Below are 137,643 nucleotides of genomic sequence, written 5' to 3' on the forward strand. Positions count from 1 at the left end.
GTCTCCCACCCATCGCAGCTCCGTTACTGAGCTTGGTGCACGTCAACAATATGCCTGTTCTGCTTCTTGTGATTAGAGAGACTGCATGGTGAGGGCACACGGCACTGTTTAAGATATAGGTCAAACCCTGAACCATCCCTGGCATCTTGGCCATGCCATGTGACCAAATCTTCTGTGCTGTTCATGAATGCATCCTGCATGAAGAAAGCAGGCAGGTAATTTTCTGGTACACCAAACACAGAAAATTGCTGATGTATTGACCAGACTGAATTTGGCTGACGCAAATCCAGCAGACACACCGATGGTGACAGGTTACCAGGTAGATAGTACTGCCGGAGCATTTTCTGACACCACACTGTACAGATGCATTCTAGGCAAGCTGAATTCCATTGCTAGATGTTCAAGACCTGACATAGCTGTAAGCACTAACCTGCTTAGCAGACATGCTAACAATCCTACTGTTCAGGATTGGAAAGCTCTGATGCGCATAGCCCACTATTTGAAGGGGACTTTGCACTACAGACTGAAGTTCACAGGTCAGAAGACTGGAGGTCTTGAAATCTTTGCAGATGCTAGTTTGGGAAGTGACACCATGGATGGTACAAGCACTTCTGGAGTGCGCCTCATGTACAACCACTGTCTGTCTGTTTGACTGGCTGTGCAAAAAGTAGATGACAGTTAGCCTAAGTTCCTGTGAAGCAGAACTCAATGCCCTGTCATTTTCACTCAGGGATTGTGAATGGTTGATGCAACTGTTTCAGGACATCAAGGTTTCTGTGAAATATCCTGTACAGGTGTATCAAGACAATAGATCCTGTTTGGCTTTGCTGAACTCAGAGAGTTGCAAGCACAGGTACAGCAGGGAAGGAGAAGCCCAAGGTTCTTCTCAGTCTGGGAAAGGCTCCCTCGTGTTCCCAAGCTGCCTGTCTCAGGGCTCTCTGTGTCCTTCCATGACTGCGGAACAAAATATGACACTTCTCTTCCCCAGACACTTCAGTCCTGCTGTGAAATCGCCTCCTCATATCAACTTTTAGGAAACCAACCAACCACTGACAGCACTATACACCCTTAATGCAGTTAGGTCCTCAGAACGTTACCGACAAAAGAAGAATGACAGATGAAATTGATGGACTATGCAGAATTAGATAAATTAACAGCAAGGATTCAAAACCTGCGGGACCAGAGATTCTTAGAAGACTGGAGTAAATATGCGCACTATTTGAAAAGTAACTGTAATGAACAGATTACGCTAGCAGGACTGCAAGAAGTTTTGTAAGGAGGACTATTTGAAATATTGCAAGAACGACTACGGCGAGAGTTATTAGTTAATGATAATTAAGAGTAATTGCGAAATTAAGAAATGAGGAATAAGTGATAAAGAACGAAAAATCATCAGAGGTGTTGACAGAAGTCTAAAATATTGTATAAGATAAGAAGTTATGTTACATGATTGTTGGAATTGATATGTTCAAAAAAACCAATAAAAATGTATATTTTTAAAAAAGAATGTCTTTAACTACAAAAAAAGATTTATAGGCTTTTTTTTTCCTTTTTGCTGTATTTATTTATTTATCATATTTATATACCAAATTTATCTTCCAGGGGTCTTGAGGCCGTATACATTTCATCATCACAACAACCCTCTGAAGTAGGTTAGGCTGAGAGGCAGCGACTGGGCCAGGCTCACCCGGTGAGATTCGAACCCTGGCCTCTCCCAGGTCTTAGTCCATTACGCCACCACCTTGATATCTGTAGTAAACAAACACAGGTGGGGAAACGGCTGTGTATTTTTACTTGGTCAAAACAACGCCTTGCAATGTTTTCTTGTCAAAAGGAATATTACTCTCTTCTGCTATTCGATAGAGAAGGCGACACATCTTAACACCTTCCATCTCTCTTTCTGCCGTCTTGGTGGCTCAGCACACCTGGTTTCAAGTTTGTTGCTTTTAAAAAAAGGAACACCTCTCTTTCCCCATCTCTGTCCACGTTCCTTACAATGCAATGCTGGATAGGTCCCGTTTCAATTTCCTGTTACTATATATAAAATTCCAGTCTAAACCGTATTGTTATAGGTTGGGGGGGTCAGTGTGGATGATGTCCTGAGTCCCTTCCAATTCTTGGGCTCCTTCATCTGCATCAAAGTGAATTGCGGCTCCTCTCTGATCAGATATCCTAACAATTGCCACTGTCTGCCTTAAGGTAGTCTCCCCTGGTGAATTTAATGTCTGAGACAGGTTTTGAACTAGTGCTCTAGCCTCTGCACCAGCCCTTAGTCATGTGAGCCCTAATTTCAGCAGGTCTACGCCAAGTAAAGTCAGTTGAAAAGAACCCAATGTGGATATTCCCCCCCCCACTGCTGCCCTGTAAGAATATTGCTAGACTCAATGTTCTTTCTGCATTGTTTATTTGTACCTGCTCTTACTCTTTTTCTCACCTCCCCCTTCGTGACAGTTCTAAAAATATCTTCTTTTTCTTGGTGGCTTTTCTAACAGTGGCAAGAATATACTAGGGATATGCACAGTGCATTCACCTATTTATTTATAAAGTGTTTAGCCAAAAAAAAAGGCTTCCAGATCAATGAAATACAATCAAAAATAGATGGCATAAAAGGAAAGGGGAATGGGGAGGGAGGAGGAAAGGAATAAGCTCAGGTACTAGATCTTAAAGTTATAATGACCAGTTGGGGTGCAAACAGTGCAGGGAGCTTGGTGGAAGGGCTGCTGCGAGGTGACAGTTGCGGAAGAGCCCAAGGCAGCTCTGAGCAGCCGTGATAGAAACACCTGGCTTCCTTTTTCCCTCTTTCTGCTCTGCAGCCTGCTGGAATATGGGTATTTGCTCAGTGCCCTGTATGACTATTTCCAGCATGGTCTGCTTTTAAAATGTTTCAATCTTAGCCCTGATCCATAGTTTCAGACTGCATTATGCACCTTCAAACAGCCTTCCTAGACATGCATATTTCTCCCATTGTTCTTCTGCATTCTGACTGCAAATGCAAGAGAATGCAAGAGAAGTGTTTTAGGGACACAGCTAACAACCTTTGGGGGGCGTCATATTCCAGCCAAAATGGCCACTCGTCAGCTTAAATTCCGGGCTCCCCAACACGGCACCATCGTAGTGAAATAAAAAAATTAAGGATAAATGTTCATAACTGCATATATAAACCACATGTCTTAAACCCCACAGAAAAAGTCCTGAAACCATTTTGTCCCTCCCAAATTGACCCCAAATAATTTCTCTGCAAGGTCGAAGGAAAATGTAAAAGCCTCCCCATTGTCTTTTCGTTCACAAATCCTGTCTTAAGGGTATGTCTGTGTATGAATAGGGTGTGAGCCTGTGACCTGGCTCAGGAACTAAGTATTTGTCATCACAAAAGACTGGCCAGGCTCCCCAGGGTATCCAATCAAGTGAGCATTAACAGGTAACCTGCCAGACAGGAGATAAACAACGCACTCAGATTTCTGTTGTAGACCACCCCTTTCTGTGATGTAGGTATGATGTTTCTGGGGGTGGTCTTGGACTCGAAGGCGGGCAATTTAAAATGTATATATAAGGGCGGGCACACCTTGGTTCTGGGTCCTCCTCTTTTCCTGTGTGTGAAGGGGGCACCCTGTTGCAACAGTTAATAAAGATCAGGCTTACTGGCTGCTTTGCTTCTCAATATTCTCTGGTTGACCTCTGTTATTTTCTGCTACTGATAAAGAACCTGCAAAGGACTCTATAAGGGCTCTTGTGTCCCCCATAAGGGAATAAGGGCAGATTTTTGTTTATTACAGTTGCCTCATGCCCAGGCCCTTGGCCCCCCCCCCCATTTTTAATGATTGTTTTTATGGGTTGCCTTTTTAACCAAGGATGGGGCTAAATAAAGTCATATTTATGTATGTGACCACAGCTGCGCACATGTTATTAGCCCAGAGATGGAAAGAAGATAAAGTCCCGACCAGAGAAGGCAGGCAGATCAAGTTGATGGACTATGCTGAAATGGCCAAAATGACCGGAAGAATCAGAAATCAGGAAGACCAAAATTTCAATAAGGAATGGGGAACATTTATAACTTATCTTAAAGAACATTGTAAACAGTTTAAATCCTTAGTAGGATTGGAATATCACTCATAGTTTAAAGGTGAATTTTGGACACAATGGAGAGGTAAAAGATTTGGATTGTCATAAAGGATGCAGGAAGAAATGATTAACAGTAGGACCCGGGGACGCGGGTGGCTAGGTTGGCAGTCTGAATCCCCACGATGGGGTGAGCTCCTGTTGCTCGGTCCCTGCTCCTGCCAACCTAGCAGTTCGAAAGCACGTCAAAGTGCAAGTAGATAAATAGGTACCACTCCGGCAGTGAAGCCTTAGTTAAAAGAGTCCGGCTGTTCAGCTGTCCCTCAGATCCCCTCAGACCTCAGGGGAAGGAATGACTCCAGAGACTTCTTTGTCGAAGAAAAGAGATTTATTCAGTAGCTCTGCATGCAGGGGCAACCAGCAGATAAGTTCTGCAAAGATGGCTGCGACACATAGTAGCAAAACAGCGATATTTATACCTTTCACTTCCCCCCCCAACTACGTACCCCTCCCCAGTCCCCCTCCCCAGCCCTGTGCAACGCGTGATCAGCTCATGTGCTATACATTCATTGGTACCTGTGTGCACGTGATTATTACGTATGTGGTGCTGCTAGATACTTGGTACCTGTTACTCTGCCTGGTACCTTATCTTGTTTTTCCTCTTACCCTCTGAACATTCCTTTCCTTATTTAGTCATGTTTTCAGTTGGTTAGCTAATGCAGCCCCCCTTAGCTATATGCGGCTGCCTGTTCTGTTCTATATGTGGTTGCCTATTCTGTTCTATATGTGGCCCGTTCAAGAATTTAAAATCTGTTCCTCACACTCCCTCCTCTTTTTGTGGATCGCTATTGAGCGCATCCACCGATAGCTCATGGTAGCCACGCATGACAGCTACAACCTTCGGGCCTAGCAAATGAGATGTTACACGGCGTATCATGTTTTGCAAGCATTGCATTAAGCAAGGTATACAGAAGCAAAGCAGCAGCAAAAATAGTAACGAAATTAAAAGAGGGCCAGCCACCAGGACCACAAGGTGTCGAAGCCAACTGCCGTCCGGCAGCCAGGAGTACAACCAACTCCAGAGATCTGCTCCAGTGTCCATTTTCATGTGGTGAGTCAAATTTTGCAAGTGGGATACCTGCTGCTCTATCGCCTTGGAATTATCAGTCAAATTGAAACAGCACATCCCCTCCATCTGCTCACAGCCATAATGATGGAGCATAAGTAAATAATCGATGGCTGCACGGTTCTGTAGGAGCCCATGTCTTAATTCACTTTGCTCCTTAGTCAACAGGTGAAGGGCCTGTGACGTAGAATTGAGAGCTTTTGCAGCAGAGCAAGCTAACCCATTTATATTTCTGCTATTTCGGGTTGCCAATCCAGGGACTCCTACAAGGGAAACTGCTAAAGAAACATATTCAGCTTTGCTGGGAAGAGCAACAGAATCATCACAGTCATTGGTTAATTCCACAGAGCGCCTAGTCCGTGGTGTATGGTTAAAGAAGTGGTGCTTCTCTGGTAAAATCATTGAGAGACGGCTCAGACAACATGGTGTTCCATGGCTTATGTTTGCAGGAATGTAATTAAATGTGTACCCGGGGCAGGACCAAAACCAACCCCCTGGCAACTCAGTGTATTTGTACACATAGGAAATATTCACATACTTAGAGCAGTTAAAATTGTCTCGGCCGAGCCTTATGCAGTTAGATTTTGTACAATTCACCATCCTGGCACAGGTAGTATTAAAAGAAGCCACGTAAGGGGTCAACAGATCAATAGCCAAAGGCGGACGGCGTTGATACTGCCTACCCCAATTGTGGTATCCGGGATATCCGAGACCCTGGAGGGAGTCATTTTGGGGCAGGGATGAATAGAACCATGTATCATTATTAATGTCACCAGGATCATGGCATACAGGGATCAAACAAGACCCCAAAAGGTCGCCGATGGAAACCTGCTGTGTTAGGCAAAAAGATGACACGTTAAGGGTTTGTGCAAAGGATTCCCATACATTAGTTGGAGGGGATGCTGGGGTAGGTTTCCCACACCCTAGGCCAACTAAGGCCAAGAGTGCTAGAAGAAAGGGGAGGGAAGTGGGCTTCTTTCGTCCCCAGAAGCGATGGCGCTCATGCCAGCAAAAATAGAATAGCATCCAAAGAATGAGGGTAACTACTAAGGCACCCACCCACCAGGGCCAACTATCCCAGAAACTGAACATTATTTAAAATTAGGGGAGTAGTCCCAAACTATAGCAGTATTTGTCTCGGGTACGTTGGGAGCGCTGCCAGCGGGCGCTCCTCCTATCCACTGCTTCAGCCGTGCGAAGAGATACCAGCCTCCGGAGTGGTATCAGCAGAGCGGTTGTCAGGTGCCTTCCTGGAGATGGTCAGCCTCAAGGGATCGTCAGGATTCGGGGTAGCTGTCCAGTTTGACACGACCTTCTTAACACGAGTGTGGTGGACCCATGGAGTGATGCCAGCGACTTTAACAGCAGTGGGTGTGGATATCAATACAGTATGTGGGCCTCTCCAGCACGGTTGCAGGGGTGTCTGGGCCCAGTCCTTGATCCACACTTCGTCACCTGGCTCGAATTGATGCAGAGACTCGATTAAAACACAAGGCGTGCGAGCCTGGGTCCACCTGTTGAGACAGAGGAAAACTCGGGAGAGTGATTGCACATAATTGTCTAACTGGACATCTCTGCTCGCGTATGGTGTTATCATCCTAACGTAAGGGACCGGTCTCCCAAACATTACCTCAAAAGGGGACAAATGGGTGCGCTTCAGGGGTAGACTCCGTACCCGGAGTAGGGCCAATGGCAACATAGACACCCAATTTGAACCCGTCTCCTGAGTGAGCTTTGCTAATTGGTTTTTCAATGTCCTATTCATTCTTTCAACCTTCCCAGAACTCTGGGGCCTATAAGCTGTGTGTAATTTCCAACCAATGTGTAAGGCTTTTGCCAGTTCTTGTAATACTGAATGTACAAATGCTGGTCCATTGTCTGAGCCAATTGTTCTAGGTAGCCCGTAACGGGGTATGATTTCTTTCAGGAGGCATCGAGTCACTTCGGTAGACCGCTCAGTCTTAGTTGGCCATGCCTCCACCCACCCTGTGTAGGTGCACACTGCCACTAGCAAGTAGCGGTAAAATCCGCAACGGGGTAGCTCAGTAAAGTCTACTACAAGGTCCTCCATAGGGGCACTCCCTGCGTGTTGGGTGCCTGGGGGCACCAAAGGCCCAGTCCTAGGGTTGTTTGCCTGACACAAAGTGCATCCTCTTGACACTTGTGCCGCTAGTTGATATAAGTTAGCCAGATAAAAGCATTTTTCCCAGCTGCTGGGCGATGGCATCTGGTCCTGTGTGTGTGGACTCGTGATATCGCTGAATGATCTGGCGAGATAGAGAGGCTGGAATCCATATTCGATCATCAGGTGTAAGGTACCATCCTTCTTCAGAAAGCCTGAATTCCTCGGCTGATGCAGTAGCTTCCTCACGTGCAGAATACCTTGGTTTTGATGAGTTGTCCAGAATCTTCTCTGGCACTAGAGCGCCAATAAAAGGTGCTGGAAATGGGGTCCGGGCTGCTTCCTTTGCTATCCGGTCAGCCAAACGGTTTCCTCTAGCTGCTTCACCCGGTCCAGTCTTGTGCCCATAACAATGTACTACTGCCACTGCTTCTGGCTCCCAAACGGCATCCAAAAGGTCCAAGAGTGCCTGGGGATGGGCTACCTGGTTTCCCTTGGAAGTGAGTAGACCTCGCTCTTTCCATAGTGCTCCATGGGCATGCAGAGTCAGGAAGGCGTATTTGGAGTCCGTATATATATTAATCTTCTGTCCTTTTGCCAGGCACAAAGCTCTAGTGAGTGCCGTGATCTCTGCAAGCTGCGCTGAAGTACCGGGCGGAAGGGGCTTCGCCTCAATAACCTGGTCTTCCAAGGCTACCACGGCATACCCAGCTTTCCGCTGGCCATTTTCCACAAAGCTACTTCCATCCACAAACCAGGTGGGCCAATGTGGGTTAGCCTCATCCTTCAAGTCAGGTCTGCTGGAATACACTTCGTCCATGACTTCTACACAATCGTGGGTCGGCTCCTCATCTTCTCCAACCGGTAATAAGGTCGCTGGGTTGAGGGCTGCTGTAACCTGAAACTTCAAGCGTGGGTGCAGTAGCAACACCTGGCACTTCCTCATCTTCGCTTGAGACAGAAAATAAGTGCCTTTCATATCAAGCAGGGCCGGAACCGCATGTGGCGTCACACAAGTAGTCTCTTGTCCAAAGGTAAACTTGTCTGCTTTTTCCAGCAGGGTAGCCACAGCCACTACTGCCCTCATGCAAGGGGGCAAGCCCTGTTCCGTCGGGGTCAATTGTTCTGATAAATAAGCAACAGGCTGCTGCCAACTTCCCAGTCTTTGGCACAACACTCCCTTGGCCACCCCCCGATCCTCATCTGTATACAAGGTAAACGGCTTTTCTGGGTTGGGGATGCCAAGTGCTGGGGCTTGTTGTAATGCAGCTTTAAGATCCTGGAAGGCTTGTTGTTGCTCAGGTCCCCACACAAATAGATCTTTCTCTGTTCCTCTCGTGGATTCATGCAGGGGGCGCGCTATACCACTATAATTGGGAATCCATATTCTACAAAACCCTGCAGATCCCAGGAATCCGCGAAGTTCCCGGCGGTTCTTAGGTTCAGGTATTTGGATTATGGCCTGCTTCCTTTCATCCCTTAGCTTACGCTGCTGGTGAGATATATCAAACCCCAAATACCTGACCGTAGGCTGACAAATTTGGGCCTTTTTCTTTGAGACACGGTATCCAGCTTCTGCCAAGTGATTTAACAGCTCTATAGTTGCCCTGAGACACGTGTCCTTATCAGGAGAAATCAGTAAAAGGTCATCAACATACTGTAGAAGAGCCCTAGTGGGGTCAGTAGGGAAGCTTGCCAAATCAGATGCCAAAGCTACCCCAAAAAGGGTAGGTGAGTTCTTAAAACCTTGGGGAAGTCTGGTCCAGGTATATTGTACTTTAGTGCCAGTTCCCGGGTCAGTCCACTGAAAGGCAAACAAGGGTTGGCTCTCTTCCGCTAGGCGGCAGCAAAAGAACGCATCCTTCAAGTCCAGTACAGTAAAATACTGTGCAGTGGGTGGTATAAGGCTGAGCAAAGTATATGGGTTTGGCACATTCGGGTGGAGGGTCTCCACGGCCTGGTTTACCATTCTAAGGTCTTGAACCGGTCTAAACCCTCCCCCTTCCTTTTTTACTGGCAGTAGGGGCGTATTCCACTGGGATTGACAAGGTCTTAAAATTCCATGTTTCAACAATCGTTCCAAATGAACCCACACTCCTTCTGCTGCCGCTCGTGGGATGGGGTACTGGTTTACTGCCACAGGGTTGGCAAAGGGCTTGGTCTTTACGATAATGGGTGGGATGTTTTTGGCCATGCCTGGTGGGTTGTCCTCAGCCCATACACGGGGGTCTGCTTCCCGTAAAATCACCTCAGGGATCTGCCCCTCCTCTCTTTGTAACACCATCAGCCTCCAATGCTCCCTAAGAGGTACTTCTAAAGACAACTCACCCTTTACACCCGTGTTCATAGTTACTTCTCCACTTGGGGTAAAGGTGATCTGAGCTTGCAATTTAGCTAACATGTCCCGGCCCAATAATGGAATGGGGCATTCAGGGATATAAAGGAACTTGTGCAGGACTGTATGTCCTCCCAGCTTGCAGCAGACAGGTTGCAGGAATGGTGCCTTTTGCGGTTCGCCCGTGGCCCCTACAATGGTGATTGCTTGTTGGGTTGGTTTGGATATAGCTGTAGGTAAAACCGAATGGGCAGCTCCTGTGTCCACCAAGAAAGAAAAAGTCCGGTTCCCTGTTTTCATTTTGACCGTGGGCTCATGGGAACCTAAGTCAGTTGGGCCCGGTCTGTCCTAATACTGGTCCTCTTGGAGACTCATGGCTCCAGCAGGTCCTCCTGGAGTGGGGGGGTACCAGGGCGGTCCCTGTCCACGACCTCTTCCCCTTCCCGGCACCCAAGATTCAGCTGCTGGATTCATTAGGTTTCCTCTTCCTTGGCCCCTCCCTTTGGAATTTGCTTGGGGGCATTCTCTCTTCCAATGCCCATCCTGCTTGCAAATAGCGCACTGGTTTCTGCCGAGTCGGGCGCGCCCTCCTCCCCGGGCGCCTCCCCCTGTGGCCCCTGCCTGAAGTGCCATCAATTTCTTAGCTTGGTATTTTTCCTTTTGCTTCTGGGCCTCCTCATCTCTCTGGTTATAGGTAGTCTGCGCTATTTCCAACATCCATTCTAGGGTGTTCCCCATGAACCCCTCGTGTTTTTGAACTTTTTTTCTAATATCGTGTGCCGCCTGGCCCACAAAGGCTGCTTTTATGATGGGAGCATTTGCTCCTTCATCTGGGTCTAGGGGGGTGTATTGCCTGTACGCCTCCTTTAGTCGTTCCAAAAAGGCTCCCGGGGGTTCCTCAGGTTTCTGAACCACCTCCCTGACCTTCACTAAGTTAATGGGTTTTCGGGAGGCCCTCCTCATCCCAATCAGAACATACTGACGGTAAGTATTCAGGGTGTTTTGACCATTTATTTCCTGGTAGTCCCAATTAGGGGTTTGAAGGGGATAGGCAGGATCTTCATTTACATTTTGGGCCCGCAAATGTGCCCTGGCTTCTGTATGAACTCTTCGGACCTCCTCCGTAGTCAGCAAAGAGTTTAAGAGGTACTGCACATCATCATAAGTGGGGTTATACGTTTGAAAAATCCCCTCAAACAACTTTATAATTTTTGCTGGGTTTTCCTCAAAAGAGGGATTCTGGTTGCGCCAATTACACACATCAGAACTAGTAAAAGGGACATGCTGGACGGTATATGTCCGAGGTGGTATCGTCCCATCTTGCCCCGGGGGTCCTGGTGGGTCATAAACTCGGCGCAAAGGGGCTATTGTGCTTGCTTTTTCCTTTTGTTTCTGAGCTACCTCATGCAGCTTCGCTCTATCCCATGCTTCTAACCAACACCTTTGCAATTTCTTTGTCTGTTTTGGCGTATACATTGCCACGTCCAGCAAATGTGGGGATACATCCACCTCGCTTTTCCACGGCTCAACATCTCTCTTTACCTTCAGTTCATCTTGCTCTGACCACCTCTTCCCTGCCTTATTCCGTTTTTTAAGTCTTTCCCTAAAATGAACCTCGTCTTCCTCACTATCCTTCTCATCATCTGAGGTGTCTTGCTTTGCAGGGGTCCCTCCTGCCCCTCCTCCTGCCCCTGCCTCCTCTGGTAGTTGCGAATCCGGCAGCGGCGCACCTGGTGGTGGCGGCGCCGTTGGCGGGGCATACGGGGGAGGGGGCCTCAAGATCCCTCCTTCTTCCTCTTCTGGCTCTGGGAGGACTGGGGGTACAGGCTTTTCTTTTACTGCACAGACCCGAGCCTCTTGGGCACCACGCCCCAAGGACGTTCGGCAATTCTGTAGCCAAGGTGGATTATTCTCTGTGTTCCTTTTCCAAGTGGAAATATATGGGATTTGGTCTGGGTGGATGCTCACTATATTTCGCCACAAAGGATTTATTAACTGCAAATCGAAGGTTCCCTCCGAGGGCCACCTAGTCCCGTGGGCTGGCCAATCCACTTCGCACAAAGTTCGTAGGCGTTCTTTTCTTAGCTTAAAGCCCCAATCATCGTCCTTCGTGGCCGCTTTCCAGTTATCCAGAAAGCATTGCAGGGGGGTGCATTTACTGCCTCCTGACCCCATCTCCTAATAGGATACTCCGCTCCTGCACAGGGTTTTACAAGCACTCACAGTTTCGCTACAGGCTGTGGCTTGGTCGAGCTCGCGCTGCCAAGAACCTCACAGCCCTACACACGCTTAGCCAAGGGGACGCTAAGCCCCGGCCACTCACACATTCATCCTTTCACTGGAGTATCCTTCACTCCTAATACCCCACCACCCAAAACCTTTCCCCCTTGTACCACCCTTTTACCTTTTACTGGCGGCACTTTACTGCCACGGCCAGTCGAGGCTGATCAGGCCTCACGCCCTGCCTTTTCCTTCCCCAGGGCTTACCTGTTCCGCTGCGGACTGTCACCCCTCCGGCCGGCCTCTCTCTCTTTTCTCCCTCGACCAGGTGTCTCCACGCAGGGACGGTGCAGCGATCTCCCCCTACGAACTGGCAGGGTGCGCGCTGGAGGTTGCAGACGCCGTTCCTGGCTGTTCACCGGTCGAGCCTGGCCCCTGGTCTTATGCGAGGGGCGGGGACAAATCCCGGACAGGAGCCCCCAAATGAAGCCTTAGTTAAAAGAGTCCGGCTGTTCAGCTGTCCCTCAGATCCCCTCAGACCTCAGGGGAAGGAATGACTCCAGAGACTTCTTTGTCGAAGAAAAGAGATTTATTCAGTAGCTCTGCATGCAGGGGCAACCAGCAGATAAGTTCTGCAAAGATGGCTGCGACACATAGTAGCAAAACAGCGATATTTATACCTTTCACTTCCCCCCCCAACTACGTACCCCTCCCCAGTCCCCCTCCCCAGCCCTGTGCAACGCGTGATCAGCTCATGTGCTATACATTCATTGGTACCTGTGTGCACGTGATTATTACGTATGTGGTGCTGCTAGATACTTGGTACCTGTTACTCTGCCTGGTACCTTATCTTGTTTTTCCTCTTACCCTCTGAACATTCCTTTCCTTATTTAGTCATGTTTTCAGTTGGTTAGCTAATGCAGCCCCCCTTAGCTATATGCGGCTGCCTGTTCTGTTCTATATGTGGTTGCCTATTCTGTTCTATATGTGGCCCGTTCAAGAATTTAAAATCTGTTCCTCACAGCAGGAAGGTAAACGGCATTTCCGTGCGCTGCTCTGTTTCACCAGAAGCGGCTCAGTCCTGCTGGCCACATGACCCAGAAGCTGTACGCCGACTTCCTCGGCCAGTAAAGCGAGATGAGCGCCGCAACCCCAGAGTCAGCTACGACTGGACCTAATGGTCAGGGGTCCCTTTACCTTTACTTTTAGGACCCACAAAGGGGAGGAGGGAAGTCTGGGAGATTCCTGGGAGTCTAGTTTTTATGTTGTATGTTGGATATGTGGCTGTAAAATCTTAATCTGAAAAACGAACTAAATACTTTAAAAATAATAATGAAGTGACTGGAAAGTGGGATGCAGGCATCTCGTGACCCCTTGACCTTCCCCCAGAATGTCTCTGTGCCCCACATGGGGCCCACAGGGAAGGAAGAGCAGGCAGACAAGCTAGACTAGAGGGATAAGGTGCACCGGATCAGGGCCGGGGCTTAGCTAAGGCCCCCAATCTTTTATTCAAGTTGGTGGCTTGGGGGGGGGCGTTACAAAAACATATTCTATTAGTTTAAGTTGGTTGCAAATGTATGTGCATTATGCAATAGTACATCAGGTATGTGTGCACTAAAATTCTGCTAAATTTTCAAGGGAACTTTTTGCAAACTGATGCAGACATGTGGAGAACTGGAAAAGAAAGGGAAAACGAGAAACCACATTTGACAGATTCATCCATTCTTCATTTGGGCAGGAAAAGTGTTGCTCACATATGAAGGTACGGATATTGCTGTCATACATGTCCAATAATCAGGGAGACAATTCCAAAAATCCAATTGATTGTAGACTTTTATTTGGATGAAATGTATTTTAAGATTTAAGCTCTTTTATGCTTGTTGAGGATTACATCATTTTTGCGACTGTAAACTGGACGGTGGGGGAGCCTGCCATGAAGAATAAGTTTTGGCAATATAATAATTTACATGAAAATTATTATATTAGCAACTGTAAGTTAAATATCTGATCCATATGTGCTTATTAAACAACTCAGACCTTGACACACACACAAAACAGGGTTGGGGGAGATTATTGTGGAAAACTGAGACCACGAGGGAGTTTATGTGTCTTTTGCAGAAATAAGCCAGAAAGACCTGCTCCGTCAGGGTGGCAACTGGAACATAACATCCACTTCCGCTTCCCTTGCCAGGTTCATTATTGCCGAGAGCTTCACGGCCATTTTGGCGGCTTTATCCAGATCGTCGCAGGGCAAGATCCTCAGGCCACTCTCAGCGATCAAAACCTTCGCGTCTTCGACCCGCGTGCCTTGCAACCGCATGACGATCGGTATTTTGAGATCCAGGTCTTTGACCGACATGATGATGCCGTTCGCGATGACGTCGCACCTCATGAGCCCCCCAAAAATGTTGACCAGGATGGCCTGCACGTTTGCGTTGGACGTGATGAGCTTGAAGGCCTCCGTCACTTGCTCCACGGTGGCGCCGCCTCCGACGTTGAGGTAGTTGGCCGGGGTTCCTCCGTTGAGCTTGATGATGTCCATGGTAGCCATCGCCAAGCCAGCACCGTTCACCAGGCACCCGATGTTCCCGTCTAAGCCGATGTAGTTGAGCTCTGCGTGGGCGGCATCTCTGTCTTCCTCCGTCACCTGGGTCCAGTCCTGCAGGTCAAAGATCTTCTTCTGGCGAAACGCCGAGTTGCTGTCGAAAATGATCTTGGCATCCATGCACATCACTTTCCCCGTCGAGTCCTCCACCATGGGGTTGATCTCCACCATGAGGGCGTCGTGCTGAATGAAGAAGTCGTAGAGCTTCATCATATTGTCTGCAGCATCGTACGTCAGGTTAGAAGGGAAGCCCATCTTCTGGGCAAGCTTCAGGGCCTGGTCGTTCCGAAGTCCTTCGACAATGTCGACGGGCTCCTTGATGATGGCCTCAGGTTTCCCCGCCGCAATGTCTTCGATGGCGACGCCCCCCTGGGAGCTGGCGATGATCACGGGGCCCTGGAAGGACCTCTCCATCATGATCGCAAAGTAGTGTTCCCTCCGGAGGTACCTGCGCTCGCAGATGAGGACTTGGTTGCAGATCTGGCCCTCTTCTCCCGTCTGCTTGGTGAAGATCTTCTTGCCAATCATCAGGGAGGCGATCTCCCGGGCTTCTTCCGGAGAATAGACGATCCTCACTCCTCCTTTCAGGCCGCCCTCAAAGGTCCCCTTCTCCCGCCCTCCTGTCAAAACCTGCGCCTTAACCACCAGGTCCGTGGTGCCCATGTCTCTTGCAACCTCGTAGGCTTCTTCTGGTGTCCTTGCAACCAGTCCGTAGGGAACGGAAACGCCAGCGTCTTTCAAGAGCTTCATGCACAGGTACTCGTGCAGAGACAAGCTCCTTTGTTGCTGCATGGGCAGCCCGTGGCTATTAAATCCTGGGTTCCCACCCAGCACCCTGGCCATGGCGGTCCTCCCCAGCAGCTTCACCATGCTCACCGCCTGCCTGCAGATCATGGAGGTAGCTTTCACCCACTTTTCCCAACTTCTTCTCCTTCCCAGACCTGCCAACTGGTCCCTGGAGAGAGACTTCCCAAAGTTCCTTTTCCAACAGTCCACCTCCCTGGCCTTCTCATTGGCCAGGGCAAAGAGTTCACAGTGACGTCATAGAATCATAGAACTGTAGAGGTGGAAGGGACCCTGAGGGTCACCCAGTCCAGCCCCCTGCAATGCAGGAATCACAACCCAGTGTTATAAGAATTCTAAGGTCCCAAATCCCCTTCATGGATCACTGTCTTGCCGTGGCGAAGGGGCTTGAATAACTCAGAGAAGCTATGAGCTATGCCCAAATATAAAATAAACGCTCATAAATGTACAAGGCAAAAACATACATAAGTATATAAACCACGTGTCTGAAATAGTACAGGAGAGCAGTCCTGAAGCCATTTTGACTCTCGCAAACCATTTTGACTCCCAAATTGACCTCAAATATTTCTCTGCAAGGAAGAAGGCCCTCCCTTTGTCTTTTTGTTTACATATCCTGTAACTTGTGTATGACTAGAGTGAGCCTGTGGCCTGGATTCAGGAACTGATGCATTTACCATCACAAAAGAACAGCCAGGCTGCCCAGGTAAAGCAATCAGTGACCATTATCAGGTATCCTGGCGAACAAGATTTCTGCTGTAGACTGCCCCTTTCTGTGATGTATGCATGATGTTTTTGGGGTGGTCTTGAGCTACAGGGTGGCAATTTCAAAATTGCGCACCATTGTTATGGGTTCCTCCTCCCTCCTGCGTGGGGTGAGTGGGAGACCCTGTTGCAACAGTTGATAAAGATGAGGCTTACTAGCTGCTTTGCTTCTCAATATTCTCTGCTTGGCCTCTGTTATTTTCTCTGACCAATAGGGAACCCACGTAAGGACTCTGTACAGGCTCTGGATACCCCATAAGGGAAAAGAAGCAGGGTTTTTTATATAACACCAGCTAGTACAGAATGCTGCAGCACAATTGCTGATGGGAGGGTGGCCTTGCCAGCATACCACACCTGTGCTGAGAGATCTGCCCTTGTTGCCCATTTGCCGCCAGGCCAAGTTAACTTTATTAGGGCATGCTGAACTTTCCAACTTTCACATTCCAAAACTGAGGGGTGCTAACAAGTTGCAAAACAACTTGGGAATTCAAAAGCTATTTTAGTTAAATTAACATAATTAGTAAGGGAAATGTGTGTAGAACTGCGTAGCAATAACTGCCAAGTACTTGCAGTTTTATTTTATATTGATTATTATTTATTTAGCATTACCTGGCATTTTCAGAAGGTCAAATTAAAATTCTTTGGTTTTCCAAGGGAAGTTTGTGTGATTTTTAACCAAACGTAGATTTACCAAGCTAAATGTTGTCCAGTCGCTAAAATAATAGCAAGCTTTAATTCCTCACACCCAAAAACATATTTTTAGAAATTCTCACTGAAGAAAATTTAAATAATTAAGTTTCACCCTAAAATGACATGCCTGATTGGCATATGTACATTCCTTGGTAGAACCATAAACTCTGCACTTCTTCAGGGTGGGGAAGGTAAATATTGCAAACAAACATCACACCCGCTCCTGCCCACCCACAAATCTTAAGGGGTGTCCCACTACAATAACATCATTTAGACACCAAAGAGGCGTGTCCGGTCAGGGTGGTGATGTCATTGTGGAATCTTGGCCCTAGCCAATGGGAATGCAGGTTGAGGACCGTTAAAGAAGGAATCTTGGGAAATGCCCTGCCCCTTAAAAGGACAGTTGGGAAGGTCTGTTGGAGGAGATCTGAGCAGGAGCAAGAGAAATCTCCAAAGAAGGGAACGAGAATCGGCCTCCATGATCTGCCGGTGGACCTTGAGAGCGGCTGGCCTGATGGCCAGAGAAGGTTGCCCGGTGTTTGGTGGGACCCCAGGGTGGTTTAAAAGCCTTGGGCTGCAAACACAGCAGCGGAGGCGCTTGTCTCTGCATGAGTACCTGAGCATGGGGCTGCTGAAAGAAGCTGGCGTTTCCGTCCCTAACGGCCTAGTGGCCAAGACTCCAGAAGAAGCTTATAAGGCAGCGAAAGAGATTGGGACAGAAGACATAGTGGTGAAGGCGCAGGTTTTGGCGGGCGGCCGGGGCAAAGGGACATTCGAAGGGGGCCTGAAAGGAGGGGTGAAGATTGTCTCCTCTCCGGAAGAAGCCCGGGAGATCGCCTCCAGGATGATAGGCAAGAAGCTCTTCACCAAGCAGACGGGACAGCAGGGCCGGATCTGTAACCAAGTCCTCGTCTGCGAGCGCCACTACCCGAGGAAGGAGTACTACTTTGCCATCACGATGGAGAGGTCCTTCCAGGGCCCCGTGCTCATCGGCAGCTCTCAGGGGGGCGTCAACATTGAAGACGTGGCCGCCGAGGACCCCGAAGCCATTGTCAAGGAGCCCGTTGACATCGTGGAAGGCATCCGGAAGGACCAGGCCCTGAAGCTCGCCCAGAAGATGGGTTTCCCCGCCAAGGTGGCGGATGAGGCTGCGGAAAATATGATGAAGCTCTACAACATCTTCATTAAGTACGACGCCCTCATGGTGGAGATCAACCCCATGGTGGAGGACTCGACGGGGAAAGTGATGTGCATGGATGCCAAGATAAATTTTGACAGCAACTCGGCGTTCCGCCAGAAGAAGATCTTCGCACTGCAGGACTGGAGCCAAGAAGACACGAGGGACCGAGAGGCGGCCAGCGTGGACCTGAACTACGTGGGGTTAGATGGGAACATCGGGTGCTTGGTGAATGGCGCCGGCTTGGCAATGGCGACCATGGACATCATCAAGCTCCACGGAGGGACACCAGCCAACTTCCTGGATGTCGGAGGCGGCGCCACAGCCGAGCAGGTCAAAGAGGCCTTCAAGCTCATCACTTCGGACGACAGGGTCCAGTCCATCCTGGTGAACATTTTCGGCGGCATCATGCGGTGCGATATCATCGCGGAAGGGATCATCATGGCGGCCACCGAGCTGGAGCTGAGCATCCCGATCGTCGTGAGGCTTCAAGGGACGCAGGTGGAGGCAGCCAAGGCCTTGATAGCAGAGAGCGGCTTGAAGATCTTGGCCTGCGACGACTTGGACAAAGCTGCTGAGATGGCCGTGAAGCTGTCGGAAATCATGACCTTGGCAAGGCAAGCTCACCTGGACGTGAAGTTTCAGCTGAGAACCTGAGGGAGTATCAGGTCCTCCTGGCTCATGTTCCCAACCCATTGCAGAATTCTGCTTTCAGTTGGTTCCCACCCACTCCAAATTTTGTGTGGTTTTTTCACTTAATAAGTACGCTTGTTTCTGGTCTTTAAGTCATGGTTGATACCGTAATTAAAATGGTCACTATTCATATAAACGTATTATATTGCTAATATTTACTGTTTCTTACATTGCAATTTTTCTTTACTCCAGTTTACAGGTTCATAAATGAAGTCAATTTTAATAAGTTTGTTGTCAAACAGAGTTTGAAGCTGAAAATGCAGTTATTCCTAATAAAAGTCTGAAATCAATTCAGTATGCATCCCTGATTATTTGGCTAGAAAGTCTGCGCAACAGCAGAGTCCATCTCCACATTACTTCCTTGAAGTCGAAAGGGATCTTTGATATTTCTATGTTCCTCAGCAAAGTGAATAAATCCAAACATACCACGTTCTTTGTGTGAACTTGGCCTATTTGAATCAGCAATTGTTTTACCTCAATTCTTGAGTTGCCACAGAAAGTCCTGTAGCTTTTCTGGTTCTGATTTACTTTCATTTATTTATTTATTTAGCCGGGAAGATGCAGTTGAATTTGCAACTCACCATTGAGGATGTGGAACTGGTCAGCCGAGTCGCAAAACCCTGAGGGAAAGGACCAAAGGAAGAAAAATGAGCAATTATCTCAGTTGTGGAGAGTAAAGAAAACCTGCTGGGGAACTCTAACCGCACCCAAACATAAGATTTAATCAATGACAGCAACATGGCATACCATGATGCATGAATTTCTTTATATATTGAAATTAAAGGGGGGGTGCAAAATCCACAGCCTGGAATCTTTTGCAGCATCACAACTTTATGATGATTAGGGGAAAACACTCTGCACAAGTCCAGGGGACTCAGCTTGCGGGGCTCTGCAAAACATGGGGTTTTCACTGCAAAACTGTTGCCAAAACTTGGCACCATTTTAGAGTGATTTGAACACTGTCGGATTTTTGAGTGTCAGCCTCGTATTTGATATATGGATTACTCAGATTTGGGGTGCTGCAAAATGTGGGGTTTTCGCTGAATAGCAACAGCAAAACTTTGGCACACAGGGGGGCATGCCAAATTTTGGCTTTCGTGGTTAATTATCCGGGGGGGCGGTAACCTCATGGCATTTAAAACCCCGAATGGGCCCATAGCCTTTTGTGGGTGTGAAATGACCTCATACTCAATCACTCCTCTCTTTTACGTTGAAAGTGCTAGCAGCTGGGGACTTTCTAAGGGCAGAACGTGAGCCTCACCCCATAACGCATCCATTGAGGCATCCAATGGTGTCAGGATCCGCAGGGACCCCAAATCCAGAGACCTGTCAAGTCCACTATGTCACCCAAGAATAATGGCACCAACGGGATGGACCTCTCTGCCTTTCCCCATCACTTGTGGAGGGCCAGAGGATTTCTGCATGTTCAGTATTATGTATTCAGGGGTCTGTGTTTGCCTGAGTTTGAGTCTGGACTAAGGATTCTGAGCTCCTGTGTTCTGATTCGATACATGGTGTCCAATCACAGAACACTTCAGGATTTGGGCCTCTGCCATTGGCCCTTGAACTCTGAGTCGTGATTCGCAGCTTGGAAGTTTAGACAGCCAATCACGTTGGGAGTGGGAGTGGCCCAGGCCTTCAGAAATGTATATAAGCAGTTGCTTTGCCCCTGTTTCCCAGTTATGTAGTTCAGTGAAGGTTCTTGCTGTTATCACTATGTCCTGCCTCGTGGGAACCCACCTACTCTTCACTATCCCAGCCAGACCCCTGAAATTATAGCCCCATCCTCTACTCACCATAGACAGGGAAGTAGTAGGTCGTGTCCTCGTTCAGGCCTATGCCAGCCACACGCTGCTCAAATTTAGCCGTGACGGCGTCGTTCACCCGGATGGCTCGTCCTTTCATAAATTTAAGTGAAGCGTTAATGCTGTCTTTGTTCCCTAAGCAGCCGACAGGCAATCACAATTCCCCCCTCCCATGGAAAGGTCCAATTCTGCAATGTCTGAGGTGAGTGTGCGCTGCTCTGTCAACAAGTCTCTTGGCGTAAGTCTCTGCTCCTGGAATGCCTCTGGCGTGGATGGAGAGAAGCCTAGGGCAGTGATTCATACAGAGAAGCAACGGGAAACCTTGGGGCAATTTGCCTGCATCTCTGCGGGGTGAGCAGCTGAATGCAGGCCCCCCAAGTGTCCCAATTTTCTAGGGACAGTCCTGGAACTACAGAAGCCGTCCCGGTTTCTGATTTGATCCCACTGTCCTGCTCGCCCCTTTTCCTCCACATCTCGGAGAACAATTGAAAGTGTGAAAACAGAGTCCTGTTTCTATGGAAGGAGAAGCAAAAGTCTACCCCTAGCATTTAGCACTTTTGAAGTAGACTACCCCTGAGCCGAGGGACGCGGGTGGCACTGTGGTCTAAAGCACTGAGCCTCTTGGGCTTGCCGATCAGAAGGTCAGCGGTTTGAATCCCTGCGACGGGGTGAGCTCCCGTTGCTCGGTCCCTGCTCCTGCCAACCTAGCAGTTCGAAAGCACGTCAGAGTGCAAGTAGATAAATAGATACCGCTCTGGCGGGAAGGTAAATGGCATTTCCGTGCGCTGCTCTGGTTTGCCAAAAGCGGCTTAGTCATGCTGGCGATGTGACCTGGAAGCTGTATCCCGGCTCCCTCAGCCAATAAAGCGAGATGAGCGCCGCAACCCCAGAGTCATCTGTGACTGGACCTAATGGTCAGGGGTCCCTTTACCTTTACTGCTGAGCCTGGGGGCTCCATTCCTATCCTGGCTAACAAGGGCATAAGCAGAGTCCTGCTGACCAAGACCACGGGCAAACTGGGCCAGTGTCCTTCTTGCCACTGCTTCCAGGGGTCTCCCAAGAGGGGCTTGAAGACCTTTCCTCTTTTTTCCCCCACCACTGATACTTGGAGGTGCACTGCCTCTGTAGGTTCTTTTTAGCTCTCAAGGCTGAGCTTAGACAGAGCTCCCCTCCCTCCTTCAGGAATGTTTCCAGCCCACCAGAAACATGCACAGCGATTCCAAGGAGTCCTCACCATAAAGCTTCGCTGAGATCTTCCGGGCTTTCTGGTAATACACGATGGCATAGCTGCTATAATCCGTTTCCACCACCACCACGTCCACAGGGCTGCCACGACCTGTGGGGGGGAATACATGCCCTAGGTCAGCGCATGGAGAAATGGCGCTTTGCCTGCTCCCCTGCAAGCAAAGGTGCTTCTGAGGTGCTTTTGCCCCTGTGCCTTTAAAGAGCAGCACAGCAGGCAGAAATCCAACAGGTGACGTTCCCCCAGTATAGAGACCTGGTGGAGCAGAGTTTGCGGAATATTTGTCGTAAAACGAAACGGGTTGCACTCCTGCCTGGGCAGCGACAGCGTGGGGTGGGCCAAGGGCTCCAAAATATGCTTTGTGTGAGAAACCTATAAAAGGCCCCAAATGAATGAGACATTGGGGTTCAGTTAAAAACCTTTGGCTTCCTTGGCTCATAGCAGTTCCCTTTTGTTCATAAAAGACACATAGCCCAGTTGCTGCTTGGCTGCTGAAGACACCAGATAAGAATGGCATTTTGAAGTAGAAGATTTATGGAAGTCTGGCCATGCCAGCTTACCAAGGACGACTCCCTTATGCATAATAATAATAATAATAATAATAATAATAATAATAATAATAATAATTTATTTGTACCCCGCCCATCTGGCTGGGTTTCCCCAGCCACTCTGGGCGGCTTCCAACAAAGACCAAAAGTACACTAAGATGTCACACATTAAAAACTTCCCTGAACAGGGCAGGGACTTGCTATCTATGTAAACATAAACCTCAGACAACAATTTTCCCTTTCTTTTAAGTATGTAGGTTGTATCTATGTGGGCTTCAAAACTTTAGAAGCGAGGGGGGGCCCTAGAAGGGCTGGACACACGTCAAGTTGCAGGCTGGACATCCAGACAGTTGCATCCAATGCGTGTTTTGCCAGCCACCCTCTGCTGATGTTTGCAGCATTTTGATTGGATTTTATATGAATTCTTTGTCCGTAAACCCTATAAAAGGTCCAGGGGGGTAACACACCCCCCCATCCAGCCTTTGTGGAAGAGACTGCACTGAAAAGGCCCTTTTCCGAACCTTTTCAAATTCTACAATAACCTTTTTGGATATTGTAGAATTTGAAAATATCCAGAACTGCACGCAGTACTCCAAATTGAGTTACACCATAGATTTGTGCCCCTCAGTTTTCTGGCTCTCAAGCGCTAACAATCACTTCCTGAAAATGAATCCCAAACCACTGTTGTTGTTGTCATCTAAAAGTCTGGCTGCCGAGAGAGCATATTTGTAAGATTCAGTAGTCCTCTCTCCTGGGGGTTTGGTTCCTCCCCTGCAAAAATTTCCCCTTAGGGTTCAAATACGGTGCCTTCACACTAATATTCCCGGTTGATCAGACATTATTCAGTACTGCATTGCAGGACAGAGTTCAAGGAGTCTGCAAGAGCTTTCCATTAGGACAAACTCCCTATATAGGAAAAAGAATATACCGTATTTTTCCATGTATAAGACTATATTTTTTCCTAAATTTTTGAAGTTTAAAATAAGGGGTCGTCTTATACACGGATAGTGCATTTTCTTAATTTTGAGTCCCAAACAATAGGGGGCATCTTATCCACAGGGGCATCTTATACACAGAAAAATACGGTACCTCATCTTGGATGTTTCATCCTCTGGCCAACTGTCTTCTGCCACCCTAACGCCTCACCATCTCTTCATCCAACCATAAGTGGAAAACACTTACTCGACCCAATTTAGTTTTGCTGTACAAGGAGAGACCTCCTTGTACCTCATGCGGAGTCGTTTTTCACTTTAGCAGGCAGTGCTAGGCTCCTCCTAAACTGGTCCTTACCCACTTTGTGCCTCGACTAATGCCTTGTGCCAGGGGTTTTCGACCAGTGTGCCATGGTACCCTGGGGTGCCTTGAATGATGGTCAGGGGTGCCGCTGGCAACACTGGCCTCTCTCCCTCTTTCCTTCCCTCCATCCTCGGATGCCCTCTTGTGTCTCTGCCTCCCAAAGGCTTGTGTGGCTGTTGTTTGCAGCAGCCCTGGCTACAAGCTCCCCAGTTGAATGGGGCCTCTGGGGCTGGCCAGGGGGGCTGATTGCCAGGAGTTGAGGCGGCTTCAGAGTAAGCAAGCAAGTGGGCAAGGGAGCCCAGCCAGCCAGCCCTTGCTGTTGGGAATGGACAGACAAGTCCCAGGCCCCTGTGGGGCAGGGTGAGGAGGCACCTCTCTATGGGGCACAGGGGCAGCTCAGAGGCCAGGGGCGGCGGCAGCGGCTGCCCAGAGGACTCCCAAGGAGAGGGGAGAGGAGGCCGAGGGAACACTCCACAAGGGAGGGTGTTCGAAAATGGGTGAGGGGCTGCAGGCTGTGCAGGCAAGGGGTGGTATAACTGGGCTCCTGAGCCCTGCAGGGGAGCTGCAGTTGGTCCAGGGAGCCATGGACTCAAAAAGGTTGAAAACCTCTGCATTGTGCAATTTCAATGCAGCTCTCTCCAGGACTCTTGCCTGAAGCCTGAAGATGACTGCCTTCTATGCCGAGGAGATCATCTACAACCTGATTCCCAAAGAGGAGAAAAAACCTATCAAGACGGTCAGGTATGGGGGCAAACTAGCAAACATTTTTTTAAAAAAGTAAAAAACATCCCTTGGGAAATAGTACAGAGAGGCTCTCACCGCACTCCAAATGATTTTAAAGGAAATTAATTTGGTGGGTTGGATCCTGCCGTAGTCAGTCGAACGTGGGCATTAGTGAGATCAATGGGGCAAGCTAGTCATGTTGACTGTAGTGGGAGCTCTTTGCTTTATTTATTTACCTTTAGTTATTTATTTAAAGTCACTTCGGCCCCAAATGGCTCCCACTACCACCCCACCCCAGCACCTGCCACCCGAGGCAGCTGCCCCACTTTGCCTGACGGCCGGCCAATGACTCTTGAAATATAAATGGTGTGCTTCTTTCCACTACCTCTTGAATGAAAGGTTTATGTCGACCTTCAAGCCAACTGTGATACGCGAAATCCAAGAGAGGAAGACGGCGCCCTCCAAAACTATGGGGATCCCCAAGCTCTACATCCCCACTCCGAGAGAGTTTCTTCGGAAGCATGCCAACGAACCCAAGCTCTTAAAGCGTACGTTTTAGCAGAACAGTGGGGTCGGGGTGAGGTTCGTTGGAAGCACGAATCTCCGGAGCCATTTAAATCTTCTGTGCTGTGGGTCTCTCCCAATCCCCTTGGAAAGCATTTGAGAGAGGACCACCGTCTCTGGGAGGGAAAGATGCCACAACCGCCACTTTGCATGCTCTGTACATTGCGGGGAATGGCACTAGTTGACCCTTTGTGTCCCTTCCAACTTTTCACCTGTATGATTCTAGGATTCTGCATCTGGTCTGAGAGAACAACTGGACACTGGACCAGACCAGGTCTACCTAGAAAAGTTCTGCTTTCTTCTGGGGCTGCAAGTGAACCCAGTGTGCAACTGTGCTGTTGTTGTTTATTTCTGTATACCTTGTTTTTTCCCTGGTGGGACAAAAAATTGTGGGTGCCCTGCCCCTTCATGGGGAATGTTGTGAGGCCTGGAGCACCCACAAGCCCACACACTCGGCACTTACGTTGGGAGCAGAGGAATGGTGGGAGGAACCAGGTAGGGAACCACCAAGGGAAGAAGGCTCAAAGCCCAGGGAGGGGTGGTGGGACAATGATGAGTGGGAAGAAGGAGATGAGGGAGAAGACTGGGAAGAGGAGGTATCGGAAGCTGGAGAGGCAACAGGGCTTAGTGAGTGGGGAGAGTCTGTGGCAGAGAGGAGCCCAGACTCAGAGGCAGAAGCTGAAGCAAGAGAGGAGGGAGGCCAAGAGGCAGAGATGGGTCTGGATGGTGAAGAGTCATGGGTGTCTCCCCCTCCTGCTGTGATCAGCTCACCTCATCCTGCTTTTGCTACTAAGGAGTTAACTCCAACTTGCTCAGTGTGATTTACTGCTGGCTCGCTCCTGTCAGCCGAACTGTAACCCTGGGAAGGGAATAAGGATCTCTCAACAACTCTCAGCACCCACAATTCTTTGGGGAAACCATTCATGGAGGAGAGATCTATGGGTGGCTCCGAGCCAGGGTGGCTCTTCTCTTCTCTCCATAGTTGGAGGCAACGATGCTTCTGAATCCCAGTTGCCAGAAGCCGCAGGAGGGGAGAGGGCTGGCGTACCAGAGGGTTCCCAAGGCAGTTCTTTGCTGATAAATTTGCTTTTCCAAAACAATGCAGGAAGAAGGAACCAAGGCATGAAGAAGCCGCCAGGGCTGAATGTGCCCGAGAGGAACGACCACCCCATCATGGGCATCCGAAGCAAGAAGGATTACATCTCCTCAAACGTCGCCGAGGCCATCATGGCCGTGGCCAAGAAGCCCCTCCGGGCATGTGTTGACGTGCGGAAGGGAGACAAGTTCCTCCTGGATGATTCGGGGCTCATTCAAAGATACCTCCACAAAAAGGTATAGTTCAGAGGAGTGCAGGAAGCTGCTTTTTCTGAATCTGACTCTTGGGCCATTTGGTCCAGTGTTGCCTACACTGGCTTGCAGCAAAGGCTCTCCAGGATTTTCAGATTTGGGGTCTCTCTCAGCCCTCCTTGGAGATGCCCTTCTCTAGGGACCTTTAAAAATCCCAGATGCTTTGGTTAAGATAATATTTAAAATGTGTTGCTAAGGTTTAAGAGGCCTTACATAGGCTCATTAAAGACGCTAACCCAAGAGGGCCTTCTCGGTAGTGGCTCCGTCCCTGTGGAACATCCTCCCACCAGATGTCAAGGAAATAAACAACTATCTGACTTTTAGAAGATATCTGAAGACAGCCCTGTTTAGGGAAGTTTTTAATATTTGATGTTTTATTGTGTTTTTAATATCCTGTTGGAAGCTGTCCAGAGTGGCTGGAGAGACCCAGCCAGATGGGCGGAGTATAAATAATAATTATTTGTTGTTGTTGTTGTTGTTGTTGTTGTTGTTGTTGTTGTTGTTGTTGTTAAATGGTTTTCTGTGTTTCGTGTTTTGCTAATGATATGATTCATTGGGCAAATAATTAATACATACATATATATATCCACAGTCCCAAAACTAAAGTATTGGCCGATTTGTTTATTCCTACAGTGAACATTTTCTTGGTCAATTTCTTGCCATGTTTTGTGGGGGTGGAGGAGGAGGTTAGGGGGTGTTCAGGCATTTTCTGCAATGCATCGTTTGGGACATCCGAGTGTGCTTTCCTTGCAGGATTTTGGTGTGACACCAAAATACATTAAGAAGCGGATAATGGACGCCAAGAAGGCTCAGGAGGAGAGCGATGCTTACCTCCAGCAAGCCCTCATGCAGAAAGGCCTGACAAGACTCTCCAAGGCAGAGAAGGAGAAAATCATGGAGGTACACAGGGGTGACGCAGATCAGACAGGACAGGGGGGGAAATAAGTTGGCTCAGAAAAGGAGCACCAAAATTATCATGGGGCTGGAGAGGCTCCCCTGTGAGGAATGGTTGCAGCCTCTGGGGCTTTTTAGTTAAGCGAAAAGGTGAGGAAGAGGCAACATGATAGAAGTTTATCAAGTTATGCCTCCTGACACCAGGCAGACCCCTACGCTGTCCTCTTTTTGGTGCCTGATAAATACATTCTTGTTTAGCCAAGCTACCCAGATGTTTAGAAAGTTGATGTGGGTCTTAATCTGTTTTCAGTCTATTATTTAAAATTTTCAACATCTTAAATCATTGTACATAATTTTTCTTAGTGATAGTTTTATTATTTTGTCTCTTTTGCAAACTGCTTTGAGGGTTGTTCTTGTTTTTACAATCAAGCAGTGTATATGTTTTATGAAATAAATACATTCATTTTATCCATTTTTAAATTTCTTTCTGCACTGCTGGCTGCAAAGGCACATGAAGCACATTTTGGCATCCTGTTGCTACATACCGTACTTCATAAGTTTGCTTAGAGTTTGCTTTTCCCTTCCTTCACACAGGGCCTGAAGAAAAACTGGGAGGAGATCAACCACGAATACCAAAGTCTTTCCGTTTTCCTCGATTCGATTCCGAGGAGACTTCGCAAAGAGAAGATGGAGGTGGAGATGATGCAGCTGGAACACTACATCAAACTACTCGAGAAACACGACATTGTGTATATTTCAAGCGTATAGGGATATCATCAGAGATATTGGGCATGATCCAGGCTCAGTCAAGCACCTTCCAGGCCCATCATTGGTAACAGGGTGGGAACGAAGGCATTGCTCACAGTTCTCCCTCTGAAATCAATGAAGCCACACAGGTCCTCCGCTGTGGATGGAATCTGCCCGTCATGTAACAAGTTGCTTTTAACAAATTATTTTAATAGTTGCTTTTAACCAACATGTAAGTTTGGAATGTTACAGCTTTGACAAAGGTGCAAAATGAAATCTTGTTTTATTTAGAAATAAATGTCCACACCAGTTTCATTCATCACCTGTGTACTTATTTATGTACAGAACAGAATTGTAGAGTTGAAGGAGACCCACAGCATCATCTAGTCCAGCCCCCGCAATGCAGGAACCACAGCTAAGCGAATGCTGCTTACCCATACGCATTGTCCAAAGCGGCGCACAATACATAAAACCGCAAAATATAAATGAAGAAGCACAATTCTTAAAAACCCAAAGCCCAGGCTTAACCCACCTCTCCCTGATGGGCAGAATCAGATTTGCGAGCTTTTCTGTTTGATGCATATAGGTGGGAAAGGTTCTGGTGCCTTTATTGCACACAAGATGCTGGACCCCGTGCATTTATTCGCAAGGACTTGTCGTTGCAAGAACATTGCCTGATCCAGAGTCTTCCTCTGCCGCACACAGTCGCTGCAGATTCCTCGACTAACATTCCCACTTTCGGGTCGTGAAATATACTCGGAGTCGAGAGTGGATTTCATGCTCTTTATTCAGCTCATAGTGGTGAGGAGGAATGGAAGTTCCCCCGGAATGTCTGCTATATATACATTATTTACAAAATGGGGCCCCCGTGATTGGCTAATTCCGGGATTCACCTGTAAGCCAATCAGGTTGTGGATTCACTTCCACCTGGAGCTGGATTGGGTGGCTCCTGTGGACCAATCAGACTGCTGCACTCTGAATCCTATTGTTCTAGGACCAATCAGACTGCTGCCTTTTGGATCCTGTTCAACTCAGTACAAAACAGGACAGGAAATCGCATGGCCTGGTCACCCCACTCTTTCCAAAAGGGAAGTAGGAGAGGATTTCTCGCAAGGAGTCCTCAACCAGGTAGCTCCAGCAAGATTTAGATTTCCTTCTTATGCAAGAGTGTGTGGCTAAGTCCTACCCGGATGGAGCCAGGGGTGTAGTGTGGGAGTGTCAGGGGGGCAGTGGCCCTGGGTGCAAAAATTTTGAGTGGGCGCGAAGCAGGCAACCCCAGAGCAGCCCAGCACCCCTTTCCAACCCCATCGGCCAGCTGGGCTTCCCCTACATGGGTGGGCAGGCAGCTCAGTCCACACCCAATTTACTCTGGTGGGGGGGTCACTCCAGCCTAGGGCTGCCTACGTGGACAGTTACCGGTACCTTTCCACAAGAGCTGACACTGGTGCCGAAATCCAGCATCACCTGAGCTCTGTGAGTGCAGCTTTCTCCCGACTGAAGTGCAGAGTGTTTGAGGACCAGGACATTTGCAGGGAAACCAAAATGCTTGTTTACAAAGCTACTGTACTACCAACCTTACTGTATGCTAGTGAAATGTGGACCACTTACAAACACCACCCCCATCTCCTCAAAAGATTCCATCAACGGGGTCTCCGAAAAATTTTACACATCACTTGGGAAGACAGGCAAACTAATACCAGTGTACTGGAAGAAGCAAAGATCACCAGTGTGGAAGCAATGATTCTTCAACATCAACTTCATTGGACAGGTCATGTTGTGCGGATGCCTGATGATCGCCTTCCAAAGCAACTACTCTATTCTGAACTTAAAAATGGAAAGCATAATGCTGGTGGTCAACAAAAGAGGTTCAAAGACTCTCTCAAGGCAAATCTTTAAAAATGTAGTATAAACACCGACAACTGGCCTGCGAGCGCTCCAGTTGGAGAACAGCCTTTACTAAAGGTGTCATGGGCTTGTAAGATGCTCGAACTCAGGACAAAAGGGAGAAATGTGCTAAGAGGAAGGCACCCTCGGCGGAATCAACTCCCGCCTGGAAACCTCTGTCCTCACTGTGGAAGGACGTGTGGATCCAGAATTGGCCTCCACAGTCACTTATGTACTCACTGTTAAAACCGTGTTCATGGAAGACAATCTTACTCGGCTACGAGGGATTGCCAAGCCATACATCCAGCCATATCCGGAATTCGGCCGTCCAAAATGGCGTCCGGGGAGGATTTCCGCAAATCGGCAAAATGTCTGGGGAAAACTGGACGTATGACAACCCATTTCGGAATATTTTTTTCTTAAAAATAGCTTTAGACCCTCATTCTTTTGGGGGGTTTTCCCCAAAAAATTAAACAACTTTGGCCAAAAGGAAAGGAAAGGAAAGGAAAGGAAAGGAAAGGAAAGGAAAGGAAAGGAAAGGAAAAGCTTTTTCCGGGATTTTCACTTTTTGAAATATGGCAACCCTACTCCATCAGCTGACAACTGCCGCTACGCCACTGGGTGGAGGAACTCCCCTATGAAGAACGGTTGCAGCCTTTGGGCCTTTTTAGCACCGGGAACACAAGTGCCCCCCGACACCCCCTTGCACTTGGAAGCTCCCTTCCGTCTCCCACCCATCGCAGCTCCGTTACTGAGCTTGGTGCACGTCAACAATATGCCTGTTCTGCTTCTTGTGATTAGAGAGACTGCATGGTGAGGGCACACGGCACTGTTTAAGATATAGGTCAAACCCTGAACCATCCCTGGCATCTTGGCCATGCCATGTGACCAAATCTTCTGTGCTGTTCATGAATGCATCCTGCATGAAGAAAGCAGGCAGGTAATTTTCTGGTACACCAAACACAGAAAATTGCTGATGTATTGACCAGACTGAATTTGGCTGACGCAAATCCAGCAGACACACCGATGGTGACAGGTTACCAGGTAGATAGTACTGCCGGAGCATTTTCTGACACCACACTGTACAGATGCATTCTAGGCAAGCTGAATTCCATTGCTAGATGTTCAAGACCTGACATAGCTGTAAGCACTAACCTGCTTAGCAGACATGCTAACAATCCTACTGTTCAGGATTGGAAAGCTCTGATGCGCATAGCCCACTATTTGAAGGGGACTTTGCACTACAGACTGAAGTTCACAGGTCAGAAGACTGGAGGTCTTGAAATCTTTGCAGATGCTAGTTTGGGAAGTGACACCATGGATGGTACAAGCACTTCTGGAGTGCGCCTCATGTACAACCACTGTCTGTCTGTTTGACTGGCTGTGCAAAAAGTAGATGACAGTTAGCCTAAGTTCCTGTGAAGCAGAACTCAATGCCCTGTCATTTTCACTCAGGGATTGTGAATGGTTGATGCAACTGTTTCAGGACATCAAGGTTTCTGTGAAATATCCTGTACAGGTGTATCAAGACAATAGATCCTGTTTGGCTTTGCTGAACTCAGAGAGTTGCAAGCACAGGTACAGCAGGGAAGGAGAAGCCCAAGGTTCTTCTCAGTCTGGGAAAGGCTCCCTCGTGTTCCCAAGCTGCCTGTCTCAGGGCTCTCTGTGTCCTTCCATGACTGCGGAACAAAATATGACACTTCTCTTCCCCAGACACTTCAGTCCTGCTGTGAAATCGCCTCCTCATATCAACTTTTAGGAAACCAACCAACCACTGACAGCACTATACACCCTTAATGCAGTTAGGTCCTCAGAACGTTACCGACAAAAGAAGAATGACAGATGAAATTGATGGACTATGCAGAATTAGATAAATTAACAGCAAGGATTCAAAACCTGCGGGACCAGAGATTCTTAGAAGACTGGAGTAAATATGCGCACTATTTGAAAAGTAACTGTAATGAACAGATTACGCTAGCAGGACTGCAAGAAGTTTTGTAAGGAGGACTATTTGAAATATTGCAAGAACGACTACGGCGAGAGTTATTAGTTAATGATAATTAAGAGTAATTGCGAAATTAAGAAATGAGGAATAAGTGATAAAGAACGAAAAATCATCAGAGGTGTTGACAGAAGTCTAAAATATTGTATAAGATAAGAAGTTATGTTACATGATTGTTGGAATTGATATGTTCAAAAAAACCAATAAAAATGTATATTTTTAAAAAAGAATGTCTTTAACTACAAAAAAAGATTTATAGGCTTTTTTTTTCCTTTTTGCTGTATTTATTTATTTATCATATTTATATACCAAATTTATCTTCCAGGGGTCTTGAGGCCGTATACATTTCATCATCACAACAACCCTCTGAAGTAGGTTAGGCTGAGAGGCAGCGACTGGGCCAGGCTCACCCGGTGAGATTCGAACCCTGGCCTCTCCCAGGTCTTAGTCCATTACGCCACCACCTTGATATCTGTAGTAAACAAACACAGGTGGGGAAACGGCTGTGTATTTTTACTTGGTCAAAACAACGCCTTGCAATGTTTTCTTGTCAAAAGGAATATTACTCTCTTCTGCTATTCGATAGAGAAGGCGACACATCTTAACACCTTCCATCTCTCTTTCTGCCGTCTTGGTGGCTCAGCACACCTGGTTTCAAGTTTGTTGCTTTTAAAAAAAGGAACACCTCTCTTTCCCCATCTCTGTCCACGTTCCTTACAATGCAATGCTGGATAGGTCCCGTTTCAATTTCCTGTTACTATATATAAAATTCCAGTCTAAACCGTATTGTTATAGGTTGGGGGGGTCAGTGTGGATGATGTCCTGAGTCCCTTCCAATTCTTGGGCTCCTTCATCTGCATCAAAGTGAATTGCGGCTCCTCTCTGATCAGATATCCTAACAATTGCCACTGTCTGCCTTAAGGTAGTCTCCCCTGGTGAATTTAATGTCTGAGACAGGTTTTGAACTAGTGCTCTAGCCTCTGCACCAGCCCTTAGTCATGTGAGCCCTAATTTCAGCAGGTCTACGCCAAGTAAAGTCAGTTGAAAAGAACCCAATGTGGATATTCCCCCCCCCACTGCTGCCCTGTAAGAATATTGCTAGACTCAATGTTCTTTCTGCATTGTTTATTTGTACCTGCTCTTACTCTTTTTCTCACCTCCCCCTTCGTGACAGTTCTAAAAATATCTTCTTTTTCTTGGTGGCTTTTCTAACAGTGGCAAGAATATACTAGGGATATGCACAGTGCATTCACCTATTTATTTATAAAGTGTTTAGCCAAAAAAAAAGGCTTCCAGATCAATGAAATACAATCAAAAATAGATGGCATAAAAGGAAAGGGGAATGGGGAGGGAGGAGGAAAGGAATAAGCTCAGGTACTAGATCTTAAAGTTATAATGACCAGTTGGGGTGCAAACAGTGCAGGGAGCTTGGTGGAAGGGCTGCTGCGAGGTGACAGTTGCGGAAGAGCCCAAGGCAGCTCTGAGCAGCCGTGATAGAAACACCTGGCTTCCTTTTTCCCTCTTTCTGCTCTGCAGCCTGCTGGAATATGGGTATTTGCTCAGTGCCCTGTATGACTATTTCCAGCATGGTCTGCTTTTAAAATGTTTCAATCTTAGCCCTGATCCATAGTTTCAGACTGCATTATGCACCTTCAAACAGCCTTCCTAGACATGCATATTTCTCCCATTGTTCTTCTGCATTCTGACTGCAAATGCAAGAGAATGCAAGAGAAGTGTTTTAGGGACACAGCTAACAACCTTTGGGGGGCGTCATATTCCAGCCAAAATGGCCACTCGTCAGCTTAAATTCCGGGCTCCCCAACACGGCACCATCGTAGTGAAATAAAAAAATTAAGGATAAATGTTCATAACTGCATATATAAACCACATGTCTTAAACCCCACAGAAAAAGTCCTGAAACCATTTTGTCCCTCCCAAATTGACCCCAAATAATTTCTCTGCAAGGTCGAAGGAAAATGTAAAAGCCTCCCCATTGTCTTTTCGTTCACAAATCCTGTCTTAAGGGTATGTCTGTGTATGAATAGGGTGTGAGCCTGTGACCTGGCTCAGGAACTAAGTATTTGTCATCACAAAAGACTGGCCAGGCTCCCCAGGGTATCCAATCAAGTGAGCATTAACAGGTAACCTGCCAGACAGGAGATAAACAACGCACTCAGATTTCTGTTGTAGACCACCCCTTTCTGTGATGTAGGTATGATGTTTCTGGGGGTGGTCTTGGACTCGAAGGCGGGCAATTTAAAATGTATATATAAGGGCGGGCACACCTTGGTTCTGGGTCCTCCTCTTTTCCTGTGTGTGAAGGGGGCACCCTGTTGCAACAGTTAATAAAGATCAGGCTTACTGGCTGCTTTGCTTCTCAATATTCTCTGGTTGACCTCTGTTATTTTCTGCTACTGATAAAGAACCTGCAAAGGACTCTATAAGGGCTCTTGTGTCCCCCATAAGGGAATAAGGGCAGATTTTTGTTTATTACAGTTGCCTCATGCCCAGGCCCTTGGCCCCCCCCCCCATTTTTAATGATTGTTTTTATGGGTTGCCTTTTTAACCAAGGATGGGGCTAAATAAAGTCATATTTATGTATGTGACCACAGCTGCGCACATGTTATTAGCCCAGAGATGGAAAGAAGATAAAGTCCCGACCAGAGAAGGCAGGCAGATCAAGTTGATGGACTATGCTGAAATGGCCAAAATGACCGGAAGAATCAGAAATCAGGAAGACCAAAATTTCAATAAGGAATGGGGAACATTTATAACTTATCTTAAAGAACATTGTAAACAGTTTAAATCCTTAGTAGGATTGGAATATCACTCATAGTTTAAAGGTGAATTTTGGACACAATGGAGAGGTAAAAGATTTGGATTGTCATAAAGGATGCAGGAAGAAATGATTAACAGTAGGACCCGGGGACGCGGGTGGCTAGGTTGGCAGTCTGAATCCCCACGATGGGGTGAGCTCCTGTTGCTCGGTCCCTGCTCCTGCCAACCTAGCAGTTCGAAAGCACGTCAAAGTGCAAGTAGATAAATAGGTACCACTCCGGCAGGAAGGTAAACGGCATTTCCGTGCGCTGCTCTGTTTCACCAGAAGCGGCTCAGTCCTGCTGGCCACATGACCCAGAAGCTGTACGCCGACTTCCTCGGCCAGTAAAGCGAGATGAGCGCCGCAACCCCAGAGTCAGCTACGACTGGACCTAATGGTCAGGGGTCCCTTTACCTTTACTTTTAGGACCCACAAAGGGGAGGAGGGAAGTCTGGGAGATTCCTGGGAGTCTAGTTTTTATGTTGTATGTTGGATATGTGGCTGTAAAATCTTAATCTGAAAAACGAACTAAATACTTTAAAAATAATAATGAAGTGACTGGAAAGTGGGATGCAGGCATCTCGTGACCCCTTGACCTTCCCCCAGAATGTCTCTGTGCCCCACATGGGGCCCACAGGGAAGGAAGAGCAGGCAGACAAGCTAGACTAGAGGGATAAGGTGCACCGGATCAGGGCCGGGGCTTAGCTAAGGCCCCCAATCTTTTATTCAAGTTGGTGGCTTGGGGGGGGGCGTTACAAAAACATATTCTATTAGTTTAAGTTGGTTGCAAATGTATGTGCATTATGCAATAGTACATCAGGTATGTGTGCACTAAAATTCTGCTAAATTTTCAAGGGAACTTTTTGCAAACTGATGCAGACATGTGGAGAACTGGAAAAGAAAGGGAAAACGAGAAACCACATTTGACAGATTCATCCATTCTTCATTTGGGCAGGAAAAGTGTTGCTCACATATGAAGGTACGGATATTGCTGTCATACATGTCCAATAATCAGGGAGACAATTCCAAAAATCCAATTGATTGTAGACTTTTATTTGGATGAAATGTATTTTAAGATTTAAGCTCTTTTATGCTTGTTGAGGATTACATCATTTTTGCGACTGTAAACTGGACGGTGGGGGAGCCTGCCATGAAGAATAAGTTTTGGCAATATAATAATTTACATGAAAATTATTATATTAGCAACTGTAAGTTAAATATCTGATCCATATGTGCTTATTAAACAACTCAGACCTTGACACACACACAAAACAGGGTTGGGGGAGATTATTGTGGAAAACTGAGACCACGAGGGAGTTTATGTGTCTTTTGCAGAAATAAGCCAGAAAGACCTGCTCCGTCAGGGTGGCAACTGGAACATAACATCCACTTCCGCTTCCCTTGCCAGGTTCATTATTGCCGAGAGCTTCACGGCCATTTTGGCGGCTTTATCCAGATCGTCGCAGGGCAAGATCCTCAGGCCACTCTCAGCGATCAAAACCTTCGCGTCTTCGACCCGCGTGCCTTGCAACCGCATGACGATCGGTATTTTGAGATCCAGGTCTTTGACCGACATGATGATGCCGTTCGCGATGACGTCGCACCTCATGAGCCCCCCAAAAATGTTGACCAGGATGGCCTGCACGTTTGCGTTGGACGTGATGAGCTTGAAGGCCTCCGTCACTTGCTCCACGGTGGCGCCGCCTCCGACGTTGAGGTAGTTGGCCGGGGTTCCTCCGTTGAGCTTGATGATGTCCATGGTAGCCATCGCCAAGCCAGCACCGTTCACCAGGCACCCGATGTTCCCGTCTAAGCCGATGTAGTTGAGCTCTGCGTGGGCGGCATCTCTGTCTTCCTCCGTCACCTGGGTCCAGTCCTGCAGGTCAAAGATCTTCTTCTGGCGAAACGCCGAGTTGCTGTCGAAAATGATCTTGGCATCCATGCACATCACTTTCCCCGTCGAGTCCTCCACCATGGGGTTGATCTCCACCATGAGGGCGTCGTGCTGAATGAAGAAGTCGTAGAGCTTCATCATATTGTCTGCAGCATCGTACGTCAGGTTAGAAGGGAAGCCCATCTTCTGGGCAAGCTTCAGGGCCTGGTCGTTCCGAAGTCCTTCGACAATGTCGACGGGCTCCTTGATGATGGCCTCAGGTTTCCCCGCCGCAATGTCTTCGATGGCGACGCCCCCCTGGGAGCTGGCGATGATCACGGGGCCCTGGAAGGACCTCTCCATCATGATCGCAAAGTAGTGTTCCCTCCGGAGGTACCTGCGCTCGCAGATGAGGACTTGGTTGCAGATCTGGCCCTCTTCTCCCGTCTGCTTGGTGAAGATCTTCTTGCCAATCATCAGGGAGGCGATCTCCCGGGCTTCTTCCGGAGAATAGACGATCCTCACTCCTCCTTTCAGGCCGCCCTCAAAGGTCCCCTTCTCCCGCCCTCCTGTCAAAACCTGCGCCTTAACCACCAGGTCCGTGGTGCCCATGTCTCTTGCAACCTCGTAGGCTTCTTCTGGTGTCCTTGCAACCAGTCCGTAGGGAACGGAAACGCCAGCGTCTTTCAAGAGCTTCATGCACAGGTACTCGTGCAGAGACAAGCTCCTTTGTTGCTGCATGGGCAGCCCGTGGCTATTAAATCCTGGGTTCCCACCCAGCACCCTGGCCATGGCGGTCCTCCCCAGCAGCTTCACCATGCTCACCGCCTGCCTGCAGATCATGGAGGTAGCTTTCACCCACTTTTCCCAACTTCTTCTCCTTCCCAGACCTGCCAACTGGTCCCTGGAGAGAGACTTCCCAAAGTTCCTTTTCCAACAGTCCACCTCCCTGGCCTTCTCATTGGCCAGGGCAAAGAGTTCACAGTGACGTCATAGAATCATAGAACTGTAGAGGTGGAAGGGACCCTGAGGGTCACCCAGTCCAGCCCCCTGCAATGCAGGAATCACAACCCAGTGTTATAAGAATTCTAAGGTCCCAAATCCCCTTCATGGATCACTGTCTTGCCGTGGCGAAGGGGCTTGAATAACTCAGAGAAGCTATGAGCTATGCCCAAATATAAAATAAACGCTCATAAATGTACAAGGCAAAAACATACATAAGTATATAAACCACGTGTCTGAAATAGTACAGGAGAGCAGTCCTGAAGCCATTTTGACTCTCGCAAACCATTTTGACTCCCAAATTGACCTCAAATATTTCTCTGCAAGGAAGAAGGCCCTCCCTTTGTCTTTTTGTTTACATATCCTGTAACTTGTGTATGACTAGAGTGAGCCTGTGGCCTGGATTCAGGAACTGATGCATTTACCATCACAAAAGAACAGCCAGGCTGCCCAGGTAAAGCAATCAGTGACCATTATCAGGTATCCTGGCGAACAAGATTTCTGCTGTAGACTGCCCCTTTCTGTGATGTATGCATGATGTTTTTGGGGTGGTCTTGAGCTACAGGGTGGCAATTTCAAAATTGCGCACCATTGTTATGGGTTCCTCCTCCCTCCTGCGTGGGGTGAGTGGGAGACCCTGTTGCAACAGTTGATAAAGATGAGGCTTACTAGCTGCTTTGCTTCTCAATATTCTCTGCTTGGCCTCTGTTATTTTCTCTGACCAATAGGGAACCCACGTAAGGACTCTGTACAGGCTCTGGATACCCCATAAGGGAAAAGAAGCAGGGTTTTTTATATAACACCAGCTAGTACAGAATGCTGCAGCACAATTGCTGATGGGAGGGTGGCCTTGCCAGCATACCACACCTGTGCTGAGAGATCTGCCCTTGTTGCCCATTTGCCGCCAGGCCAAGTTAACTTTATTAGGGCATGCTGAACTTTCCAACTTTCACATTCCAAAACTGAGGGGTGCTAACAAGTTGCAAAACAACTTGGGAATTCAAAAGCTATTTTAGTTAAATTAACATAATTAGTAAGGGAAATGTGTGTAGAACTGCGTAGCAATAACTGCCAAGTACTTGCAGTTTTATTTTATATTGATTATTATTTATTTAGCATTACCTGGCATTTTCAGAAGGTCAAATTAAAATTCTTTGGTTTTCCAAGGGAAGTTTGTGTGATTTTTAACCAAACGTAGATTTACCAAGCTAAATGTTGTCCAGTCGCTAAAATAATAGCAAGCTTTAATTCCTCACACCCAAAAACATATTTTTAGAAATTCTCACTGAAGAAAATTTAAATAATTAAGTTTCACCCTAAAATGACATGCCTGATTGGCATATGTACATTCCTTGGTAGAACCATAAACTCTGCACTTCTTCAGGGTGGGGAAGGTAAATATTGCAAACAAACATCACACCCGCTCCTGCCCACCCACAAATCTTAAGGGGTGTCCCACTACAATAACATCATTTAGACACCAAAGAGGCGTGTCCGGTCAGGGTGGTGATGTCATTGTGGAATCTTGGCCCTAGCCAATGGGAATGCAGGTTGAGGACCGTTAAAGAAGGAATCTTGGGAAATGCCCTGCCCCTTAAAAGGACAGTTGGGAAGGTCTGTTGGAGGAGATCTGAGCAGGAGCAAGAGAAATCTCCAAAGAAGGGAACGAGAATCGGCCTCCATGATCTGCCGGTGGACCTTGAGAGCGGCTGGCCTGATGGCCAGAGAAGGTTGCCCGGTGTTTGGTGGGACCCCAGGGTGGTTTAAAAGCCTTGGGCTGCAAACACAGCAGCGGAGGCGCTTGTCTCTGCATGAGTACCTGAGCATGGGGCTGCTGAAAGAAGCTGGCGTTTCCGTCCCTAACGGCCTAGTGGCCAAGACTCCAGAAGAAGCTTATAAGGCAGCGAAAGAGATTGGGACAGAAGACATAGTGGTGAAGGCGCAGGTTTTGGCGGGCGGCCGGGGCAAAGGGACATTCGAAGGGGGCCTGAAAGGAGGGGTGAAGATTGTCTCCTCTCCGGAAGAAGCCCGGGAGATCGCCTCCAGGATGATAGGCAAGAAGCTCTTCACCAAGCAGACGGGACAGCAGGGCCGGATCTGTAACCAAGTCCTCGTCTGCGAGCGCCACTACCCGAGGAAGGAGTACTACTTTGCCATCACGATGGAGAGGTCCTTCCAGGGCCCCGTGCTCATCGGCAGCTCTCAGGGGGGCGTCAACATTGAAGACGTGGCCGCCGAGGACCCCGAAGCCATTGTCAAGGAGCCCGTTGACATCGTGGAAGGCATCCGGAAGGACCAGGCCCTGAAGCTCGCCCAGAAGATGGGTTTCCCCGCCAAGGTGGCGGATGAGGCTGCGGAAAATATGATGAAGCTCTACAACATCTTCATTAAGTACGACGCCCTCATGGTGGAGATCAACCCCATGGTGGAGGACTCGACGGGGAAAGTGATGTGCATGGATGCCAAGATAAATTTTGACAGCAACTCGGCGTTCCGCCAGAAGAAGATCTTCGCACTGCAGGACTGGAGCCAAGAAGACACGAGGGACCGAGAGGCGGCCAGCGTGGACCTGAACTACGTGGGGTTAGATGGGAACATCGGGTGCTTGGTGAATGGCGCCGGCTTGGCAATGGCGACCATGGACATCATCAAGCTCCACGGAGGGACACCAGCCAACTTCCTGGATGTCGGAGGCGGCGCCACAGCCGAGCAGGTCAAAGAGGCCTTCAAGCTCATCACTTCGGACGACAGGGTCCAGTCCATCCTGGTGAACATTTTCGGCGGCATCATGCGGTGCGATATCATCGCGGAAGGGATCATCATGGCGGCCACCGAGCTGGAGCTGAGCATCCCGATCGTCGTGAGGCTTCAAGGGACGCAGGTGGAGGCAGCCAAGGCCTTGATAGCAGAGAGCGGCTTGAAGATCTTGGCCTGCGACGACTTGGACAAAGCTGCTGAGATGGCCGTGAAGCTGTCGGAAATCATGACCTTGGCAAGGCAAGCTCACCTGGACGTGAAGTTTCAGCTGAGAACCTGAGGGAGTATCAGGTCCTCCTGGCTCATGTTCCCAACCCATTGCAGAATTCTGCTTTCAGTTGGTTCCCACCCACTCCAAATTTTGTGTGGTTTTTTCACTTAATAAGTACGCTTGTTTCTGGTCTTTAAGTCATGGTTGATACCGTAATTAAAATGGTCACTATTCATATAAACGTATTATATTGCTAATATTTACTGTTTCTTACATTGCAATTTTTCTTTACTCCAGTTTACAGGTTCATAAATGAAGTCAATTTTAATAAGTTTGTTGTCAAACAGAGTTTGAAGCTGAAAATGCAGTTATTCCTAATAAAAGTCTGAAATCAATTCAGTATGCATCCCTGATTATTTGGCTAGAAAGTCTGCGCAACAGCAGAGTCCATCTCCACATTACTTCCTTGAAGTCGAAAGGGATCTTTGATATTTCTATGTTCCTCAGCAAAGTGAATAAATCCAAACATACCACGTTCTTTGTGTGAACTTGGCCTATTTGAATCAGCAATTGTTTTACCTCAATTCTTGAGTTGCCACAGAAAGTCCTGTAGCTTTTCTGGTTCTGATTTACTTTCATTTATTTATTTATTTAGCCGGGAAGATGCAGTTGAATTTGCAACTCACCATTGAGGATGTGGAACTGGTCAGCCGAGTCGCAAAACCCTGAGGGAAAGGACCAAAGGAAGAAAAATGAGCAATTATCTCAGTTGTGGAGAGTAAAGAAAACCTGCTGGGGAACTCTAACCGCACCCAAACATAAGATTTAATCAATGACAGCAACATGGCATACCATGATGCATGAATTTCTTTATATATTGAAATTAAAGGGGGGGTGCAAAATCCACAGCCTGGAATCTTTTGCAGCATCACAACTTTATGATGATTAGGGGAAAACACTCTGCACAAGTCCAGGGGACTCAGCTTGCGGGGCTCTGCAAAACATGGGGTTTTCACTGCAAAACTGTTGCCAAAACTTGGCACCATTTTAGAGTGATTTGAACACTGTCGGATTTTTGAGTGTCAGCCTCGTATTTGATATATGGATTACTCAGATTTGGGGTGCTGCAAAATGTGGGGTTTTCGCTGAATAGCAACAGCAAAACTTTGGCACACAGGGGGGCATGCCAAATTTTGGCTTTCGTGGTTAATTATCCGGGGGGGCGGTAACCTCATGGCATTTAAAACCCCGAATGGGCCCATAGCCTTTTGTGGGTGTGAAATGACCTCATACTCAATCACTCCTCTCTTTTACGTTGAAAGTGCTAGCAGCTGGGGACTTTCTAAGGGCAGAACGTGAGCCTCACCCCATAACGCATCCATTGAGGCATCCAATGGTGTCAGGATCCGCAGGGACCCCAAATCCAGAGACCTGTCAAGTCCACTATGTCACCCAAGAATAATGGCACCAACGGGATGGACCTCTCTGCCTTTCCCCATCACTTGTGGAGGGCCAGAGGATTTCTGCATGTTCAGTATTATGTATTCAGGGGTCTGTGTTTGCCTGAGTTTGAGTCTGGACTAAGGATTCTGAGCTCCTGTGTTCTGATTCGATACATGGTGTCCAATCACAGAACACTTCAGGATTTGGGCCTCTGCCATTGGCCCTTGAACTCTGAGTCGTGATTCGCAGCTTGGAAGTTTAGACAGCCAATCACGTTGGGAGTGGGAGTGGCCCAGGCCTTCAGAAATGTATATAAGCAGTTGCTTTGCCCCTGTTTCCCAGTTATGTAGTTCAGTGAAGGTTCTTGCTGTTATCACTATGTCCTGCCTCGTGGGAACCCACCTACTCTTCACTATCCCAGCCAGACCCCTGAAATTATAGCCCCATCCTCTACTCACCATAGACAGGGAAGTAGTAGGTCGTGTCCTCGTTCAGGCCTATGCCAGCCACACGCTGCTCAAATTTAGCCGTGACGGCGTCGTTCACCCGGATGGCTCGTCCTTTCATAAATTTAAGTGAAGCGTTAATGCTGTCTTTGTTCCCTAAGCAGCCGACAGGCAATCACAATTCCCCCCTCCCATGGAAAGGTCCAATTCTGCAATGTCTGAGGTGAGTGTGCGCTGCTCTGTCAACAAGTCTCTTGGCGTAAGTCTCTGCTCCTGGAATGCCTCTGGCGTGGATGGAGAGAAGCCTAGGGCAGTGATTCATACAGAGAAGCAACGGGAAACCTTGGGGCAATTTGCCTGCATCTCTGCGGGGTGAGCAGCTGAATGCAGGCCCCCCAAGTGTCCCAATTTTCTAGGGACAGTCCTGGAACTACAGAAGCCGTCCCGGTTTCTGATTTGATCCCACTGTCCTGCTCGCCCCTTTTCCTCCACATCTCGGAGAACAATTGAAAGTGTGAAAACAGAGTCCTGTTTCTATGGAAGGAGAAGCAAAAGTCTACCCCTAGCATTTAGCACTTTTGAAGTAGACTACCCCTGAGCCGAGGGACGCGGGTGGCACTGTGGTCTAAAGCACTGAGCCTCTTGGGCTTGCCGATCAGAAGGTCAGCGGTTTGAATCCCTGCGACGGGGTGAGCTCCCGTTGCTCGGTCCCTGCTCCTGCCAACCTAGCAGTTCGAAAGCACGTCAGAGTGCAAGTAGATAAATAGATACCGCTCTGGCGGGAAGGTAAATGGCATTTCCGTGCGCTGCTCTGGTTTGCCAAAAGCGGCTTAGTCATGCTGGCGATGTGACCTGGAAGCTGTATCCCGGCTCCCTCAGCCAATAAAGCGAGATGAGCGCCGCAACCCCAGAGTCATCTGTGACTGGACCTAATGGTCAGGGGTCCCTTTACCTTTACTGCTGAGCCTGGGGGCTCCATTCCTATCCTGGCTAACAAGGGCATAAGCAGAGTCCTGCTGACCAAGACCACGGGCAAACTGGGCCAGTGTCCTTCTTGCCACTGCTTCCAGGGGTCTCCCAAGAGGGGCTTGAAGACCTTTCCTCTTTTTTCCCCCACCACTGATACTTGGAGGTGCACTGCCTCTGTAGGTTCTTTTTAGCTCTCAAGGCTGAGCTTAGACAGAGCTCCCCTCCCTCCTTCAGGAATGTTTCCAGCCCACCAGAAACATGCACAGCGATTCCAAGGAGTCCTCACCATAAAGCTTCGCTGAGATCTTCCGGGCTTTCTGGTAATACACGATGGCATAGCTGCTATAATCCGTTTCCACCACCACCACGTCCACAGGGCTGCCACGACCTGTGGGGGGGAATACATGCCCTAGGTCAGCGCATGGAGAAATGGCGCTTTGCCTGCTCCCCTGCAAGCAAAGGTGCTTCTGAGGTGCTTTTGCCCCTGTGCCTTTAAAGAGCAGCACAGCAGGCAGAAATCCAACAGGTGACGTTCCCCCAGTATAGAGACCTGGTGGAGCAGAGTTTGCGGAATATTTGTCGTAAAACGAAACGGGTTGCACTCCTGCCTGGGCAGCGACAGCGTGGGGTGGGCCAAGGGCTCCAAAATATGCTTTGTGTGAGAAACCTATAAAAGGCCCCAAATGAATGAGACATTGGGGTTCAGTTAAAAACCTTTGGCTTCCTTGGCTCATAGCAGTTCCCTTTTGTTCATAAAAGACACATAGCCCAGTTGCTGCTTGGCTGCTGAAGACACCAGATAAGAATGGCATTTTGAAGTAGAAGATTTATGGAAGTCTGGCCATGCCAGCTTACCAAGGACGACTCCCTTATGCATAATAATAATAATAATAATAATAATAATAATAATAATAATTTATTTGTACCCCGCCCATCTGGCTGGGTTTCCCCAGCCACTCTGGGCGGCTTCCAACAAAGACCAAAAGTACACTAAGATGTCACACATTAAAAACTTCCCTGAACAGGGCAGGGACTTGCTATCTATGTAAACATAAACCTCAGACAACAATTTTCCCTTTCTTTTAAGTATGTAGGTTGTATCTATGTGGGCTTCAAAACTTTAGAAGCGAGGGGGGGCCCTAGAAGGGCTGGACACACGTCAAGTTGCAGGCTGGACATCCAGACAGTTGCATCCAATGCGTGTTTTGCCAGCCACCCTCTGCTGATGTTTGCAGCATTTTGATTGGATTTTATATGAATTCTTTGTCCGTAAACCCTATAAAAGGTCCAGGGGGGTAACACACCCCCCCATCCAGCCTTTGTGGAAGAGACTGCACTGAACCTATTTATTGCAGTAAATAAACTTTTGGACTCTTTCTTCAACCCATCTCAGGAGGAGTTAATGGTACTAGTGAGACAGCAGATTTGCCCTGCAACAACGGGGCAGCAGAAGCGTTAAGACATAAACCTTCAGCTCCACCCAAAACTCCCTTGGCCAGCTCTGCTTCATTCTATAAATGCTCCTGGCAACGTGGGAATGATGCTTGTGCCCAGGGTTGCTTTGCAGGAGTCAGCAAACTTTTTCAGCTGTGGGCCTGTCCACCGTCCCTCAGACCTTGTGGGGGGCCGGACTATATTTTGAAAAAAATACATGAATGAATTCCTATGCCCCACAAATAACCCAGAGATGCATTTTAAATAAAAGCACACATTCTACTCATGTAAAAGCACACTGATTCCCAGACTGTCCATGGGCCGGATTGAGAAGGCGATTGGACCGGATCCGGCCTCCGGGCCTTAGGTTGCCTACCCCTGCTGTTGTAGAGTTGTAGGGGTTGTAGAGATATCAACTGGGAGTGCTTGAAACATGTGCAGTAGTAGAAAAGCTGAGGATTATTGCTCAGGGGAAGGGGGAACTGGGAGAAATGTGAGGGAGGTCCCCATGGGCAAAACCACCCCAATCCTCGCCCACCTTTCAAGAGGAACCTGCCAGGAATCTTGGTGGGGAAGTAGGTTTGCTGGATGTTCCAACAGACGCCGTCCCTGCAGAGATGGAGGAGAAGACCAAGCATTCAGGGCAGTATTCCAGCGGCCGGTCCACGTCAGGCCGGATCCTGTTCCATAGGCTGTTTGCCTAGGAACAGCCAGCACCAGAAAAACACATCCCTACTTCCCCAGAAAAAAACAAATGCATTGGCTCTATGTGCGCATGTAATAGTTGCTCGAAAGAGCATTCCTTTGGGTTACCACATTTATACCTCACTAGATTTCCTCCAAAGGTGGCAGACATAGTCCTCCAGGGGAAAACTTTCTGACAGCAAGAGCTATTCGACTGTAGAACGGTCTCCCTCGGGAGGTGGTGGACTCTCCTTCCTTGGAGGTTTTTAAGCAGAGGTTGGATGGCCATCTGCCAGGGATGTTGCAGCTATTGGTGTTTTGCAACTTTGACCTGTTGCAGGACCTTAGCCAGACCTTAGCAGAGCATACGCAGAGTTCCAGAAATCAATCAGTTGCAGGCAGGATGGACGAAGCAGGAACAAGACGCTGCTACCAGTAACTTGGTTACTTAGAGGTGATTATTAAAAACAGCAGACTCGACAAGTTACTATGTACAAGAACAGATCTTAACTAGCTCTCTCTTAACAAACTCCAAACGACTCTCAAAACACCACACTGACCAACAACACTATCCAGTCAGTAAGGTCATAAGTCATCATGCCTGTGTGAAACCTCAACCAATGGTAGAGCTGTATCCAAGATCCCATATCTCTAGGCAGAATAACTCCTCTGCTCAGTCACCCTTGGCTTTTGGCCACCTTCTAACTGCTTTGTGTGAAGCTGCGCAGAATGGCATGTAGTAGAAAAATCCCAACAGTAGCTGAGATTCCTCTAATGCAGGTGGTTGGAGTAGAGGAACCTTGGGGTCCCTTCCAACTCTACCATTCTATGATTCTTGGGGACCAACAAAGAGGATGACCTTTCCTCCACACCCCATTCATCGGGCCCAGTGGATCCCGCCGGCTTCCTCGGATACTCACAGCGGGCGGAAGGTGCTCACCAACAAGGATCCCTGGGAGCTTGCACCACCCACAGAGACCACCAGGTTGGTTGCTTCAAGCCGGTGGCTGTTCTCACTCAAGTAGCTGCATTGCGAGGCCACCCCGACCAGGAACCATTTCCCAGCAAACTGGAAGAGGGGAGAGAGAGAGAGTCAACTTCGGACAACCTAGGACATCTCTCTTTTCATCGGAGAAATCTTGGAGGGGGAAAAGCAATGACAAACCTTGACAGCATCTTAAAAAGCAGAGACATCACCTTGCCAACAAAGGTCTGTATAGTTAAAGCCATGGTTTTCCCAGTAGTGATGTATGGAAGTGAGACCTGGACCATAAAGAAGACTGATCGCCGAAGAATGGATGCTTTTGAATTCTGGTGCTGGAGGAGACTCTTGAGAGTCCCATGGACTGCAAGAAGATCAAACCTCTCCATTCTTAAGGAAATCAGCCCTGAGTGCTCACAGATCCTGAAGCTGAGGCTCCAGTACTTTGGCCACCTCATGAGAAGAGAAGACTCCCTGGAAAAGACCCTGATGTTGGGAAAGATGGAGGGCACAAGGAGAAGGGGACGACAGAGGACAAGATGGTTGGACAGTGTTCTCAAAGCTGCCAGCATGAGTTTGACCAAACTGTGGGAGGCAGTGGAAGACAGGAGGGCCTGGCGTGCTCTGGTCCAGGGGGTCACAAAGAGGAGGACATGACTAAATGACTAAACAACAACAAAAAATTTTCATCAGAGAATGTTGAGGGGGTGTACATCAGAGTAGGTCCTCTGAAATGGATGGATATGAGTCTGACTTCAGTTCATTAATTTCAGTGTGTATCCTCTTGAGTAGAACTTGGTTGGATACAGCCCACTGAATGTGAGAGGGTAAATAACACTAACAATATTGTTGAGCGGTTTTAAAAAATAAGATTTGTGTGGATGGGGGAGTTCGTTTGTTCGTTCCTCCAAACCAAGGATATCCAACCTGATGACCTCCATCTGTTTTGGACCACAACTTCCATAAACCCCAGCAAAGGTCAGGGATGATGGGAGCTGTCCATCACCACCTGCAGGTCACCCCGTTAGCCTTTTCTGCCCCAAATCACACTGGAAAGCATAGACAACTTGCAAAAGCATTGAGTCTTGTAGCACCTTAACAACCAACAGATTTTCGGTCCCTTGCGTTTTAAACTTTGTCATGGGGTGTGACAGGTGGATTTAAATTATCTAAGCTAAATGGAATTACTTGGCATGGATCAAATTTAGAATTTGAGAACCAAGGTGTGCCATATCCCGCCAGTGTGTAAATATCACATTATGGAGCGAGGTTCTCGACAACGCACACCAGCTCAGGGGTGTTTTTTCAAGAGGCGGGGGTTGTTGGGAGGGAAGTTCCCACCTGGCTTCCCCTTCACCTGTGGACCCAGGACTGAGGACGCCTTTGTGACTGGCTTGACACCTGCCAGGTGTGCAAAACAGAGACAGAAAAGTAAAGCACAACGCTGTAAGAAATGCCATAATGCGAGAGGAGGGCAGGGACAGGGTCCAGATTGCTCCGGGGCATTTGGACAGAGCTCTTTCTGGAACCTTCCTTCTGACGCAGATATTAAAGAGGATTTGCTGTCAACAGGGGATGAACGAAAACCCTTCCGGTGAGATCCAGAAGCACCGGCTGGTGCGACAGGGGAGGAAAACACTCCGATTAATATCTTGCAGCCACTTTTAGAAACATCCCGGAGGGTAAAGAAGCAGGGCATTCCATGACATCACAGCATCTCAGCCAATGATTGAGAGGCAGTTTTGGACAGCTCTAGCTCGGCTATCTTGCCCCACTCCAACCCCAGAAGAAATTGTGTTTCCCTTTCCAAATCCATCTGCTCACCTGGCCAAGATCGAAGTTGGCCTGGACGGCAATCTTGTCGATGGGATTCTCTGGGGCTGGGCGTTTTTGGGGACGCCGGGCAGTGCCGGGTGCAGCAAGGAGCAGGGGGAGCAAGAGGACGAAAGGGAACGAGGTGGGACCCATGGCTGGACTGCGAAGAGCTTGTGGGGCAGGAGAGGAGGGGGCGAGAGCTGGTCGGTCATTAACCAGCCCTATGAATCTTCCTGGAAGTCCGAAGCCAAGGCTGACCCAAAGGGAGCAAAGTCTCACTAGCTTGTGAAATCGATGCCTGTCAGCAGACGGCAGAGACTTCCCTGGCGCCACCATGAAAAGGGAAGTGGAGCAGAGGTGTGTACATCTGTCTTATTCTGCTTTAAATAAAAATACAAGTGGTCTGCATAGATTGTCCACCCCACCTCCCATCCCAGGATCTTCATGGCAAGAAACCTGGAGGTTCCATATTGCCTTTGATCAGTTACCATCAAGGCTGCCTTTCCCCCATGAAATTTGCCTAATCTCCCCTCCCCTTGACAAAATGACCACTACCTTATCTTGTGGCAGTGAGTTCCATCAATTAGCCTAGGTGTTGTGCTGTGATGTGCCTGCTTTCGTAAGGAGTCCTGCAGACATCAGACCAACATCTTAGTTTCCCACAGTGGTGTGTCAGATGGCCAAATGCAGCCTTGGCCAACCGGGGGGGGGGGTATCCAGCTGTTTTGGACCACAGCTCCTGTCATTCCCCAAGCAGCACATCTGGAGGCCACCAGCTTAGCCAAGGTTACCCCAATAGGAAGGCTGTGCACAAGGCAAGATGGCAACAGCCCTCCCCAGTTTTATGCCTCTGTTTCAGGGCTGCTGAGATAAGGCTACATCTAACTCCCCATTCCTTTTCACACAGTGGACACAGCTGGACAGGTGTTGCCGCCTTGGAGGAAATAGCCAGTCTCCACGGGTAAAGTACCTTTGGAAATGGAGGCTCCGTGGAGATTACTATTTCTTTCCCTGGCGATTTCCTTCCTTGTTGCAAGAGGGATAACGGATTTACTTCTTTTTCCCTGTTACAATTGACTTTAATATGACCAGGGTGGAACAAAGGTTTCGGTGGGAAATGGCAGAGTTACAGTTCAAGCTCAATTCTGAATCTGAACCAAGCTTTGGTTTGCACAGTGTAAATAACTCAGCATGTGCTCATTGGTGTACCAATGCCAGGATATTTGTGTTATCGGCAACTCTCTCTCCCTCTCTGGCCATGGTTAATTGTGCAATTATAACCTCTGCCCATATCTTTGTCTCATGGCCTTCTGACCTCTAAAAAAACAAAAACAACAACAACTTGTGCATATCTTTTTTTTAAAAAAAGTATTGCAAGGACTGCTGCCGTTTTGTGGAAACATCCCATAAACACAAAGTTATGAGAAAAAAACTGCTCCTTTTCCCTTATGGGGTACCCAAGAACCCATAGAGAGTCCTTTTGTAGGTTCTCTATCGGTAGGAGAAAATAACACAGGCCAACCAGAGAATATTGATAAGCAAAGCAGCTAGTAAGCTTGATCTTTATTAAAGCTGTTGCAACGGGGGGCTCCTCTCACACGCAGGAGGAAGGAGAGGAACCGAGAACAGTGGTGTGCAAACTCCTATATAGACTTTTGAAATTCCCACCCTCCAGTTCAAGACCACCCCCCATCATACATACATCACAGAAGGGGTGTATCCCGGGACCACCTCCCCCAATACATCATACATACATCACAGGGCAAGCGGACTACAACAGAAATCTGAGCGCGTTGGTTTTCTCCCCCTTGTCTACTAGGTTGCTTGACTGGATTCCCTGGGCATCCTGGCCACTCTTGTTACTCTATTCCTGAATCCAGGTCACAGGTCACAGGCTCACACTCTATTCATATCTTTAATGTGCCCTTAAGACAGGATTGTGAAAGAGACAATGGGGAGATTTCCCATTTCCTTCGACCTTGCAGAGAAATATTTGAGGTCATTTTGGGAGAGAGAAAATGGTTTCAGGACTTTTCTGTGGGTTTCGGACATGTGTTTTACATAGAATCATAGAATCATAGAGCTGGAAGAGACCACAAGGGCCATCGAGTCCAACCCCCTGCCAAGCAGGAAACACATATTTGTATGTGTTTGCTTGGTACATTTATGAATATATATATATATATATATATATATATATATATATGACCTTAAAATTCTTATAACAGTAACATAATGACCAATATGTTTTAATAGGGACCCATCTTCACGAGTTCTCCTTCCCTCTCTCTCAATTAAACCCGAAACCCATATTTTGATTCTGCAATGCACAATATTCCGCGGCCGAGAGCCCTCTTGTGGCCAAACAGCGAATTGCTCCCCCTTCGCCGTCTCCGGGCTCGGCGGAAGAGGGAGGGGAACCACGGAGAAGGGTTGCCTAGAGGGGCTAAGCATAGAGCAGGGAACGGAAGACGGCTTCTGACGGTGGCGGCCGGAAGCGGAAGGGCCTTTCCGGAAATGATGTAGGCAGCAGCTGGTAGGAGGTCTGTTGTTGTGGGGGGGAAGGGTGGGGGGAGTCGCCTGGGATGCGGGGGGAGGGGATGCCGGGGGGGGAGGGGTCCCCAAAGAGATGCGAGGGGGAGGGGAGACTGTGTGGATGGGGGGGAGGGGGACCAATTGGGGGGCTCGTGGGGGGGCTGAGAACCAGAACAAACCAGTCAAAAGGCCCAAGAGGGGAGCTGGGAGGGGGGGGGAGAAATGGGGCGAGTATCTCTATGGGGGGGGCAGGAGGCAGTTTTGGCTGGTTTGTTATTTATTATTATTTATTTCCTAACATTTATGCACTCCTCCATTGCAGAAAACCAGAAAGAATAAGATAAAACTGACAATAGGACCCACGGAGGGGAGGGTGGGAAGTCTGGAGATTCAGAGAAATCTCTAAATGTGGATATGTATTTTTTATTTTTCTAATTTTACACTTGTAAAATCAAATTAAAATAATTTTTTAAAGAAATATTTATTAAGATTTTACAAAAACAAATATACAAAAACACATAATAAAGGAAACAAAAAGATAAGAATAAACACACAATTCTTTTTCATAACTTAAAACTCATTTGCTTGTTTCTTTGACTCCCTCACACCTCCCCTTCTTGTATTCCCGTTTAAATAATCAAATCAGCAAATCCTTACCCTCTTTCATTTATCTTATCTCTATAACTTAACATTTTATAACTCAGTATTTTCATCCATTATCAATTCATTTTTGCATATTCTTATTAACTTTTTTACTAATACCACTTATTTCCAATCCAACATCATAACCCTTTTTCCATATTCTTAAAGCATTACAGCTGGAAACCACTTAATTTCTATCCAACATCATTCTAACATTCATTAATTTTACAGTATTTCTGTAGATAGTCTTTAAATTTCTTCCAATCTTCTTCCACCGTCCCTTCTCCCTGGTCCCGGATTCTGCCAGTCATTTCTGCCAATCCCATATAGTTCATCACCTTCATCTGCCATTCTTCCAAAGTGGGTAAATCTTGTGTCTTCCAATACTTTGCGATAAGTATTCTTGCTGCTGTTGTAGCGTACATTAAAAAAGTTCTGTCCTTCTTTGGCACCAATTGGCCGACAATGCCCAGAAGGAAGGCCTCTGGTTTCTTCAGGAAGGTATATTGAAATACCTTTTTCATTTCATTATATATCATCTCCCAGAAAGCCTTGATTCTTGGGCACGTCCACCAAAGGTGAAAGAATGTACCTTCAGTTTCTTTACATTTCCAACATTTATTATCGGGCAAATGATATATTTTTGCAAGCTTGACTGGGGTCATGTACCACCTGTATATCATTTTCATAATATTCTCTCTTAAGGCATTACATGCCGTAAATTTCATACCTGTGGTCCACAACTGTTCCCAGTCAACAAACATAATGTTATGTCCAACATCTTGTGCCCATTTAATCATAGCAAATATTTTTTTTAAAAAAAAGATAAAACTGCAAAATAGAGGGGGAACCCACAACCCTACTTTTAAAAACACACCATTGTGAAAATACTGAAGCAGATGGCAACGGCCTTGATTTCCTAAGTATCTGGGTGAAGCTTATCTAAGCAGGGAATTTTTTTAGCAGATGGCACCTGCCTGGGCCCAGGGGGCAGGGAGTTCCAAAGTGCCGGTGCTGCCACATTAAGCGGCCAGGTTCTTGCCACATAAGCCCTGTTCCACAGGGCCAATTCTGCCACCTGAAGAGGGCCAGTGGGCACCCATAGATACACAATCTGCTAGGTAAATTGATCCCGAGTTGTTAAGGGCTTTATATGCTCATAGTAGCACCTTGAACTGGGCCCAGCAGCAAATTATCAGCTGGTGCACATCTCTGAGCAGAGGTGTTACATGCTGACAAGGCCTCACAAGGTTTGAAGCAGAAGGGAGAGGGGGTTTCCCCCTACAAGTTATTTGGCAACAAGCAGTGTCCGAACTCCCATTGTTCTAGGTGCATTTTGCAACAGTGAATTTCATTAGCGCAAGCAGTTTTTGAGCTCTGGGCGCAGTAGGACACCTGAGATTTGAGATTAAGACTGCAGAGTGGGAGGAAAGGAGGACCCCAGCTACTCTGAAGACTGGAGAAGAGACCCTCTTAAGAATATTAGGGGGTGGGCAGGGGAAGGACTAGACCATGTGAAAAATGAACATAATATTTTAGCTGCAGTTCATTCATTTTCAGCTTTGTATTCTTGCCATAAAAAAGTGGGACATTCCGTTGTTGCTCCCATAACCTCGGTTTAAGGTGCCATTTAGCTCCTAGCTTCCATATCTCAGTTTCTAACACTGGCAACAAGAAATTGTACAGATTGCTGCTTGAGTTTGCTTTCCCCCCTCTTCCATCCTTATCCATTTCTCCTCTCATGTGTCTCTCTTTCTCGAAGATCGCAAGCCTGCAGGATCAGGCACTGTTGTTCTCACCGACTGTGACCAGGGATTTGAACCCTGGTTTCCAAGTTCCTAGTCCAAACACCACACCACGCTGTCTCTCTTTTTTGTTGTAGCCGCTTCTTCGCCTACCGTTCTAGAGCATCCTTTGCCTAAACCTGTCCCCCTTTCCCTTGGTCTTGCAGGGCAGTTGGCAGTGACAGGATGCCACGATGGACGGTGGGGTTCTCCCTGACAGCATCCTTTTTGAGATATTCCTGTACTTGGACTACTCGGATGTCCTCTCAGCGGGGCTCGTGTGCCGGCAGTGGCATGCAGTGGCTCAGGACGAAGTCCTGTGGAAGGACCTTTTCTACAGATACTATCCAGTAGCCCGGGACGTACCACGACACCCAGGTACGTCCTCCCTTTGCAGAGCAGTCAGCCTCAAAACTGGAAAAGAGTAATTGCTGTGCCCCTAATCTGTTGCCCCGTGCTGGGGTCAGCTCAGGTTGGAGGTGAGGCTTATAGCTGAGGAATGAGGAAAATTGGAAACAGGCTGGAGAGTGAATCTCACACTCAAGGCAGAAAGAGGAAGCAAGGAATAACACTTGTAGATCTTCAGCTGGGATAGCTCAGCCTGTAGATCAGACAACTCTTAATCTCAGGCTTGTGGGTTTGAGCCCCACGTTGGGCAAAATATTCCTGCATTGCAGGGGGCTGGACTAGATGACCCTTGGGGTCCCTTCCAACTCTACCATTCTGTGATAATCGCAGCAGAAAGAGAGGCCAGCTGGAATAATGCAGGATAGTAGAAATGCTGCCTGAGTCTTGGTCTCTGGGTATTTATTGATTTCATTTATTTGTTTGGAGCAGAGGTCAGCAACCTTTTCCAGCCGTGGGCTGGTCCACAGTCCCGCAGACCATGGGGTGGGCTGGACTATTATTTTGAAGGGGAAAAAATTAACAAATTCCTACGCCCCACAAACAACTCAGAGATGCATTTCAAATAAAAGCACACATTCTACTCATGTAAAAACACCAGGCAGTCCCCACAAATAACCCAGAGATGCATTTTAAATAAAACATTCTACTCATGTAAAAACACGCTGATTCCTAGACCATCTGCGGGCCGGATTGAGAAGGCGATTGGGCCGCATCCGGCCCACGGGCCTTAGGTTGCCTACCCCTGGTTTAGAGCATGTGTGCTGGGCACTCCTGCTAAAAAGGCTCCCAGGGCAGCATATATGCAAGCAAAACAAGACAGTCCCTGCCCCTGCAGGCTTACAATCCACAAAACAAAACAAGACCATGGCACACAAGGAAAGAGGGAGGAGAGGGAGAAGGAAAATAAAAACTTGGACACCAGTTTCTGAACAGTTGCTCCTGTGATGGCCAAATGCTGGCCCATTTCCTGGGCTGGAGGTGCCTGAGGGAGAGGCAGCCTGATGCAATGGCTGCCCCTTGAGGGAAAGGAGGCTTGATGGAGGTGGTCTGGTAATCCCTTCAGATTTTCAGCGAGGGGTGGTGGATCCTGCTGCTGCCCTCCTCCTCCTCTTCCTCTTTCCTCTGCAGCTGCCACTTCCTGGTATGGCGAGTTCCAGCGGCTGTCTGACACCATCCCCTGTGTGGAAGTTCAGACGCTGGCGGAGCACAGCGACCAAGTCCTCCACCTCAGCTTCTCCCACAATGGCTACCTGCTGGCCTCCTGCTCCAAGGACTGTACCGTTAAGGTGAAGCAGGGCAGAGCGGGAACGAATCCTAACTATAACACAGTGTGTTTCAAACAGTTGAAGCTTTGCTCCATAATCCTCACAGCAACCCTGGAAGGTAGGTTGCTTGTTTTGATCCCTGCGTCGGTGACGGGAATTGAGAGCAGAGAGACCCAGCTTGAGAGCCCGCCTCAGCCCTGAAGAGAGCAGGGTGATTTGGGCCCAGTCATCCTTTCTCCTTCACCATCTTGCAGGGTTGTTGTGAGGATGGCATAAGCAGGCGAGGGAGCCTCACGTGCGCTGCCGAAACCTTCCTGGAGGAAAGGATTGCCGTGGGTTGGGCTGGATGGCCCTCAGGGGGGGGTCTTCCAGCACTAGGATTCTGTGAAAGGGCGGGGGGGGGCATTTTAAGTCAAGACTGTGTGTCCTGTGCTTTAAATACACACGTGACCTCTCAGGGACATGAATTTGAGTCCCATGTTGGGCCGAAGATTCCTGCATTTCTGCAGCTCTTCCAAGGATTTCCCATAGAAACACTGAATTCTCCAACTCAAGACCAACATTCATGGTCTCTCTTATACAGTCAAACCTTAGTCGCCGGACATAATCCATTCCGGAAGACCGTTCAACTTCCAAAACTTCTGACAGCCAAGGCGTGGCTTCCCTTTGGTTGCAAGAGCTTCTTGCACTCAAACAGAAGCCGCGTCGGACATTCGAGTTCCGAAAAACGTTTGAAAACCAGAGTGTTTACTTTGGGGTTTTCGGCATTCGGGAGCCAAAGCGTTCAAAAACTGAGCCGTTCAAGAACCGAGGTTTGACTGTATTGCATTATTTCTGGAGTGGGTTTTGCTGATCATGAGAGGGACAAAAATCTAAACCAGGGTTTCCCAAACTTGGGTCTCCAGCTGTTGTCACCATCCCTGACAACTGGTCCTGCTCTTTGGGATGATAGGAGTTGTAGTCCAACAGCAGCTAGAGACCCAAGTGAAATTGTATATCAGCGGGAAGCTGCGCTGGGACACAGTGGAACATTTCAGAGGAGAGACAAGCAGAAGATTGGGCCCTCAGCTCCTCAGAGGACATCGCCCGTCCTCTTCCAAGTGTGTCTCCCCGGCGATAAGGACTAGTAACTTAGAGCTGCCCTTTTGCTGCCCCGCCATCTTGATGGGCCTCTCTTTCCTATTTTCTCCTGGCAGATCTGGAACAATGGCCTGCCTCTCTCCCTGCTCCACAGCACCAGCATGAAGAAGTACAACTGGAAGTACACCCAGTTCTCCCAGTTCAACGCAGACGATTCCCTCCTCCTTGTCTCTGGGGTCTTCGTGGGGCCCCGGACTACTTCCTCAGGCGAGATCGCTGTCATCGATCTGGGTAAAAAACAACGGGCTTTGCTGTTCCTCCCTTGTCACCCCACAAAGCTTAAGAAGGAGCTTTCTGGAAGCTGCCTTCCTTTAGCAAAGTCTGCTGGTGTCAAGGACTGGCTGGATGAGGAGGAACAGAGGGAAGCACCTGCCAGAGAACCCCCTAGGGAGGCCACAGAAGGGGGAGGCTCAGAGCTCGGGGAGTGGGGTGGTGGACTGGTCAGAGGGGGAAGGAATGGTTGGGTGCTGAAGAGGCAACAGGCTTTTGCAAGCAAGAGGAGCCAGGTGCAGAAAGCAGTTCAGCCTCTGCAGAGGGGAGAGGCGGCAGAAGCTGCACAGGAGCTGGTCGCTCTTCCTGTGCTAAGGTCCCCTCCCCACTTGACTCCAGGGACATGGAGGGCGTTGCAAGTAGCAGAACAAATAATAATAATAATAATAATAATAATAATAATAATAATAATAATAATAATTTATTTGTACCCCGCCCATCTGGCTGGGTTTCCCCAGCCACTCTGGGCGGCTTCCAACAAAGACCAAAAATACACTAAAATGTCACACATTAAAAACTTCCCTGAACAGGGCTGCCTTCAGATGTCTTCTGAATGTCAAGTAGTTGTTTATCTCTTTGACATCTGATGGGAGGGCGTTCCACAGGGCGGGCACCACCACCAAGAAGGCCCTCCGCCTGGTTCCCTGTAGCACAGATTCCCCCCCACCCCCGGCATAGTTTTAAGGCTGCTTGCGAAACATCTATCTGTGGAGGAAGAGACTTAGAGCGAAGTAGAAAGCAACCGGCAACAGTTTGATAGGGGTCATTCCTACCTCACAGGGTTGTGAGGATGAAATGGGGAGGGGGAGAACCACGTGGCCACCTTGAGATCCTTGGAAGATCAAAGGCAGTTTTTAAATGTCATTAACAACAACAACAACAACGCAAGCCATATTCGGTTCTCGGCGTTTTCTCCTTCCAGAAAACTTTGCCCTCCTGTCCCGGGTTCGCAACAAGCCCTACGACGTGTTTGGCTGCTGGCTGAACGAGACCCACCTGATCTCTGGGAACCTGCACCGCATGGGGAACTACACCTCCTGCTCTGTGCTGTGGCTGAACAACGCCTTCCAGGTGGGCGAGATATTTGAAAACAGTTTTGAAGTCCATGTCGTGATACCAGTTTCATAATTTCTGACCTGGCAATATATATTGCCAGTCATGGTGTGTGTGTGTGTCCTATGCAAAAATCACAATGTGGGGAAAACTCTGAAGCCATCCAGTGCCTCTCTGCAGCTCCATCCTTATTTCAGGCATTGTGATATATCAGTATATTGAAATGTCTAGCTGGTGATGCATCACAATGTAGAAAACCAAATATTGCCCAGCCGTACTGCCCGGGTGCCGGGGATTGTTGGCTTTTGCAGGGAAAGGGAACTGGCTTCCTCACCATCCCTCTGTATTCGGAATGCGAGTGCATGCTTTGATAGGCAGCAGAGAAATGCAAAAAACGAGTGCGGGAAAGGACATCGTTGAGGGAATCTGCTTGCTCTGGCAATATGAAGTGTGTTTGGGCAGGGAAAACTCAGGCTTGAGCAGGCCTGGTGGAGAGGAGGAACCCAGCTCTGAGAGCATGACTTAATTTCTGTGTGTGTGTAAAGCTAAAGCGAGGGGCTGCCTGTGTGGTTTACAGGTGTGTTGGGCATTCATGGTTTCCCCCGTGACCAAGTAAAGCTGCTTTAAACGTCACAGCAGAAGGAGACCCACAGCACCTGCCTCCTCTTGGATTGAGGCTGAATCCTGAAAAGACAGAAGTACTGTTTTTGGGGGACAGGGGGCGGGCTGGTGTGGAGGACTCCCTGGTCCTGAATAGGGTAACTGTGCCCCTGAAGGACCAGGTGCGCAGCCTGGAAGTCATTCTGGACTCACAGCTGTCCATGGAGGCGCAGGTCAATTCTGTGTCCAGGGCAGCTGTCTACCAGCTCCATCTGGTACGTAGGATGAGACCCTTCCTGCCCGCGGACTGTCTTGCCAGAGTGGTGTATGCTCTAGTTATCTCTCGCTTAGACTACTGCAATGTGCTCTGTGTGGGGCTCCCTTTGAAGGTGACCTGGAAACTACAACTAATCCAGAATGCGGCAGCTAGACTGGTGACTGGGAGCAGCTGCCGAGACCACATAACACAGGTCTTGAAAGACCTACATTAGCTCCCAGTACGTTTCCAAGCACAATTCAAAGTGTTGGTGTTGACCTTTAAAGCCCTAAATGGCCTCGGCCCAGTACACCTGAAGGAGCGTCTCCACCCCCATTGTTCAGCCCGGACACTGAGGTCCAGCGCCGAGGGCCTTCTGGCGGTTCCCTCATTGCGAGAAGCAAAGCTACAGGGAACCAGGCAGAGGGCCTTCTCGGTAGTGGCACTCGCCCTGTGGAACGCCCTCCCATCAGATGTCAAAGAGATAAACCTGACATTTAGAAGACATCTGAAGGCAGTCCTGTTCAGGGAAGTTTTTAATGTGTGACATTTTAATGTATTTTTAATATTTGTTGGAAGCTGCCCAGAGTGGCTAGGAAAACCCAGCCAGATAGGTGGGGTACAAATAATAAATAATTATTATTATTGGGCTTGCAGGGCGTCGAGTCGGAGAACATGAACGTGGTGAAGAGGCTGTTCAAGATCCAGAACCTGAACGCCAGCAAGATCCGGATGGTGACCGTGGCAGACTGCAGCCGCTACGACCCTTCTGACCTCCTCCTGAACCATGGGGAGCACTTGGAGGGCGGGACCAGGAGCCCCTGCCAGGCCCCCAACCTCTGCACCGACAGCGAGGAGGAGGAAGAGCAGGCGGAGGAGCAGCAGCAGGCCAAGCAGAAGGCAACACCAGAACCAGGCTCCTCGGGGGCAGAGAACCAGGCGGGCGCTGGCAGTGGGCTGGGCCGCTTCCTGACGGACATCATCGAGGGGCGAGTCCGGCCGGTCATGACGGAGCTACAGATGGAAGCCAAAGTCGCCCAGCTCCTGGCGCAGAACAGGACGAAGCCCCCCGAGCGCAACCTGCTGTCCACGGAGGGGAGCACTAAGAAATACTTGATCTTCACCACCGGCTGCCTCGCCTTCTCCCCACACCAGATTGGTAAGGGGAGGTATTTGTGTGGGGCTCAGGCAGCCCTGTTTAGGGAAGCTTTTAATGTTTGATGCATTACTGTATTTTAATATTGTGTTGGAAGCTGCCCAGAGTGGCTGGGGAAGCCCAGCCAGATGGGCGGGGTATAAATAATAAATTACATTATTATTATTATTATTATTATTATTATTATTAGGCAGTGTGAAAAACCGCCTGAAAATGATTGCTAGCTGTGATAATTAAGGGGCACCTCAAAGTTTCAGGGCTGCCTCTCTCCTAAAATGGGTCCCAGCATGTTTCCGAGCACAATTCAAAGTGTTGCTGTTGACCTTGAAAACCCTAAACGGCCTTGGTCCAGTAGACCTGAAGGAGCGTCTCCACCCCCATCATTTGGCCCAGACACTGAGGTTCAGCTCCAAGGTCCTTCTGGCGCTTCCCTCCCTGCGAGAAGCGAGGTTACAGGGAACCAGGCAGAGGGCTTTCTCAGTGGTGGCACCCGCCCTGTGGAACGCCCTCCCGTCAGATGTCAAGGAAATAAACAACTATATGACATTTAGAAGACATCTGAAGGCAGCCCTGTTTAGGGAAGGTTTTAATGTTTGATGTTTAATCGTGTTTTTAATATTCTGTTGGGAGCCATCCAGGGTGGCTGGAGAAACCCAGCCAGATCAGCAGGATATAAATAATAAATTATCATGATTAAATTATTATATTATTATTAGTTTCTCGGGAGAAAAAGGGAAGGCGGTTGTCATTTTCATACCCCCTGCCTTCTGAAAGCAGGACCTCCTGTTCTGACCCCAGGCACTGAAGACTGCCAGAGACACACTGGTGTAAAAAATGGAGACCCAGGTGTCAGTTTTTTTATTTTGATAACATTTCCATAGAATCATAGAGTTGGATGGGACCCTGAGGGTCATCTAGTCCAACCCCCTGCAATGCAGGAATCTCAGCTGAAGCATCCATGGCAGATGACCACCCAACCTCTGCTTAAAAGCCTCCAAGGAAGGAGAATCCACAACCTTCTGAGGGAGACCGTTTCACTGTTGAGCAGCTCTTGGCCTCAGAAAGTTGTTCCTGATCTTCTTGCCTCTTGCCCCACCCTCTGTGTTCCCCCAGGGATCAAGCAGATCTTGCCTCACCAGATGACGACCGCAGGCCCCGTCCTTGGAGAGGAGAGAAACTCGGACAAGTTCTTTGATTCGCTCGACCACGTCATTGATTTCCACGGGCATATTATCGGCATGGGCCTCTCCCCTGACCACAGGTAAGGAGGCGGGCGGGCGGGGGGGCTGCCAACCATATGGAAGGAGGAGGAAGGGGAAAATCTCGTCCGAAGGGTAGGAGGTAGCAGGGTTATTTTGCAGGCAGAAATTTCCCAGGTGTCTTCCCCGGAAGCTCCAGTTAAAGGAGGGTTGGGTTCCAGGGATGAGAAAGCCCCTTTGCCTGAGGCTGTGGGGTGGATATGGACCCTTAGCTCTTGCAGAAGACCCCCCAGCCCCATTTGTCTCCAGAAGGCCCAGTCAAGTTCAGTCCCTAGTGGTATCTGGGAAAGACCCTGCCTTGTTTCACACCCTGGAAATTGAATTGAATTGAATTTTATTATTACAGTCACAGACCAGTTCCGGCTCACTTACAATAATATACAATATACAATATACAATAAAACACAATAGGAATACATTGAATTGCAATTGGGTATAACAGAGACAACTCAGATATAGCAGCAATTAAAAATATATATTAAATCTTGATCACTAAAACATAACCTAAACTTGTCATTTAAAACCTTTTGGTAGTACAACTTGTTCCCTAAGTTTTATGGCAGATGCACAGAATTTGGATCTCTAGATCCTTGTCCTCTACCAGGAGTTTTAGACAGACTTGGGGAGTTTAAAAGGGAAAATCCACTCATCCTTTAAATGGTTGGGAGATTCAGGACAGATCAAAGGAAGCCCTTCTTCACACAGCACCTAGTGAACCTGTGGAACTCCCTCCCACTGGAAGCAGGGTTGCCCAGCGGCCTGGTTGGTTTCAAGCGAGGATTAGGCAAATTGGTGGAAGAGGAGAGGGCTGTCAGTGGCTCTGCTCTGCCTCCACAGAGGCAGCCGTGCTTCTGAGGACCAGCTCCTGGAAACCCCAGAAGGGGAGAGGGCGGCTCTTGCGCTCGGATCCTGCTCATGGGTTTCCCTCTGGGGCATCTGGTTGGCCACTGTGAGAACAGGATGCTGGACAAGATTGGGCCCCCTTTGGCCTGATCCTGCAGGCTCTTCCTACATTCTTAATCATGGAAGGTGATCTACTGGGGAGCAGCTTGCCAGAAAAGACAGCCCAGTCTCCAAGGGGAGGCAGCCTCCATGTGTCAAGTGCAGAAGCCTCTTCAGAGCAACAAGAACTTTAAGGAGCCCCCCCCCCATCGCTGCCTGTGCTGGTCACAGTCCTGAGCTTTAGCTATTCTTGGCTGAATGGATGAAGCTGCCTTATTTCGGGGGTCTATCTAGTCTAGTATCGCCTGCCCCAATTGGCAGCAGCACCTCTTCAGGATTGGGGGCAGAGAAAGGTCTTCTTCCCCCTTAAATGCTCCCTTTCCTGGGTCATGTGGAGGCAAGCGGGGGGGAGCCCCACTGAACCCCCTCTTCCAGTGTGGTGTACTGGTTAAGAGCAGTAGACTCGTAATCTGGTGAACCGGGTTCGCTTCCCCGCTCCTCCACATGCAGCTGCTGGGTGACCTTGGGCCAGTCACACTTCTCTGAAGTCTCTCAGCCTCACTCACCTCACAGAGTGTTTGTTGTGGGGGAGGAAGGGAAGGAGAATGTTAGCCACTTTGAGACTCCTTCGGGTTGTGATAAAGCGGGATATCAAATCCAAACTCTTCTTCTTCTTCCTCCTCTTCCTCTTCCTCTTCTTCTACTTCTTCTTCTTCCTCCCTGCCTCGCCTGCAGGTACTTGTACGTGAACAGCCGGGCCTGGCCGCAGGACTCTGTCATTTCTGACCCTTTGCACCCGCCCCCCATCTCTGAGGAGATCGACCTCCACGTGGTGGACCTCAAGACCATGACGGAGGCCCAGGGACCCCTGCGAGGCCACCGGGCGCACACCCCCAGCAACGACTTCTTCTTCATATTCTTGGATGTCAGCAGAGACTTTGTGGCCAGGTGAGCTGCAGGAGGAGCTGGTCAGAGTCCTTCAGTCTGTGGGGTGGAGTGGGGGGCCCAACTGCTCTTCCCTGCTCTTTCAGCCTTTCCCTCTGCCGGCCTCCCCTCAACCTGAATGCCCTTCCCCACCACAGTGGCCTGCAGGCCATTGCAAGAACCAGCAGTGGGGAAGTCCAGTCTGGCATCTGAGCCCCCGGCCTGGCGGACCCACTTTGCTGAAAGTGACTGGCCTTTGGCTGACCCTCAATGCAGGCTGCAGCTACAGAGCTCGTTTCAACAGCTTGTGTGGATGATGCCTTAAAGAAAGAAAGAATTGTTGGATTTAGTCCTCATAATCACAAGATTTTGAGGCTGAGAACATCAGTAACCGAAAGGGCTGTCTCTTCTCTTCTCTTGAGCAAAGGAGGAGAGGAGTTTCCTGCAATCTGGGACAGATACTTGTATAAATTAAATCAGGATATTGATTTATTGATTGCCTTCCCTTCACCACAAGATCCCAGAGCAGGGTACAGCATTATACTGGAGTAGGAAAATAATGCCAAGATATTTCACATCTGGCAACCAATGCCCCACTTTTTTTTAAGATAGTACAGTATTTGAGTAGACAAATCTAAAAAGCCCAGGACACAAATTTTCATAGCCCTCTAGCAGCTCTGGTGCCTCATTTACCAGAAGTCAGGTACCTTGGTCGACGAACACCTTGTGAGTCGAATGTTTTGGCCCCTGAATGCCACAAACCCAGAAGTGAGTGTTTCGGTTTGCAAACTATTTTTGGAAGTTGAATGTCTGATGGGGCTTCCATGGCTTTCGATTGGCTGCAGGAGCTTCCTGAAGCCAATCAGAAGCTGCGCTTTGGTTTCCGAACGTTTTGGAAGTCGAACACACTTCCAGAACAGATTCCGTTCGACTTCCAAGGTACGACTGTATTTAGCATTAACTATGGACGTGTATACTTCATTCTGAACAAACAAAGCTTCCTGATTTACATTTTGCTCTCGGAGTCTTCGTTTGGTCAGAATTGAGTATACAATTGCAGAATTAATGTTAAATACTTTACTTCTGGTCAGTGAGCCTACACAGCTGCTAGAAGGCTGTGAAATATTATGTCCCAGGCTTTTTAGACTCATCTAAAAATGTACTATCTGAAACCCAAGGAGCGCATTGGTTACCAGATGTGAAAAATATGGGCATTATTTTCAACTCTCCTACTCTACTATTAAAAACAATTTAAAAACACCTTGCAACTGTAAAAGCAAGGTGCATCCTCGCTGCAAGCAAGATTTACCTGCCCCTGTAGTAAAAGGCCATTTGCCAGACCTTTTACCAGCCACTTAGTAATAATACTGAGGACTAGAATCTTGATGTCTTCTGCAGCCACTCAGCGGCGACAGCCTCTGCAGCGGCCTTTGCTGTAGAAGGCAAGTCCCTGCTTTGTTACAACCGTTCTCTCTCGTATCCCTCACAGTGGGGCGGAGGATCACCATGGCTACGTCTGGGACCGGCACTATGGGATCTGCTTGGCCAAGCTGCAGCACAGCGACGTGGTCAACTCAGTGGCCTTCAGCCCCGTGGAACAGGAACTCTTGCTGACGGCCAGTGACGACGGGGCCATCAAAGTGTGGCGCTCCCCCCGCACTGTGAGGCTCCTTCAGGCTGAGAAGCCGCGGCCACAGAAGCTCTCCTTCTCTTGGGTCACGAACCGGAGGAGGTGAACCGAACCGTTGTGGCCCTGCAACCTGCAAGGTCACCGTGTCTGCTTGCTGCAGCCAGGCTCCCTCGTGAAGGGGGTTCTGGAGTTTCCAGGGTGGGGTTCGCTGGCTAAGAGGGGAAACCCGTTCAGCTGCAGTTGCCCTGGGCTCAAAATGGTTAGGGGTGCAGATTTTGACACCCGGGGCTGCCTCAGCACAGCTATGTGCTTCCACCACTGGGGTCCGTTCAAAATGGCTTCTTCATGAGAACCAGGAAGTGACCTCTCCAGACACCGGAATGACTCTTCTTATCTCTGTGGCTGCGATCTCCTGGATGATGCAGGCACCATTAGGCAGTTGAATGCACATGCGTACTCCGTTTGTTTCCATTGCTCCCACCACCACCACCCTCTGCACAGCCCGGGCACTGGCAACCCACGCTATGGCACTGCTTCTCAGTTAAGGCAACTATGGCAGAGCCCTGGGGAAATCGCAAGAGGGCACAGTATTAACATGTCGTACCAGAAACCTCCAAGCCCCTCTCACTCCTGCCACCCAAACGCTGATCTCCTTCTGTTTCCATGGGCAGAAACAGAAACGTTTCCACAGTGCTCCTGTTCTACAGCCGATCATGAAATAGTGCCCTGGCTGAGCCCCTCCTGCTCATCTCTAGGTAGATTGAAAAACACATTTAACTTATTATTTCCCTTGGCACCTGGACCCTACAATCTGGCAGGTTTGTGTTTTAGCCAGGAATCAGTCTGTGGGGCAGCCTCGCACTCCAGAGAGTCCAGGGTCTCTGGCTCTGCCCAGTAAGCCAATTGGAAACATGCCTTTGGCTGTTTCTGGGCTGAGCCGCCACCTGCTCCTCGTTTCCTCCTGGTTGCAGAGCTTCTGCAACCAGGGCAGCGCTCACCCTGGTTTGAGCACCCTGGTTGCAGAAGCTCTTTGCTTTTGTCCAGAGCACTCCCAAACACCCACTTTGCCTTTACACGGAGGCCAGGAGGGAAAGAGAGAGTTGCCGAGCGGGAGGAGGGGGGCGGGCAAGCACAGTGCCAAATGGGGAGGGAATTTGAGGATGAGATTTTCCTTTTTCCTAGCTGCCAAGTCCCTACTTGCTAGTTTGGCTGTATCTCTGGGTGCCCCATCTGGCTTCCTTTCACCACTTGAAAGCTTGCGTGGAAATAAAGCAGCCTCTCCACAGACCTCTCTCCTGGGTGTACCTTTTGGGCACTTCCCCACTTCCTGCGGCATCCGTGGAAATGTGGGGCTTCTGTTTCCAAAGCTGTAGCAAGACAGGGCTGCTGAGCCATTAGCAGAGATCAGTGGAGCCATTTAAAAATAGATTTCAGAAGCCTGGGAGCTTGGAGGGCGGGGATGGCGGGTCAGGGCAGGGAAAGGAGCTATAAAGGAAGAATAAAGGCTGGTTGGTTGGTTCTCGTAAATCCTCCTGAAGAACAGGGCGGGAGAGAGACTGGCAGGTATTGGTCCAATACTGTATTAATTGCAGAGTCTGGCTCTCCTTCTAAGATGTGGCAAAGTCTTTTCCATGACGTTGCCAGAGGATGCACTTTGAAAAACCCACACGAAAGTTTTGCATGGATCAAAGAATCGGAAAACTGGCATAATTACAAGTAGTGGCAGAGACTGTTCCTGCTGGATGCTTGGATCCAGGTTTTGGTTTTTTTCTAGAGAAAGAGGTGGGTGGAACTTGCTGAGCACCCACCCAAAGTTGTTGAGCCCCAGGCGCCGTGACGCCACCCGGCACATGGCCCCACAAGCTGGCGGAAGGCACCAAAGAGGTGCTGGAACTCGGTTCCGGTGAGTTCCAGCTGAAGGAAAAGCCCTGCTTAGAACCATAGAATTGTCGAGTTGTAAGGAAGCCCAGGGCTCAGCTGGTCCAGCCTCCTGCCATGCAGGAATTCTGTGGAGAATATTTGATGTGGGGTGTATATGAAATATGAAAGAAGAATCTCCAAACAACAACAAAAGCCCCATTCAATTTTTTAAAAGAACAGTTTAAGCAGTTCCGACAAGTAAAAGCATCGGCCCTCTCTGTCACAGTCCGGTTCACGGGCGACCGAAGTCCCGGCAGGGGACATCAGGACTGGGGGCAAGATGGCGGGGTGGGAGCAGGAATGGGAGTGCAGAAGCCAGGAGTCAGGAAGCCAAGAGTCCAAGGGTCAGAGAGCTGGGAGTCAAGAAGCCAAGGGTCAAGAAGCAAGGAGTTACGAAGGCAGGGGTCCGAGGATCAAGGAGTCAAGGAGCCAAACGCAGCAAGGCAGGAAACGTGTTGCTGTGGCAAAGAGCCGAAGGGAAATGCTGACCTTATATCCCTTCCCAGCTCTTGCCACCAGGTGCTGTGAGTTACCAATCGGCCTCACCTGTGAGGCCGCCTCATGCCTCTCCAGAACAAACTTAGGAAGGCCCCAGTCCTGCAAAGTCCTACTGGTCACAGGGCCTGGCTCCTGCATGCACTCCTGACACTCTTGCTGCTTTGCAGCTGGTGCTGCAGCCGGGAGGTGTAGACTGATTGCAGGTGCAGAGATCATAGAATTGTAAAGGGACCACAAGGGACCATCTAGTCCAACCCCCCGCTCAGCAGGTGCAAGGCTAGCGGGAGGGAGGGGTAGTTGCAGGTGGCAAGAGGGCGGACGGGTGTCCTCTGACTCCCCTCTCTCCTGCTGACCTCCTTGCCACAAACAACAGTCTCTTGCTTCCTGGAACCCAATGGGCTCTGACCAGATGTGATTTTGGCTTTAGGTGTGATCTTTGAAACACAACCCCCTGTGTCCGTTGCGGGCCTAATGTAGAAATAAATATCTAGCAGTAAGAGCTGATCAGCCATGGGATGGAAAGTGGTGGACATTCCTTCCTTCCTTCCTTTGAGGTCGGGTGGCTGTCTGTCAGAGATACTTGGATTGAGATTCCTGCATTGCAGGGGCTGGACCAAATGATCTTCAGGGTTTCTTCCGACTCGACAAATTCCATGATTCTTTCCCAAGAAGGGTGCATGTTCAGTTTTAAGTGTTCAGGGTGAGAGTGAATTTCGAGCAGCAAGTACGAGAGGCTGGCATTTTAAATATTTTGAGTGTGACTAAATACAACCTATCAGCACTTAGGAATACAAAAAAAACCCCACATCTTTTTTGACCAAGTTCTGCTTGTCTTGGTGGTAGTCCTTATGTGTGAATAAAAGAAGGAAATGGCAAAGTGGAAGTCTGAGACTGCAGCTTTCTGAGAATGCAGATGCACGTCAGAACCGAGGGCGATTGCAGCAGTTTTTGCATCCTGAAGTTTAAAGTTAGGAGATGACCTTCTCAGAGGGTTTGTGCTGTGAACCAGATTATATTGTTGACATGGCTTGTTTTCATATTCTGGGAACACTTCTTAGGATTAAGTTGCCCCTCTCCTTGAACAATGATTAAGTAGCCACAAAAGTCTTTACGTTAGGAAACATTCCATTATCTGGAACGCACCAGAGGCTTTTATTCATTTGTTTAGGAGCACGTGCTGAGGTATAAACAGTTTGCAAACCGGACTTGATCCAAATACTCCATCTCTTCCTCCAGACTCCAGAATCAAAACCAGAACCAGTTTCAATCCGTATGCAAACACGGAAGGTTTATGGCGTCATTCTGTACTTTGGTGCTACGTTTGCAGTCCTTGATGCAGCCACCTTGGAGTAACCACCACGGAACTTAGTGGAACTTACTTCTGAGTAGGCAAGGATAGCCTTGCCCTGTTATAAATAACATCAAAAAGGGGGTTCAAAGAAAAACTGCACTCTGCTTGCACTGTGGGTCTTGAAACTCTGCCTTCGATGAAATTGGGACCAGTTTCGTGGCAGGCAAACCATGTCCCTCTGTACCAAATTTTTGTGTGCTGGGGCCCCTCAGCTCTGCCTCCCATGAGCTGCCCTGCTTCCCCACAAAGTCCATCAATCGCTAGTGCTTTGCTGCGCTTGCCCACATAAAATAATAATAATAATTTATTATTTATACCCCGCCCATCTGACTGGGTCTCTCCAGCCACTCTGGGTGGCTTCCAACCAAATATCAAAAACAGGTGTCTTTGAAAAGTAAAATAGTTGTTTATTTCCTTGACATCTGCTGGGAGGGCGCCACTACCGAGAAGGCCCTCTGCCTGGTTCCCTGTAACTTGGCTTCTCGCAGCGAGGGAACCGCCAGAAGGGCCTCGGAGCTGGACCTCAGTTTCCGGGCAGAACGATGGGGGTGGAGACGCTCCTTCAGGTATACAGGACCAAGGATCACAGTCTCACAAAATTGTAGAGTTAGAAGGAATCTCAGGGGTCATCTAGACCAACCCCCTGCAATGCAGGAATCCTTTGCCCAAAGTGGGACTCACAACCCTGAGATTAAGAGTCTCCTGCTCTGTCAGCTGAGCTACATTCCCTGACTGGGAATCAAACCTGGGCTGTGGCAGTGAGAGCACTGAATCCTAACCACTAGGCCACCCACAGGTGATGGTCTCTGCCTGCGAGGGAAGCAGATACTCTCTCACCTCCCCTCCCTCTCCCTCCAGGCTGGAACAGGGGGCAGGTGCTGAGATGATTTACGGCCACGAGTCAAGCGGGAATCGAGCCTCCCTTCCTGAGTTTGTGCTCGCTATCAAGTCTCAGGAGATCTGGGACAGGTGTATAAAGGAAAAAACGCCTTGCAGCTGCATGAACACTGCAAGCTCAGCCTGGGTTGCAGCTGCTGTGCTGGATTGAGTTTCGCTCCGTTTTGCAGAGCTAACGGCCGGCCATTGGGCTTCCTGCTCCATTTCTAGGGTCTGTCTCTGGTCTCGCATTTTGGCCAGGAAGGACACCCCTCCCCAGAGAGGCTTTTGGAACTGCAGTCTGCCAGGGAAGGTCCTGAAGGAGCCCAAATACATGGAGAAGTCAAGCAGGAGGAGGAGGAGGCTTACAGCAGTGCCCCTACCCTTAACCCAAATTGGCAGGAATGAGAGTGGCCAGTAGGGCACCTCTTTTTATTAATGCCCCCAGACACCCCTCCCACTTCATCTGCTTTCAAAAGCCAGACCAGGCAAAGCAGGGAGGGCTTCACTTTCTCACACAAATAACCACGTTGCACCTTTCCTTCCTTCCCCATCTATGCAGCCATCCCCCAGCTGCTGCCCAGCCCAGGGGCAGCTTCCTCAGAGCAACCGTCCTTGCAAAACTGCGAAGAAGGTTGAGCCAGGAAAATGCCAGCAAGTCAGGGCAAGGAAGTCTCAGAGGTGGCATCATTCAGTTGCCCTGCGCGTGGCCGGGCTCAGCTTGGCCTGAAAGCCTCCTCCCTGCTTTGCTTTAGAAGCAGAGTGGGGCCTTGAGCAAGGGCAAGCGCAACTCCTTTCTCAGGGCAGCAACTAGCCGACTGGGATTATGGACGGCCAAGCTGCAGCCGTCCACATGTTGCTAGCCCCCCCCCCCCCCGGTATCCTACCCCCCTGAACTGCCAGGTGTGGGAAGCCTGGCTCTTTCACCCTCCCTTTCCAATGATTCAGCACTTGGTGACTCCTTGCCCCAGTGCATGTACAGAGTAACACCCACATTGGCTGATCACATACCCTCCAAAGTGTCCCTATTTTCCTTTCTCTCTCTTTTAAAAATTCATTTTTATTCAATTTTTCCGCTTTCACAATCCAATCAAATCACATTAAATATTCCAAATTATACATGTACATATCAAATAATCCAAATATTCTGCCAAATTATAAATTTTTTAATAGGACTTCCCATGCTTCAAGTTCGGAGGGCTCTGATATCTCTACTGCTTTTCATAGTCATTTCCGATGGTTCTTCTAATTCTTTCTGTTGTTAGCCTTCCTTCTTTCACGGCCTTTGAATTGTTCCCACAAGCGAGTTGAAACAAGCAATGATATGTTTCTGTGTGGATTTTATGTCTATGATTCCCCTCTATATGTTTGCAGCATCTCAGCCGCCATCTTCACTCAGTTCTGATGAAATCAAGTCTAAGCGTCTGCTATTATTTTTCCCAGACCAGTTGCATCAAACATTAGCCTTTCCAGGGCAGGTTTACGAAATCAAACTGGAAATACAAATATAATGACATATTAAAGCCTCACCTCCCCCTATGGCTATTTGTAATTCTGCAGCTCGGTCTTGGCTTCCATCATGGTGGATTTCCAAATTAAAAGTGCGACACAACTCCTACACAAATTCTAGGAAACCGTCCAAAGTTTTTTAACATCTCTCCAGCGGCTAATGAGATCCTGCTTCTGTCTAATATCAACAAATTAGAGAATCTTTTATCCTCTTCCAAGCAAATCAAAGATCAAAAGCCTTAATTATATAATATTGTTATTTCCACACAGTTTATAGTTTTTTAGAGCCATATTTATGTCAACAAATACAAAACTTTCCAGGCGCGCTTGGTTAATGTAAACGGTACTTCGGGGGGGGGGCAGGGTTTGCCGAATATTATATTGAAGCAAAGTACAATAGTAAGAGAGGCTTAATCCCCCCCCCCCTTTCCGTTCCATTCCAACATACCAACTTAGATGTTAATCCTTCTTCCACTCAGTCTTTTTTTTTGGCACCTCAGTGGCTGGCTTAATTGGCAAAGTAATTGCTCCCTCCTCGCTCGAAGCATGTCCAAAACTTAATCCAATTTTTCATCTTAAGAAATGGAACTTGATTCGCTTGCAGAGACAGCGTCCAGGAGAGCCAGACTCTCTTGGGGGCTTTCCATCTAGTGCCCCCAGCCCCTCCTTCCTTACGAAATTGGGGCTGGTTTGTTGGGTATCTGCAGATGAGACTGTGTCTTCCCGTACCCTGGGAAGATTTTGGGAGGCTGATTACTCCCATCTCAGCCATCTTCCGTGGCGCCTCAAGCGGAAGTCGAAGTATCCCTATTTTCCAGGGACTGTCCCAGTTTCTGATTTGATTCCGAAATGTCCTGCTTGTCCTCAATAGGACATCCCTATTTTCATCGGAGAAATGTTGGAGGGGGTGGGAATAGGAAAAAAATTCTGAATCAGACCAAATGGCAGAAAATCCCATTCAGCTTTAAACCCATGGGTTTTCCAGGGGGCGGGGACGGCAGGGCAAATGAAGGTTTGGATAAGTCCTACATCTTACATAAAACATTGGTAACCTCCAATATATGAACCTATACATCATATTATGGTGAGCATACTTCTCCCCTCCCCATTTTTTATTCTCACTACAACCCCGTGAAGTAGACTTTGCTGGGGGGAAAAGAGGGAGAGATTCTTCAGGGAGATTCACGAGGTTTGAACTGGGGTCTCCCCAGTCTTAGCCTGAGACTCCAACCCCACTCTTGGGGGCCTCATTACTGCATGTCTGGGTTGGTTAGTTGTGGGTGCTTTTTAAAGAAGATTACAGACAAGTAAGTGAAAGGTATAATCATCAGTAGTGCAGAACAAGAAGTGTGGTTCACCTGATTTACAAGATATCCAGAAACATACATCTATAACTGAACACATCAGAGACACCGGAGTACCAATAATAAAACGCTCTATATTACATCATGGAACAAAATTACACCAATTAAATGTTACTTATCCCAAATTTCTTGAGAGACTTGTGGAAGGGACAAAAGTAGATTTTCCTTTTTTTTTCATGTATTCAAGAAAATACCACCAAACGGAGACAAAAGCGGTTGCCTTTGTTTTGACTTTCAAAAATCAAATGTGCCGCTAGGTTTTTCATGTAATGCAATGGTCCATATATTATCCACCATAATGAGGTGTTAATTTCAGGCAGTGTTTTCCATCTTTGGGCAATCGACAGTCCTGCAGCAATAATAAAGTAATTCAACAAATCTTTTGATTTAGCATTTTTATTCTCTGCTAAGAGTAATAATAATAATAATAATACCAACTTGGGCAAGAACAACATTTTCTTTTGGGATCTTACTGATTTCACCAAAAACCCTCTGTCAAAACTGCTGCACCACTGTGCAGTTCCACCAAAGGTGGTGGTAGGTGCCCTTCACGCCACAATTCCTCCAGCCATCCAGAGATGCACTCAAGGACATTGCTGTGTTTGTGTTGAAGGTACTCGATTATCTCTTTAGACCAAGCTTCCTCAAACTCGGCCCTCCAGATGTTTTGAGACTACAATTCCCATCATCCCTGACCACTGGTCCTGCTAGCTAGGGATCATGGGAGTTGTAGGCCAAAATATCTGGAGGGCTGAGTTTGAGGAAGCCTGCTTTAGACCTTCTGCATTTCCCATTCTGCCCCAGGGGCTTCAACATTCTGGGCACGTTCTTAATACAGTCCAAGGAAGCAGATCCTCCTCCACCTTATCCTATTGCTCAACATCCTCTTCATGCTCAGGGTTGATCCAAACATCCTCTGGTCCCTCTGCTTTCCCTTGGGGAAAACCGCTCTTTAGAGCTCTGTTGGAACAAACAGCAATCTGGGTTTTCTACAGATTGATGTTTGCTCCGATCTAGAGCTAAAGAATGGGTTTTCCCTGGGAAAGGAGGGGGGCAGGGGGGAAACTGCTTGGACCCATGCTTTCTTGGCATGGGACAAGTGTGGACAATCCCTCATGTAGTTTGAACGAGTCCTGAGGGTCATCTAGTCCAACCCCCTGCAATGATAGATAGATAGATATAGAGATGATAGATAGATAGATATAGATAGATAGATAGATAGATAGATAGAGATAGATAGATAGATGATAGATGATAGATAGATAGATAGATAGATAGATGATAGATGATAGATGATAGATGATAGATAGATAGATAGACAATTATCTTTATTGTCATTGTCCCATGCAGAACAATGAAATTGAAAAACTACATAAAACTACATAAAACTACATAAAAACTACATAAAACATTCAAAAACCCCTAAAAACTCTAAAACCCCATTTTAAAATACACTATACTATAGAGACCAGGAATCTCAACTGAAGCATCCTGGTCAGATGGCCATCCAGCCTCAGCTTGGAGACCTCCAGGGACGGAGAGTCCACCACCTTCCACCACTTTGACTGCCTTGACATCTTGGGCTATCCATCAATGCATATAACAGCGTAACTTTCCTACTACATCAGGAAAGGATGGCATGCACTGGAGGAAGGCAGCACAAGGGGGATCTCCTGCCCAAAGATGGGTCCCATCTAAAACTCCCCTTGGACCAGCTCCTCACTGGGCTTGCTCTCAAACCCGTCTCCGTAAACTGCAATGACCCGAACAGCGGCCACCTTCTTCAGAGAACGTTTGGGGAGCCAACAGCTCTCAACTTTCTCTCCTGTTCTCTGCTCTTTCCATGTGCCGTCTGCTCTTCTCCTGAGCTGCACCTTGTACTCTTTTATCACGAGGCCGGCTGCAACGACGCTGGGGCTGCCCCACGTGACCTGGAGCTGGCTGCTGAAGCAGGAACTTCTAGGCCTCAGGGCTGGTTTCCCTGGGGGGCTTGAATGGCAGGTGGTCACCACTCTGCTCACATCACTGGATGGACTGAGGCCTGTTTTGGTCTCTGCAGCATATCTAAATTCATATTTTGTTTCTGGCTCCAGTCCTGTGGCCCAAAACTTTTCCTGACTGCCTTTTACATGTGCAAACACCCATTTTTCCTCCCCCAGAACTCTGTGCTGGACATAATATCCCGAGATCACCCCTTTCTCAGACTCTGCCGGCTTAAATGTCAGCTAGAACCGGTCCCAGGAGACAGCATCCACCAGCAGAGGGCGAGGTTTAGAGAGAAGGTCTAATTTGGTTCCTTCCAGAGACCCACTTTGGTATCGGATGATCACGGCACCTGGATCACTCTTATCGGCCTGCGAGGTCACCACAAACTGAGCCTCCCCAGGCTGAGAAAACAGAGAGTATTCTGCAAAGACCATGGCTGCCTTCTGGACTCTCTTTAATAGGTCTTCGTCCTCAAACCACGGAGCAAAGCTCTTGTCTCCTGTAGAAGTCTCTGGCTTGAGTTCGGATACTTGATCCAAGGCTGCGTTTAACTTCTCCAAGTAGGGCTCCTTCGCTTGCAATGAGGTGAACGTAAATGCAAGGACGATGTCAATTTTGTGATCGAGCACCCTCTTCACCACATTATCCTGGGAGGATACCTTCCCCTTTGACAAGCCCAGGAAGAAGTTGACGTAATAGATCTCTCGGAATTTCAGATCCAGGAATTTGTGGAGCCACCGGCTTCTGAACGCCGACTGCTGGTGCTTCCTCACGGTGTCCCCCAAGGCACCTTCTTGCGCTGCTCCGGCACGAATCACAGGCAAGAGCCCTGCCACCTGCTTCTGCAAAGCCCGCCTGTACTGCCAGCACAGATCTTGGAACTGCAGGATTTTCTTATGGATTTCTGGGAAGACGGTGGCAGTTGGCTCCTCCAGGAGGTCGTTGCACCTCCTGTCGACTTCCTCCAGCTGCTCCAGAGTTTCCTCGATGTCAGAGATCAGCTTAGAGCTGACCTGACGCACGAGTCTTGCAGCCTTGGACTCCAGCCTGTTCAGTGGGTACAGCCAGACCTTCACAGGCACTGCCTTCTCCCCTTGGTCACCCAGCATTTTGGGGAGGCTGGAATAGACTTTCAAGGCTTCCTCGTAGCTGGTTGGGTTGCTTTCTAGCGCAATGTCCCCATGGAAGGTACAGCTGAATTTTTCAGCCACAGCCTCTTTCTCACCTTTCAGCTTGGTCTCTGCCTCTCCTTGGCAAACCAGAGGAACTTTGGCCACCATCACGTGGAGTTTGGCTTGAATATCTCAGACACTCTCGGAGGAAGAAGACATTTGGTCAAACACAAAGAAGGCATGGGCTCCATACAGGATGCCAACGACCACGTGGGTGCTCAGCCCTTCGCTGAAGACCTCTGGGTAAGTGATATGTTGCAGCCCCATATGGTGCATGGTCAGCTGCTCAAAATGTGTGGTGGCCGAGTACTGGAGGGTTATTCGGGCCTGGCGTGTGGACTTCTGGGCATCCAAAAGAAATTTGGCTGATCCGTCCACCTTGACCAGCCCCGCCAAGAAACTGGCCTTCAACGATCCTGAGACATTCAGTGCATGGGTTTTGTGTAAGATCATGTCATATTCAACGACTTGCGTTGCGGTGTTGGGCTGTGGCCGCGCATCAATGTTCTCCTTCAGCACCCCTGGATCCCACAAAGTGATGCCTGCAATTGAACAGAGACGCAGCGAGAGGTCAGTGCAATGGGATGTGGAATTGCATGTGAAATATTGTATGCTCTGTTATGCGCAATCCCTTCGCCAATGTGTATGCAGACAGTTCTATTGCGGTTGCAAAAGAATATGACAATCCACATCTTCCTAGGTTTGGCTACTGGGAGACAATAAAGACTTCTGCAACATAAGAACATCAGAAGAGCATCTGCTGGATCAGGCCAAAAGGGCCCATCTAGTCCAGGATCCTGTCCTCACGGTGGCTGACCAGATGCTAGATTTGGCTACGTGCTACCATCACTGATGGCAAGTGAAGTCCAATGGAGAGTGAGGGCAGTGTGATGTAAACGAGCATAAGAGTCTTGCTGGACCCTTCTAGTCCAGGATGCTGTTCTCACAGTACTGCCTCCATCTGTGATAACCGTCATGGCTAATAGCCAACAAGAGCCCTCTCCAGCTGTTTTGGTGCACAGCTCCAGCCAGTACAGCTGTATGATGCTGTGGGGTGGTTGGGAGTCACTGCCGGGTGAAAGGACAGAAAGCAATATAATAATAATTTATTATTTATACCCCGCCCATCTGGCTAGGTTTCCCCAGCCACTCTGGGCGGCTTCCAATCAAGTGTTAAAAAACAATACAGTGTTAAATATTAAAAACTTCCCTTAACAGGTCTGCCTTCAGATGTCTTTTAAAGAGAAGATAGCTGCTTATTTCCTTCACATCTGAAGGGAGGGCATTCCACAGGGCAGGCGCCACTACCGAGAAGGCCCTCTGCCTGGTTCCCTGTAGCTTTGCTTCTCACAGTGAGGAAACTGCAAGAAGGCCCTCAGTGTCCGGGCGGAACGATGGGGGTGGAGACACTCCTTCAGGTATCCTGGGCCGAGGCTGTTTAGGGCTTTCAAGGTCAGCACCAACACTTTGAATTGTGCTCGGAAACGTACTGGGAGCCAATGCAGATCTCTCAGGACCGGTGTTATATGGTCCCGGTGGCAAAATCAGTGACTGCACCTCTGATCTCTTCCCTGCCTTCCTGCACTTGAGGCTGAAAAGCAGAGGCTTCTGTTGAGGAGGAGGAAGAAAACTTTAGAGGAAGTGGAGAACAGGTTTGTGTCCGTTTGCATTTCTTGGTACAGAAAGTATTGATCTGATGTGTAGAGATCTTTCCTATTCTAATTAGTTCAAGGGGATATGGGAAGTTTCTCTGTGTGAAAGAAACAAGCATAAGGTTCATGATGTTTGGGTTATTCCTTCAGAGAAGCAGAACTGTTATCTCTTTCTGACACGGTCATGCTGACTATACAGTGGTACCTCAGGTTAAGAACTTAATTTGTTCTGGAGGTCTGTTCTTAACCTGAAACTGTTCTTAACCTGAGGTACCGCTTTAGCTAATGGGGCCTCCCGCTGCCGCCGCTGTGCGATTTCTGTTCTCATCCTGAAGCAAAGTTCTTACCCCAAGTTACTATTTCTGGGTTAGCGGAGTCTGTAACCTGAAGCATCTGTAATCTGAAGCGTCTGTTACCAGAGGTACCACTGTAATCATAAGGCCAGAAGGAGCCTGGGTTTCACTCTTTTCTAGCTCTTCCTTCTGGTGTGGTGTTCTGTATGTAGTGTTAAGTTTTAATCTTATTATAAGTTATTGTAAGTTTAAGTTAAGTCTGCTGCAACTGGACTTCTTACGGGCAGTGCCAATCCTGAATGCATTTGTGACCATTTCGCTCAGTTGCCTTCAGTAACAATAAAGCCCTGCTGGATGAAGTATTCATCGCCTCTGGTCTATTTTTTGGGGAATCCTGCAACGTGTTTAAGTTTTTACTCTGCTAATTATGCATTGGAGTTCTACTCTGGATCAATAAGAGTAGAATTCCATGACAGTTTTGGCGCCTTCCAGAAAGTGGTATCACCAGAACACCACAAACTGGAGCTGAAATGTTGATGGCCAAATAAAATCCCAAGACTCTCCGGCCACCACCTTTGAGGCCTTCTTAGAGGGTTTGAGAGGAAATGGGGGTGCCAGCCCCCATTATGGCTCATGGTGGTTTGCCAGAAAATCTCCTTCTCTCTGGGCACTGGGAGAGGCAGAGGGATCGTCCATTTACCTGGGATGAGGTTGTCCCTTCGGCAGTCGTAGAGCATCCCCAGCTGGAACGGGCGGCCGAGAGCTGCCATCTCGATCACCTGCTCTTCTTCAGCCATTGCTTCACCCGGGTTGCTGCCTGGGCCCAGGGGTGGCTCTTCTGCAGGAGATGGGACAGGAAAAGAACGGCAGGAGGTGAAAGTTCTAAAGAAGCACAAGAGGAAAAGGTGGAGAAACTGAGTCCTCCTGGGAAGACTACCTGGCTATTCCTCTGACTCTTTCCCTCCATTACGTTGACCAAAAGTGGTTGAGGATTTTCCAGCTTCCAAGATTCACCTGGCTTTGCCCCTGATAGATCTGTGCTTTGCGCCGCAGAGGAGCTAAAAGCCTAGCATGCTCCCTCTTCCATGTGACAGCCCTTGAGATATTTGAAGATGGCTGTCACGCCTCCTCTCAGTCTCCTCTTTTCTCCATTGTGCCTTATTCCAAAAAGAAACAGGAGTTTGTCAGTTTGCACCTCTTGGTGCAGAAAGTATTGATCTGATGTGTAGAGATCTTTCCTATTCTACTTAATTCAAGAGGGTTCTGGGAGCTTCTCTGTGTTAAAGAAACAAGCAGAAGGTTCATTATGTTTGGGTTATTTCTTCCGAGAAGCTGAGTACAACTGGCTTAAAATGGTTCTCTTATCTCTTCTGTCACGGTCATGCTGACTACAATAGTAAGGCCAGAAGGAGCCTGGGTTTCACTTTCTCTCTCTTTTCCTTCTGGCATGGTGTTCTGTACATAGTATACTTAGCATTAAGGTTTTAGTCTTATTATAAGTTATTGTAAGTTTAACTGGATTTCTGATGGACAGGGCCAATCCTGAATGCATTAGATTTGTGACCATGATGCTCATTTGCCTTCAGTAGCAGTGAAGCTCTGCTGGATGAAGTATTCATTGCCTCTGGTCTATTTTTACTCCGCCAGGTATACATTGGAGTTCTGATCTGGATCAATATTGCGTAGAATTTCATGACAGAGTTCTGGGCAAGTGCCTGGAACCCCTGGAATCTCACACCGCTTGGAGACTGGGGTGGCGTGCAAAACTATCTTCGTATTTAAATCACCCTTTATTCATTCATAAGGACTGCGGTCTTACTGGGGGTCGCATGCAGAGGGTCCTAGATTCAATTCACGGCATTGCTGGGGGGGCTGCAACCCCAGGAAGCTTCTGCCAGTCCGTCCTGCACTCTGCTGAGCTCGATGGAGCAACTCAGTGCGGAGCAGGTTCCTGTGTGAGGGACTGGTTGGTCTCCTCTGGATGGGGGTAGCAGTGGGATCTCACTTCCTCTTAAGAAGCAGGTCCTCCCGGATAGACCCAGCACTGCCGATGGAGTCTGAGGGGGCACCAGAGGGCCTTTTTTATCTGCTTGCACTGCTGTGCCAACTGCACCCTTCCTGGGAGAGAGAGGGATCTGGCCCCTGCAGGCAGGCATGCTGGCCAGATTAGACCAGCAAAGTGTGCTCTGCGGAGGGCTGCCTTTGGAAACGGTCCAGAACGCAGTAGAACCCCATGTTGTTATCAGAGTCATTTTGCTAGCGGAGTTTCTAGACTGGTCAACATTAAAAGCCCAACAAGGAAACACGTCATATAAAAGCAAAGTTTTGATAGCTCAAGGATGGAAACATTTCGTTGTCCCTGAGAGGGGGCAATGACAATAAAGATATTATTATTATTATTATCAAGATCTGCCGACTATCGAGGAATGGCAAACAAAGATGGTAGAGTACGCAGAATTAGCCAGGCTGACGAGACGAATTCGTGAGCAGGACGACCGGATGTTCCAAAAAGACTGGAAGAAATTTATAACTTACCTTGATAAACACTGTTTACATATAAGAACACTGGCAGGTCTGAGAGAAACCTTACAACGTATAAATGATGGAGCATTCTATGTGAGATTATAGAAAGAACTATGTATAGCTATGAACAGTATGCTGATATAAATCAACATGTAAATATTATAGTGTGGAAACTAGAAAACCAGAAGAGGGGTAGGGAGGGAAGTGGTAAACCTGAGAGTTTTAGGTTACCAATATTGTAAGAATGTATAAATATATAATATTAAAAACAATAAAAACAATGGCAAAAAAATAAATAAAAGCAATCTCCCGTAATGAAAACATTCCCGTGGCCGCAACGCTGCCTGCAGCTGGGTGCTGGGAAGTAACCATTCTAAACTGGGATTGCCCAAAGGAACAGAAAACCCCACAGTGGCTGTCTTGAATTGTACCCTCCAACATTTCTCCAGTGAAAATTGGGATGTCCTAAGGAAAATCGGGACCTTCCAGGTCAAATCAGTAACTGGGATGGCTCCTGTAAATTTGAGACTGTCCCTGGAAAATAGGGGCACTGGGAGGGTCTGCTGCCTTATACGTCAGGTGTCACCACACTGAAGGAAGTTCCTAATCTGTGCAACTGACTGAGAGGCGCTGTGAGAGCCGTCTTCAAATATCTGAAGGGCCTCACATGGAAAATGGAGCTGGCTTGTTTTCTGCTGCTCCAGAGGGCAGGACTCGAACCCATGGATCCAAATTGCAAAAAAAGGAGATTCCGACTAAACGTTGGGAGTAACTGTCTGACTGTGAGAGTGTAACTCGGATGCGGGAGACTCTCCTCCCTTGCAGGTTTTTAATCAGAGGTTGGGTGGCTGGTTAGGGATCCTTGAGCTGCGATTCTTGCATTGCAGGGGGTTGGACTAGATGGCCCTTGGGGGTCCCTTACCTCTCTACCATTCTACCATTCTGTGTGTCCAGTGCCACCAGCAGGTCCTCAGCAGCAGCCCACAGTATTTTAATATTGGAAGCCGCCCAGAGTGGCTAGGGAAGTCCAGCCAGATGGGTGGGATATAAATAAATTATTATTATTATTATTATTATTATTATTATTATTATTATTATTATTGGGGTGTCTTTGAGGTTACCTCGTCCCAAGCTGTAGAGGACTTGCTGAGAGATGGAGGGAACTCGACCCATCACACTCCCATTGTCCCTCTCCCAAATAAAGGTCCTGCCCCAGGGCTGGTTTGGGGTCTGGATTATTGGCCTCATCCCTGCAGTGCCTGCAGCCGAGCCCCCAGGACTCCTTCAGGACCCTTCCCCAAAAAGGGAGTTTTAGTGATCAGACATTGTCAAGAAACAGTGGGTCCAAGGTGGGCTTCCTTAAGGGCAGTCAGTCAGTTCCTCCTCCAAGGAACCCACACAGGCAGGTGTGTTTGTCTTCCACTTTTCCTCGCAGGAGCTCAAGGTTCCCTGCATGGCCCCACCCTCCATATTATCCACACAAGACCCCTGTGAGGTGGGCTAGTCTGAGAGTTAGCCCCAGGGTCTTTCCCCCCCCCCCCCCCAGCTGGAACTTGGCAGAATTTAGTTCCGGTTCCTCTCCAGTGGAGAGAACAAAGGAGAGATTCATTTCTTTATCTAGAAAAATAGCCCTGGTTGTCCCCAAGATCACCCAGGGATCTTCACGGCGAAGTGGGTCTATTTGAACCCTGGTCTCTCCCAGGTCCTATTCCAACACGCTAACCACTAGGCCACCATGTTTCCTCTGACCACAGGTATGCTGACAGCAGCCTGGACCCAGCCAGCCACACATGCAGGATCCCTGCCTAGCTTGAAGAAGCCAAGCGGGATCAAGGGTCAAGAGAGGATGGGGTCAGCCACAACACTTGAAGGATCCTGTCTATGCTTATTCCTGCATTGGACTAGATGACCCTTGATGCCCCCGTCCAGCTCTATGTCATCAAGCAACAGCTGAAACAGACCCTGCAAAGGCAGGGCAGTGAATGAGATACCCCAGCTGGATGTGTGAATTCTCAACGTAATCCAGCCCTGGAGAAGTCCTGCTCCCTCTTTAACCTCGTAAATAAATGTGTTCATGGCGGTGTCAGAAAAACTGGGCAAACGCCTCTGCGGATTGGACCAAAATTCAATCTAGCTCCAACAATTCTTTCTGCCAGTGACCAGCCAAAAGGACTTAATATATTTACAGCATTAACGTGCCACTTCTCAGTTAAAACAGGCAAAGCTGTTTCCAATAGAAACCCTTCGGATCTAACAGGCTGTAAAAACAGCTCAGTGGCCAGCATGGAGGCGAGGAGCCGAGGACAGTGGACGCTCGGGTTGCAAACGTGATCCATGCGGGAGGCACATTCGCAACCCGCAGCGTTCACAGCGTCTGCACACGCGCGATTTGGCACTTCTGCGCATGCGCAAAGTGTGATTTAGCGTTTCTGCGCATGCGCAACTGCCAAAACCCAGAAGTAACCTGTTCCTGCGCATGCGCAACTGCCAAAACCTGGAAGTAACCCGTTTTTTCAGGATACGGACGCGCTGAAACCTGGAAGTACCGGAACGGGTTACATCCGGGTTTCAGCACATCCGTAACCCAAAAAAACGCAACCTGAAGCGCCTGTAACGCGAGATATGACTGTATTATCAAAGAGTTTAGCAAAAACAACAACCCCAGACTACTACATGAGATGCATCTCGGAGACCCGCCAAGGGGACACAAAGCCCAGAGCCCCCTCCTGTTGTTTCTCCCCCAGCATCAAGAGGTAGACCTGGAGGTCCAAATGTTCCTAAATCCAGATAGGTCTGTTCTAGAGTAGGTGTGGGTCAAGGACTTCATGGTAGTGGCAGCTCCTTCCTTCCCTCTCTGAACTGCGCCCAGTCTCCATCCTTGAATGCCATTCCCCACAGATGCTTCTTACCTGGGAATTCCAGACCTGGGCCTTGCCTTCTGCGTCCGGGATCCAAAACAAAATATATACACCCCACAGCTAGCACTGGGTGAGGCAGGGCCGAGGAGCCGGACCCCACAAATTTAATCCATTGTCATGAAGTGGACTGTGCCCCAACGTTGCAGCCACAGATCCGAGCCCTGCCAGACTCCCAAGCCGCTTCACCTACAAAAGTGCAAGTTTGCCCCTAGAGATACGTTGTGTGTCCCACCCTGATAAGGCCTGTGCTCGGCCTCACGAGCGCTGGGTGGGGGCCCTGCCTGGGAGGTGGCGCAGCTTGTTTCTCCTTGGCCTTCTGGCGCACGGCAAGGCCGTCCTCTGAAGGCCCTCCACGAATCTGCCTAAATCCCCTGCAGCAGGGAGTTCCAGGGTTTAACTATTTGCTGCATAAAGGTTTTTCTTTTCTTTTCTCTGCCCTTCCCAGCTTCCAAAGACACACACATACCAGAAATGGGTTTTCCCAACATCCAAATTAACCCGCCTCGTGACAATATTGCATTTATTCACTGAGCGCCTTTCCAACAGGGAACCTCAAGGCAAAGCACATGGGAATTTCTCAGTCGGTCTCTCATTCAGTGGCTGACCAGGGGACCAGGGTCAGGGGGTCACCATTCACCCCACAGGGAAATCACCAAAGGAAAGTTTGAAAGAATATTGGAGGTTAGATACTCAGGAACAGATTTTAGATGAAGATTGGGAAAGAATCTTTCCACAACCACCCTTTGTTGCAGCCTCTAGGATAATCCAGGAACTAGGGTTGAAGCTGGTACAAAAATGGTATTATACACCGGTAAGGTTATACTGTATCATATTACAAAATCTGGAAGTAAGAATTGCTGGAGGAAATGTGGAGTGATGGGAACGTACAGTCATATGTGGTGGGACTGTCCGTTAGTTAATGAATTTTGGAAACAGATTGGTAGAGAAATATCAGGAATTGTGGGAAGGAACATGGAAATAACTAAATTAATGGTTCTTGTTACCCTGAGTAGTAGCGAGTTAAAAACAAAAGAGGAATGCAAATGGGTAAAACTGATGGTAATTGCAGCCAGACAGGTTATAGCGAGTAATTGGAAAAATGCAGAAGAACTAGGGGTGAACCAATGGAGGAAAAAACTGAATAATATTATAATTTTAGAATGCCTAACTGTGAAGATACATAGAATGAAAGGGTTTAAGGTCAGTGAGAAAGAGGAGGATTGGTTTGAGAAGATATTGAATTATTTGAGTAGGTTTGCACAATTTGGGGCAATTAAAATGTTAAAAGTTAAATAAACCTTGTGGAAGAAGGAGTGTTAAGGTATATAGTATACATATGGTTGATTTGAGTATGTTATTATTGAATATGTATATTATTGAATATTGTATATCCAATGTATCAGCCGCCAGGGGGGTTTCACTGTTTCCATTTTGGTGGTTGGTAAAAAACAAAAACAAAACACCATTCACCCCACAGGCGAAAGCAACCGCGTTTGGCAGGTGCCCCCAACCAGGAGCTGCAAACCTCGTTTCCTTTGCCTGTGCAACCTGAAATCAAAACTGTTCCTAGCAGATAAGAGACCTGCCCTTCACTGACCAGCTTGGGTTCAAAAGAAAATAAAACATCAGGCGGCTGGGCAGCCCCATTCCTCGGCCGGAGTGCCCCACTGGGGTTGCAGGACCAACAATGGAAAAAACTTGCAATAAGGAGATTCCAACTAAACACTGGGAAAAGCTTTCTGGCAGCAAGAGCTTTTCGACATTGGAAAGTGCTGGACTCTCCACCACCCACCAGCAATTCTTGAACCGGGATTCCTGCATTGCATGGGGTTGGACTAGATGCTCCTGGGGTGCCCCTTCCAGCTCTGTAACTCAGTTTCTAAATTTTAGAGCCCCTAGAGCGCCCCTGGATCAAGACTCTCTTGCCCACCCCCCGCAGGGTCCAAACAGAGGTGATTTCCCAAGCAGTCGCATTCAGCCACTTCCGATTTAGTCATCGTTGGTTTATTTGCTTTCAGCTATCTCAAAAACTGTTCCAAGGGAGGGGGGAAGAGGGGAGTTTTTGCTACTTTTCCACTCATTCTACTGCTTGTCCTTCAACCACCACTTTAATCTTCAAACAAACATTTCCTTGAAGCGCCTCAAGCCTAGCATTTTGAGCTACTAAAAAACATTAACAAATTTGATCATGCCGGCATCGCCGGCATCTCCTATAATTGAAAACTAACCTGGACTTCAAACGAGCCTATCAATTTATCGTCCCAATTCACACACACCCTCCTCTTCCCCCCGCCCCCGATAAAACCACCGGCCAAAGCAAAAGCCCCCCTACCCCGCCCTCTGCGTCCCCCAAGGGGCAAGTGCATCGCTGCTCCCGAACTCTCCAAGAGTTTGGGAACCAACCAAGCTGCAATTTGCTACAGCGAGGAAGACGTTAACAGACAGCTGTCAGTCCGCTGGGGCATGGCCTGCAGTTATAGCTTTGTCCTGAAGTCGTGGCCCACAGCCAACATTTGCAGACCCACGGCCCGGGTGCCCCACAAAAGAGGAAAGTTTCCTCTGCTCCGTTCATCCGCCCATCTTTGGGTGCCAACCCCCGCAAGATCTCTGGGGCCAGGAGGTCTTCCGGTTGCCCGCTTAACCGATAAATTAAAACAGCCCCTTCTCTTTCTCCTCCCGGGTCCCGCTAAGGGTCTGTGAAGCCAGCCTCCTGTTTGAATTTCGCCAGGGTCTCCATAGGCGAGCAGGAGAGCAACAGGGGGTGCACCTGCAGGAAGGGGTTCAGGTTCCCCCCGTCATCTCCATAGCATGGCAGCAGCCGGCTCTCGGCGTGCGCCGCCTGGTGCGCCTTGAGCTCCTTGCGCTGCCCGAAGACGGCGCCGCACTCGGTGCAGGGGTAGACGCGCTCGACCGTGTGGGTGAGGTGGTGCGTCCTCAGGTTCCCCTTGTACTTGAAGCTCTTTCCGCACTCGAGGCAGGTGAAGGGCCTCTCGCCGGTGTGGATGCGCCGGTGCTTCATGAGGGTGGTCTTGAGGTTGAAGGTCTTGCCGCACTCGCCACAGACAAAGGGCCGCTCGCCCGTGTGGATGCGCTGGTGGGTGATGAGGGTGCTCTTGCGGTTGAAGCTCTTGCCACAGGCCGTGCACTCGAAGGGCTTCTCACCTGTGTGGATGCGTTGGTGCTTGATCAGCTCCCCGTTGTGGCTGAAGCACTTGCCGCACTCGCCGCAGGCAAAGGGCCGCTCGCCCGTGTGGATGCGCTGGTGGCGGGTCAGGTCCCCGTTGCGGCTGAAGCTCTTGCCGCACTCGGCGCAGCCAAAAGGGCGGTCCCCCACGTGGATCTTCTGGTGGAGGATGAAGGTCTTCTTGGCGCAGAAGCCCTTCCCGCACTCGCCGCAGACGAAGGGCCGCTCGCCACGGTGGATCTTCTGGTGCGTGACAAAGTTGGCCTTGCGGTTGAAGGCCTTGCCGCAGTCGGCGCATGAGTAGGGCTTCTCGCCCGTGTGGATGCGCTGGTGCAGCACAAAGGTCTGCTTGGAGCAGAAGCTCTTGCCGCACACAGTGCACTCGAAGGGCTTCTCGCCCGTGTGAATGCGCAGGTGGCGCATCAGGTCCCCCTTCTGGCTGAAGCTCTTCCCACACTCGGAGCATGGGAAGGGCTTCTCCCCCGTGTGCACCCGCAGGTGCGTCACCAGGTTGCCCCGGTGCTGGAACCGCTTGCCACACATGCTGCAGGCGAAGGGGCGGTCACAGGCCGCGTGGCTCTTGGGGCGCCGCGCTCCCTCGGGGGTGCCAGCAGGGTCCGGCGGGGTCCGAGGACGGGGCTTCTCCCGAGGGCTGCCGGAGCCTCCGGGGGCAGGCGGTTTCTTCTGCTCCGGACCAGCCTGCTTCGCCCACTGGCTGCCACTGCCCTTGCCGCTGCGGACGCTCTGGGAGGAGGCGGCGGCTGCTTCCGCTCTCCTCCGACTCGGCTGGATGTCGCCATCTGGTGGTGAGGAAGGGAAAGGGCAAGGCATCAGAAGACAAGACAAGAGCTTTGAAATGAAATGAAATTTCTTACGGTCCCAGACCAGCTTCACATACCGTACTAAGCAAACATTAAAACACAATAGAATTAAGTTTGAATTAACAATCGAATATAACAATAAACAATATGAATATGATAGCCATTAGAAATGTGGTTTAGGTCTTAGTCTCTAAAATATTATCTAGAGTTTGCATCTGAGGCCTTAGTCTTTGTAATAGCACAGCTTGTTCCCTGAGTTTTATGGCAGCCGCGCAAAATTTGGCCTCCCTTAGCGTAATCTCTGGATCCTTATCCTCTATCAGGAATTTTAAACGATAAAATGTTTAAAAGGACTTTCCCAAAAAAAGCAGAGTCCTTTTCATTGGGGATAATTTAGACGGAAATTCCCACGTGTCAAAAAAGGTTATTTCTGTATGCCACTACTGCGGCCCGTATTTTGTTGGCCCCAAAATGGGAAATGAGTGAGGTCCCAACCAAAGAAGAATGGCAACTTAAGCTGACAGAATATGCGCAGCCTGCAGATTTAACATATAGAAAAAGGTAACAGAAGAACATACGTTTAGAGAAGATTATAAAACGCTTATTGAATATATAGGGGGGAAATCGTGTACACTTGAAAACACTGGTGGCATTAAGATAAATTCAACAGTGTAAATAAGTTTTGATAGATGCAATGATGGAATGCTGAATGGTTTAGTTTTTGTAAACTAAGATATGGAAAATGAACCATGGAAAGAGAAGCAGGGAACTCATTTATATTTTAAGGATGTTTAAATGAGTATTTTAAATTGTAAAACAGAAAATGTAACAAAAATTATATATAAAAAGAAGAAGACAAGAGCTGGGCATTTGGCAGGAATCAGAATGCTTCTGCAGAAGCAGCACAGCTAAGACTGTGACACAGAGATGTATAGTTGGAAGGGACCATGAAGATCATCTAGTCCAACCCCATGCAAAGCAGGAATTTTTCTGCCCAACATGGGGCTCGGACCCACGGCCCTGAGATTAAGAGCCTCATGCTCTACCGACAGTTATCCAGGTGTTTTATGGCTTTAAAAAAAGGCATGTATTTAGTGCGAGGTGCATCATGGGAAATTCCAGCATTGCAGGGGGGTTGGACTGCATGACCTTTGGGGGTCTCTTCCAACTCCACAATTCTTTGATTCTATGAAATGGCTCTCCAACAGAACATCGAGGTGCAGCCACTTGGTCTGCATGTTTGTTTGTGAGGCAGTATCAGTGAGCCTCTGAGCATGCGCAGACTGCGCGTTTGGGAGTATGGAGAGGCAGGCAGCTAAAGCAGCTAAGCTGAGGTTCCGAAAAGAGCAGGCAAAATGATCCGGGGGTGGAGAGACTCCCGGATGAGGAAACACTGCAGCACTGGGGAGTTTTTAGTTTAGGGAAAAGGCAAGTGAGAAGCAACATGATAGAAGCTTATAAAATTATTTTCTGGCCTGCAGAAAAGAGGCTGGAGGAAAGTTTTTCCTCCCTCTCTCCTAACACCAGAACTTGTGGAAATGGCAATGAATGTCGGGAGATTTGGGACAGGAAAAAGAAAGTCCTTTGTCATGCAGAACATTGTTCAACTGTGGAACTCACTCCCACTGGATTATTATTTGTTCAATGTGTATACCGCCCTATACCTACAGGTCTCAGGACAATTACAACATAAAATCACAATATAAAAACACTAGGGCCCTGCAGGATTTAACCTCCTTCCGTCGGGCCTGTAAGACAGAGCTATTCCACCTGGCCTTTCATTTGAATTCAGCCTGATCTTTTATTTCCCTTCTCTTCCCTCCCCTTTTATGAAGATCACCTGCTCTGAGACCCCACAGGTAATTCTCCCCTGGCCTCCTTGCTGGACCAAGTAGGACCAATTCAGCCAGCTAGCCCTGGGGATCATCTAATGCTTATTTCCCTTAAATTGATTTTTGCATTTTATTGTTCTTCATGTTTTCATATTGTATTTTATGCTGCTTTTATAATTAAGTGTTTTAAATTTGTTGTTAGCCGCCCTGAGCCCGGTATTTGAACAGGGAAGGGCGGGGTATAAATAAAAATTTATCATCATCATCATCATCATCAGACACATAATAAAAACAATAACAAAGAAGACGTAATTGACACGCGCCCCCCCCCCCGACACTCCTGCTTCAGCTCAGATGGGAGAGTCGCAGAACTCACCCATGAGAAGGGTACCATGGGTTGCTCCTGCTCCCATCTCTCCTGGGGGGCACCCAAAGTCTTCTTCTTCCTCCTCCTCCTCCTCCTCCTCCTCCTCGGGCTCCATCTTCACAATAACGTCAGGTCGGATGTCGGCTGTATGGAGGGAGAGAGAGAGGATTTGTCAGGGATTCTTCAGCTGCCATTCCTGCACTGCAGGGGGTTGGACTAGATGACCCTCAGGGTCCCCTTCCAACTCTCCAACCCTTTGGTTCTGTGAGGCAAGGGGCTGCAGCATCCGGGAGCCCCTCTGCCCGGACAGAAGCACCCTGCGAGGCTTGGCCATGCGCCTTGACAGCCTTCCTCACAGCCACAAACGGGCTGTGGGGCAGAGACCCAGCTGCCCCAAAGAGGCTTATTATAGCCCATGGGGCCCCCACCCCCCACCACGGACACCTCACACCAAAAGCAGCACAGGCTTCCTGGACTCACAGGAGTCTGTGTCGTCGCCGGACTCCCCGCCGCTGTAGTCCCAAGGCTCTTCTGCATACGAGTCGTCCTCTGGCTCCATCTTGATGGCCACCTCTGGTTTGATCCCTGAAAGAGGAGAGAAAATCCAGGAGCCTCATTTACTGCTCTGGCCGGGTGCCCTCTTGGGGGGCACAGACCTCTGCCTCTGACACACAGTTCTGAACAAGGGGGGCTTGCGCCCCAAAAGACGCCTGCTGATGAGTTTGCTAAGACAGCAACTGCTGTTCTTAGTAGCTCAGAGAAGGTGTGGGAACCTTCAAGCTTAGGAGCGCAAGGGGGCCAGCGGGCACCGGGCGCCACCCATAGCCAACTCCAGGGGGCCCCTCACCTTGCGCTGGGTGTCCTGGGGGGCTGCGTCATGCACCCCTCCACCTGCTCCCCAGGGAGGAACACCAGCCCCTCTCACCTGCCAGGGAGTCAGGAAGCGGCTCCCTCTCTGCCTCCGCCGGGTCCTCGGGGCACCCAATGCGCAGCTCCTCCTCAGGCTCCACCTTCACCACCACTTTGCGTCCCGAGGGAGCAGCCCAGCCGGCAGCTGCAAGGAGGAAGAATATTATATTAATTTATATGTGCAGCCGAAGCCGTTACCAAGAAAACCCCCAAGATACACATGACAAAATAAAATGCATTCCAGAGTTATTGAAACCAGGCCTTCCGTTTGGGGGGGGGCGGAGTGTCTTCACCAGAAGAATTTAACTTATCCCTAAGTTGCCATTCTAAAGGCAAAACAACCCTCACCTTTTCAGAGATGTGAGGAGCCCTGTCCCCAAATAAACAGTTAATCATTTCCCTCTCCAACATTTGCCTTTTGCTGCTGTCAGCCTCCTCTGGACTAAGGATATGGGAGCCAGGTCTGTGTCACCCCCACCCCACCCTCTCTGAGCTGCATTGTGCTAGAACCTTTATTGTCGGTTAATTCTTGTTTCCCATGTACAGTGGTACCTCGGGTTAAGTACTTAATTCATTCCGGAGGTCCGTTCTTAACCTGAAACTGTTCTTAACCTGAAGCACCACTTTAGCTAATGGGGCCTCCCACTGCTGCCGCACCACCGCCGCACGATTTCTGTTCTCATCCTGAAGCAAAGTTCTTAACCCGAGGTACTATTTCTGGGTTAGCGGAGTCTGTAACCTGAAGCGTATGTAACCCGAGGTACCACTGTATTCATGCACTGAAGGAGGTCGGAATGTTTAGCCTGGAAAAGAGGAGACTGAGAGGAGATGTGTTGCTATCTTCAAATACCTCAAGGCCTGTCACATGGAAGAGGGAGCAAGCTTGTTTTCTCCTGCTCTGGAGGGTAGGACTCGAACCCGTGGCTTCAAGTTACAAGAAAGGAGATTCTGACGAAACATCAGAAAGAACTTTCCAACAGTTAAGAGATGTTTGGCAGTGGAACGGTCTCCCTTGGGAAGTGGTGAACTCTCCTTCCTTGGAGGTTTTTCAAGAGAGTTTGAATGGCCGTCCGTCTTGGATGCTTTAGCTGAGATTCCTGCATTGCAATGGGCTGGACCCTTGGAGTCCCTTCTATGATTCCAAACCTATATTTATTTCTTTTCTGCAATACTGAATTTATTCTGCGCTGGCCAAATGGCTGGCATTGTTTGTTTGGGCTTTTTTGCTCATTTTTGGATTTGCCAAAACGTTCCACATATTTGCATTTCCATTGCTCTGCATTTGGAAGTTGGGGCTGTTTGCTGTAAGCTGCCTTGGGCAAAAGCTCATGGTGGAAAAGCGACCTACAAGTCAATCAAATAATCTTGGATCTCCCTAGCAGGGCACTAAACAAATCAGACCGAACAGGGAGTGTGTTTAGGCTCCGTTCTGCATCTCTGCCACCGACTCACGGAGGGCTCAGGAGGGAAGTCTCCCCGTTACTGACCTGGGCTGGGGGGCTCCAGACTCTTGTCCTCCATCTCCTCTCCTGGGGGGGTGGCCTCCCCTCTCGGTCTGCTCCAACGGCTATTGGGGGCTTCGCATCAACACCACCTGCCCGAGAGGAAGGGAGGGAATTTGATTTGATTTATTATATTCCTATGCTTGCATGTCATTCCAATAAACCCCAAATTCCAAACAATAAATAACAACATGACAGAACATTTCAGAAGATGCGGCTGCTTGAGAGTAGTGGAAAATTGATTTCTACAATGTACATGTTACAAGAATGGGGTGCTAAAGATGAAATGGTTAAATCAACCATGATACACTGGCCTAAAGACTCAGGTCATAATTTGGATAGGGCTTCCGGAGAGAAGTTATGGGGAAAGGATATGAAGTTTACTGCTTTTTATACACTTAGAGGAAATTATTTCAAAATGATGTACAGGTGGCATTTAACACCAAATGAACTAGCCAAGATGTAGAAAATGCTGGAAATGTAAGCAGATAGAGGGGCCATTCTTCCATATGTGGTTGATGTGTAAAAAAGCGAAAGGCTTTTGGGAAATGATATTTCTATGTTCCCCAGATAGGCATGTGATAGGAGCTGAAGCTCTCAGAGTTTTCCTGCATGTTTGCTAGAGAAAACTCTGCCGGAAATATGAAGGACATCTGCAAGTCTGAGTTCCAATGCTCAGAGACAATTTTAAGCTAGACTAAAGTAAGTCTTTGTAACTGAATTACCATTTTAAGCCTGCATGAACATAGCTGCTGTATCTGGTTCTGTATTCCGAGTGAGTGAATCAGTATTAGAAACTAGGTGCCAAATGGCTCCTTAAACCAAGGTTGGAGTCACCAAAACGGAATGCCTGGTTAATATTTTGGGGACAGACAGCTCTGAAGTCTTTATTTTTCAAATGATGGACCGACTGCGATTGTCTGCCTTAAAGCATCCTGGATTACTTAAACGAAAAGGCTAAAACTAACCTATCTAAGCTTCCCTTCTTAAGCTGCACAGGGGTGCGCTCTGCTGAACTCACAAACGAGAGCAAGGAAGGATAATATCTAACAAATATACCCTCTCTTAGCCTCCCTCCATAGAGGACCCCTGGGGTCGCTTCCAGCCATACAATTCTGTGATTCCACAGCGCCCAGGACTCACCAAAGGGGAACGAGAGACATGGAACTTGCAGCCTCAAAGCGCCAACTTGCGCACAGTGTCAGCGCACCACAGCGCTAAGCCCCACACGGTCTCTGGACCACATCACTGGGGCCCTTGTTGCTGCCATCACCACGTTGCCTGCTGTGGCTTCACTGAACATGCGCAGAGCTCCATCCCTGCAATGAGGAGAAACAGAAGGAGGAAGGAATTATACATCAGGCCTGCTATTGCCTGCAATTTGGGAAACGGGGAAGCAAATTTATTTGTTTGATTTGTACACTACCCTTCATCTGAAGATCTGAGGGCAGTTCACGTCATAAAACTACAAAATAAACACGTTGGACTAGGTGAGCCTTGGGCCCCTCCCAACTCCCAAAAAATACCAAATAAAAACAAGAACATATTTGGAAGCATATTTTTCATTACTTTTCTTCTCCCTTTTCTTTAAAACCACGCCTGCGCTGCTCACAGGGTGAACTCTGCCTGTGTTCTTTTGCACGTACAAATTAAAAGGGGGAGCCCGGGCATCAGGTCTGCGTGCATCTGGAGGTACAGACTAGGACTAAGTTTGGCCAGCCACATTATAAGGAAGAGGAGAATCAGAGAATGAGAGAAAAGTAGCTTTTTTATTATTGTTATTGTAATTGCTTCATTTGCGAAAGGATCACAATCCTTTGTGCTAAGTTTTCAAATCATAAGACAAGCATCTGCTGGATCAGGCCCAGTGAGCCCAGCATCCTGCTCTCTCAGTGGCTGACCAGATGCCCAAATAATAAATAATAATAATAATAATAATAATAATAATAATAATAATAATAGTAATAATAATTTATTATTTGTACCCCACCCATCTGGGCGGCTTGTACCCAGCCACTCTGGGCGGCTTACAACAAGATGAAAAATATATTAAAATGTGGCACATTAAAAACTTCCCCGAACAGGGATGTCTTCTAAAAGTCAGATAGTTGTTTATCTCTTTGACATGTGATGGGAGGGCGTTCCACAGGGCGGGGGCCACTACCGAGAAGGCCCTCTGCCTGGTTCCCTGTAACTTGGCTTCTCACAGGGAGGGAACCACCAGAAGGCCCTCAGCGCTGGACCTCAGTGTCCAGGCAGAACAATGGAGGTGGAGACGCTCCTTCAGGTATACTGGGCCGAGGCCGTTTAGGGCTTTCAAGGTCAGCACCAACACTTTGAATTGTGCTTGGAAACGTACTGGGAGCCAATGTAGTTCTTTCAGGACTGGTGTTATGTGGTCTCAGCGGCCGCTCCCTGTCCCCAGTCTAGCTGCCGCATTCTGGATTAGTTGTAGTTTCTGGGTCACCTTCAAAGGTAGCCCCACGTAGAGTGCATGGCAGTAGTCCAAGCGGGAGATAACTCGAGCATGCGCCACTCTGGCGAGGCAGTCCACGGGCAGGGAGGGCCTCATCCTGCGTACCAGATGGAGCTGGGAGACAGCTGCCCTGGACACAGAATTAACCTGCGCCTTCATGGACAGCTGTGAGTTGAGAATGACTCCCAGGCTGCACACCTGGACCTTCAGAGGCACAGTTACCCCATCCAGGACCAGGGAGTCCTCCAAATGGGAAACCTGCTAGCAGGATCCGAGCACAAGAATATTCTTGGCAGTCAGAAGCCCTGCTGCCTCGCAGAGCCATGCACTAGCAAGAGACTCCTCCATGTCAGTCCTTCAAGCCACAACTGAGAGCCATCTCCCCACAAAATCTCTCTCGCTCCACCTCCACTTATTCCCTGCCTCCAGGCAGCCTCCGCACTTTCGAGAACAGCCCGGCCCTCGCCTCCCTTTCCCAACCCGCCTGCTGCTATGCAGGGAAACCGAGGCAGAGACCCTTTCCCCCAGACGCTGCCCATCCAGGCCTCTGACCTCCCAAGGCAGCGTGCTGCGGCCCCACAACAAACGGGGGAACTCTGGAGAGGTGTGGGGCGCCCAGGAGCGTCCTGGCAAGTGGGCCTGATCTCACCAAACTTCAGCTGGCAGTGGTTATGAATGCTGGATAACCACAGGAGGGGAGAGTTGAATTTGTATTCGGATCCTGCATCCGGCTGGGCACTGTGAGAAGAGGAGGCTGGGCTCTATGGGTCCCCCTTTGGCCTGATCCAGCTTCAAGGCTCTCCATATGCAAGTTCTCCTGTGGTGGCAGAACCTCCATGCTCAGGGGCAGTCTACCTCTGAATAACCAGCTGACAGGGTACAATAGGAAAATACTGTTTTCCTTGGGACCTGTTTCTGGGCTTCCCATAATAGGCCGCTGGCTGCCCACTGGCATTTTGACCTCCTGCCCTAGTCTTACTCCGTTTAGGTCCATCCCTTTCCATTTCTGCAAATTGAATTCCCCACCCAAGCAAGGCTGGGGCCTTGGCAATTTCACCCCCCAAGTAACCCGTGCTGCACCCCACACATAAAAAGGGAAAGGGAAAGGGAAAGGACCCCCTGGACGGCTAAGTCCAGTAGAAGCTGGCGGAGGCTTGCCAGGAGTGTGCAAGTGGCACTCTGCACATGCCCAGCAGCCCTCTCGTCCTCAGGTGCCAAATCACCCCCCCCCTCCAATGTGCTATATGGTCAGGAAATCTGGTCCTCGGAACTGGGGCCGAGCTGAGTCAGACCAGCCCTGAACCCAAAGGGATTTTGGGGGGGACCTCCTGGAGCGGGCAAGGCGGCGGAGACAGAAGAGGCTGCGCCCCCTTGGGCCCGATCCTGCAGGATCGGAGGAGGGGCGCAATCCTTAGGGCGCGCCTCTTGCAGAGCAGGGCAGCCGCGCTCCTGCGCCCCCTTTGCATGCCCCCCTTTCGCAAGGGGCTTTAATTGCAAAAGGGGGGCAGAAGCCTCGCTGGCGGCGGGGGGGGGGGCTTACCTGGCCTGCAGAGGAGAAGGCGTGGGGGGCGGCCTCCCCGCCAAGGGGAGAGGAGGACGGGGAGCAGCTGGCTCTGCCTGGGCCCCTCCGCGCGCGCCCGGCACTCCGGCTGGTGCCCCTCGGGCTCTGCCTGCCTTTGTTGTGGGCGGGGAGAAGACTACAACTCCCGGCAGCCCCCGCGCCGGCGAGGGCGGGGGGAGGGGTCTGGAGAGGGCAGCACCCGACTCTCCGCCCCCAGGTCCCCTGGCCTGCCTGGCGGGGGCGCCCGGGAGAGGCTTCTTCCAAGGGGGCTGCTGCAGCCCCCACCCCCGATTTCCTGGGTGGGGATGGGAGCCCCCCTCCCAAGCAACGCCGCCCTCCTGGCTCCCCCCCCGCCTCCCCCTGGCAGGGAATTGGCCCCCATCCAGACGGGGAGGGGGCTCCGCATGGCACAGTGGGGAGGGATGATGGAGATGCACCGGATGGATGATCTCTGGGGGTCCGGGAGGGGCCCCTTTCCAGCCTCAGCCGCTTTTGGACAGAGGCGATTGGCCCCATTAAGTCCCTGCCCTGCTCAGCTGCCGGCTGGAGCGCTGCCATGGGCTCTGCGTGGGGCTGCCCTGGAAGCGGAAACTTCTGCTGCTCCAAAGTACAGATTATTCGGTGGGGTTGGTGGTGCAAATCACGCAACAGCCAGTTTGTTTCGGGGTCCCAGTTCAAGGTGCTCAAATTACCCTTTGAAACAGCGAGTGGTTTATGCCCCACATCCCTGAAAAGCACCTCCTTCCCTAGAGACTCCCCCTTGGGGGCTGAGAACCGCCACTTATGCACAAACCTAACTGTAGCTGGATGATGATCATGGATCTCCCCCCCCCCAAAAAAAAATATCAAAAACCCCAATACCCTTAATGCCCATTACACAAAATCTATGGCGCAACCCCAGTTTGGAATGACAGTTCTGTTCGCCTCACTCCCAAAGGGATACTGAAGAGTTGGAAAAGGTTTCGAAAAGGGCAATCGAAATATCAGCAGCTCCTTGCAGGGTGAAAGCTTTTTCAGTTTTCAGTTTTGCGTTGCAGCAGAGAAAAAAACACTGTGCGGTCTACTCATATGAAACGCAGGGCAGAGCCGAAATGTTCAGACCAGGCTCGTTTCAGCATTTGGGGAGGTCAGGCGACAATGCCACCCTAAAGATTTAATCAATTTTCCTTGGGTTAGAAAGCATCTCAGAATGTTTGGGTGGGGGTAGGCTTACCTTTCAAGACATGGGTGGGGGGCTTTGAAAATAATAATAATAATCCCCACTTCTTCTGGCAGTAACTGAGCTCCTTTCGGTACCATTCTCTCCCGATTTGAGTCAGAAAACCCCCTGGGAATAGGGCTGAGCCGATTTCTCTCCTAACACCTGAAAAAGAATTTAGCTGCAGGCGGTCCAGGTCCCAACTCCCTCCATCCAGTAAGATGGGCTTGCCTGTCTCTATATTTTTATGACGCTGGGCCAGGGTAAGGGGACAGGTTTTCCAGCACACCTGGGTATTTGATGGGGGCGCAGGGTCTGTTCCAAGGGTCACCCTCCAAATGGGGCTGGACTACAACCCCAGGACACGGCTGGTGCTGCCGGGAGGGAAGTCCAAGAACAGGTTCTCTTCTCCATTGATCTCCTGGAAGAGCTGCAATTCTCTCCATAGCCCTCTTCAAATATTTGAAGGCATAGGAGCCAAGTCCTAGGGGCCAGGGTCCCTTCGGGCCCCCCCCCCAATAAAATATTCAAGTTTGCACCCCCGTCTGAAGGGCTGTCGCCTGGAAGATGGAGCAAGCCTGCTTTCTGCCGCTCCAGACAGCAAGACCCTGAACCAATGGATCAGCGGTTCTCAACCTGTGTGTCCCCAGATGTTGTTGGACTACAACTCCCATCATCCCTAGCTAGCAAGGCCAGAGCTCAGGGATGATGGGAGTTGTAGTCCAACAACATCTGGGGACCCACAGGTGGAAAACCGCTGGATTAAAATCACAAGAAAGGAGATTCTGACTAAACAGCAGGAAGATCTTTCTGCCGGTGGAACAGTCTCTCCTCGACTGGAGCTTTTTAGACAGAGGTTGGATGGCCATCTGTCAGGGATGCTTTGCTTGAGAGTCCTGCATGACAGGGGGTTGGACTAGATGACCCTGGGTGTCCCAACTCTTAAGTTTCTACGAAATTGGCCCAAGTCTTCCCTGTGGCACTTGGCTCCCGAGGAATCGCAAAATGCACGAAAAACAGTAGGCATTTCCTGCAAAAGACACACAAAACCTTTGATTCCAGAGTAGGCTAAAGCTATCCAATATTAGAAGTGCTGGGGAAGGCGGCAGTGGGTTCTTTTATTACAGATTTCCCCTGTGATATCACACGTTTTCCCCAAGGGAGCAAAAAGGCACAAAGAGGCCCCATGGAAGATGTGCAATAACCCTCCACAGGTGCCCAGAACGCTCGCCTTGGAAGGGTGAAGTTGCAATACACCTTGGGGTGCATAAAGAGGAAATGCAATCACCCCTGGAGGTGTTTGGTGGGCACAAGGCTCCCTGCATCTCTGGGCCCCACCTTCCCCCTGCCAGGCCCAAGGACCTCAGGTGAACCTGCAAGGTGGTGTGATACTGTGCTCCAGGGTGTCGGCCTGGGACCTGGGAGAGAGCAGGGTTCAAATCCGGCCACTTGGCCATGGAGCTCCCTGGGCGTGACCTTGGCAGCCAGTCCCTGCCTTCTCTCATCCTGAGCCACTTCACAGAGGAGAACCCTGAGCTTGGCAAGAAGGTGGGAAGCCGAATGCCGCCACATCAGCAAAAATGTTGATTGCACAAAATTGGAAGGCTGGAGAAGTACCAGCTAAAGAACACTGGCAAGAGAAGTTGATGAACTGTGCAGACTTGGCAAAAATGACAGACAGATGAAGAGAAAGAGACAACAGTGAAAAAGAATGGGAACCATATTTGCAGAAACAAAGACAAAAGACTTGCTGGCAGGATTTAAATAAACATTTACATTATTAGTATTAGAAAATGTTTAGCAGATAGTGAAATATTATGGTGTATTTACTTCTATTTTTATGTTTTTAGGCTTGATGTTGTTATTAATAATTTTTTTCTGTTAGGAGACAGCAAAGTGGGTGAAAAGAGAAATGAACCAGAAGTGGATGTTGGGGGAAGCCCTGGAAGGGAGGGAGGGAGGATTATATAGAAAATGTTAAGAATTTGAGATGTATGTAATGAATGGGGGGGGGGGAATGAAATTTAAAAAAAAAAAAAAAAAGAAGGTGGGAGGCAGAGACAACAAACAAAACAAACCAGTCAAGGTGCGTTTTTGAAAAACAGATTTATGACGAGTCCGAGATAATGGAGAGAGAGGAGGAGTCTGACTTGCTCCACCTACAGGCAGAACTGGGGCATTACGCCTCTCCCTCCTCCTTGACCCCGTCCTCCTCCAGCCGCCCGTTGTGGTGGCTCTGGTGCTGGAGGAGCTTCTCCCGCGAGCGGAAGCAGCCGCCGCACTGCTGGCAGGCGAAAGTCTTGCCCCGGAGGTGCATCTTGCTGTGAGCCACAAGGGCGACGTTGGTGGGGAAAGCGCGACCGCACTCGGAGCAGACGAAGGGCAGGTCCCCGGTGTGCAGGCGCTGGTGGGTCAGGAGGTTCCCGCGGCGGCTGAAGCTCTTCCCGCAGTCTGGGCAGCGGTGGCCCCCCTCCTGGGCGTGCGACCGCTGGTGCAGCCGCAGGCCCTCCTTCCAGCTGAAGGTCTCTGGGCACAAGGCGCAGGCGAAGGGGCGGCGCTCCTCGTGGTGCGCCGCCAGGTGCTGCGCGAGCTCCGCCTCCCCACCCACAGCCTCCCCGCACTCGGGGCATTCGCAGCCTGCCCTTCCAGCATGCTCCACTGCCTCGTGGGCCAGCAGGTGGGCCTTGCGCTGGAAGACCTCGCCACAAGTGCTGCAAGGGTAGAGTTCCTTGGCCGCGTGGCTGGCCCGGTGGCGCAGGAGGTCCCCCTTGAGGCAGAAGCGGAGGCCGCAGGGGGCGCAGGCAAGCTGAGCCTTCGCCCGGTGCTTCTTGTGGGTCAGGAGGTTGAGGCGGTAGAGGAAGAGCTTCCCGCAGGAAGAGCAGGCGAAGGGGCCTTTCTGCTCCTCATGGGTGGCCTGGTGGTCCGCCAGGGAGCCCCCATCCTCAAAGCTCCTCCCGCACTCGCCACAGATCAGCAGCTGGGGCTCCTGCAGCGCGCCCGTCTCCAGAGGCCCCTCTTGGGCAAGGCTTCGGATGTTCGTCAGCTCCACCTGGCACCACGTGGGACACAGCTCTTGGAGGGCAAGGAACTGGGGTCCCGAGAGGGACCAGGGAGGGGAGGCAGGCGGGTTCCAGTCCCCCCTCGGCTCCTCTTTCATCGCCTGCCAGTTCATGCTCGACTCTCCTGCGGGAAGAAGAAGGAGAAGGTGCAAAACCCAAGTCTGGGAATGGAGTCGAATACATAAAACCTACATAAGGAGAACCTGCTGGATCAGGCCACCACATACCCTCCAAGTGTCCTGGTTTTCCAGGAACAGTCCCAGAATTACAGAAGCTGCCCCAGATTCTGATTTGATCCTAGAAATGTCCTGTTTTTGCTTTTTCCACCCGCTCTAAAAGTGGTGTGTGTAGGTGCAAAAATAGAGTTCTGTTTATACCAATAATAAAATCCCTGCACTGAATGAAGGGTGAAGTTGGCATAAGAAACCCTCCCTACAATTTTGAAGGAAAAGGTCACCAATCTACTTTAAATTCTTTCACTGCGTTGCTTCCGCAGCCAGACACTTCTGAGGAAACGCAGGGAGTGTTTATTCCTCTGGAACTGCTCTGTTTACTCAGAAGTAATCCCACTGTTTTTAATGGAGCTGACTCCCAGGTAATGGGGTCAAGACTGGGCATCCTTGTTGGTTTCTATTTCCCGCACTGAGCCCACATGCTCCGGGCAATCCTTACACTGCAATCCCAATGAGTTCAGTAAGATTTACTCTCTGGTATGTTCCTGAATATTCCCGGTGTTTTGATGATGATGATGATTTTCCTGACGGGCTTTTCTTCATTCCATTGATCTGTGTAAGGTGTTGTAAATGATCCCTTCCCTCGCACATGTTTTCTTTACAACACTCCTGCGAGGGAGGTGAGGTTGTCCTTAGCTCAAGGTGACTGATGCCTCTGAGTCCAGGACGACGCCTGGGTGTGTGACAAGATCAAACGCAGGAGAAGGCTTCCTGCCGCAGAAGGGAATGTCCCTATTTCTCAGGAGAAAGGTTGGAGGGTGGAACATTGGCCCATCCAGCCCAGCACTCCGGCTGCTTTTCCAGCGCAACGATTCTCTGATTCATTGGAGGGTTTTAAAAGAGAGGTTGGTTGCCAAAATGAAGCAGAATGAGCACCTGCTTAGGACATCAAGGGAAAGGGAGGCACCATGGAAAATTTCCACTGCCAGATTTCTAACATTAATGGTCACAAATTGCTCAGTGGAGCGTTAGCGTTCTCATTTGAAGTCTATTAAAAATCCCAACAGAAGTAGTTCTGCCACAGGGCAGGCCGGGTGCCTAGATCTCTACTAAGTATAGAAGCAGGTATGTGACCGAAGATTAGTTTTCGGGATCTGAGCAATGAGAAAAAGGAAGAGATATTTTTCCAAATATAAATAAAGTAGATCAGGAGTCAGCAACCTTTTTCAGCCATGGGCCGGTCCACCGTCCCTCAGACCTTCTGGGGGGCCGGACTATATTTTGGGGAAAAAATAATGAAGGAATTCCTATGCACCACAGCGATGCATTTTAAATAAAAGCACACATTCTACTCATGTAAAAACACGATGATTCCCAGACCATCCACAGGCCAGATTGAAAAGGCGATTGGGCCACATCCGGCCCCTGGGCCTTAGGTTGCCTACCCCTGGTGGAAGTATAGCAAAACAAACATTGTTTTTCATCCTATTGTAGGTTTTGTTTCATTTTGAAAAATACAGTTTTATTTTACAGTTTATTATCATTTGTAAGTTGAATGAAATCTGTATGGGGGCTCCCAGGTATGCAGCCTGGGGGTCATTTTGGATTCACAGTTGTCCATGGAGGCGCAGATCCATTCTGTGTCCAGGGCAGCTGTCTGCCAGCCTTATCTGGTACGCCGTTTGAGACCTTACCTGCCCACAGACTGTCTCGCCAGAGTGGTGCATGCTCTGGTTATCTCCTGCTTCAACTACTGCTTGACCCAGAAACTGCAACTAATCCAGAATGCGGCAGCTAGACTGGTGACTGGGAGCAGCCGCCGAGAAAGATCTACATTGGCTCCCAGTATGTTTCCAGGCACAATTCAAAGTGTTGGTGCTGACCTTTAAAGCCCTAAACGGCCTCGGCCCAGTCTATCTGAAGGAGCGTCTCCACCCCCGTCGTTCTGCCCGGACACTGAGGTGCAGCTCCGAGGGCCTTCTGGCAGTTCCCTCCCTGCGAGAAGTGAGGTTACAGGGAACCAGGCAGAGGGCCTTCTCAGTGGTGGCACCCACCATGTGGAACACCCTCGCATCAGATGTCAAGGAAATAAGCAACTATCTGACTTTTAGAAGACATCTGAAGGCAGCCCTGTTTAGGGAAGTTTTTAATGTTTGATGTTTTATCGTGTTTTTAATATTTTGTTGGGAGCTGCCCAGAGTAGTGGGAGCAACCCAGTCAGATGGCTATAAATAAATTATTATTATTATTATGGCCTCTAAAGTCTGAATCTGGCCCTCTTGGTTGGACATCTGTCTCAGGATTTCTTCAGCTGAGATTCCTTCTTTGCAGGTTCCCCGGGGGTCCCTTCTAGCTGCACAATTCTAGGATTCTATACTCACCGGCACTCCCCTGGGCGTCTCTGTCCCCTTGCCCAGGGCGACCCACAATGCTGGGCTCTTCCCCTCGCTCAATCCGGGACAGAAGCTCCGGTCTGGGAGGAACAGCTCCTGTGTGCAGACAGACAGCAAAGAAAGAAAAGTCGGCCTTTGCTAGCAGCAGAATGGACAAAAGGAGACCCTGCCTTTCCGAGGGGTGCAGGAGCTCCAGGCGTGGGCAGGCTTGGGTCTTTCAACTTCCAGGGGCACTCTGTGGAGCCCCCTTCCTCTTGCCTTCCATTCTGCTGCACTCACTACATCATAGCTGTGATGCCCTGCAGTGTCCCAGGGGGACAGAACCAGTCGCTCTGCCCTCCGTTCGCCTCCGAGGCAGGGCAGGAGCTTCCTGCAGCCAATCGGAAGCTGCACCTTGGTTTCTGAATGTTTTCGGAAGTCGAACGAACTTCTGGAGCAGATTCCATCCGAGTTCCGAGGTACCACTTTACATCTGTTTTGAACATCAGGCCCCAAAACCTCTTGCGGGAATCTCAGTTCCAATAGCTACAAGGCCGTTGACTTATCTCACTCTTTTCAGATGTTATTTCCTTCAACGCCCAGCTCCTCTGAAGTAAGCCCCTGCTATTCCCATTTTGCAGATGGGCAAGTGAGCATGAGGGGTTTGCATTTTGGCCAGTAAGGGACTTCCTCCCATGTTCCTTGTTCATAAGGCAGCCAGTGAGGAGCAGTGGTTAGAGCGTCAGACTGGGGCCCTGGAGACAGAGACCAGGGTTCAAATTCCCACTCAGCCATGAAGCTCAATGTGACCTTGGGCCAGTTACTCCCTCTCAACCTCACATTGGAGCACATTTATACAAAATATAGCAAGGTTAAAAATAAATATATATCTACTTGGATAATAATATCTATATATTAGATTAAACTCTATGGAATTATAACTGTGAATCTTATAGTGATGTAGTATGCCTGTCTCCTTTTTATGTTCTCATGTTTATTTTTATTCTGTGTTGTTTAAGCATTGTTAAAAATAACAATAAAATGTATGTAATTAGCAAATAAAAACAGAGTATGGCCCCTTTGTTTTTGTTTTAAAAAGAGCAGTGGGAGAGCCACGTTCAGCACCTGGAGCTCCTTGAAGAAAATGTTGGGGTACAAATTCAACAGCTAGAAAGAAATAGATTTGTCACGCTGGTAATAGGCAGAGATCACAAATCACCCCAACCAGGAAAATATTCCAGAAGAGGAGAGGCCCCAACTGGGATGCAGTAAATTGCAAAATCCATGACTGCTGCTTTTTAAACACACATCTCCACATTTCCATCCCTGGGGAAAGGGGCGGAGTCTCCCTTGCCAGAGGCTTTGGAGCAAAGCTTCGATTGTCTCTTCTCAGGCAGGCCTCAGCAGTGGGTCTTACGCATCAATGGGTCTGGCCTTGATGACGTTTGAGGTACCTCCATTACTCTGAGCATTAACATTTTCCATGTCTGCATTCATATCCCATGGTCCACACCCACCCCAACCCCCACCGTTAATCCCTAGGTTAAGAGGCTGTGGTTGGCTCCAACATCACCCAGGGAGAGCTTCATGGCCCGGTGGGGATTCAAACCCAGGTCCTCGTCCGACACTCTAACCACTGCTCCACCCTGGCTTTCTAGAGCGCCTGCTATAGGGCAGCTTTATAAATTTAGGTAAATAAATACAGTTGTACCTTGGATCCCGAACGCCTTGCAACTTGAACGTTTTGGCTCCCGAACATCACAAACCCAGAATTGAGTGTTCAGGTTTGCAAAGGCTCTTTGGAACCCCAACATCCGACGCAGCTTCCTCCTGCAGCCAATCGGAAGCGGCGCTTTGGTTTCCAAACATTTTGGAAGTCAAACAGACTTCTAGAATGGATTCCGTTCGGCTTCCAAGGTACGACTGTATGGGGAAAGCAAAATGTCTCTTAGAGAAGGATCGAAAATAATTTCCTCGAAGCGTGAATTTGTTTTACGCTCAATGTTTTAATGGGTTGTAAAACGGCTTTGAGGTTATTTTTCTTTCAAATATAAAGCGATATAAAAATTAAATTAATAATAATAATAATAATAATAATAATAATAATAATAATAATAGATTTCTCCAAATCTCTTTTCTGATGAGAGCAGCTTTTGCATCTCATCTGGAAACCAAGGACCCAGAGTCTGGAGGAAGAATGGGGAGGCACACAATGCCAGATGCTTGAAGTCCAATGTGAAGTATTGATTTGGGGAGCCATGCCATCAGCTGGTGTTGGTCCACTGTGCTTCATTAAGTCCAGGGCAACACAGCCGTCTACTGGGAGATTTTGGAGCACTTCATGCTTCCTTCCGCAGATGAGCTTTATGGGGATGCTGACTTCATTTTCCAGCAGGACTTTGGCACCTGCCCACACTGCCAAAAGTACCAAAATCTGGTTCAATGCCCATGGGATTACTGTGCTTGATTGGCCAGCAAACTCGCCTGACCTGAACCCCATAGAGAATCTATGGGGCATTGCCAAGAGACAGATGAGAGACATGAGACCGAGCAATGCAGAAGAGCTGAAGGCTGCTATTGAAGCATCCTGGTCTTCCATAACACCTCAGCAGTACTACAGGCTGATAAGCATCTATGCCACGCCGCATTGAGGCAGTAATTGATGCAAAAGGGGCCCAAACCAAGTACTGAGTACATATGCATGCTTCTACTTCTCAGAGGTCCAATATTGCTCTATTTGCAATCCTTGTTTTGCTGATTTCATTTAATATTCTAATTTTCTGGGATTGTTAATTTGGGGTTTTCATCAGCTGTACACCATGATCATCACAATTATAACAAATAAAGGCTTGACATATCTCGCTTTGCATGTCATGAGTCTATCTCATATATTAGTTTCACCTTTTAAGTTGAATTACGGAAATAAAAGAACTTTTCCATGATATCCTAATTTTCCGAGTTTCACCTGTATCTGAGTTTCTAACGCTGGCTGTGGGGCCCTGAAGATGCTTTGCCCCCAAGATGCTCACCCAGTGAAGCCACCAGCTCAAAGTTGCCCTGCATGACATCGTAATAGAGGTCCCTCTGCCAGTCCGTCAGCAGGGGCCACTCCTCTGGAGAGAAATAGACGGCCACGTCCTCAAAGGTCACTGGAAGCTGAGAGAAAGAAAGAAAAGGGGGACCTGACTCCTTAGAGAAATCTCTTTCCATCGCAAGACACGAGGGGGGTTCACGGACCCCCTGGAACACACAGGGCCGGGAGCTGTGGAACCTCTTGACACAACCCCTGTAGATCAAAGAACTGTACAGGTGGAAGGGACCCTGAGGGTCATCCAGACCAACCCGCTGCAAGGCAGGAATCTCCACAAGCCACCCAACCTCTGCTTAAAAGCCCCCAAGGAAGGGGAGCCCACCACCTCCAAGGGAGCCCCTTCTGGTCTGGCCTTCAAAAGGTTTAGTCAGAATCTCCTCCCTTGTAACTGGATTCTGGACCCTGCCTTGTTTTCAGGGCAGGGCTTCGGCCCCAGAGCAAGGGAAGCAACAGTTAACAAGAGGGGCCAAAGATAAACGAAATGGTGCTCCTGAGCATGGGCAGAGTGGCTTTCCCCATAGATTAGGAGCCCAGAGCTCAGACAGGCCTCAATCTCAGTAACTCCCTAGGCAAAGAAATCCATCTGTCCCGGAGTGGGGCTTACCTGGTCACCCCCCAATATTTTAATCCATTTGGCACCCCTGCTGCCCCCCAACAGAAGGTCCCCCGCTCTCCACCGAAGGAGACGCTGGAGCGCCACGGCCCATCTGGATCAAGGCCCTCGGGCCCCGCTGCAGAGGAGGGGGTTCCCCTTCCCTTCCCCCGCGGGCGCCCCCTCGGCTCCCGCATCCCCCAGCGCGCCTGGACGCCGCCACCGCCGCGCGCAGCCGCCTCCCGGCGCTCGGAGACTCTCCAGCAGCGCAAGAGCTGGCGCTGCAACGCCTCCCGGGCCGGGCGCGCTCCCTGGACGCCGCGGGCGCCTCGCCTCGAGGGCTGCCGGTACCTGGCGCCCCGCCAGCGCCGCCATCCCCGGCCAGGCTGGGCGGCCGCAGCCGCGTAGCCTCCGCTTCCGCCGGTCGGAGTGCAAAGGGCGCTCGGGGAGGCGCTGCGAGCCGGCGCCGCCTTTTTATCCCGCCCCGTCGAGCCGGGCCTCGCGGAGACTCCGAGCTCCGCGCCGGGCGCCCCTCCGCGCCCTCCCCTACCTGCCGGGCTGCGGGGAGAGGCGGCGACGGGACGGCGCCCCGCGCCCCCCAAGCGCCTTCCTTCCCGTCCCCGCCGTCCAGGCTCCCGGGGCGCACGGCGGGCCGGAACGCAGCCTCCCTCTCCCGGAGCCGGAGCTGAGCCTCGCCGCCTCTCCAAATCGAGAACAAAGCCCGGGGGACAGGCGAGAGGGGGCGCGGGACCCCCGACAGAACAATGGGGGCTTCCAAAGGATTAGGCAAATCCGTGGAGAGGGCTCCCCGCGGGGATCAGAGGCCGTGATGCGTCTCAATAAAAGCTACATTTTTTATTTAAAAACAAACACTTTTCGGGTTGATACATTTCCTTAATTTTACAGTCATTGTAACGTTTCAAAACTTGACTTCCTTCCTCCTTTCTGCGGTTCCTTAAAGTTATTATATATAATATAACTAAGGAACCGCAGAAATAGGGGGAAGTTCTGAAATGTTAGGAAAATTAAGGAAATGTATATATTAAATAACTTTAAGGAACCGCAGAAAGGGGGGGGGAGTTTTGAAATGTTAGGAAAATTAAGGAAATGTATAAATTAAGGAAATTTATCTCTACTGCATATCCAAATTCATTTAATTTGCTCACTTGTTTATCTACTTTAAATATAACTGTAGGTTAATACAATAATCCTGCTAATGTTTTTATCTGTTTGCAATTTATCTGTAAATATCCAATAAACCATTTCCATTCTTTTATAAAAAGTTTATCTCGATTTCTTATTCTTCCAGCAAGTTTCGCCATTTTTGCATATTCCTGAAGTTTTTTGTATTCATTCTTCCTTTGCTGGGACCTCTGCTTCTTTCCATTTTGGGGCGAGCAACATTCTTGCTTCTGTAGTAGCAGACACAAATAAATTTCTATATGATTTAGGTAGTTCTGACCCCATAATTCCCAAAAGAATACAGCTCCATTAGTCCGAAATTTCGGATTCTCCCAACCTGATGCCAAAGTTTAGTGGCCGTTTGTAATGCGAACTCCATGTCCCCTAAACTGAGCAGTTGATACAGGTAAATGCCAAAATAATCCACCTATTGACTCCAAACTGGTGCCAGTCTTGTGCTGTGAATCCATTTTGTGCCTTCCCCCAAACTGAGTAACTGACACCCAAACCAGGATGACAAGTAAATGGCCCAAAACCCAACCTTGTCCCATTGACTCTGAACCGGTTCCAAATTGGTGTGCTTCTGAATTTGGTGGAAACAGCAGGCAGTTCTTGGGTTCTGTTTGAGGGTTTCCCATAATAGGGTCTCTGGTCGGTCCCTGTGAGAACAGGATGCTGGACTCGACGGGCCACAGGCCTGATCCAGCGGGCTCTTCTTATGTTCTTCAGAGTGAAACCTTCAGCAGCAATGCATTCTATCTCGACTCCTATTGTATTATTATTTACTGAGTTTCTATACCGCCCTTCATCCGAAGATCACAGCGCAGTTTACAAAATGAAAACCCAAAAATGCATATCATGGCAACAAACAAAAACAATGCCTTCCCCAGTGTAAAATACCATATATACTATAGAGAAAATGGAGTGACATAAAACATGTATTACTGAATAATATGCAGTTGATAAGGTTGACTGTAGGACCCATGGAGGGAAATTATTATTATTATTATTATTATTATTATTATTATTATTATTAATTATTTATACCCCGCACATCTGGCTGGGTTTCCCCAGCCACTCTGGGAGGCTTCCAACAAAGTATTAATATACAGTGGTCTGTTAAACATTAAAAGCTTCCCTAAACAGAGCTGCCTTCAGATGTCTTCTAAAAGTCGGATATTTCCTTGACATGTGATGGGAGGGCGTTCCACAGGGCAGGCGCCACTACTGAGAAGGCCCTCTGCCTGGTTCCCTGTAACTTGGCTTCTCACAATGAGGGAACTGCCAGAAGGCCCTTGGAGCTGGGCCTCAGTGTCCGGGCAGAACGATGGAGGTGGAGATGCTCCTTCAGGTATACTGGGCCTTTGAGGCCATTTAGGGCTTTAAAGGTCAGCACCAACACTTTGAATTGTGCTCAAAAATGTACTGGGAAGGTGGGAAGCCCTGAAATTCGGAGGAATCTTTAAATATGGATGTGTTTGGCTGTATTGTTATAATTTCATACTTGTAAAACCAAATAAAAATTATTTCCAAAAAAATAAAAAGTTTTGTTTTGCATAACAAACGAACAAAAAATAGCTGAAGGCCTGGGAGAAGAGGAATGTTTTCACACAACACCCAAGATATCACAGAATCATAGACTTGTCCAGTGGGAAGGGACCCTGAGATTGTCTAGTCCCACCCCCTGCAATGCAGGAACATGTAGCTCTTGGGGATCGAACCCGCAGAAAAGACCCCTTCTTGTGTCGCCACCCTCCTGACTTCCCCTGGAGGTGGCACATGAAGTTGGGTTCTTAGGGGTATTTGGCCACTATGAGAACAGGGAGCTGGAAGGGGTGGGTTGGATCTCGCAGCCAGGCTCTTCAGTGAAGAAATGATCCTATCCTGACAAAAACTCCTACTCCTGGCTTCCCCAGGAGCCTCTGGAGAGTTCATGCTCTTCAGAGGGTCTTTGGGGGCATTGCACTCTGATACACCACAACAGAATATGCAACCAGAACCATCAATGTATTTTGCAATATATTTTAATGTTGCAATAAAGACATTAGCACTCAATAATAGCTGATGGGAAAGAACCACAGGTGATAAGATTGGTAGACTGGATACACATAAAGAAAAGTTATACATTGGGCAGAGCGGTTTCCAAACCTTGAGAAAAGGAGCAAGACTTTTTGGGAGTGCGAGAACTGACAATCTCTGGAGCTCAGGGGTTCATGGGAAGAGGGCTGCAAGGCCTTGGAGACACACACACCTGACATGATTCCAAAAATACCTGGTCCGTTGAGACAGAGTCTCAGTTCACACTGGGGGGAAAGCAGAACAGGGTCCCCTGCTCAAGGAATAGATGCGAGACACAGGCAAAAATGTCCCACCGATTGAGATCTGATACTCTGTGCACATGGCCTGGGAAAAGGTCTCAGATGCTGCCACTGGGATGAGATATTTGGAATTTGGGTTCAGTCTAAGGCTTCATCCATGTATTGGATGTGTGCAGATGAGGACTGGAGTTGGCTGAAGAAAACAAAATGGGTTTGGCGTTGCTCCCAAGCACCTTTGAGTACAATGAACAAGTAACTCTTTCTTCCTCAGAGATACAATCCTGGCATCTGCTCAGAATGTACTTTGAATAATTGAAGGAGGACAGCAGCAAGGGAATCCTTGTCTTAAGCTTCTCACACAGGAAAGCCTGAAACTTCTGGCTTTTCTTGCAGATGACCTGGGAGTGCTCAGCAGATACTAGAAACAGCTTCAAAGGGGGCACCGCCGCCATCCTGGGTGTGCCAAGGAGAACAGTGGCAGTCAGGAGCACCGCAAATTTGCAACTTGGAGGTTCCTGAAGTACACAAATTGCTTGCCAACTTCTTTTAAGAGCTCAGCACTGAGGGCTATCTCAGCAGTGTTGCCATATTGCTCTTCACCCTCTTTCCAGATGTGATGGATGTGGAGAAGGTATTCAGTACCATGAACCCATGACTTGCACCTCCGAGACCTGAGTATGAAGAAAGACTGGACACTGGTTGTGTACTCTATAGCTTTGAGAGAAAAGTCAACTTCTTTGCTAGGTTGCCACATGACACTGTTGCAATGCTCACCCACAGAGTCATTAAAGTCTCTTAAGTTTAAATTTGTACACAGCCATTGATCTGGTCCCGTCCCCCGTATGAATTCTTTCATGGGCCACGAGACAGGCCCTCTGTCTGAAGCCCTTTCCACACTCCACACACTGATATGGTTTCTCTGATATGGGGATGGATAACAAATGGAAGAAAGGGCAACTCACGAAGAAGGAAGATTATTCTCCAGTAGCCAACAGTTGCAGGGAGAAGGGCAGGCAGGCCAAATCTCAAAATGAGCTCAGGCTTGGAAGAGAGGTTAAAACTAATCTCAAAGGGTTTCTTCGGCTATCTTGGAACCAAGAGGAAGAACAAGCAAGGAGCAGGTCCTCTTCATGGAGAAGAGGCAGAAATGCTATTAAGTGATAGAAGGCGAAATAGCCACTCAGCCTCTGTCTTCACCCAAAAGGAAAGCAGTGTCAAACCTGGTGTTAACAGAATAACTGCAGCCCAGGATAGGAAGAGGTGGTCAAGGAACATCTAGCTACTTTAAATAAATTCAAATCTCCAGGGCCTGATGTGCTACACCCAAGGGTACTACAGGAACTTGCTTAAGCAATCTCAGACACTATGTCTATAATCTTTGAGAATTCCTGGAGAACAGATGAGGTCCCTGCAGGCTAGAGAAGGCCAAATATTGTCCTCATCTTACAAAAGGGTGTGGGGAGAAGACCCAGGTAACTACTGAACGCTCAAGCTTGGCATGGATACCAGGAAAGGTTCTAGAACAGATAATTAAATGGTTGGCTTGTGAGGAATTAAAAAGAATGCTGTGATTATTAAGACACAGCATTGAGTTTCTCAAAAACTAGTCATGGTAGATGGATCTCATCATTTTCCTGATACAGTTACAAGAGAGCCATTGGAAAGTAGAACAGACAACCGTGGAAAGTAGTGGACTCTCCTTCACTGAAGGTTTTTCAGGAGAGGTTGGGTGTCCATCTGTCATGGAATGCTGTAGTGGAGATTCCTGAATTGCAGGGCATTGGACTAGATGACCATGGTGGTGACTTCCAACTTTACCATCCTACGATTCTGTAATTTTGGCCGATGAGTTTTTTGATGGGAAGTGAGATGGGCGCTCTCACTGAAGCTCTTTCCACATTCAGAGCAAACATATAGTTTTGTCCCTGCATGAATTCTCTGATGCAAAGTGAGATGGGCGCTCTGACTGAAGCTCTTTCCGCACTCCAAGCACTGATAGGGTTTCTCCCCTGTATGAGTTTTTTGATGGGCTGTAAGATTTTGCTTCTGGGTGAAGCTCTTTCCACATTCCGAGCACCGAAACGGCTTCTTCCGTGCATGAATTTTTTGATGGGAAGTGAGGCTTTCTTTCCAACCGAAGCTCTTTCCACATTCTACGCATTGATAGGGTTTCTTTCCACTGTGAGTTATCTGATGGGAAGTGAGATGGGCGCTCTGACTGAAGCTCTTTCCGCATTCTGAGCACTGATACGGTTTCATCCCGCTGTGAGTTCTATGATGGGAAATGAGATGGGTACTCTGAGCGAAGCTCTTTCCACATTCCAAACACTGATATGGTTTCTCCCCCGTATGAATTCTTTGATGGGATGTCAAGCTATCCTTCCGACTAAAGCTCTTTCCACATTCCAAGCACGGATACGGTTTTGCTCCTGTATGAACTCTTTGATGTGAAGTGAGACTATCCCTCCGAGTAAAGCTCTTTCCGCATTCCAAGCACTGATAGGGTTTCTCCCCTGTGTGAATTCTTTGATGGGAAGTGAGACTCTCCTTCCGTTTGAAGCTCATTCCACATTCCAAGCACAAATATAGTTTCTCCCCTATATGAATTCTTCGATGGGCTGTGAGGTTGGCTCTGTGGCTGAAGCTCTTTCCACATTCCAAGCACTTATATGGCTTCTCCCCTGTATGGATTCTTTGATGGGAAGTGAGAATTTCCTTCCGACTGAGGATCTTTCCACATTCCAGGCACTGATAAGGTTTCTTCCCAGAGATATTTCTTTGATCGGAAGTGGCATGGGAGCTCTGACTGAAGTTCTCTCCACACTCTGAATTTTCATATGACTTCTCCACTGGGGGGATTTTGTCATCGTCTCCCTCGTTCTTAATTTCCAAATCGTCACCACCTGCAACAAAAAGAGAAATGGATTAGAGCCTCGGGAAGAAATGGAGTCCCGAATAAGTGAACAATTCTCATGAATGCTTGTGATCTGAAATCAGTTAGCAGTTTACAGTATAAAAATAAATTTACAATATTAGGTTTTAAAATTGGGAGTGCATTCATACAGCTGGAACGAAGATTCTTGGCTGCCAGTACAAATTTGGCTACCTGGTGTACAGGTACACAGTAGTACCTTGGATCCCGAACACCTTGGTACTCAGACATTTTGACTCCCAAACGCCGGAAACCTGAAAAGTAAGTGGTCCGGTTTGCGAACGTTCTTTGGAACCCAAATGTCTGCAGGGCTTCGGCCACTTCTGATTGGCTGCAGGAGCTTTATCTGCTAGTCCAATTTCTGTTTTTTGTTTGTTTTTGCTTCTGTCTCTTTTCGGTTGACAGAAGCAAAAATAATCCCCCCAAAAAAGTTACTGCACATTCCCTAACAACTCTGAAGCCTATCTTTTAAAACAGTGGTCAGCAACCTTTTTCAGCCGTGGGCCAGTACACCGTCCCTCAGATCATGTGGTGGGCCAGCCTATTGGGGGGAGGGGCGGGAATGAATGAATTCCTTTGCCCCACAAATAACCCAGAGATGCATTTTAAATAAAAGCACACATTCTAATCATGTAAAAACAGCAAGTAGACCCCACAAATAACCCAGAGACGCATTTTTAATTATTATTATTATTATTAATAATAATAATAATAATAATAATAATAATAATAATAATATTGTATTTATACCCTGCCCATCTGGCTGGGTTTCCCCAGCCACTCTGGGCAGCTTCCAACAAAGTATTAAAATACAGTAGTCTGTTAAACACATTCTACTCATGTAAAAACTCGCTGATTCCAGGACCGTCCGTGAGCCGGATTGAGAAGGTGATTGGGCCACATCTGGCCCACGGGCCTTAAGATTGCCCACCCCTGTTTTAAAAGGTGTGGGCAGTTCAGACCAGCCTGTTCCTGGTTTTAAAAGGCACAGCTGGAGGAAGAATATTTGCACACAAATCATTCAAGGTGAGCTGTGGGAGCCTCAGAATCACAGATGCTTTGTAGGACTGTTGAGCTCCATCAAAATACTAGTGGTTTGTCATATAGAGCAGCGGTTCTCAACCTGTGGGTCCCCAGATGTTGTTGGACTACAACTCCCATCATCCCTGAGCTCTGGCCTTGCTATCTAGAGGTGATGGGAGTTGTAGTCCAACATCATCTGGAGACCCACAGGTGGAGAAAGGCTGATATAGAGATACATATTGCATTTCAAAACAGATATCATGCTGGAACAGGGAGCCTTACCGAGAGAGTCCATTCTCCCACAGTTCTCCTCCATGACTTCCTTACGCAGAGCTCTCTGGTCAGGATCCAACAACACCCCCTCCTCGTCTATGAAACAAACAGCTACATCTTCAAAGCACATTGGACCCTAAAATAAAAAGGGAAAGGTCCCCTTCTTAGACAACATACAGATTATCTACTACACATTGCTCTGTTGTTTTCTGCCTGTTCCCTGGCGTCTTGTTTTAATAAGATTGGTTTGCACATTTAAAGTATGGATGCTTATTTTAATGCCTTAATGGAATTCCTTTACAATGGTACCTTGGGACTCAAATGGCTTGGCTCCCGAACAAATCGGCTCCTGAACGCCGCAAACCCGGAAGTGAGTGTTCCGGTTTGCGAACATTTTTCAGAAGCCAAACATCTGACATGGCTTCCGGTTGAGTGCAGGAAGCTCCTGCAGCCAATCGGAAGCAGAGTCTTGGTTTTCGAACAGTTCCGGGAGTCGAACGGACTCCCAGAAGGGCTTAAGTTTGAGAACCAAGGTACCACTGTATCGTACTGATGGGGTTGCTTAGGTGAATCCTGGCCACTGTTTTGTACAGTTTGTGAACTGCTTAAGAGCTTATTTTAGCATTCAACCACCAGTATAGAAATAAAACTGAACTAGTGATAAATAATACTAGCAACATTCAGAAGCCTAGTGAAGGTGAGGTGTGGGAGTCATGCAGAGCCATACCAGAGTCTTCTAAAATTGCAGGGGCCCCCTGACCTCGTGACCAGCACTCCAAGCTTTACAATGTATTGGAATGTATTGACTTTAACTGGAGTTGTGTTTCCTCTGGGCAATGACCCTATATGGTGATGGGTGGGTAAAAGCCATGACGGGATGTAGGTAACGTGAGACATTGGCAAACGGCGATGCGACAGGAGAGAGGAGAGAACAAAGGATAATAATAAAAAAAGATACCGGACAGGAGAGAAGTCGAAGGAGCTGCCCTCCATCCTGAAAATACTGCTGTCTCACTGTGTCTTTTTTCTATGCTGTGCACCATTTGTGACGGCTGGTTTCCGACAGTGAGGGAGCTGTTCATGCCTTGACCGGCATGTTCAGGGCAGTGTTGACAGAAGCCAAGGGGAAGAGAGAGATGTGTTTGGGCCCAGAGCCACCTCCGCTTCCCCCACCCCTCAGGTTCCTTCCCCTTAAGGCTCCTTCCACCTGCCTGATCTGGTTCCACAGCCTCTTCTTCCCCTTTGCTACCGTGGAAAGACGGAGGAGAAGCTTTGGTCGGCAACGTTCCATCCCCTGCAAGAGAAAAGGGTAAGAAGGAAGCCATACGTGTGTGCTTCTCTTAGAAGTGAAGCAGTGCATCTCCAACTACAGGTGGGCCTTAGAAAAAGCCTTACCTACTGAGCGCATTTTGACATTTGTATTTTAGCTATGTAAAAATACACCTCCCCCACTTTGGGCTCTTGGCCCCAAGTGTTCTCCCCCAAAAGATGGAAAGAACCCACAAATCAGTTCCTAAATCCACAGAATGCAACCAAACAGAAAAAAACCTCATTCCTTCTTACCTGGTGGCCTCTCTCTGGTGTCCAAGGGAGTCTTCTCTGCTTCAGGGGAATCAGGGCCCATTTCTGCAAAGATAATCTTTCCCTGAAAGAGCAACAAGGATTCCAAAATGAGAATGGGGAGAAAGATTAGACAAGAAATGGCCGATGAAAAAACTTTAGCGGTATCCGGTTTCATTCCTTGGATGCTTTCCAAAAACTGATGGTCCATTGAGGGAATTTGGGGATACTCTCCCTCATGTTCTCAGCCCCTTGGGAGCATCCAGAGGAAAATCTCTCTCACCTGCTGCTCTGCCTGCTTCCTCTCCATTCCCTGACGCAGGAGGAAACCTTCAGCGAGAGCCACTGCCTGGGAACTGGTCTCTGCTCCGCATTCCCTCACCCAGTTTTCCATCTCCAGTGGAAGGACAGCCAGGAACTGCTCCAAGACCACCAGGTCCAGCATCTCAGCTTTCGTGTGACTTTCTGGCTTCAGCCACTGATAGCAAAGGTGGTAGAGTTGGCTGCAAGCCTCTGAGGGTCCTTCAGCGTCCTGGAAGCAGAACTGCCTGAACTTTTGTCTCTGCGCATCTGAGCTGAAGGTGTCCTCCTTAACCAGGATCTTCTGCACTGAGCTTTCCCAGACTCTCCCACTGCTCTCGGTTTTGATGGCATGGCCTCTTCCTGCTTCTGGGCCAGCTGAGTCTGGCTCATCCATCTGGACTCTCAAGAAGCCTCCAAGAAATCAGAAGGAATCCTTTTTTTCTTCTGCCAAGTTCTGTCTGTCCTAATAAGAGGTGCTACCAAAGCAAATACTTTGTTCTGTTATAATATTCATACACGGTCAAGAGAAGAAAAAGGTTCCCTGAGCAAGCATGGTTGAGTCTTGCTAGGAACCAGGGCTGGACAGCCCAGACTCTGAGCTTTCTTTAAGAAACAAACAATAAGAAAGAAAAAGGAATCCTCTAACCCTCCTAAAAGGAAAGTTACTATGCAAAAGGTGCAGGCAACTGAAGGGATATCTGTGAGATGAATCCGACTGGTTGCTCCTCCATTTCAGTGTTTCCCATCAGCAAATGAAGTCAGAGGTGTGATTGACAAGTGAGTCATTTGTACCGAGTGTAATGTGGACACTAGGCTAGAGTGGGGTTTCCTAACTCTGGGGTCCTCTAGGGTTGCTCTCCCTCCCACCCCCACTTCAGTGCACATTTATTTCCTGCTTCAGTCTCATTCTCTAGCCCTTGAAATCTGCAAACATACTACTGGAGTGAAGTGCCTTTTTGTTTTTTATTCTGAGGGCCAGATATTTCTCTGGCCAACCCCCTGAGAGCCAAATGGGCGAGGCCACAGGGCATGTGGGTGGGGCCAAAGGACAGTGCTCAAAAGCAAGTAGGAGTCACCTCCTTTCTGTGACTGTAAGTGGTTCGGTTCTGAACTGGTTTTAAAATTGGGTTTTAATGCTGTGATCTGCTCTAAGAAATTAGAGTGGTCCTGCTCTGCCCTGTTTCCCCTTTTTCTTATGATCCTTTTTTTAATAAAACCCCATCAAAAGTTATTCCAAAAAAAAAGAAACAGACACACACCTGGGGCCTATCTGCTATGTATCTGGAAAGCAGGACCACCCCACTTTTAGAGAGCCAAATCTTCTTCCAAAAATCCTGGGGACCGTAGTTTCTGAAGGATGCTGAGAGCTGCTAGAAGACACCCTCCTAGAGTGGTTTAACAACCTGTCACTTTTGCCAGAGAACTCAGGAATTATAGCTGGTGGGAGAGGGTAACTCTCCCAGTAACTCTCAGCCATGGGGGGAGGCTGCCACTTTCACCCCCACCCCAAGTTTGCTTCCTTCCCAGCACGGCCTCCCCCGCCTTCAATTCCTTGGGCTTCTCAGCAGGTTCAGTCTCAGAAGATCCTCTGGACACCTGAGAGGCTCCATGTCTGAATGGGCACATATGGGTCAGCCAGGAGTCTAGATTATGCCCCTGCCTGATGAATGGGTGGTGGGGAAAGCTTTCCTTCTAACTGGAGGACAAGGGAGGGTTCGCTTGCATCCAGAGGGTTCGCTCAGCATCTGAACGGAAGACAAGTCCTGCAGGATCAGGCCATAGGGGTCTCCTATTGAGTTCCCCCCATCTGTTCCCACAGGAGTCGAGTGGGGGCCTCTTCTGGGAAGCCACAAGCAGGATCTGAGCCCCACAGCAACTCTTCCCCTGCCTGTGTTTCTCCAATAACTGAGATTCAGAAGCGTGGCTGCCTCTGCACCTGGCTAGGAGCCCCCCATCGCCCTGTCCTCCTCCATGCACTGGCCCCCAACTCCTTTGGACGCCATCTACTTTGGTGGCCATCCCCTGGTTTAACTCTGCACCGCACGAATAAGCTTTTTTCTTTCCTCTGCCCTCCGTCTTCCAACAGTCTTTCTATCTGCGCTGCATTAGGTCAGGTTTTCTTTTTTTAAATTTTCTGCATATATTTTATGTCCGAATGTTTCCATCCAGCTACAACTGTTGAATGGTTTCTTTAAATTTTAGGTTTCACTGTTGTTTCACAAGATGCGTATGTCTTTAAGGGCCAGAGCAAATAACATGTCCTAGTTTTACAGCCTCGGTCCAGTATACCTGAAGGAGCTTCTCCACACCCATCGTTCAGCCTGGACACTGAGGTCCAGCTCTGAGGGCCTTCTGGCCGTTCCCTCCCTGCGTGAAGTGAGGTTACAGGGGACCAGGCAGAGGGCCTTCTCAGTAGTGGCGCCCGCCCTGTGGAACGCTCTCCCACCAGATGTCAACGAGAACAACTACCAGACTTTTAAAAGACATCTGAAGGCAGCCCTGTTTAGGGAAATTTTTAATATTTAATGCTGTATTGTTTTTAACACTTGATTGGGAGCCACCCAGAGTGGCTGGGGAAACTCAGCCAGATGGGCGGGGTATAAATATATTATTATTATTATTATTATTATTATTATTATTATTATTATTACTACTACTACTACTACTACTACTACAGTTGTGAAGCAGGATAGCAGGTGCTGTTAAGTTATGTTAATTACGGTAAGCTTTTGGGTATAGTATAAAGAGCAGCATGTAGCTCTCTCAGTACCCTGGTGGATGGGTCACACTTATTGATATAATGTAATTTAGTGTAAAAGGATTTTTTGTTATTTGCTATTAAACCAAGCAAAAGTTACTTTTGCGTTTCTTGAATGTGTGGTCTCCCCAGCCCGCCTCCTGCAGCCCAACTAATCTGCGAAATAGCCAACGAATAAGCTTTTTCCTTTTCTCTGCCCTCCGTCTTCCAACAGTCTTTCTTTCTGTACTGCATAGGTCAGGTTTTCTTTTTCTATTATTTCCTGCATATATTTTATGTCCGAATGTTTCCGTCCAGTTACAACCCCTGTTAATAATAAATGTGGCTTTTCCCGTCCACCTGAACGGGGTTTAATTGCATGCCACTTTCCCCGTGACCCAAAGACCCCTCCCCAAAACGGCAAGGAAGAGCGGAGTTCCAGACCTGCTGCAAACTCCTCCTGGCTTTGCAGAGAGGGAGGGGAAGGGACGCCTTCTCCCTGACTTGGGGGTCCTCCCCACCCCCCAGGCATGAGCTGAGCACACCCACCCCTGCAGCCCTGGGACCCCCTTCTCCCCAGTGCACCCCAAGGGGAAGAGAGAGGAAGCTCACCAGGTCCCTGGAGGCGCCCAGAAGCAGCGCTTGCAGAGAGCCAAATGCAAGCCCCCAGGACCCCGGGCAGAAAGAGACTGGGGAGCGGGGAGGGGCTTTTGCTCTGGAAAACCTCCCCCCCCGCCCTCATTTCCTGTCCTCTCTAGGAATCCAGCTCGGCTCCTTTTAACCCTTGGCAAGCCAGTGCAGCAAGCTCCCCCCTCTTTCCCCTCTCTGCGCTTTCTCTCTCGCCAGAAAAGCTTAATTTTATTAACCCCCAAATTTGGGATCCTCTCCAAACCTGTGCCAAAGTTGTGCGGTCCTTTTGCAGCGAAACACGCGTATATTTTGCATCTCCTCCACACCCCCCCCCCACTAAGTGATGCTCTGAGGGTCATAAATACAGTGCTACCTCGGGTTACATACGCTTCAGGTTACAGACTCTGCTAACCCAGAAATAGTACCTAGGGTTAAGAACTTTGCTTCAGGCTGAGAACAGAAATCGTGCTCTGGCGGTGCAGCGGCACCAGGAGGCCCCATTAGCCAAAGTGGTGCTTCAGGTTAAGAACAGTTTCAGGTTAAGAAAGGACCTCCGGAACAAATTAAGTTCTTAACCCGAGGTACCACTGTATCACCCCAAATCCCAACGCTCCCCGGTTCTGTCCAAAGCAGTGCCAAAGTTTGGCAATGGTCTTCTAGGAAGCGCATCAAGGAATAATACAGCCAAGTCAATGCCAAAGTTTTGCTATCGTTCTGCAACCTTTTTGCACTGAAACCCCCACGTTTCATCACACCCCCAAAAGTGGGTTACTACTCTTTATTTTGGGGGGCCCTCTTGGCTGGCCTTCTGAACTGTTCCCCCCGGCCAGAAACAGGAGGAACTGCTTGATGCGAAAAGGGCTCTGCAATAAGCAGGGAACCCCATCCTAGAATTGGAAGGGGTACCCTCTAGTCCCCCCCATCCCCAAAATCAGGAAGGAATCTCAGCTAAAACATCCCTGGCAAATGGCCACCCAGCCTCCTCCCCATCCCTCCCTCTGCTGCCGCTTTCCTCCTCGGGTGTCACCGTGGTTGTTTGCATTGTGACACGGGATCCCATCTTTGTCCGCTGGCCAGAGCCTGCTTAGGTTTGGCCCTCCCTCTCTCTCAGGGCCACGGTTTTGGGGGCCCCATGGGGAGGCTCTGCACACACATCCCACCTGTGTCAGGAAGGTTTTTGAATATAAACTGTTAACGGAGAAATCTGAGGGCTCCCTTGGACAAAAAAGCAAGGGCACCAGCCAGGAATACCAGAGCAAAACAGCAGCCAGTAGGCTTGGTCTTGATTGAAGACTGTCGCGACAGGACTCCCACCTGCCACAAGGTGGAACAAGATGGAAGCCCTGAACAAAAGAGCCCCCAAACTTTTATTAGCTGCTAATCCCCATGTTACACCCCCCCAAACTACATCACTCATACATCACAGTTACATCACGAAAGGGGAGGTCTGGTGGCAGTTATCTGAGCATCCTGGACCCTGCCCCATGGTTCCCCTTGCCCTCCACCAAACACCCATCAAGTGTAACAAAAGAGATATTTACATTTCCCTGTTTCCCAGCCAAGTTCATCACACCCTTTTGTCTTCATCTGCGTTTGTTATTTCTGGAATAACCTGTCTGGCACTCAGGTATCAGGATGCCAGGAATTCTCACTCAGGCAGAGGGGCTGCTGAGTAGCTGAGCTCACGTCTATTTGAATTTTTGAAGTTTTCCTAGTGAGCCAGTACATAGATACATTTATCAGTGAATTCTTACATTTGGTATCGTGCAGCAGAGGCCCTTTGAATAGATAGGAAGAAACTGTGATGAAGTGCTTTGTGGGGACAAATCACAAAAGTCGCAAAAGCGATTGTGCTGATTTTGGCAGTGGGCTGCATTTGCATGATATCTGCTGGAGGGGAAACTCCCCCCCCCAACCTATACATAAATTCCTGCAACAATACAATCTGATATATATTTGAACAGGTAATATCGGAAGATACATGGGAAAACAAATGTCAAAAGATTTTGAATAAATGGACAAGTTACAGGAATTGGATATCACCGGGAGAAGCCAACCCAAGCATCCAAATTAGAATGAATAATCTGTGCACATGGTTAAAGATCTGAAGAAAGAACAATTTTGGGGGGGAGGGGTTAAAGGGGAGGGAGGAAGGGGGGAAATAGGATAAATGAGCAGGGACAAAAGTATATACGGTTATCAATAACTAGGAGGAGGAGGATTTTGATGCATGTTATTGTTAGATTTTCGACTGAATGTTTTTTTGTAAGTTATTTGACATCACTGGACGAAAGTGTGATTATAAAGAATGGAAAAAAATAATTATTAAAAAGAGAGAGAGAAGTGGGGGGGGGGAGGAAGGATTCACCCCTGGAGAATTAATTCCTCCTCGTGGAGGATGTGAGCAAGGGGGCTGGATCCTTTCCTTCGTGAGAATGCAATGCCCACCTCCCTCCAAGGTCAGGCGAGCAGCTGAAACATCCAGGGGCAGGAAAGAGTTGCATCCCTTCACCCCAGAGAAATGGCTCCACCTATACACACACAAGTTCCCAGACTTCTGGATGTCCCTCCAGCCCCTTCCCCAAATGCCCTCTGCTTGCAGTGTCCTGTGTCCTGATCCTGCCCTGTTGGTGCAATTTAGAAAAAAAATGGGTCAAATTGCGCTTAAGTGCTCAGTCCAACATGTGAGCGGCCCATCCCCCACGTCTGGATTTTGTTCAGAAAAACGCCCAGCTGCACTGCCTGGTTTAGAAACAGTTCAAGGCCAAATGCCTGCAGCGTGACTCATGCAGCCTCCTTTTCTGTGTGTGCAGAGGAGGGTACAAGGCAGTGGGCATGGGGACACTGCAATCTCCAAGATGCCGATTCCTACTTTCTTGAGACACTTTCGCCCTGTAATGCGTAGCTTTGAAAAAGAGATTTGTTTGTTTTTTTAGCTCCTGGCATTGTGTGAACAAATACTTACACGTTCATAATTTTCATAGGCGGTCAAGCTTGCAGGACCATGACTAAGTGCTGGAATTCTGCAAGGTGCCTTCTAGATTCCCAAGACTGAGGGAAAAGGTGTCCCTCTTTTCTTCCTGTTCCATGTCAGTCATTTCTACCTAAAAAATTGGGAAAGGCAGCAGCTACTCACGTTGAGTGCAGGGTTTGCTGAGATTCGGATTCAGGAGGCACCTTGTACCAAAGGAACATTTTTTTAAAAAACGACAACCAACAATTCAAAATAAATTCAGGTGTGGGTTGTGTGTGCCGGGGGAAATGTGCTTTAAATGAAAGGTGTGTACAAAATCTCAGTGGCACTCCAGGTTCCCCAGCTTCAGATTTCTTGACCTAAGGAACAGGACAGCCTAGGCTAAGGGGTGTGCTATAAGAATTTTTTGGTCTTGTATATATATAATAAATGTTCATAAATGTACCAAGCAAACACATGTATAAATATATAAACCACATGTGCAAAACCCACAGGAAAAGTCCTAAAGCCATTTTGACTCTTTCAGTCACCTCAAATATTTCTCTACAAAGTCGAAGGAAAGGCAGAAACCTCCCCATTGTCTCTGTCCTCACAAATCCTGCTTTAAGGGCACATTTAAGGTGTGAATAGGGTGAGCCTGTGACCTGGCTCAGGAATTAAGTATTATCATTACAAAAGAATGGCCAGGCTCCACAGGTACTCTAGTCAAGTGACCATTAACAGGTAACCTGGCAGACAGGGTAAAAACAATGCACTCAGATTTCTGTTGCAGACCACCTTTTCTGCGATGTATTTATGATGTTTCTGGGGGTGGTCTTGGACTCCAGGGTGGGCAATTTAAAATGTCTATATTAGGGCTTGCACGGCTTGGGGTCCCTCCCCCCCCTTGTGTGTGGGAGGGAGCACCCTGTTGCAACAGTTAGTAAAGATCAGGCTTACTAACTGCTTTGCTTCTCAATATTCTCTGGCTGGTCTCCGTTATTTTCTCCTACCAATAGAGAACCTACAAAAGGACTCTATATGGGCTCTTGGGTACCCCATAAGGGAGAAGGAGCTGTTTTTTTACTTATATCAGGTGTGATATGATTTCTGTGACCAGTTGCTTAATTCCAGGTTAGAAGGTGGGTGTCCTAGTCCAGGAGTACATGGACTGTGCCAGATGTCTTTGGGGCAAGGCTCCATCTTTTCATGAACTTCTGAAATACTTTATTTCGATTGCATGTGGTTGTTTTGAGGAATGTCTTCTATTCTGGTCTTGCTTTCAGATGTGACCATGGACACTGCAAAGTTACCCTGGCAACTGTTCACTTTGCGGTAGAAACCATCATTTCTTTTTATTCATTTAGTTTAAAGATGAAGAGATTACAGGTCATATGAAGGAGGGAGAAGACCTGGGAGGTAAGAGAGAGTGTCTCTGCTCAGCTGCGAAGCTCAGTGGGTGACCTTGGGACAGTCAGTCCCTGTGGGTGGATCCAAACACAGGAAAAGAACGCTATAAATAAGCCAGAAAGAAAACAAAAGAAGAAACTTGCCATGGGAAATGTTTTAAACCATTCCTGCTCTCTGGTGCCATCAGGTGTTGCATGTTTAAAACGCATTCAATTCATTGCTTCTTTACTAAAGTAGCCGAGACCTGTCTCTCAGCCCAAACTACCTTAAAGAATTGCTTGTTTGTTTAAATATTTATACACAGATGTATCATAAAATATACCACAGTGGTTTACAGCAATATAAACTCAAAAAAATAACATAATAAAAGTCTAAAATAAGGTAAAAAAAAAATAAATTAAAAAACCCCAGCATCGATAGCCCCTTGTGGGGGATGTACAGTCATACCTTGGGTTACAGACGCTTCAGGTTGCGTTTTTTTGGGTTACGGACCGCCGAAATCCGGAAGTACCGGAACGGGTTACTTCTGGGTTTCAGCAGTCGCGCATGCGCAGAAGTGCTAAATCACAACCCGTGCATGCACAGATGCGCCACTGCGGGTTGCGAACACTGCGGGTTGCGAACGTGCATCCTGCATGGATCAAGTTTGCAACCTGGGTGTCCACTGTACTCTTAATTACCTGTACAGGCATGGCAAAAGAGGAAATTTTTCAGCAAGCATTAAAAGGCTGGCACAGCAGGCACCCATTGAATCTCTAGTGGCAGGACTTTCCACAGGACACAGAAGACTAAAGTAAAGGCTTGAAATTAACACTGGTAGAAGGATACTTCCTTGACCAACTTGTGGGGAAAGTGGAATAGATATAGCCGTAATGCAGCTAAATAATGATAGCAAATTTAAAAATTCATCTCCAGCCTGCCTGTCCCTGATTTTGAATTGAATTGGCCAGGAACAGACTCATGAAAAGCCCTCCCTCAATATCAAAGAAAATAAGAATCTGGGACGCAACCAGGATATTCATGGCTACAATATTCAGCTCTGGCTCTCTGCTGGGAGACGTCTCCTGCCCATTCTTCACAGCAACTCCCTTCCCTCTGCCTCAGTATTAGGGCAATGTCACGGTCACCTTTCCAGCTCAAAGGAGCCTACATAAATCAACGTCGTCCCCCCTCCAAAATACCCCCACCTTAAAATCACAATTTAAGAAAGCAACAAGTATGAAACACTAAAAAATAGCACCTAAACTGGGGCAGCAAATGCCTGGGGGATAACGCTGCTTCACAACTACCACCCCTCTCACACCCCAGCCTCCAACTGTCTCTGCTGAAGAGGCCAGAAACCATATTGGCTGAGTCCTGGAAGATCTACTCTCTGCCTTGCAGGCCTTTTCCACCTGGCCTGGACTGACTCCAGCTACAAAAGCTGAGGCTGCTGAACAAACTCTTGGGCTTGGGAGTTTCTGAGGGGGGTTCTTGCTGTTGATTTTTTGTATCTTTATTTTAGATCTTGTATATTTATTGTATATCGGTTTTGTTATGATGTAGTTATTCAAACCCCCCTTAAAACTTTTGTCCAATCACCTCTCACCCCCAGCATTCCAAATTCATTCTCCCCATCTCCCTACCTAACACTACCTTAAATCTACTATTATACTGTACTTACCATTATTATATTAATTACATGTGTATACAACTTATACAAACACCACAACATCACAGGCAAACTTTAAGGAAATGCACACACATGCACATTTTCAGAGAGGCTCATTAGAGAGGAAGTGTGGTTTAGTGGTTAGTGTGTCAAGGCTACAACCTGGGAGAAGTGGGTTCAAATCCCCACTTGGCAATGAAGCTCACTGGGCGACCTTGGGGGCCAGTCACCGCTTCACAGCCTAACCTACTTCACAAGGTTATTGTCAGGATTAAAGGAGCTTGGGGGAGAACCGTGTGACACCACCTTGAGCTCCCTGGAGGAAAAGGCGGCATATAAATGCAGTAAATGAATTTCAATAAGGACAAATGTCAGGTTTTGCACTGTCATTCAGAATCTTGGTTCAATCTAAGCCATCTTCCATGGGTCAGACATGTGCAGATGAGAACTGGAGTTGGCCGAAGCAAATAAACTGTGCTTGCTGTTGCTCCCAACCACCTTTGAGTACATTGAACACAAAACTCATTCTTCCTCGTGGATACAATTATTTGCTCCTTGCATCCTCTCGGAATGTACTTTGAAGAATCAAAGGAGGACAGCAGCAAGGGAATCTTTGACCTACCCTTCTCACAGAGGGAACTCCTGGCTTTTCTGGAAGATGTCCTGTGTGTGTTCAGCAGAAACCAAGAAGAGCTCAAGCTTGCACCACCACCATCCTGGACATGCCAAGGAAGACAGCTGCAGCCAGGAGCACCACAAATTTGTGAGTTGGAGGCTCTTGGAAGTACGTGAATTGTTTGTCAGCTTCTCCAAAGAAGAGCTCAGGGTTGATGGCTAACTCACCAGCACTGCCAAATTGCTCATCACCCTCTTGTATATAAGCTGGTAAAATGTGGGATTTGTAGCTGGTTGATTGACCAAAACCAAAGAGTGCCCACTAATGGTTCCTCGTCATCCTGGAAAAAAGGAATAACTGGGGTGCTACAGGGTTCTGTCCTGCGCCTGTTTTTGTTCAACGTCTTTATAAATGACTCGGACAAAGGAATTGAGAGGATGCTTGTTAAATTTACAAAGGACACCAAACCAGCGGGGTGGAATAGGGTAGCTAATACTGAAGAAGAGAGAATCGGGATTCAAGATGACCTTAACAGGTTGGGAAACTGGGCTGAAACCAACAAGATGAAATTTCAATAAGGTCAGACATAAGGTTCTCCACTTAGGCTGCACAAATATAAAATGGGAGACGCCTGGATTGCTAATATTACATGTGAAAGGATCTAGGTGATTCATAGCAGACCACAAGCTTAACATGAGTCCACAGTGTGATGCAGCGGTAAAAAAACCCTCATGCTATTCTAGGCTGTTACCAACAAAAATCTAGTGTCCCAATCAAGGGAAGTCGTAGTACCACTCTATTCTGGTTTGGTCAGACTACGCCTAGAGTCCTGTGTCCAGTTCTGGAAGCCACAATTTAAGGATACATCAAGCTGCAATGTGTGCAGAGGAGGGTGACCAAGGTAATAACAGGTCTGGAAGCCAAGCCTTATGAGGAACGGTTGAAGGAGCAGGGTACGTTAAACCTGGAAAAGAGGAAACTAGGAGGAGCTTTGATAGACATCTTCAAATATCTAAAGTACTGTCTCTTGGAAGATGAACCAAGCTTGATTTCTCCAGCTCTGGAGGATAGGATCCATATTGGTGGATTCAAGTTACAAGAAAGGAGATTACCTGGACACATAAATAAGAACTTTCTGATCGTAAGAGCTGTTCAGCATTGGAATGGACTCCCTCAGAAGATGGGGGCTCTCCTTCCTTGGAGGTTTTAAGCAGACAGCCACCTGCAATGGATGCTTTAGTTGAGTTTCCTTTATTGCAGAGGGTTAGACTGCATGACGCCCAAGGTGCCTTTCAATTCTACAATAATATGATTCCATGAGTCTCTCCGTTGTGAGTTCTTTGATGGGCTGTGAGATGGGACCTCTGACTAAAGCTCTTTCCACATTCCAAGCACTGATATGGTTTCTCCCCTGTATGAATTCTTTGATGGGAAGTGAGACCTTCTTTCCGACTGAAGCTCTTTCCACATTCCAAGCACTGAAAAGGTTTTTCTCCGCTGTGAATTCTTTCATGTGAAGTGAGATGAGCGTTCCGGCTGAAGCTCTTTCCACATTGCAAACATTTAAATGGTTCCTCCCCTCTGTGAAATCTTTCATGCGAAGTGAGACTTTCCTTCCGACTGAAGCTTTTTCCACATTCTGAGCACTCATAGGGTTTCTCCCCTGTATGAATTCTTTGATGGGCTGTCAGATGGGTTCTCTGATTGAAGCTCTTTCCACATGCTAAGCACTGGTAAGGTTTGTCCCCTGTATGAATTCTTTGATGGGAAGTAAGATTGGCCTTCTTACTGAAGCTCTTTCCACATACCAAACACTGATATGGTTTCTCCCCTGTATGAATTCTTTGATGGGAAGTGAGACTTTCCTTCCAAGTGAATCTCTTTCCACATTCCAAACACTGATACCGTTTATCACCACAGTGAATACTTTGATGTTGAACAAAGTAAGCGCTTGTACCAAAGCTCTTTCCACATTCCAAGCACTGATAGGGTTTTTCCCCTGTATGAATTCTTTGATGGAAATTAAAACTTTCCTTCTGGGAGAAGCCCTTTCCACATTCCAAGCACTGATAGGGTTTCTCACCTGTATGAATTCTTTGATGGACTGTAAGATTGGCCCTCTTACAGAAGCTCTTTCCACATTCCAAGCACTGATATGGATTCTCCCCTGTATGAATTCTTTGATGCGAAGTGAGACTTTCCTTCCAGGTGAAGCTCTTTCCACATTCCAAACACTGATATGGTTCCTCACCGCTGTGAATTCTTTGATGGATAGTGAGATGAGATTTCCGAATAAAGCTTTTGCCACATTCCAAGCATTGATATGGTTTCTCCCCACGGTGAATACTCTGATGTCGACGGAAATTTGTGCTTGTATGAAAGCTCTTCCCACATTCAAGGCATTGATATGGATTCTCCCCAGTATGAGTTCTTTGATGGGAAGTGAGACTGAACTTCTGAATGTAGCTCTTTCCACATTCCAAGCACTTATATGGCTTTTCCCCAGTATGAATTCTTTGATGGGTTGTAAGACTTAACTTCTGAGCGAAGCTCTTTCCACATTCCAAGCACTGATATGGTTTCTCCCCACTGTGGGTTCTTTGATGGGTTGTGAGGTGGTAGTTCCGACTGAAGCTCCTTCCACATTTTAAGCACTGATAAGGTTTCTCTCCAGTGTGAGTTCTTTGATGGGCTGTGAGGTGGGCCCTTTTACTGAAGCTCTTTCTGCATTCCAAACATGGATAGAGTTTCTTCTCAATGGGATTTCTTTGATGAGAAGTATAATGGGAGCTGTGACTGAAGATTTCTTCACGCTCCAAATAGTTATATGGTTTATCCACTGTGTGTATTTTGTCATATTCTCCCTGGTTCTCAATTTCCCATTTATCGTCACCTGCAATGGGGAAAAAATGGATTAGAACCTCAGGAAGAAATGGAGCCCTAGATAACGGGAATCTGAAATTTGAAAAGCCTAGATCTTCTCCTAGATGGGTTTTGTTTGGTCCATTCATGGAATCTGCTACATCTCCACTGTCAGTCTTCTCTTTGTTTATTTTTTTCTATCACTTTTTAGTAGAACCTGACTGAAGCTATGTTAACTTCCCTCACTACTCTGAATCCTACATTTATAAAGGTTAGTTCAGACCAGCCTGATCATTGCTTAAAAAGACATAAATGGAGGAAGACTATACACAGCCAAACAGTTGATAGTCCTCCATTCCAGGTGAGCTGTGGTGCTATTAGAATCCCAGGTGCTGTAGGTGGTGCTGTTGAGCTACATCAAAATCTTGGAGCTTTCTCACAAGGAGATACGTATTGAATTTCAAATCAGATATCATGATCCAACACAGAGCCTTACTTAGAGAGGCCAAGATCCCACAATTCTCTTCCATGACTTCCTTATGCAGAGCTCTCTGGTCAGGATCCAGCAACGCCCACTCCTCGTCTGTGAAACGAACAGCTACATCTTCAAAGCAAACAGAACCCTACAAGAAAAAGGGAAACGTCGCCCTCTTAAACAGCATAAACATCATCTACTACACATTGCTCTGTTGTTTTCTGCCTGGTAACTGCTGCATTGCCTTAATGGGGTTGTTTTGCTGCACATTTTAAGCATGGGTGCTTATTTTAACATCTTAATGGAGTTCTTTTACTGTGTATTTGAATGAAGTGTGTTAATGTTGTTGTAAATGGGAACTCCACATTGTGTTATTCAAATCAAGTATTCTCTCCTTGTACACGGTTGGAGGGTGGGGGTGAGCAAACTGTCCTGATGCCCCAAAGTCAAGGGGTGCACAGGGGCATGGGGAAGGGAAATCTCTGATGTGAAACTAAGGGAGATGGTTAGATGAATCCTGGCCACTGTTTTTTCCGTGTTGTCAGCTGCTCAGAAGCCTATTTTAGCATTCAACAAATATAGAAATAAAATTGTAGCTAGTTACAAATAATACTAGTGACATTCAGAAGGCTAGTTAAGATGAGGTGGCTGTTCCTTATTCTCAGCACATAAGCCATCTAGAATGGCATTTTAAGCCTTTGTTAAGGGCAGAAGCCAAGAGAAGGAGATTCATTCAGGCTCAGAGACAATCTGGCTGCCCCGTCTCTCAGCCTCTTTCCCCCCCCCCTCCTTCTCCCCACCTCATCTGGTTCCACAGCCGCGACTTCTCCTCCACCACCAAGAAAAGATGGATGAGGCGGTCTTGCCAGAATCCCTCCGCCATCTGTGAGACAGAAAGGTGAATGAGAAGTCAGAGGTGGAGCTGCGCATGGCGAACGAGAGATGGGCCACAGAAAAAGCCTCACGGGCCGAGGGCATTTGGACATTGGCAGCCATTTCATATTTTAGTTATGTGAAAATTGATGCACCCTGCTTTGGGCTCTTGGATCCCACCAATGACCATCAACTAATAAAGGAGTGGATTCACTCCACTAACTGCCCCCCATTAAATATAGCAGACCCACCTCATGATATGCAAATTACACGAATTTCTGCAATTTCCCACAGGCTACCTTGTGAGGAACTTGTGAGAGGGGAAACTTAGTGATTTAGAGTCTTAGGAAGGAGCTGAACAAAAAGAAGAGGTTTGTGGGGGGAAATTCGGGTCAGGAGATATGTCCTTTCAAATAAAAGTTATTACTTAAACTAAATATAAAGATATCAATGAAGTATATGCACAGCTTTTCTTAAACTTCAGTTGCTAAAAGCTCACTTGCTGCACTTCAGTTAAATGTTCGGGTTTCTACCATAGGAGGTAAAAGGCTTAACTCAGTTTCTGTTTCTTCTCTCTCATTTCTTTACTTATTTTTGACTTTTAATACAACACACCTTCCTTCTCAGCCTAATACTTTGGTTCCTGAGCAAGGGGCACTTTTCGTTCGTCCGCCTCTCTCTTATTTCCCACAGACCCAGGGGATCCCCTCAGCCCTTGTTCTTGGTTTGGGGGGGGTCTTCTTTTCCTAGCAGATCTCTCCCCTCCTGACTGGAAGGAGACCCTGGTTTAGTTCATCTTCCCACAGCTCCTCCCTCTCCTGCCTCAGACTCAGCCCTCCAGATTAAATCCTGCCTCCATACTCTCCCCAGACCCTCCACTGGGTCCTCTTCCTATCTAAGCTGTGAGACTCCTTCTTCTGGCTAGAGAGATTCTTCCCTCAGACAGAGCCTCTCTGAATAATAATAATTACCATTGTTATAAAATAATAATAAAATCCGCACTTCCCCTCTCAGATCAGGCCCTGCCCAACTCTCTCCCTCAGAAAGGGCTCCTCGGATTTTCCCTCCAAAAGGGCTGGCAGCCAATCAGAGACAGAGAGAGGCTCCTGCCCTCTGCTGGAACCTCGGAGGCACTGCACCCCCACACTCCGCTCTGGCTCCACTGTCCCTCACAGGCCATCAAATGTGTTCTCCAAAAAGATTAAAAGGACTTAGAGATTTGTTTCAAAACCCAAAGAATGTGGGCTAAGTAGAGAAGAAACTCCTTCCTCCTTACCCAGTGGCCTCTCACTGGTGTCCAGTGCAGCCCTCTCTGCCTCAGAGGAATCAGGGCCCATTTCTGCAAATGGATCCTTTCCCTGAAAGAGCAACCAAGATTCCAAAAAGACAATAGGGAGCAGGATTAGAAAAAGGGTGGCAGAGACAAAAAATGATGCATCTCCCATATCATTCAGAGCTCCTTGACAGCATCCAGAGGAAAGTCTCTCTCACCTGCTTTCTCTCTGCCTGCTTCCTCTCCTCTGCCTGACTCAGGAGGAATCCTTCGGCCAGGGCCACCGCCTGGGAACTGGTCTCCGCTCCACATTCCCTCACCCAGATCTCCATCTCCGGTGGAAGGACAGCCAGAAACTGCTCCAAGATCACCAGGTGCAGTGTCTGGGCTTTTGTGTGCCTTTCTGGCTTCAGCCACTGATGGTCAAGGTGGTAGAGTCCTGCTGCAAATCTCTTGGGGTCCTTTGGCCTCCTGGTAGCAGAACTGCCTGAACCGCTGGCTCTGCAAATCCTACAAAGCAAATACACTGTCAGGAGGGGGAAATGTTCTCTGAGCAAGTGTGGTTGCGTCCTGCTAGGAACCAAGCCTGGACTCCACATCACAGATTCTGAGATTTCTTCAACACAAAAAGTAAGAAGAGACTCTAGCCTTCCTAAAATGTGGGTTTCCTAACCCTGGGGTTCTCCGGGGTTGCTCCCTCCCCCAATGCAGGGCCCATTTCTTTGCCGCTTCTGCCTGATTTTCTAGCACTTGGAACCTGCAAAGTTCTCAAGACAGACGACTTCGGTGGCGTCTCTTTTTCTTTCTCCTTATCCAACCCACCCCATGAAGGCCAAGTAGGTGAGGCCAAAGGGCAGCGCTAGAGAGCAAGTAAAGAAGGCCTCTCCTTTCTGCGGCTGTAAGTTGTTTTAAACTGTTTTTAGTATTGCGCTTTAACATGGTTGTCTGCCCAGGGTACTTAGGATAAACAGCAGGTTAATAATACTACTAATAAAAATGTTGCATAGCTTAACCCACACGCAGCCTTACATGTTTGGGGGTATTCCTGGATTCAGAATGGTCACTGAGTGCCCCTTTCCAGCTCCGGCCAGCTTGCCAACCACTGTCCCCTTGGAGCAGAGATGACATGGCCAGGGTACTCTCTGCTGTGGATCAGATAGGATCATCGCAATGCCCTCCAAGTGGAACTGCTCTTGAGGATGGTTCATGTGATGGCCTGGGACTCGGGCTCAGACTTGGAGCCAGAGGAGTCTCAGTCCACACCAGATCCTTTGCCTAGTCTGGGGCCTGATTCTGAAGAGCTCCAGTCTGCACAGGTCCCCTGCAACAAGCACCAGCTGGGCCGAGTTAGGGGCCTGATCCTGCCCTGGCTTCAGAAGCAAGGATGACCTCATTGCCTCTAGCTGGCCCATCACTTACAGCTGCTCTACTACCAGTTGGGTCAGGAGAGGCTGAGGCGGCCCCTGGGTCTAGTAACCCACCAATGTCTCCCGAGCTGCAGAGACTGAGGTCTGAGAGAAGGAGAAACCTGAGTACTCGCAGGAGAAGTGCTCGCCTTCGGGCGAGACAGGGAGGTGAGTCGCTGGGGGATCAGGACCGGCCGTTACCCCAACAAAGATAAAAGGCTGTTGGACCCCACCCCAGGCTGCGGGAGCTGTATGCCAGACCCTGCCTGTGATTCTATGCCTTGGCCCTGTTGGACTGACTCCTCACGGAACCCTTGGATTCGGGAACGGACCTGGACCGCATTACTGGGGCTACCCCGGGCCCAGCACAGTTCAGAATCTGCTCCAAATGGCAGAAGCCGGATTGTTGGCTGGGCTCCCTTTCTTTATGAAGGGCATGTCTTTCCCCCCTTTTTCTCCAAGGAGCATCCAAGGGTCTCCCCCTCCTCACTGAATCCCACCCCCATTACAACTCTTGAGAACACATTTAATTCCTGTTTTAAAACAGCTGCATTGGTGGCCCGTTCATTTCCAAGTCCAATTCAAAGTGCTCACAGGAGGACTTCACTTTGGCCCCCAGATATGTGAAGAACCTCCTTCTTCGCTAGAGACCCTTTTGGCTGTGAAATTTGGCGGGGGGGGGGGTGGCTCTTGGTAGCTTCACCCCCTTGAGAGTCTTGGCTGGGGGTGGCCCAAGAGAGGGCATCCTGGGGGCAGACCCCCCCCTTGGGGGATTCCCTCCCCACACAGGCACCTCCCCCTCTTTCCCAAGGCCTCTGACAACAGAGGACCCAGCCTATTCCTCTGATTATTATTTGTTTTGACTTTTAAAAATATTTTAAAATGGTTGTAAGCTGCTCTGGGTAACAAATGGAACAGTGGTAACAATAGCAATAATAATAACAAACTACACTAATGAGGCCTCCAGCGTGGAAAAAAGATAAAGTCTACTAGAATCATAGAAATGCAGCAGCAGGACAAAGAATAGGCAAAACAACATCCAGTACAAAGCCTAAAGCTTCAGGCATGTGGGAAAAGAGGCTTAAGAAACAGGCATGGAGCTTGTTCGAATTTGCAGACTTTTGAGAATTTGGCTCAATCTGGTTGATCTGAATTTAAATTGAAACACAAAGCATTACCTTTGCTTTGAACCTCCCTCCCACGTTCCTCAATAGACTAACACTTTATCATAGATTTGTAGAGTTGGAAGGGACCCTGAGGGTCATCTAGCCCAACCCCCTGCAATGCAGGAATCTCAGCTCAAGCATCCATGACAGATGGCCAGCCAACCTCTGCTTAGAAACCTCCAAGAAGGAGAGTCCACCACCTCCCAAGGGAGACCGTTCCACTGACAAACAGCTCTTTCCACCAGAAGATAATTCCTGATGTTTAGTTTGGAATCTCCTTTCTTTTAACTTGAAGCCATTTATTTGAGTCCTGCCCTCTGGATCAGGAGAAAACAAGCTTGCTCCATCTTCCATGTGACAGCCCTTCAGATATTTGACACTGTCTACCATACCTCCTCTTTATATTGTTTCTTTGGTAACATAAGAAGAAAAATGACTACTACTCACATTTAACCTAAGCACAAACCCAAGGGCTCTTGACTAGGTGTTTGGCTGTTGACTGTTATCTGTTAACTCCGTTTCCCCTTTGTTTCTGTTTAAACCAATTCACGAACCTACAACTCATCCATTGACCATTAATAATGTTGCAGATATCCCTGCAAATCTATTACGCTATTTTTGTGATATGCAAATGACACGAGAAGACTTGGCCTATTTATTTGTGTCCTTCATTCCTTCTACAAACCTTGTTTATAAAACTCAATTAAAGCTTCTTCCAAAAAGAAAAGAAAAAGGCAAGACACACACACACACACCCCTCATCTGCGCTGCATCTGCAAAGCAGGATCAGACCCCTTTAAAGAGCCCTGGCTTCCTCCAAAGAATCCCGGGAACTGTAGTTTGTTAAGGATGCTGGGAGTTGCTCGGAGCCCCCCCTCAGAGTGAGGTGTCTGGACACCTGAGAGGCTGCATGTCTGAACAGGCACACGTGTGTCACCCAAGAGTCTGGATGACACTCCTGTCTGATGAAGGCGCTGGGGGAGCAGAAGCAATGGAGATTTCGCTTGCATCTGGAGGAACATCAGAGCAGAAGATGAGACCTGCAGGATCAGGCCAAGGGGGCTCCATTGAGTCCCCTCATCTGTTCTCACAGGGACCAACCAGGGGCCTCTTCTGGGAAGCCCACCAGGCGGATCCGAGCCCAAGAGCATCTCTCTCCCTGCTTGAGGCTTTTCCAGCAACTGGGATTCAGAAGCATCCCTGCCTCCGACTGGCCATCCTGGCTAGGAGGCCTCCATGCATAGCTGTCAACGTTTCCCTTTTTTAAGGGAAATTCCCTTATTCCGAATAGGATTCCTCGCAAGAAAAGGGAAAAGTTGACAGCTATGCCCCCATCGCCTTCTCCATCCATGCATTCCTTATTCATTTTCTGCACAGGTCAGGTTGTGCTTATTGTTTGGGTGCATTTGACATCTGAATGTTTCCGTCTGGCTGCAACCTCAATTGACAAACGTGACTGGTTTATAAATCTGAAACCTTCGTGCCCGCGAGCAGCGCATTGATACAAAGGAGGAACATAGTTGCAGACCTCCTGCAAACTCCCCCCCCCCGGCTTTGCAGAGAGGAAGGGGAAGGCCCCCCTGCTCCCAAACTTGGGGGTCCCCAGCATGCATGAGCCGAACAGCCCCCCCTGCACCCTCCCCCGCAGCCCTGGGACCCCTCCCCCAATGCACCGGAGACAGGAGACTCACCAGCTCTCCGGAGAGACCCCCGCCCACCGCTTGCAGGAAGTGACTTGAGAGGGAGGGACCTGGCCCCACCCCCACCTTTCTCTCCTGCCCTCTCTAGGAATCCCGCTCCGTTCCTTTTAACCCGTGCAAAGCCGGGAGCACCAAGATCACCCCCTCTCCCCCCTCTGCGTTTTCTCCCTTCAGAAAATCCCTGCAAAACAGAACACTAAACGACAAGCACAAGCAGCACGTCGGCTAATAAAATAACATGTATTGTTTTCAAATTCATAAACAGAAAACATATTTGTTTCTTCCCGAATGATCCGGGAAGAACTGTTCTGTCGGCCTTCATATAGAGGTCATTTAAGTTACTTACCACTTCCACCATTTCTGTTTATGGAACATTTATACGATTCGCATTAATTTGTGACTCCATGCACCTATTTTGTTTTCTGTTTATGAATTTTGAAACAATATACAGTATGTCATATTAGCCGATGTGTTGCTTGCGGTGGTTGTTTAGTGTTTTCTCCCTTCAGAGCAGGTTTTGTTTTTATTTCTTGGCTGGTTCTGAGCTATTCCTTCCCTTGGCCAGAAGAGCCGTCCAGTACAATCCCCTGCAAATGCAGAAATCTCAGCTAAAGCATCCCTGGAAGACGGACATCCAGATGAAGCTTAAAAACCTCCAATGAAAGAGGTCACTTTGAGAATCCGTGCGAGCCACTTTGAGATTCTTGGAGCTTGAAGAGGTCGGGTAGAAATGCCTTTATGGTAATATTGTTATAGATCTGGTGGGGGTGAATAAATGCTAGGATGTTGATTATGGGGATATGGATAAAACATAACGTGCAGACAGGGAATTCCTGGGCTGGCTTATGCAAACCAACCTGGCTGAGCTATGGCTATGGAGAGAAGAACAGCAGACCATTAACAGTGGTACCTCGGGTTACAGAGGCTTCAGGTTACAGACTCTGCTAAGCCAGAAATAGTACCTCGGGTTAAGAACTTTGCTTCAGGATGAGAACAGAAATTGCACAGTGGCGGCGCAGCAGCAGCAGCGGGAGGCCCCATTAGCTAAAGTGGTACCTCAGGTTAAGAACCGTTTCAGGTTAAGAACAGACCTCCAGAACGAATTAAGTTCTTAACCCGAGGTACCACTGTACAAGAGAACTCCTTCCCTCTTGCCTTGAGGGCTGGACAAAGACCAGGGATTTGGAAGGTATCCAGGGTAACTGCTCTGGGAGAGGGGGGTGTTCTGGGGAGGAGGAGGAGGTGGGAGAGCTGAGATCCATCATGGACTGAAGGCGTAGATAGGTGAATAAAGCGTGTCTTCCATTCTCCAAAGGGACACAGACCCTGCGAGTGTGCCTGGGACTCCATGGGCTCTTGCCACCACTCGGCAGAGAGAGGGGCAGGCACACTGCTTTTGTAACAACATAATAATTTAGGAGTCCAGAAAGCCCTGGCAAGGAGGCAGCAGCAGCCAGGCGGTTATTGGGGGGCTTCATCCCCACTCCAAGTCCTGCCAGGCAGTCCCTGGTGTGGACTGCCCCTGTCTGGGGGCGCTCCTCAGCCGATCCTCCCATGCAAGGCAAGAGGCTCCCTCAGTTCTCCACAAAGTGTGTGCCTCTGAGCACACACAGAGAACACCAGCCAGCCAGGAGCCTCCTCTTTCTCCTGATCCTTCTGGGCCAGAGGAGGAAAGAGAACCCGGAGCCACATCCAGGCAGGCAAAGCAACAGAAAGACACACACCTGCCCCACCCAGGACGAAGGCCAAAGGATGTTCCCGTTGGCACTGGCGCCACGTTGCATGTAAGAATGGACACAGAGGTGGCACTCCAAGGCATCCAGCCCTAGACTGCCTTCACCTCTGTCAGGAATTTGTCCAGTCCTCCATTGCAGTAGCAGCAAGCTCCACAGATGATGTCCTGCTATTGTGCTCATGTCCTGCTGTGTGGTCCTGTGTGGCCCCTGCTGGACTAGGTGGGCCCCCTTTGGCCTGATTCAGGAGGCTCTTCTCAGGTTCTTACAGCAGAGCCAGCAGCTGTGAAAAGAGCCACCACTGGGCCAGGCATTCCTGGAAAAGGAACTGGAAGCAAATGAGCAAAACTCCCAGGAGAAGAGATAAATCTTTTTATTAGAGAATATATTGGTTACAAATCAAGCGGCAGGCAGAGAGGCAGCATCTGTCACCCCCTGGAAACCAGGGGCTTGTGGAAGAAGAAGAAGTTTGAACAAGTAATATCAAGAAGTGGCAAAGGACCAGGCGGGGAAGCCCTTTCCGGGGAAGGTCAGAAGTGGCAGCTCAGAGCCCAACTGCAGCCAGGATGGAGGGAAGGCATGAATGGCTCTGGATTTCTGCTGGAAACGGCAGAAAAGGACTCTGCCCGCCTGCCCCTCCTCTTGACTGGGGGGGGGGCTTCCCCCTGCTTTGTGTTTTTCTAGCAGGTGACTTCTAGCCCCAATTCCGGAAGAGGCTGGAATGAGCAGATATGCAGAGAGAAACAAAGGGCAAGAAAGGGCAGCTGCGAGACAGCCAGAGTTTCAGCAGCTAGGTCCTGGGACCAGGTGGGGGCTCCAGGTGAGAAGGGCACCCCACTTGCTCACCAGGACAAGGTCCCCCCACCCAGGCAAGCAAGGGGGCAAGAGGAAGGGGCAAAGAGGCAGGCATCGGCTCCTTCTGCCCCACGGCTCAGGCGGCGTTCTCCTCCTTGGCTGGCTCCTCATACGGAGGGGGCACTTCAGGGTCCTCAAGGGGGCTGTAGTTCTCACAGCAACCCTGGAAGGTGGGAGAAAGGGCAGTTTGAGGAAAAGACTGACACTGGGTGTTTTCATCTCTAAACTAACTCAAGTTGCTGTTTCACTGCTTCCCAGCAGCTCTGCTAAACAAGCTGAAAGCATTTGCCGAGGTGCCTTCACACAAGTATCTACGTGCAGAGAAAGTGTGATGAGCGGGGACCTTTTAAGACCCTGGTCAGCTGTAGGTCAGCCATGGCAGAAGGGCCAGGCCATGCACTGGAAACATCCCAGTCAGGCTCCTGCAGTTCCTGATACCCCAAAGCTGCCCAGAAGCTGCAGCTGGTGCCAAGCAGAGCACAGCGGCTGGGAGCTGGGATGGAGGGCAGGGCGCACCCCCACCTGCCCACAGCCAGGCACAGGTTTTGAGAGCCCTAAGCAATTTGGGGGAC

General features: G+C 48.6%; 14 protein-coding genes across 20 annotated transcripts in view; 4 read left to right on the plus strand and 10 right to left on the minus strand.

Annotated features, from left to right (window-relative positions):
- Positions 1-1,491: 1,491 nt before the first annotated feature.
- LOC310746425 (complement component C8 gamma chain-like) lies at positions 1,492-23,418 on the minus strand (the record flags this gene model as incomplete). The annotated part of the gene is made up of 5 exons (XM_083580140.1): positions 1,492-1,749; positions 19,172-19,210; positions 20,387-20,488; positions 21,630-21,893; positions 23,394-23,418. 5 exons carry the CDS (start codon positions 23,416-23,418, stop codon positions 1,730-1,732), a joined length of 450 nt encoding a protein of 149 aa, XP_083436266.1. The 3' UTR covers positions 1,492-1,729.
- Positions 13,675-15,597, minus strand: LOC310745317 (succinate--CoA ligase [ADP-forming] subunit beta, mitochondrial-like). The gene has a single exon (XM_083577503.1). The coding sequence runs from the start codon at positions 15,356-15,358 to the stop codon at positions 14,003-14,005; it is 1,356 nt and encodes a 451-aa protein (XP_083433629.1). The 5' UTR covers positions 15,359-15,597; the 3' UTR covers positions 13,675-14,002.
- Positions 16,994-18,880, plus strand: LOC310745324 (succinate--CoA ligase [ADP-forming] subunit beta, mitochondrial-like). Its single transcript, XM_083577513.1, has one exon. It carries the CDS (start codon positions 17,100-17,102, stop codon positions 18,552-18,554), a length of 1,455 nt encoding a protein of 484 aa, XP_083433639.1. The 5' UTR covers positions 16,994-17,099; the 3' UTR covers positions 18,555-18,880.
- Positions 23,419-23,700: 282 nt separating the features above from the next.
- Positions 23,701-28,076, plus strand: LOC310746202 (enkurin-like). The gene is made up of 5 exons (XM_083580041.1): positions 23,701-24,223; positions 24,605-24,753; positions 25,875-26,101; positions 26,870-27,016; positions 27,605-28,076. The coding sequence occupies exons 1-5, from the start codon at positions 24,147-24,149 to the stop codon at positions 27,776-27,778; spliced, it is 774 nt and encodes a 257-aa protein (XP_083436167.1). The 5' UTR covers positions 23,701-24,146; the 3' UTR covers positions 27,779-28,076.
- A 3,781-nt stretch (positions 28,077-31,857) lies between these two features.
- On the minus strand, positions 31,858-48,357 carry LOC310746196 (complement component C8 gamma chain-like). The gene is made up of 7 exons (XM_083580035.1): positions 48,087-48,357; positions 46,201-46,349; positions 45,135-45,205; positions 43,449-43,550; positions 42,206-42,307; positions 40,991-41,029; positions 31,858-32,115 (listed from the first exon to the last, which is right to left on the minus strand). Exons 1-7 carry the CDS (start codon positions 48,228-48,230, stop codon positions 32,096-32,098), a joined length of 627 nt encoding a protein of 208 aa, XP_083436161.1. The 5' UTR covers positions 48,231-48,357; the 3' UTR covers positions 31,858-32,095.
- On the minus strand, positions 35,494-37,383 carry LOC310746123 (succinate--CoA ligase [ADP-forming] subunit beta, mitochondrial-like). The gene has a single exon (XM_083579894.1). It carries the CDS (start codon positions 37,175-37,177, stop codon positions 35,822-35,824), a length of 1,356 nt encoding a protein of 451 aa, XP_083436020.1. The 5' UTR covers positions 37,178-37,383; the 3' UTR covers positions 35,494-35,821.
- Positions 38,824-40,699, plus strand: LOC310745308 (succinate--CoA ligase [ADP-forming] subunit beta, mitochondrial-like). Its single transcript, XM_083577497.1, has one exon. The coding sequence runs from the start codon at positions 38,919-38,921 to the stop codon at positions 40,371-40,373; it is 1,455 nt and encodes a 484-aa protein (XP_083433623.1). The 5' UTR covers positions 38,824-38,918; the 3' UTR covers positions 40,374-40,699.
- Positions 48,358-50,522: 2,165 nt separating the features above from the next.
- Positions 50,523-67,236, plus strand: FBXW5 (F-box and WD repeat domain containing 5). 5 transcript variants are annotated; one of them, XM_083579717.1, is made up of 9 exons: positions 50,523-50,620; positions 53,206-53,416; positions 54,575-54,732; positions 55,908-56,082; positions 57,044-57,192; positions 58,688-59,189; positions 60,300-60,447; positions 62,123-62,335; positions 63,801-67,236. In XM_083579717.1, exons 2-9 carry the CDS (start codon positions 53,233-53,235, stop codon positions 64,045-64,047), a joined length of 1,776 nt encoding a protein of 591 aa, XP_083435843.1. In that variant the 5' UTR covers positions 50,523-50,620; positions 53,206-53,232; the 3' UTR covers positions 64,048-67,236. The 5 variants fall into 5 exon arrangements, with proteins under 5 accessions (XP_083435843.1, XP_083435846.1, XP_083435844.1 ...); XM_083579720.1 differs by having other exon boundaries at positions 50,556-50,599; XM_083579718.1 differs by having other exon boundaries at positions 50,569-50,613.
- Positions 67,237-71,839: 4,603 nt separating this feature from the next.
- LOC310746025 (verrucotoxin subunit beta-like) lies at positions 71,840-77,569 on the minus strand. Its single transcript, XM_083579598.1, is given in 4 exon segments — positions 71,840-73,684; positions 73,688-74,749; positions 74,753-75,159; positions 77,263-77,569. Coding segments are annotated over 4 exon segments (2,097 nt in total). The 5' UTR covers positions 77,360-77,569; the 3' UTR covers positions 71,840-73,153.
- Positions 77,570-83,991: 6,422 nt separating this feature from the next.
- On the minus strand, positions 83,992-94,795 carry LOC310746072 (uncharacterized protein). The gene is made up of 7 exons (XM_083579772.1): positions 94,635-94,795; positions 91,762-91,937; positions 90,604-90,710; positions 89,133-89,261; positions 88,688-88,792; positions 88,217-88,351; positions 83,992-85,987 (listed from the first exon to the last, which is right to left on the minus strand). The coding sequence occupies exons 3-7, from the start codon at positions 90,635-90,637 to the stop codon at positions 84,690-84,692; spliced, it is 1,701 nt and encodes a 566-aa protein (XP_083435898.1). The 5' UTR covers positions 90,638-90,710; positions 91,762-91,937; positions 94,635-94,795; the 3' UTR covers positions 83,992-84,689.
- Positions 94,796-97,940: 3,145 nt separating this feature from the next.
- Positions 97,941-109,092, minus strand: LOC310746426 (uncharacterized protein; the record flags this gene model as incomplete). Its single annotated transcript, XM_083580141.1, has 5 exons — positions 97,941-99,036; positions 101,467-101,574; positions 104,487-104,613; positions 105,691-105,911; positions 108,999-109,092. The coding sequence occupies 5 exons, from the start codon at positions 109,090-109,092 to the stop codon at positions 98,033-98,035; spliced, it is 1,554 nt and encodes a 517-aa protein (XP_083436267.1). The 3' UTR covers positions 97,941-98,032.
- LOC310746051 (uncharacterized protein) lies at positions 108,329-118,176 on the minus strand. Its single transcript, XM_083579695.1, has 6 exons — positions 118,081-118,176; positions 114,712-115,207; positions 114,432-114,513; positions 114,080-114,162; positions 112,878-113,004; positions 108,329-111,543 (listed from the first exon to the last, which is right to left on the minus strand). Exons 2-6 carry the CDS (start codon positions 115,123-115,125, stop codon positions 110,426-110,428), a joined length of 1,824 nt encoding a protein of 607 aa, XP_083435821.1. The 5' UTR covers positions 115,126-115,207; positions 118,081-118,176; the 3' UTR covers positions 108,329-110,425.
- Positions 118,177-122,375: 4,199 nt separating this feature from the next.
- LOC310746005 (uncharacterized protein) overlaps positions 122,376-137,643 on the minus strand; it is a 55,760-nt gene continuing 40,492 nt past the window's right edge. The window contains exons 1-7 of one of the 3 annotated variants that reach the window (XM_083579547.1): positions 133,539-134,382; positions 132,676-132,765; positions 130,430-130,721; positions 130,215-130,296; positions 128,866-128,948; positions 128,087-128,213; positions 122,376-127,621 (exon numbers count right to left, since the gene is read on the minus strand). In XM_083579547.1, the coding sequence (XP_083435673.1) occupies positions 126,027-127,621; positions 128,087-128,213; positions 128,866-128,948; positions 130,215-130,296; positions 130,430-130,543 (2,001 nt within the window). In that variant the 5' untranslated portion in view covers positions 130,544-130,721; positions 132,676-132,765; positions 133,539-134,382 and the 3' untranslated portion in view covers positions 122,376-126,026. Of the gene's footprint in view, positions 127,622-128,086; positions 128,214-128,865; positions 128,949-130,214; positions 130,297-130,429; positions 131,353-132,675; positions 132,766-133,538; positions 134,383-137,643 lie in introns of those variants that run through there. The other 2 variants (XM_083579546.1, XM_083579545.1) reach the window with 2 other exon arrangements.
- LOC310746190 (uncharacterized protein) overlaps positions 136,574-137,643 on the minus strand; it is a 6,222-nt gene continuing 5,152 nt past the window's right edge. The window contains exon 7 of the mRNA XM_083580027.1: positions 136,574-137,234. Coding sequence (XP_083436153.1) covers positions 137,148-137,234 — 87 coding nt within the window. The 3' untranslated portion in view covers positions 136,574-137,147. The remainder of the gene's footprint in view (positions 137,235-137,643) is intronic.

This window comes from Podarcis filfolensis, assembly GCF_964270895.1.
Source record: "Podarcis filfolensis genome assembly, chromosome: 12".
In the NCBI taxonomy this organism is placed as follows: Eukaryota; Metazoa; Chordata; class Lepidosauria; order Squamata; family Lacertidae; genus Podarcis; species Podarcis filfolensis.

Bases quoted from the DNA above. Each gene is read 5' to 3' on its own strand.
- LOC310745317 (XM_083577503.1), bottom strand. From the start codon at position 15,358: ATGATCTGCAGGCAGGCGGTGAGCATGGTGAAGCTGCTGGGGAGGACC.
- LOC310745324 (XM_083577513.1), top strand. From the start codon at position 17,100: ATGCCCTGCCCCTTAAAAGGACAGTTGGGAAGGTCTGTTGGAGGAGAT.
- LOC310746202 (XM_083580041.1), top strand. From the start codon at position 24,147: ATGACTGCCTTCTATGCCGAGGAGATCATCTACAACCTGATTCCCAAA. The intron at 24,224-24,604 runs GTATGGGGGCAA...CTTGAATGAAAG, and splicing joins AAACCTATCAAGACGGTCAG to GTTTATGTCGACCTTCAAGC. The intron at 27,017-27,604 runs GTACACAGGGGT...TCCTTCACACAG, and splicing joins AGAAGGAGAAAATCATGGAG to GGCCTGAAGAAAAACTGGGA.
- LOC310746123 (XM_083579894.1), bottom strand. From the start codon at position 37,177: ATGATCTGCAGGCAGGCGGTGAGCATGGTGAAGCTGCTGGGGAGGACC.
- LOC310745308 (XM_083577497.1), top strand. From the start codon at position 38,919: ATGCCCTGCCCCTTAAAAGGACAGTTGGGAAGGTCTGTTGGAGGAGAT.
- LOC310746196 (XM_083580035.1), bottom strand. From the start codon at position 48,230: ATGGGTCCCACCTCGTTCCCTTTCGTCCTCTTGCTCCCCCTGCTCCTT. The intron at 43,551-45,134 runs GTGGGCGAGGAT...TCCCCCCCACAG, and splicing joins TGGCAGGTTCCTCTTGAAAG to GTCGTGGCAGCCCTGTGGAC. The intron at 41,030-42,205 runs GTGAGTAGAGGA...CCTTTCCCTCAG, and splicing joins CTACTACTTCCCTGTCTATG to GGTTTTGCGACTCGGCTGAC.
- FBXW5 (XM_083579717.1), top strand. From the start codon at position 53,233: ATGGACGGTGGGGTTCTCCCTGACAGCATCCTTTTTGAGATATTCCTG. The intron at 54,733-55,907 runs GTGAAGCAGGGC...TTCTCCTGGCAG, and splicing joins CCAAGGACTGTACCGTTAAG to ATCTGGAACAATGGCCTGCC. The intron at 57,193-58,687 runs GTGGGCGAGATA...TTGGGCTTGCAG, and splicing joins GGCTGAACAACGCCTTCCAG to GGCGTCGAGTCGGAGAACAT.
- LOC310746072 (XM_083579772.1), bottom strand. From the start codon at position 90,637: ATGGAGGACAAGAGTCTGGAGCCCCCCAGCCCAG. The intron at 89,262-90,603 runs GTCAGTAACGGG...TCCTCCTTGCAG, and splicing joins TCTGGAGCCCCCCAGCCCAG to CTGCCGGCTGGGCTGCTCCC. The intron at 88,352-88,687 runs GTGAGTCCAGGA...CCCTCCATACAG, and splicing joins CGGCGACGACACAGACTCCT to CCGACATCCGACCTGACGTT.
- LOC310746051 (XM_083579695.1), bottom strand. From the start codon at position 115,125: ATGGATGAGCCAGACTCAGCTGGCCCAGAAGCAGGAAGAGGCCATGCC. The intron at 114,514-114,711 runs GTGAGAGAGATT...TTGCTCTTTCAG, and splicing joins GGAAGCAGGCAGAGCAGCAG to GGAAAGATTATCTTTGCAGA. The intron at 114,163-114,431 runs GTAAGAAGGAAT...TTTCTCTTGCAG, and splicing joins CACCAGAGAGAGGCCACCAG to GGGATGGAACGTTGCCGACC.